At 46.1% G+C, this 123,901-nt stretch overlaps 11 protein-coding genes across 13 annotated transcripts; 3 read left to right on the forward strand and 8 right to left on the reverse strand.

The window, feature by feature from the left end:
• Positions 1-1,613: 1,613 nt before the first annotated feature.
• SH3BP4 (SH3 domain binding protein 4) lies at positions 1,614-12,302 on the forward strand. The gene is made up of 4 exons (XM_062506716.1): positions 1,614-1,731; positions 3,453-5,815; positions 11,006-11,194; positions 12,078-12,302. Exons 1-4 carry the CDS (start codon positions 1,614-1,616, stop codon positions 12,300-12,302), a joined length of 2,895 nt encoding a protein of 964 aa, XP_062362700.1.
• A 7,993-nt stretch (positions 12,303-20,295) lies between these two features.
• On the reverse strand, positions 20,296-27,986 carry LOC134052282 (UDP-glucuronosyltransferase 1A1-like). Its single transcript, XM_062506648.1, has 7 exons — positions 27,881-27,986; positions 27,715-27,774; positions 25,838-26,736; positions 23,780-23,911; positions 23,586-23,673; positions 22,642-22,861; positions 20,296-20,593 (listed from the first exon to the last, which is right to left on the reverse strand). Exons 1-7 carry the CDS (start codon positions 27,984-27,986, stop codon positions 20,296-20,298), a joined length of 1,803 nt encoding a protein of 600 aa, XP_062362632.1.
• A 4,220-nt stretch (positions 27,987-32,206) lies between these two features.
• On the reverse strand, positions 32,207-33,436 carry LOC134052348 (UDP-glucuronosyltransferase 1A1-like). The gene has a single exon (XM_062506731.1). It carries the CDS (start codon positions 33,434-33,436, stop codon positions 32,510-32,512), a length of 927 nt encoding a protein of 308 aa, XP_062362715.1. The 3' UTR covers positions 32,207-32,509.
• Positions 33,437-34,250: 814 nt separating this feature from the next.
• LOC134052283 (UDP-glucuronosyltransferase 1A1-like) lies at positions 34,251-35,162 on the reverse strand. Its single transcript, XM_062506649.1, has one exon. It carries the CDS (start codon positions 35,160-35,162, stop codon positions 34,251-34,253), a length of 912 nt encoding a protein of 303 aa, XP_062362633.1.
• Positions 35,163-36,278: 1,116 nt separating this feature from the next.
• Positions 36,279-37,348, reverse strand: LOC134052285 (UDP-glucuronosyltransferase 1A1-like). The gene is made up of 2 exons (XM_062506650.1): positions 36,497-37,348; positions 36,279-36,335 (listed from the first exon to the last, which is right to left on the reverse strand). The coding sequence occupies exons 1-2, from the start codon at positions 37,346-37,348 to the stop codon at positions 36,279-36,281; spliced, it is 909 nt and encodes a 302-aa protein (XP_062362634.1).
• A 1,312-nt stretch (positions 37,349-38,660) lies between these two features.
• On the reverse strand, positions 38,661-39,693 carry LOC134052286 (UDP-glucuronosyltransferase 1A1-like). The gene is made up of 2 exons (XM_062506651.1): positions 38,842-39,693; positions 38,661-38,684 (listed from the first exon to the last, which is right to left on the reverse strand). The coding sequence occupies exons 1-2, from the start codon at positions 39,691-39,693 to the stop codon at positions 38,661-38,663; spliced, it is 876 nt and encodes a 291-aa protein (XP_062362635.1).
• A 1,055-nt stretch (positions 39,694-40,748) lies between these two features.
• Positions 40,749-41,838, reverse strand: LOC134052287 (UDP-glucuronosyltransferase 1A1-like). Its single transcript, XM_062506652.1, has 2 exons — positions 40,987-41,838; positions 40,749-40,823 (listed from the first exon to the last, which is right to left on the reverse strand). The coding sequence occupies exons 1-2, from the start codon at positions 41,836-41,838 to the stop codon at positions 40,749-40,751; spliced, it is 927 nt and encodes a 308-aa protein (XP_062362636.1).
• Positions 41,839-42,843: 1,005 nt separating this feature from the next.
• Positions 42,844-52,126, reverse strand: LOC134052288 (UDP-glucuronosyltransferase 1-6-like). The gene is made up of 5 exons (XM_062506654.1): positions 51,273-52,126; positions 46,985-47,081; positions 44,141-44,286; positions 43,511-43,655; positions 42,844-42,888 (listed from the first exon to the last, which is right to left on the reverse strand). The coding sequence occupies exons 1-5, from the start codon at positions 52,124-52,126 to the stop codon at positions 42,844-42,846; spliced, it is 1,287 nt and encodes a 428-aa protein (XP_062362638.1).
• A 4,966-nt stretch (positions 52,127-57,092) lies between these two features.
• LOC134052289 (UDP-glucuronosyltransferase 1-6-like) lies at positions 57,093-58,843 on the reverse strand. The gene is made up of 2 exons (XM_062506655.1): positions 57,995-58,843; positions 57,093-57,173 (listed from the first exon to the last, which is right to left on the reverse strand). Exons 1-2 carry the CDS (start codon positions 58,841-58,843, stop codon positions 57,093-57,095), a joined length of 930 nt encoding a protein of 309 aa, XP_062362639.1.
• Positions 58,844-62,548: 3,705 nt separating this feature from the next.
• USP40 (ubiquitin specific peptidase 40) lies at positions 62,549-87,905 on the forward strand. 3 transcript variants are annotated; one of them, XM_062506600.1, is made up of 33 exons: positions 62,549-62,664; positions 64,036-64,255; positions 64,484-64,551; positions 65,301-65,414; positions 66,187-66,351; positions 66,775-66,921; positions 67,882-67,950; positions 68,459-68,602; positions 69,593-69,721; positions 69,958-70,059; positions 70,638-70,745; positions 71,398-71,719; positions 72,119-72,200; positions 73,023-73,194; positions 73,667-73,751; positions 74,494-74,564; positions 75,420-75,739; positions 76,196-76,322; positions 76,663-76,720; positions 77,008-77,061; positions 77,438-77,526; positions 78,459-78,545; positions 79,007-79,043; positions 79,517-79,581; positions 79,678-79,752; positions 80,856-80,982; positions 82,044-82,138; positions 83,249-83,367; positions 83,825-83,890; positions 84,116-84,326; positions 84,449-84,544; positions 85,285-85,379; positions 85,882-87,905. In XM_062506600.1, the coding sequence occupies exons 2-33, from the start codon at positions 64,057-64,059 to the stop codon at positions 85,985-85,987; spliced, it is 3,804 nt and encodes a 1,267-aa protein (XP_062362584.1). In that variant the 5' UTR covers positions 62,549-62,664; positions 64,036-64,056; the 3' UTR covers positions 85,988-87,905. The 3 variants fall into 3 exon arrangements, 2 of the variants coding, with proteins under 2 accessions (XP_062362584.1, XP_062362585.1); XM_062506601.1 differs by lacking the exon at positions 67,882-67,950; XR_009933866.1 differs by lacking the exons at positions 83,249-83,367; positions 83,825-83,890; positions 84,116-84,326; ... (1 more) ...; positions 85,285-85,379; positions 85,882-87,905 and having other exon boundaries at positions 79,678-79,759; positions 82,044-82,123.
• Positions 87,906-91,938: 4,033 nt separating this feature from the next.
• Positions 91,939-119,709, forward strand: TRAF3IP1 (TRAF3 interacting protein 1). The gene is made up of 15 exons (XM_062506658.1): positions 91,939-92,117; positions 92,697-92,765; positions 94,100-94,261; positions 95,099-95,239; positions 95,384-95,830; positions 96,487-96,564; positions 100,959-101,034; positions 102,964-103,062; positions 104,758-104,839; positions 105,114-105,197; positions 105,487-105,598; positions 106,113-106,149; positions 106,667-106,743; positions 117,663-117,886; positions 119,301-119,709. The coding sequence occupies exons 1-15, from the start codon at positions 91,995-91,997 to the stop codon at positions 119,464-119,466; spliced, it is 1,977 nt and encodes a 658-aa protein (XP_062362642.1). The 5' UTR covers positions 91,939-91,994; the 3' UTR covers positions 119,467-119,709.
• The last annotated feature ends 4,192 nt before the right edge of the window (positions 119,710-123,901 follow it).

Here is a 123,901-nt window from a genome sequence, read left to right on the forward strand (position 1 = left end):
CTGGCAGCAGCTCCAAGTCCCCTCCCTTACCTGTCCCAGCTCTGATAAGCTCAGCCTTGATTCGAAGCCTGGTTTCCCTTTGTTTATTCCCCACCAAACCCTTTCCTCTGTGATTGCTCCCAGAAGACCCGACAGGAGGCTCTACTCCAAGGGGAAACGTTTGCACACAAGTTCTCCCTTCCCTTTTCTGGTTGCAGCCGGGTGCATCCCTTCCAGCCAACCACATTCCCAGCATAACAGCCCTGGGGATGGCTTGGGAAGCATTTCAAGAAGGCTGGAGTATCTCCTGCTTAGGCTCTCCCCTGCAAATTTCCTCTTGCTGCATTCCAGGAAAGGGCACCAAATCCTTCAGGACTTGCTGTTCCCCCTCGCAGTGCCGGAGGAGACATCAGCTCTGTATTCCCACCTAGGGAATTTGGGTCTGGCTGTTATTTTCTGCTTGATTTCATTTTCAAGCAGAGGGAGGAAAAGAAAAAAAAATGTATGGGAGGGGGAGAAATGAAGAACAGCATTAGGAGTGGGTGAAAATCCCTTTGTAAAACAAGGGTTTTGGATATAACTTTTAATTAAAAATTTTATGGTTGAGACCTGTTGGTGATTTTGCAGTTGGGCTGGAGTTTTGTGGAAGCTCTGAGGGAGCAGGGGCTGAATTCAGAATTTTCAGGATGATCCCGGGTATGCCGGACAGTGTTCCTGCTCCTTGGTGCAAACCTGGAGTAGCAACTCGGCTCAGGCTGTGCTCTAGCCATGCTTTCAGCCTTTCCTGCTTGTCCTGGCCCATCTGGCCACTGTCCCAGCTCCAGAGGACACGGGTGACGTCAGGGGAGCTCTTGCCTGTGCTTGCATCAGCCACGACGTTGGTGGTCGGGGTGTCCTGTGGGAACGGGCTAGTTTCCCTCTCGGCTCCAGCGGGCTGATGCAGCTGCTCTTCCACAGGGATTCTGGAAGTGTTTTAGCAAGTGTTTCTGGAAAAAAAGGAGGAAAAGCCCCTTTGTCTTTATGGTAGTCAGTGCAGAAAGGGATATTGCTCATCCTGGTTGACTGGGTGAGGGGAGGAATGTGGGGAGCAAGTGGGAAGAGCCAGTCCCCATCCTAGGAGATGCTGCAGTGGGAGAGAGGGATGACCCATCTGAACAGGGAAAAAGCCCAGTCCTGTGGGTCTTCTGTGCTCCCACAGCAGCCCAGTGCTTGGTGGTTTCATAGTTGTGTTACAGCATCATGCAGATGCTCAGGAAATGGGGAGATGGGCCAATTTGCCATCCTGTGAGCAGCAGTATTCCCAAAAACCCTCTTAAAGGCCAGAGGGCTGCTTTGTGTGGGGTGGTGTCCAGCATCCTGCAAGACCAGGCTGTCCTTGCTCTCCAAGGGTTTGTAGTCAGCTGTGTGGTTCCTGGGAGCATCCAGGTTGTGTTCCACGGTGATTTAAGGAGGACAGGACAGGCTCGCCTGTATCGGCACCACGGGATCAGCGTGTGGGCAGCATGGGGGGACCCGGAGCCTTGCTAACACCCTGGCTTTTGTCTCTGTCCCCCAGGCTGGTTCCCCGAGGTGACACTGGGGTCCCCATCACTGGCAGAGAGGCCATGGCCATGTAGTGCCCGCCAGGAGTGGAGATGGCAGCGCAGAGGATCCGGGCGGCCAACTCGGGAGGGCTCCCGCGGTGCAAGTCCGAGGGGACACTCATCGACCTGGGCGAGGGCTTTGCTGAAACCACGCTCTGCGACGTCAAAGGTGCGTGGGGAGCATCCCCCTCCTCGTTTCAGGCCCATCCTGACACGCTGGGAGGGCTTGGTGTTCTCTCTCCCTAGTGCTGGGAGCCTGTAGGTTGCTAGTCATAGTCAGGTATGAGGGGAATTATTGCTCCCCTGGCAGGGGAGCATCCCAAGGAAAAATCTCCAGGTGGAAGCTGGAGAGCGCTGAGAGCCTTGAAAGTAAACAGGCACAAAAGCGATCCTTTTTGCAGGGTTAGCACCTGAACGCCAAACACTTGCTGCAAATTAGATGGGTTTTAATGCAAAACTATGAATTGCCCCTCTTCTCCAATGGGTTTCAGTACATCACTGTTAACTCCTGCATGCCCAGCTGGAGGGACGCAGGAACAGCCACTTTCCTGTCTGATCTGACACCAAAAGTGCTCCATCTTGCAGGATGACTGAGTTAACAATGGCTTCCAACCTAGGAGGCCGCCAAAATAATTCCAGTTTGGAGTTTCTGTGTAGTTTTCCACTGGATGAATGTCTTCACGCCTTTGCCTGCTGGCGGATCGGGTGTTCAGGATGTGTACAAAACTCTTCTCCTCTGAGTGCTCGATCCCCAGGCTGTGTTCAAAGGCTTCTCTTTGCTCAGCTGTATCTTCCCTTGCCTTGTTATTTCCCTGGGTGAGAAGTGCTGCCAGCCTGTGAGTGGTGACTTCAGGGATGTGCAGTCTGAGCTCCCATCTCTTTGTCTTTGAGATTTTTAGGGGCTTCCTGTATTTCCTAAATTCCCTTTTCCTCCCAGAGAGCTCTCGAGCCTGTTGAAGCAGGTGCTGTCCCAGTTCCCTTACAGCTCCCAGCTGGTGAAAATCCAGCTTTCCTTGTTTTCTTGAGTCTATCTAGGCAGATAGCATGCATTCAGCCACGGATGGAACATCATCTACAGCTTGTTTTTAGCGCTTTTTACAGAAACACGTCCTGAAAATGAGAGCAAAGTCAAGAAATAGGGTGGCAGTGTAGGCTCAACCCAGCCTGGATGTAAATTGGGATCCCCTGGCAGAAAACTCTTCCACTGCCACTTCTGCAAGGGAGGCTGGAGATGCTGCCGGGACCAGAACAGCAGTGGGGGGGAAGGGAGGTGCTGAGATTCTGTGAGGGTTCAAACTGGGTAACCTTTAGAACCACAGAATGGTTTAATTTGGGTGGGACCTGAAAGCAGGGACATGTTCTGCTAGCCCAGGCTAATCCAAGCCCCATCCAACCTGGCTTGGAAAACTTCCAGGGATTCAGGGGCAGCCACAGCTTCTCTGGGCATGTTTGGCATGTGCAGGAGAGGGGTTACAGCAGAGCAAGAGGGCTTTTCGCCTGTAGGGAGAGTTATCTTGGGTTTGGATGAACCCTTCAGGGAAGAGAGGGGTGAATGTACCAGAAATAGTGGCGTTCTCTTGAAAAAATTTTATGGAGAAAAATACCTGCAGGCTTCAGAGGTTGTCCATGGAATTACTGGACCTAGAAGTGTTCAGAAAACAGGTAGATGTGGCACTTGGGAACATGGCTTACTGGTGGACGTGGCAGTACTGGTTTAATGGTTGGACTCAATGGTCTTGGAGGTCTTTTCCAACTTTAATGATTTAGTGATTCCAAGACTACTTCATCACTTAGAACAGCCTGGAGGGTTGACCTGGAATAAAGGATTCCAAGTCAGTGGCGAGTCTGCTGTGCATCTCTCACAGTGCTGTCTCCTCCTTGCCTCTGCAGTGCCTTCTCCCAGTGCCTTGCTGGTGGACAACCCCACATCCTTCGGGAACGCGAAGGAAGTTGTAGCAATCAAGGATTACTGCCCCACAAATTTCACCACCTTGAAGTTCTCCAAGGGGGACCACCTGTACGTGCTGGACACGTCGGGAGGGGAGTGGTGGTACGCCCACAATACCACGGAGATGGGCTACATCCCGTCCTCCTATGTGCAGCCCGTGAGCCACCGCAACTCCTCCCTCACGGACAGCGGGGTGATCGACAATCTGCTGGAGAGCCCCGACGAGGGCGTCAAGGAGCTGGACCTGCTTGGGGAATGGACTGATGTCAAGAGAAACTCTGCCAAATCCTTCCACAACAACCCCTTCCTGAACGGAGTGCAGACCAACCCGTTCCTGAACGGGAATTTGCAAGCAGCGCCCGGCTCAGACAAAGAGTCCAACTCCAGCGTTGCCATAGACTTGTTGCTCTTCGACACAGGGGCTCCCACTTCGGCTCTTCCCAGTTTGGCTGCCAACAGCAGCCTGGGGAACCTTTTTGATGAGCTTCCCTCCACAAACAGGCTGGATGTGGACCAGCCTGTTAGAAGGGACAACCCCTTCTTCCGAAGTAAACGCTCGTACAGCTTGTCCGAGCTGTCTGTCCTCCAGGCCAAGTCGGACACACCGGCGTCGTCGGGTTTCTTCAGCGGTTTGAAGTCTCCCACCCCTGAGCAGTTCCAAAGCAGGGAGGATTTTAGGACAGCGTGGCTGAACCACAGGAAGCTGGCTCGGTCTTGCCACGACTTGGATTTGCTTGGCCAAAATCCTGGCTGGGGCCAGACGCAGCCGGTGGAGACCAATGTCGTGTGCAAGCTGGACAGCTCCGGTGGAGCCGTCCAGCTGCCAGACACCAACATCAGCATCCACGTGCCTGAGGGCCACGTGTGCCCTGGGGAGACGCAGCAGATCTCCATGAAGGCCATGCTGGACCCGCCGCTGGAGCTGAACAGTGACAAGTGCAGCACCATCAGCCCCGTCCTGCAGATCAAGCTCAGCAACATGGAGGTGAAGACCTTCATCATCCTGGAGATGAAGGTGTCGGCAGAGGTCAAGAGCGACATCACGAGCAAGAGCCTGGTGGGGCTGCAGTGCCTGCGCAGCGACATGAAGGAGGGGCCCTACACACCGATGCAGCTGAGCTATTCCTACGGAGACACGATCCAGGTGCAGCTGGAGAACCTGGAGCCCTGCATGTATGTCGCGGCCGTGGCACAGGGCCAGAACATCCTCTACCCTTACACCGTGTGGGATTACATCAGCAAGAAGATCACGGTGGGCGTCTATGGTCCCAAGCACATCCACCCTTCCTTCAAGACTGTGGTTGCCATGTTCGGCCACGAGTGCGCACCCAAGACTCTGCTGGTCAACGAGGTCACCAGGCAGTCCCACAGCCCAGCTCCTGTTGCCCTCCAGCTCTGGGGGAAGCACCAGTTTGCCCTGTCCCGGCCCCAGGACCTCAAGCTCTGCATGTTCTCCAACATGACCAACTACGAGGTGAAGGCCAGCGAGCAAGCCAAGATCGTCCGAGGCTTCCAGATGAAGCTGGGCAAGGTCAGCCGCCTCATCTTCCCGATCGCGTCCCATGACCCCAACGAGCTCTCGGACTTCACGCTGAGAATACAAGTCAAGGATGACCAGGATGCCATTCTGACCCAGTTCTGTGTCCAGACGCCACAGCCACCTCCAAAAAGTGCCATCAAACCCATGGGGCAGAGGCGGTTCCTCAAGAAGAACGAGGTGGGGAAGATCATCCTCTCCCCTCTGGCTGCCACCACCAAGTACCCGGTTTTTCAGGACCGGCCAGTGTTGAGCCTCAAATATGGGAAGCTGCTGAAGACGGTGGTGAGGCAGAGCAAGAACCACTATTTGCTGGAGTACAAGAAGGGAGATGTCATAGCCCTCCTCAGTGAGGAGAAGATCAGGTTGAAAGGCCAGCTGTGGACCAAGGAGTGGTACATTGGCTACTACCAGGGGAAAATCGGCCTTGTGCACACCAAAAATGTGCTGGTGGTCGGGAAGGTCAAACCCAGCTACTTCTCTGGGCCTGATCTCACCACCAGCCTGCTGCTGGAGCAGATCCTGAGGCCCTGCAAGTTCCTGACCTACATCTATGCCTCAGTGAGGACTCTGCTGATGGAGAACCTCAGCAGCTGGCGCTCCTTCGCCGACGCTCTAGGCTATCTGAACTTGCCGCTCACGTTTTTCTGCCGGGCGGAGCTGGACAGCGAGCCGGAGCGGGTGGCCTCTGTCCTGGAGAAGCTGAAGGAAGACTGCAACAGCGTGGAGAACAAGGAGAGGAAATCCTTCCAGAAGGAGCTGATGACAGTGAGTCTGAGGCCCAGCAGTGCGGGGCTTCATCCGTGGCTCTGCAGAGGGATCAGGGGAGGTGGTGGTTCCTTAATTCAGTCTTCAGAGAGTGAGGTCCATCTTGAAGGTCTTTTGAAGGCTGCTGGGTACTGCCAGGTGGGAGTCCAGCCCTATGGCTGGTGGGCTCTTGGTTTAGCAGGATCATGCAATAGCGAGGGACGCTCTGAGGTACTTGGAATTCCAGAATCACACAACGGCTGGGGTTGGAAGAAACCTCAAAGCTCATCCAGTCCCATCCCCTGCCATGGGCAGGGACACCTTCCACTGGCCCCAGTCACTCCAAGCCCTGTCCAACCTGGCCTGGAACACTTTCAGGGATGGGGAGCCTTTTTTTTTCAGTGGTGGCTAAACCACAGGCACCTCTGAGCTGCAACGTTTTATACACTGCAAATGGAAATGCGTGGCTTGCTCCTTGTCCTGAAAGGAATTTGGGAGGAGCACTGCCTGCCAGTACTTCTAGGATGCTGTTAGCAAGTAAATCCCTCACGAAATATGATCTCCACGATCATTTCTAGCATTTCACAGAAAGTGAGCCAAAGAAAATACAGGGCAAAATGTCTGGAAGAGATTTGCAGCTCTCTCACATTCCCTCCTCTCCCACAGGAGCAGGATAACCAAGTTAAGGAGAACAACATGGTTTAAAATGTCAATTGGATTAAGGAATAGCAGCGGCCTTGCTTGGCAAAATGAAATTATGGCAAAAGGGGACTGGAGCTGAATGAAGGAGTTCAGTTCCCACACTCCTTTTAGGGAGAAGGGGGAAATTTAAGGATTGAGTAGAAGGTGTTAGGAGGAGTATGGAATCCATTGTAATTAATGGAAATGTTGTCTGGAGAGTTCCCTGTGCCTGGGTACCACTCTGGGGCCTGTGGGGTGATGTTTTAGCTTTGACTTTCAGGTCGTGCCACCAACGCTGCTTCTGGTGCAGTGTTCTCCTGGCCAGCAGTGACCCTTTCCTCATCCAGGATTGGAAAATCTCCCCTCTGGCCCCCCTATTTTCCCCAAGGGAGTGTTTGTTTCTGTAATCATCAGGAGCATTGAATTCTGGGATGAAATCTGTGCTGCCCGTGCTGGATGTTTCCAGGAGCTTTGTGCTGTTTGCTTTACCTGTTTGCAAACCCCGTAGGTGCTGCTTTTATCTATCCCTTGTTTTCAGGGATCCCAGACAGTCTGTAGGTCATGGAGAATCCTCACTGGGGAGACAAAGGGAAAGATAAGGCTCAGGGAGCTGCTGACTCAAGGGGAGGGCTGGGAGCTGCAGGAAAACATCCTGCTCCACTGTGGCTGCCTGGAGAGCAGAGTCCCAGGGCAGGTTTTATTCTCCTTGTTTCTCTAATCCTGCTCTCTGTGGGGCTGAGCCTGTGGATAAAGGATGAGCTCCCTTCTTGGTGGAACATGATGCTGCTTCCAAACCCCTGGCTGCCGTCAAATCCTCCTTAGCCTATGGAGAAATTAGATTGAGCCTGTTGAAAGAAGAAAATAATGATGTTTCAGGGGATGGCAATGGAGCAGTAATGGATTTTATTGTGTTTAAATCTGATTTTATGTGTAACAAATGGACTGGCTTTCTGGCAGGAGGAACCAGCTGCACTAAGCACCAGTATGGCCATTTCAGCTGAAAGTTGCTTGTCTCCCTCCAAAAGGACTGGGAAGGGGGAAGTAGGAGCAGATTTATTGGTGTTGAGTACACAAAATGCCAGTGGCAGAGTCGTGCACCAGCAGCCAAGCAAGGAAAAGCCCGGTTGCTATGACTGGTTAATCAGTAATCTGCCTTTAATTACTCTTTTTCTAATCAGGCACTAGCATTGGAGTGTGAGGGTAACTCGGGGGGATGTGGCTCAGGAATTACTCAGCAGAGAGGGAAAGCTCTCCCTTCCTCCTCTCTGCCTGGTTGGAAGCAGGCAGCACATGGATGGTTTGGATAAAAAATCTGGGCATGGGTTCAAGAAGATTTCATTGCCCCTCGTGCCTGGCCTGTAAGGTTAGACCTGGCCTGAGACACAGCATTTCTCCCTCTCTGGCTGTCAGAGAGGCTCTCATTTATCATCCTTCCAACAGACACTGCTGTTGGGAAAAACACAGGTCTGTTGGGAATGGCCCCTGGCACAGCAGCAGGGAGCTGTGCAGAGGAAACTGAGCTTGTTCTTCTCCAGGCTACTTGTAAAGGTCACACAGGAGATGAGGTTGGGATATTTTTCCCCCCCCCTCCTGTTGTTTTGTTTGCCCTGTCTCCTGGTATCCAGGTATCCATGTGCTGCCTGTCAAGCCAAGAGTTTCTGCTTGTACCTGGTGTGTGCAGACCTCAAAGAGGGGGGCTGGGGCTGTCCTAAAATCCTGCGGGTCAGGGTGTCAATGGCTTTGGGTTGGAAGGGATCTTAAAGCCCATCCCATTCCACCTCCTGCCATGGGCAGGGACACCTTCCACTATCCCAGGTTGCTCCAAGCCCCATCCAGCCTGGCCTTGGACACTTCCAGGGATGTGAAGCCACATCTCTGAGCAACCTGTGCCAAGGCCTCACCCTCAGCGTGCTAAGATCCAACTGGGCATCATGTCCAAGGGAATTACCCTGTGGAGGCAGTGCATGACTGTGTGAGGTGAAAAAAAAATCAGTATATAAGGCTGAGAGTGTGTATTTTAAATGTGCAAAAAGATTCTGGAGGTGGTGACAGCCAAAACAGTGAAAGAGATGTTTGGTGCCTAAACAGAGGTTATTCTGGGGAACCCTTGTAAGGAGACAACTTTTTTTCTTCAAAACCTGACCTGTGTGCTAGACAGGATGATTAGCCAGGAGCATGTGCACGAGCATCCTCTCACCCTGTGGTGTCTCATGGTCTCCTTGGGGACTTTATCCCCCTTGTTTGAGGAAGTCCCAGTGGGGAGCTGTTTTCCTCCACAATGCTGCTTTCATTCATTAGGAAATGGGATTCTGCATTTCAAAGCTGGGATGTAAATTCAGCCTCCCCTGGATGCCTTTTAAGTCGAGGTGTTTCTGCTTTGAACTGGGAGTTGAATATCAAACACCCTCTTTGCTCTTTGCTGGCAGAGCCGGTTCCAGGCTGCTCCCAGGGGAATAAATAATAAATATTTCCAAGGGCTCTGGCACAGCACAGCCCAGCTCACACCTGGGTGATGAGGGATGGAGATGCAGTGAGTGGACCCAGCTATCCCAGGAAGCTTGTCCAGGGCAGGGGAGGAGGAAGGAAAAACTTGTAGCATAATCCCACTGGAGGATTAAGTCTGCTGAGCTAATCCCAGTATCTCACCCATTTCCAGTAATATTCCCCCTCTGTCTGCCACCCTGGCATCTGTGGTGCCTCTCACCCCATCCCCACATGGCTCTGTTGCTGTTCCCATGTCCTGTCACCTCTGCCTGTGGGATTGGAGTGCCAGAGCACTGCAGGTGGTTTCAGTGCAGTTCTCCAGAGAGATCCATCTCTCCCAGAGTCGTGGTTTTGAGTGACTTTGCAGCTCTTGATGAGGTGGCCTCCTGGGTGTTTTCCTTGCTGCTGTTTTGTTATTCACCTGGAGAAGCAGAAGGAGCAGGAGGATCCATCTCCTGCAGCTCCATCTTTCTGAACTCAGCAGCACTCCTGGCTCCTCAGCCAGGAGGTGAGAGCAGCTCCTTCACCCTGCTCTCCTAAATGTGAAGTTGTGCACAGGATTGGGATCCAGCTGCCTGGAAAAGGCAGGTTTGAGCATGTTCAGCCTGCCCCTTCCCTAGGACCCTCCAGATCCCTCTCCTGCAGAGAAGGGTGCTGGATAGGAGGCAGTTCTGGTGCAGGTGCGTGAGATCTGGACGCTTCTGAATGTCCTTTTGCAAAAGCAAGCAAGTGCTCTTTTCCATGGATTTTCCTTGCTTGTTGAACAAGGGGTTTTATGGCCTCCCTGGCTCCCACAGGAAGCGGTGTCAGCACTCGGGAGGAGCAGGCACGTGCTGGGCTGCAGCTGTGATTAGAACCCAGCTCAGCTCTGAGCTGGGAGCAGATAAGGGGAAAATCAACTGTGCATTTGCTTTGCAAATCCGCTGGAGTGGTTTCAGATGTTCCCATCTTTCCTCCCCCAACTGTCCCAGTGCTCCCAAATCTCCCAGCGGGAGGATTTAACCCTTCTTTGCCCCAGAGCCAAACCTGGGTTTGCCCAGACTCCTGTGTTGGGAGAGGATATCAGGACCGAGGTGGATTCTGGCCACCTTATCCTTATGATTTCCAAAAGAACCATCCCTGTGCTTCTCTGAAGGGGTGGATGGGATCTGTTTGCTTGATTTCCATTTTTATAACATCGGTCCCCCTCCTGAGGTCCAGGGTGGGATTTGCCCAAGGTCTGGGGTTGCTGCTGCTGGGACTGGTGGCTCTGGAAGAGGCTGTGGGAGCCCTGGGGAGTGGGATGGTGATCTTGGCAGTCACACCCCATCCTCTGTGACTGAACACAGCCATTAAACCCTTTCTTTTCCAGGGCTGCACTGGGGGTTCTGCCGTATTGCACCTTCATCCCACTCCGAGGGGATTTTAATGTGATTTGACACTTTAAAGCAGGAGCTATGCCTGCTGCATCCTTTTTTTGCCTGGCTAAGTCATGCCTACCTAGGAGACTCGGACTGATGCAGTCACTCTTTCCACTTCAAAACCATTTGTGGAAAATCGGGCTTTCAGGACAATGAAAGATGCAGGAAGAGGAGGGGGAGAAGAGAAAGAACATCCCATCCTCTGAGAGATGTAGTGTTGGAGTCTTTACCTGGGTCTCACCCCAGTCCACGCTTCACAGGGCTGATGTCCAGGTCCCATCACAAAATGTCCTGGTTGTCCCTTTCCCACTGCTCTAATGGATCCTGCAGCTCTGGGACAGAGTCTGGATTAGTTCTCTTGATGAAAAGCATCTGTTGCCCTCAGCCCCTGGGATGCTTTAAACTGCTTAAGGTGGGGCCTGGACACCTGGGGAGAGGGGCTGCCTGGAGAATGAGGCTGCAAACCCCATCTCAGAGGGGTTGAGTGTTTTGTCCAATTAATGGGATTATTCTCTTACCAAGCTTGGCGCCCTAATTTCCCCCAGCTGTCACTACAAAGGAGGCCAGGAGGATTTTGGGATGCTATTGTGGGGAGTTCCCCAGCTTTGACTCCCTGCTTTGCTTCTCCCCCCACCGTGTCCCCCAGGCGCTGCTGAAGATGGACTGCCAGGGGCTGGTGGTGCGGCTGATCCAGGACTTTGTGCTGCTGACCACGGCCGTGGAGGTGGCCCAGCGCTGGCGGGAGCTGGCCGAGAAGCTGGCCAAGGTGTCCAGGCAGCAGATGGACGCCTACGAGGCGCCGCACCGCGACAAAACCGGCACGGTGGACAGCGAGGTGAGGCTGGGTCTCCACAGGGCTGCACATCCTGGGATTCTTCTGGCTGGAAAAGGCCTCCAGGACTGAGTCAAGTCGAGTTTTGAGTCCAGCTGTAGAGCCAGCACTGCCAGACCCACCTGGTTATTGTGTTTTATCTTCTTGTTCGTCTTGCCAGGGTCGGGATTGAGTGCACAACAGACGGGATTTCTTGTTTGGACTCAGATGTTTATTAATTCTTATCTATGTTACAGTGAGTGCTACACTACAGCACTTCTAGATAACAAGCTAAAAAAAGGCTACTATCTCTCTCTGCAAGACCTTTTAAGGCTAAATGGTCCAATTAAGAATGAACACCTAAATTATTTTTACTTTTAACCCAATAACCAATCACCGGTGACCCGCAATGCAGATTTTTCTATCCAGTTACAGAAGTACCACCTAGACCCATGGAGAAGAAGGTGAAGAAAGACAAAACTGCCACCCTAAAACCTCCGTCTTGCTTTCTATATATTGCTCTATTCTAAGACTTTAAATTCTAAATTTTCCACCACATGAAAGCACACGCTTCTATTCAAACTACACAGCCGTGATCTTAATTCCATCACTCAGTTTTGGAAGCCTTCTCCATGGCCTCAGGTCAAAAGTAGTGTCAGCACAGAAAGTTCAAAACTCCCAGTTTCCAGTGTTCCAACACCTGGTTAATGGTTGGGCCCAGTAGTCTTAAAGGCCTTTCCAAGCCAAACAATTAATTCCGTGTTTCTCTGGAGATCCCTCCGGAGCCACGCTCTTCTTGGAGAATCACAGGGATCTGAGAGTGTTGGGGGGCTGTTTTTCTGGCAATGTGCTTGCTCTGGGATGCTAGCTGAGCTCTGACCCCCTCCCTGTCCCCTCCTGTCCCCAGGCCATGTGGAAGCCGGCGTACGACTTCCTGCTCACCTGGAGCAGCCAGATGGGGGACAGCTACAGGGACGTCATCCAGGAGCTTCACACAGGGCTGGACAAGATGAAGAACCCCATCACCAAGCGCTGGAAGCACCTCACAGGCACCCTGATCCTCGTCAACTCCTTGGACATGCTGCGGGCAGCTGCCTTCAGCCCCCAGGACCACGAGGATTTTGCCATCTAGCCTGTGTTTGTCCACTTCTCCTTGGTTGGGGGATTTTTTTTCCTGTGCTTTCCCCCCACCCCTCTCCCTTTCTTAAGCAGTTGACTTGCAAGAGAAGAAGTGGAGGTTGCTCTCCCCTGGGTTTGAAGAGGCCGAAGTTTGCAAGTTCCTCACCAGGACTGTAAATCAGCAGGAGATATCCCACCTTGACGGGAATTCATCTGGAAGGGGATGGCTTTTCATCCAGTGAAACTATTTCTTAAAAAAAAAACAAAAAAAAAAAAAAACAAACCACAAACTTTCAAGAGGGCAAGGGATGGTGAGGGATCCCAAAAAAGATTGCGTTTTCTAGGCATTTACAAATAAAAGTCTAATTTTTGTAACGAGCAGTAGAAGTTGTAACCACTTTGGGGAGGGGTGGGGGAAGCTGGGGCTGGGTTTAGGTTGCAGAAACTGCTTTGAGATTATGGGGTTTGAGACAAATATGAGTCCTGTAAATGCACATTTTAAGAGGAAGCACAGTAAATGCCCTTTCCCCCCACCACAGGCAGGTTTTGGGCTACCAGATGTGCTTAAAGCACCATTGGAACTTGGGCTGTCCACAAATTTGGGATGTGCTCTGCCCAAGCAGCACCTTGCACCTAAAAAGCTGTTGTTTTGTTGTTGTTTTTTTTGTTTTCTTTTTTTCTTTTAAATATTTGATTTTATTCACAGGCCCTGTGAGCATTTTGGTTGATTTTTGGGTTATTTTCATGTCTGTGCAGATGTGGATTTTCCTGTTTGTGGCCAGGGAGTTGCTTGTTTCTGTTTTTTCTTCTCATCTGGATGAGGTGCAGGACACCTCTGGAAGAAGCAGCTGGAGGTTTGAGGCTGGCCAGAGACCTCAGGAGATGGATCAGGGGGATGGTGAGAGGGAATCAAACTCCCCAGGTGCTCCTGCTCTGGGGAAGAGGCCAGAAAAAGGGGAGGGAATTGCTGCTATCCAGATAATCCCTTTACAGGCCAAACCCTTGCCCCAGCCCTGCCCCAAACAAAACAAAAACAAACAAAAAGCCAGAAGGAAAAGAGTGAATCTTCCTCCTAATTTGAAATTTGAGCTCACTGGGGATGTTACAGGTGCTCTTTGCTATTGATTTCAAATTCTTCAAGGCTCCTCAAATCCTGTTTAACTTGTAAATAATCTTTGCTATAAACGTGGTGCCAAAAACCTCAATATTTGTGTCCCCCAGTGCCTGTATTATTTTTCTCCTGTTCCTTTTAAATCTGAGTTTTTGAACAACTTCCTTTCCTCTTTCTGCTCCCCAGCTTTCAGGTATTTCACCTGGGAGGGAAATATTTTTGCACAGAAAGATGATTTTAAGTGCAAAGGCTCCTTTTTGTGAAAAGCTGCTACCACAAAATACATAAAGGTTCTTAAAGGATGATTTTTTGCTTTTCATGTTAATTAAAAAAAAAACAAAACAACAAAAACAGAAGAAAAAGAGTAGGAAAGGCAGCTGGTGGAGGGACAGCAGATGAGGGCAGAAATCTGAGCCTCCTGATCCATGAATAATCCCAGTTGTTTGTTTTTTTTTTTTACCCTATCTACCTCAGGTACTCTGAACACCCACCTTGGCTGCTTCAAACCACCCTGCACCCTCCCCAGACCCTTGGGACCACAGCCAGCACAGTTTGGGGCCTGTGGGGTGAGGCTGCATTATTTTCTCCCCATTTTTGTTTTGAAATCCAGTCCTTCCTCTCATGTTGGGACTGGGAATGTGTCCCCCAGACGTGTTCTGAACAAAACCTTCAAGGCCTTCTCCTAAAAATCTGTCTGGGCTTTTCATTGCCACCCTTGTGCAGCAACTGGGTTTTGTTCTTCTTCTTAATGGTCCTTTTTTGAAAGAAAATGGAGTTTTTGGGAAAAAGAAATTCCAATTAAAGCTGTTACTCTCCAGTGTTCTCGGTTAGATGTCATCTGCTGTTGTCTCTTCATCCCAAAGCAGAGTGGGATTAATTTAGTGGGGTTTCCACTGTGCCAACTCCCAGAGCCAGTGGTCCTCAATCTCATTTCCTCCCCTCAGCCTTTCCATCCCACTTTCTCCAGGGGAAAAGTGACCTCACCTCCCTGCTTGTGCTCAAGCTCTAGGTAGGGACTTTCCTGAAGTGGGATGAGATGAGGTTGCAGGATTTGTTTTGGCACAGAATTTTCCTGGTTGTTTTCTGGATGGAGAAAGCACCCATGTGTGTAGCCAAGGTTGTTGTGGTGCTCCCAATCCCAGTGGAGGTCAGATCCCAAGGGAAGGGAAATATTCTGGTTTCTGCTGGGGCTCTCAGCCTCCTCCTGCTCTGCCCCAGCTCTGTGGGGTGGACACAGGTGGTGCCCCACCATGGATACCCTGCTCTTGGAAACAGGGACACCAGACAGATGATTTGGGGAGTTCCCCCTTGGCTTCTTCCCTGCTGCCTGGCTCCCTGGAATATTTCAGCTTCAAGGAAAGAAAGGATTCAACTTTTTATTCCTCAGGGAACAAAGTGCTTCAGCGTGGGTCACCTTGCAAATGCATCCCCACAGCATTTTGTCCTCTGCTTCAGCCATCACAAGTGAGGGATCATCTTCCATGGGCTCATCCAGCACCAGAAGGCTGAGGGAAAGGTGTCAGGAGGGGAAGGGAGAGGAAAGTCACCTCTTGGTTATGGGGGTTTCTGCACAAAGCATGGTTTGCAGGGAAATCTGGAGCCTGTGATGAAAGACCCTGGAGCTGTCTGGGCGTTTGTTTCCGTCCCTAGGAATCCCTGTTGAAACTCACTGGATTTGCTTCCTTAGCTCTTCACTAAAAGCCTGTTGTGAATTAACAGGGCACGATGTCAGGAGCTTGTTGTGAGTGCTTCGAGGAGCAGGGCTGCTCCCAAGTCTTGCTCAGGTTTTTCTTTTGGCTCCAAATCCCCCCCCTTGCCAGAGCTGTCCCCTGCATCCAACCTCCTCTGGGGCCATATTCCCGTGCCAGGTGGAGGCTGGATGGTTTCTTTTGTGGAGAATTGTGGTAGAGACACCTTCAGTGAGGATCACAGTGAATTCCTTGCAATCCTGCCCTGGGTGCTGGGATTTGCTGGCGTTTCGTTTCAACCACACCTGGCACAGCTGTCCTGTTCCAGTTTTGGGTTTTTTGTTTGCTGGATCACTAATTTTTTTTCACCTTAATAGCCCGAGGTGACTTAATCAGGGCTGATCCCTTTCAAAATAAAGAGAGGCTTGAATGGCTGGAAATTAAGAGAGATTACGACGATCATCGTGGGAAACAGCAACTCCCATTCCATGTTCAAGCCTCCTTTCAAAAGCCCTTGTTTATTTGTTTGTGGGTTTTTTTTGTAGTTTTTTTTTGTTTTGTTTTGTTTTGTTTGTTTTGGTTTTTGGTAACAGGTTTTACCCAAAGCATCCCCTGGGGCTCTCTACAGCTCAGCAGGTTTAATTCTTTGCTGGAGTTCCGGGGCTTCTGAGAGCCGCAAATGGCACCTTTGGGCTTCTTAAAAGAAAATTATTATAACGAGTGGGGGAAAAGAAGGATGTAAAGGAATGTTTTTCCCAAAGGGTGGCTGATTGCTGGATTTGGGGTGGAAGGACCCTGATGTCCAAGTGAAAAGGCAGAGGACTCTGGCTGGGGGGAGCAGTGTATAATTTTTTACTGTTCAACAGCCTCACTCAGTGTTGGGATGGTGGGAATGACACTGGTTGTGGTTTCCGTTTCCTCCCCCTGACCCTCCCTGAGTCCTCCCAGCCCTGAATCACCCTCCTGCCCAGCTGAGATCATCTCCAAGGGGTTGGGACCAACCCAGTCCCCAGGGAGGGCCCTAGCACCCCTTCTTCAGCCCCTGGGTTATAACTGTGCATTCCTGCCCTGCTTTGATTTCCCCCAGCCAAGCTTTAATTAAAGCTTCCAGCCCTGTGACATCATCCAGCACAAATCCAGTCCCTGGGACTGACCCACAGAGGGGCACCCAGTGAAGCAGGAACCACGTCTCCCCCCTGCAGTAGATAATCCAGGCTGGTAGCATTCCTGGGAAGAAATGTGCTCTTTTTATTCAGGCTGGTTTTTGAGGACAGGTTCAATAAACCAGGCAGGAACTGGCTGGGGGGATTTGGGATTTGCTCCATGACTTGCTTTTGTCATCCTAAGCAATCAGATCTGGCGCAGGAGACCTATCAACCTTCCTTAAAAGAAAGGGAATTGATGCTCCCTGCCGTGGAGGGAGAGTGTGTCAGACATTTTGGCAACCCCTTTTTCTCAGGTTTCATCCTATAAATAACTCCTAAAAACACCTCTGCAGGTGATAATTAATCCAAGGGCTCTGTGGCTGCTCCAGCTAAAAGTGCCTTGGCTTGCTGGTGCCAGCTCCTTGTCACCCTCAGGCAGTCCCAGGGTTAGGATGGGACCTCTCCAGTGTCAAACCCTCCAGAATGCTGCAGGGATAACTCTGGGGGGATGATGCAGTGGCCAAGGTGTGTTCTGGACCACTTCCCAAGGGTGTCCTCACAGCATTATCCCTGCACTGCTCCCCAGGCTGTACCATCCCAGCTGCAATCCCAAAGTCCCTTTATTTTATGGATGCATGTGGGTTTGGGGTGAGTTTGGGTGGTTTTTGTTAGATGAGGCTGGTGCTGCTCCTGGCAGGTTGGTTTCCTTCATCCACACTCCTCAGTGAAGTGGGATGCATGCCTCATCTTTTCATGTCATGTTTCCATGACTTTCCACAGTGGGAAATAAGCTCCTGGAAAACCTCCCCAAACTAGAGTCATGGCTGGGTACCAGCACCAGTAAGTATTTACTTTTTACAAAGTCACCCAGAAGGTGGATTATCAAATAAATGAATTAAATTATTAATTGCAGGTCTGAGTGTGAGCATCCAAGTGAGAGTGTCTAGGGCAAGGGTAGAGCCCTGGACAAGTAAGGAAGAGGGAGTATTCCTGTGCCTGTGGATATCTAAGATATTTATTTATAAGGACATATTTCTAAGGGGGAATGGCTTTCAGCTGACAAAGCATAAGTTTAAATGGAATGTTAGGAATAAATTCTTCCCTCTGAGGGTGGTGAAGTTGCCCATGGAAGCTGCGGCTGCTCCAGATCCCTGAAAATGTCCAAGGCCAGGCTGGACAGGGCTTGGACACCCTGGTGTATCCCTGTGGGTCAGGGGTCTCCATGGACCTCTGCACTGGGGAGGTAGAGGAGCCCGAGTTCCATCTGGAGCTCCCATGGCAGTGAGAAAACCTTGCTGTTGCCCTTGAGGACTGGAATGAGGCTGAGAAAGCCTGTGGCTGCAGAAAAATGCCAGCAATTCCTGTCATTTCCCGTGGTCTGGCTGGTGGGAAGCAGGGAGAGATGCTGGGTGCATCCTCCCCCCAGAGCCAGGGCTGATGTGTCCCCCAGGACACCCCATCCCAAAACCAAAGAGCTTTGTGGCCATATTTTGCAGCTGGGGTGAGTATGAGCAGTCCAGAGGAGCTGGGAAGCAGCACTGTTTCTTTTGCAGATTTGCTGGATGCTAAAATCCAGGGAAAAATAAGATAAAACACTCAAAAGGTCCCTGGATGGGGGCAGAAATCACCAGCTCTGAGGGGGAAGCTGCTGAGGTGGGAGGTGCTTGTACCCCTGTTCTCCAAGGGCAGTGAGGATATTTTGGCTGCTGCCTTTTCCCAGAGATTTGAAGGATTTGCTGGAAAAGCTCAGGCTGCAATGCCTGAGGCTCTGGGGAGCTCAGGGGAGGAGCAATGCTTGGCCCTGCCTCAGTTTCCCCTTTTAGGAAGTGCCCCAGTCTCAGCACTGATGCTTCAGACTGGTGTGTGGCTGTGGATTTCTCTCTCTCCCAGTAAGGGAAGCTGGGCCGGAGGCTCTGTCCTGTTTTTTGGCTCTGTGTGGCCCCCAATTAAGGAGCAATAAGAGGGGACATCACCCCTGATTAGCCCTTCCCCTGGCAAGGTTTGGGGGTCCCAAGCTATGGTGATGATCCAGCTCCTTCAAGTTTGTCCCAAGTGCTTTGGCTCCTAACTGGCTCTGGAAATCCTCTCCTGGCAGCAAGTCCATATTCCTGGAGCACGGGGTGGGGATAAACAAGTGCCTGTGGAGTTCCAGCCCCTCACCTCTGCTGGCCTGGTGGGAAGGGTGGCCTTTTCCCTGCTCCTGCCTGCTGGTGATCCCAGAGTGTCCTCTGCTGGGCACAGGGATGCTTGTTCAGTACTGGCCCCGCACATTCTTTCTCCAAGGCAAAACAAAGAACAGGATAAAGCAGTGAGGGTGAGGAGAGCAAAGGGAGGAGGAAGAAGAGGAGGATACCTGGTTTCTGTTGTTGTTTTTCTTTGGCTGTGTTAAAAATATTTCTGAAATGAAATAAATCATGGGGTGGGCATTTTGATACTTCCTTCCTTTCAGTTTTACTTCCCCTGCACAAGGGGGTTGGAGCTGTAATTGGGATATTTTTATATTTTTTTCTCAATTGTCCTCCTCTGATCTGAAATCAAAGAGTTTTCCTCTTTGCCCATGCAGAGAAAGGCACTGGGTTGATCCAGAGCCAGTTTGCAGCAGGGTACTCAGAGAACTTCTCCTCAGGAACATTTTGAAGTGGGTTTTTTTTTGGCATTGGACACTGCTGGGAGCGAGGGATGCTCAGAGAGGACTGGAGCTACCATGGCTGTGCTGGGACAGCCCTGAGAGGTCTCACAGGGTCACCTTTCCAGCTGCACTGCTGTCACCAGAACCATGGGACAGCCAGAGCTGTCACCTCAGGAACATGTGGAGCTGCAGGAGCTGCATTTTCCAAGCAGGTCTGCCCTCACACACCATGGGGAGTCTGTACACCCCAAAGAAAGCTTTCCTTCTGTTTGTGGTGGGCAGGAGCAGGGAAAGGAAGGTGCTGGACAGGTTGTGGGCCAGGTTGGTGTCCAGGAGATTTGGCACAGTGGAGACAGGCTGAGGACAGAGAGTACCTTGAACTTCACACAGCTTCCCCTGAAATCTGTTTTTCCAGAGAAAAGAGCAGCAGCAGGTACTTGGCAGGACACCTGTGCTGCCCTGATGTACTGGGATCCCTCAGTTCTGAGCCTGGAATATTCACCTGGGAGCTGTGGCAGCCTCATGATGTCACCTCTCAGGACCAAGTCACCAGGCAGTGGGGCAGGAATGCTGAGAAGGGGGTCTGTGTATCAAGGTAGCTTTTATGCCATGGGGGATTGAATCTGTCCCTTCTCCAGCTCTTTTTCCATGAACAAACAAGCATCCCCCCTGTAACTCTCAAGACAGAAAAGACAGCAGCCTTTATTTTTAGTATTTGGGGTTTATTTCTAGGGCTGGGGTTTGGGGTCTTTCCCTGAGCATCACTTACAAAGAGCAAATCAGCTGTGGGGGTTTATAAGCAATGCTTACAAAGATATCCTCACCAGCAGGTGAGCTCCAGGTACAGCACATCTGCCTGATGGGGAATTCTGGGGAAACACCAGTGCTTTTCAAGCAGCTTCCCTGCCAGAAACCTTGGTTTTGTTAAGGGTCTTGTAAACACACATGAAGATGTGCATCAATCTTGGTTTGCATGATGGGATTTGTGAGTGTACATTTGCCTCTCCTACAACAGTGGCCACACAGAGATTTCAAACAGAAATCTGAACAAATGGCTCTTCTTAAGTCCTCCAAAATCCCTACATATCTCTGCGGTAGGTAGAGGTTAAAAGAAGAAGTCACTGAGAGCCCTCTGCACACTGACAGGTAGAAGCCAGGGGCCTTGGATTTCACATTCAGACCTTCCCAAGTGACTTCAGCACTCCTACACAAGACATTTTTAACATTCTTAATTAATTCGGCCCATTCTTAATTAAAAGGCCAACATTAGATCAGTGGAACAACCCTTCTTGTGGTGCTATTCCAAAGGATCCTTGTCATTCCTTGGCTGGAAATTGCAGTGTTTTACTTATTGCAGTGTAATTGGAGCTGTTCCCTGACCCCACTGCTGGGTCTGGAGCAGGAGCTTTGTCCCCTACCACAGTTCCCAGGCATTAGTGGGACTTGGCTTTGGTGGGCTTCCCTGTCCTACCCTTCTTGCAGAAGCACCTGCGGCAGCAGCAGAGGCAGCACTTGAAGGAGATGAAGAGGGAGAGCAGCGTGACGGCCGCCAGGAAGGCGATGACATCCAGCGAGTGGTACTGCACCCAGTTGAGCTCGTGGGCAGCGGGGCGCAGGTGAGGGGCCCCCTTGTGCCTCATCACAAACTCCACCCAGTGCACAGCCAGGTCCAGAGGGTGGATGGGTCTGTCCAGGTGCAGGTCGGAGAGGCGCTGGATGTTCTCCTTGTACCTGCCGAGAGAAGGCATTTGTGGAGTTGGGGGGGGGGGAGGGTTTCAAAAATGGAATTGATGCTTTAGGATTTTAGCTTTTGTATTTTTTAAATCCTGTACTGCTTTAGGGTGTAACTCCAAAACTATATCGCTTGTCAGCTACTCTTCTCCTGTTTTATTCAGACAAAACAATCCCTCTAGGCCTGTAACTCAAGGACACCCTACTGCCCCAGGCCCCAGTGGTGCCTTAAGTTACAGCTTAAGTTCATATTTTTCAGACTCTGAACAGCATTAGTGTGTAACTCTGAACTTTGTATCAAATGTTACAAGCTCTCCTCACAGCTCAGTCACACAAAACAATCCTTTTCCGGCCCCAGAACCAAGGACACCACTGCAGCTTCAGCCCCAAAAAGTGCAAACAGCAGAGAATTGAGGAGAGAATCTGGGAGGATGGGACTGCAGAGCCTGGAGCTGGAACTGGACACTGAACCCCAATATGGAAATGGAGCAAAACTTATAAAAGTCTGAGAACTCATGACTCAGGGTCCATCTTGGGTGGAGCCATGGCCAGGCTCTTGCACTGCCCAAGGTGAATTCTTTGAAGGCCTTTTAATAAATCCCTGCTTTATTCCTTTAACTCTGCCCAGCCTTTGTTCCAGGGAGCCTCTCAAGGCATAACTGAAAAATGTAAACAACAGTGAATTGGGGGAACGGGGTGGGGGGGAACAAACCAGGGGTAAATGACTTCATTACCTGAAGCTGTAGTTGGAGGACTAACCACTGATATGTAAATGGATCAAACTTATAATTGTCTGAAAAACTCGTGACCATCATCCATCTTGAGTGTAGCCTCTGGGAGGCTTCTGACTGCCCAAGGTGTCCCTATTGAAGGCCTTTAATAAATACCCACTTTATTCTCTTAATCTTGTCCAGCCTTTTTTCTAGGTAGCCACTCCAAGGCATCAGTATCACAGGCTGGGGCGGGTTGGAAGGACTTTAAAGCTCATCCCTAATGGACAGGGGCACCTTCCACCAGACCAGGTTGCTCCGAACCCCATCCAGGACACTTCTAGGGATGGGGCAGCTGCAGCTTCTCCAGGCTCTTGTGCTACTGAGCCCCTTGAGAAGGATAATGGCAAAGTTACAGGCCCAGGGAGTGCTGTTTCCAAAGACAAAAATTAAAAAAAAAAAAAAAGAGGGAAAGCTCAGTTTGGGCTCTCAGTAAAATCTCTGGGGTGAAAGTCTCTGGCTGAAAGGGGTATAAAAGCTGGCCGGCTTTTCCAGCTGCATTATTATTGTTTTCTTAGTAGTAGTGTTATTGCTATTATTGCCATAAACATTGGGTAGGAAACAATATCAATAAGCTCCTATTTCTCAGGAATGTGGTGGAGTTTCTTAGTCCTCAGCATCCTCGAATGGGAGCAGGGGAGAGCTCTTATGTCTGAAAGAAATCTCTGTGGTGCCTTTAGACCTCTTGGGCATGCTGACTGCAGTGCCATGATGTTCCCTGGGCTTCCTCAGTGCATCCCTGCATGTTCCTTCTGCTCCGTGCTGGGATTGTCCAGCCTTGCTGAGCCAGGCAGCAGCTCTCCCTGCTCACAGAATTCCTCATGATCATGAGGAATTCCTCATTCCTCATGAGGGGGGGAATATGCCTGAGAAAACTCACCTGGAAGATAAATGAGTGATAAATATGTTTGATAAACCCTCTTCAGGTTCCTCATTGACCTATGTCACCACAGGTTTGGGAACAAAAGCTGTTTGCCATTTGTGTCCAAGCCTGCCCTGTCACTGCCTTGGCTTTAATAAGGTGACACATTGTTTTTGGTAACTTGATTTCTTCCATTGCATTCGTAGCCCATCTCCCCTGCTCCCTGCATCCTCCCTTCTTAACTTCTGAACTTAACCCAGGGCGAGCATCAGCTTCTCCATGGAAGTAGTGGCTATCAAATCCATACTTTTGATAAAAGAAGCCATTTAGGAAGAGAAAAAGGCCATGTCACGCTGGAAGTGAACATGCTGGGGCTACATGGTAAGAAGGGGGAGGGCTGTGCCTCTGGTACTGACTTTTTGTCGTTGATCACTGCTTTCAGGGCATTGGAAATGTCGTTGGAAGTCATCTCCAGGATGTTCAGGGTCAGCCCTGCTCCCCGGGACTCCACTCGCTTGGCGTTGTCCATCTGGTCCCCAAACAGAGGCATCAGCACCATGGGCACTGCATTGCATATTCCCTCATAAACACCATGGGAACCTCCATGGGTGATAAAGGCACGAGTCTTGGGGTGGGCTGTGGAGGGAAACAGAGGCTTGCTTAGCTCCTGGAATAACTAACTCCCAGCAACCTGTCCCCGGGGAAAAAACATGCCAGAACAAAAAAGGGCCGTGGTTGGCATAAAACAAGGATTTGGGGATGTTGTAAACATCATCCCTCATGGCCAATCGTAGGGATTGGAACATTGTAGACCTCTGTTTTTGTTTTGGGTAATTCTCCAACTTTAGGATTAAACCAGAGCCAGGAGAGGTTAAAGAGGATGTTACCATCTACTACTTTTTCACCATCTTTTCCATAGTAGTGAAGGTCTCTCACAGCTGAACCTGTTCTCTTACCAACAAATGCTCTCCTGGCAACAATTCCACCACTTTAAAAGCCCAAAGACCTGTCTGGAAGTGCTCCCTTGGAGGACCATGAAGTTTCTTTTCAGGCCAGAAGACAGGACAAAAACACAGATGGGTGTTGAGGCTGCTTAGTCAGAGATAAAGATTCCCATCTTTGACTGGTATTGAAGTGTTGGGAAGCCTTTTTAAACAGAGCTGTTTCACAATTTGGTGATTCCCAGCTAAGTTCCTAAAGGACAAGCCCTGGCTCCAACAGCAAAGGCTGCAAGGATGGTTTGTGCCCCCAAGTGATGGGTCAGGGGATGGTAACTCGCACCTGACCCACAGATGATGCCCTTGGGACCTCACGACAGCAACCCTGGAGCACCAGCACCACCGTGGTGTGTCAGACATACCCAGGAGGTCATTCTGAGGCAGCCACTTGACGAGCTTCACATTCTTGGGTAGGTTGGAGGGTGTCTTGCCCGTGTAGCGCCACAAGACCTGGCAAGGGAAGCAAAGGCCACGTCAGATTGCAGCAGGAGAAGGGACGGAGGACCTGAGAACAGTTTGGAGCTGCTCTGCTAGAAGGGGAGGAGGGAATTGGTACCGTCTGAGGGACTGTTCCCAAGGCCTCTGCGATTTCCATGGCTTTCTTCATAGGAATCTCAGACACCATGGAGCCCAGCGAGAAGACAACAATGCCGTGTTCTCCAGAGGCATTCACCATGGCTTCAAATTCCTGCCAAAGGAAAGCAAGCCTTTAGTCAAAGCCCTTTCTCTTGTCAGAGGCTGGAATTGCTGCTATGTTCCAACAAAACTCTCTGCAAAGGCAATGGAACAAGCAGTGAGCACAACAAAATTAGGACCAGGAAAATGAGTTGTTGTTGACAGTTCTGCATCCAAAGCAGCATGGCCAGCAGGTCCAGGGAGGGGATTCTCCCCCTCTTGTGAGACCACATCTGGAATCCTGCATCCAGCTCTGGGCTCATCAACATGAGAAGGACATGGGACTATTGGAGCAAGTCCAGAAGAAAAACATGGAGTTGACAAGAAGACAGGAGCTCCTCTCCTATGGGGACAGGCTGAGACTTCGGGGCTGTTCAGCCTGGAGCAGAGAAGATTTTTATGTGAAGACCTCACAAAAGCCCCTTTCCAGTGCCTGAAGAGGCCCAGAAGGAAGCTGGAGAAGGACTCTTCATGATGAACTAGAGTGATGGGACAGAGAATAATGGGCTCAAACCAAAAGAGGGGAAATTTGTGTTAGATGTCAGGAAGAAATTCTTCTCTGTGAGGGTGGGCAGGCCCTGGCACAGGGTGCCCAGAGAAGCTGTGGCTGACCCTGGATCCCTGGAAGTGTCCAAGGGGAGGATGAATGGGGCTTGGAGCAGCCTGGGATAGTGGAAGGTGACCCTGCCATGGCAGAGGGTGGCACTGGATGGGTTTTAATGTCCCTTCCACCCCAATCTGTTATATGATCCTAAAGAAAATGAGTCTTGGGACAGTAAAAATGGGCACATTTAACCCAAGCCTGGATTCACAGCTGATGTTCTTCTTTTCAGGCCACGCAGCTACAAGAGAGAATTAAAATCCTGGAAGAGGGTTCTGACAGCAGGCTACTCAAACTTCTAATATCTGGATTTATTGTATCTGCTTTGGGTATGATAACGCTGAACTGCTGCCAGTTTTGTCTCTCTTTTGTTTGAGCGATTTAAATAATAGAAGGAGATCTAGCACTGGAATCCAGGAACAAAAAGATTCCAATGAAGCAGAAAAAAACAGCCCAAGGCTGGAGCAAAAGTTCTTTGATATAGAAAAACGTTTCGTAGAGCCATGGAAGGAAAGGCAAAACTGGAGAAAATTATTACAGGCATCAGAGTTAAGTAAGTGGAATACAATGAACTAAATGTTCCTGTAAGTCTGGCAACTGCCATGTTGTCTCTGGGATCTGAGGGGATAACCAGAGAACCATGGAATGTTTTGGGTTGGAAGGGACTTTAAAGATTGTCATTCCCTGCCATGGGCAGGGACAACAGAGACTTTCTCTGTCAGTTTATGCTCTTTCCCATATTTTTGTAGCTGTCTTGAGGCATATTTAATCCTATTTATATTGTGGGGACATCAGTTTTACTTTGTTTTTTAGATGTTTTTGAGTTCCAAGGTCCAACTTTCTGCTCAGAAGTTCTCCTACTATGAGGAAGCTCTTAGCAGCCCTGCTTTAGGGATATGATGATTATTTTAGTAGTGGTTTTAATCAGCGCCTGCTCATACTTCTACAAAATATCTGCAGTGGAGACTCATGGAAAATAAGAGAATTAGGAGGATTTCTTAATGGAAAGTGGGATATAACCCATACTGAGGAATTTTGGCACAGTTGAAGCAAAATACAGTTCCAGTGCAGAGTATTTTGCACAAAAGATTTTTTTCCTTTTTTTTTTTTTTTTTTTTTTTTTTTTTTTTTTTTTTTTTTTTTTGGTGCAGGTTTGATGGGAATGCAGTGGTGTCCCACAGGGTAACTCTTCCCTCGTTGCTCAAGGGATGCAGTGGTGCAAAATGCATTCCCAGCCACTTTCACCTGGCATCATTTATTCCAGCCTGGGAGCTCCATCTCCTGGAGAGAGCTCACAGCACACCCACAGCTAAACTTTGGGAAAAAACGGGAACTAACCTGGGGTAGTTTGTTTTCCAGAGTGCAGCCTATGCCTCCGACCAAGACCATGTTGGGCATGAGGGGCCTGGGGTACTCAAAGACAAAGTCGTATTTCATGAGCCAAACAGCAGCATGGCTGAGCAGCTCGGGCATAGCTGCTTCCCGCTGCAGGAACTCCCGGATCAAGGAATCGTAGGGGGAATAAAGGACAGAGCAGGCCAGGGAACTGCCCAGGGTGGCCAGGAGGTTGCCCAGGTGCTGCCAGAAGGACATGTGGTCCGTGGAGCGCGTGAAGAACCGTGGGACGTAGGAAGGAGGGCTGGGACACATTGTGGCCTGGAATTCCAGGCTGCATGGCAGCCCCCGTAGGAAGTACACGGAGGGCAGGGACAGATGTTCTGCCAATATCTGCCCACATGGGAAGAAGGGATCCATAAAGACGGCATCAAATTTGCTTCCCTCGAGGTATTGGATCAGCTCTTTGACAGACAGGAGACGCTTGCAGGAATCCAAGAACATGCTTGTAAAATTGGCAATTTTGGAGAGTTTTTCCAAGAAGGGCTGAGGTGTGAAACTCCTGTGGCCCATCTGTTTAAACTCTGCCTCCACAAACTCCTTGGTGTAGGACACAGGGTAGGTTTTTAAGGTGTAAAGTGGTGACGAGTGGATCCGCAAATTTATCTCTGGCGCAACCACCACAATTTCATGTCCCTTGTCCCTGAGCTTCTCCACAACCAGGCGCATGCTGAGCCAGTGGCTACCATCGATGGGTATAACCAAGAGCTTCCCACCTTCACCAGAGGTCCACAGCAGCAGGAAAAACACAGCCCAAGAGGCAAGAGAAAGAAATCCTGGCTTTGGAGAAACCATTTCCCTGATGCTGCCCAGCAAAGTTTTTAATGGTGGTGAAACTGCGGCTGGGGAGAAGGAATGAATCGCAGGGTGCTTCCCACCTGAATTTTAACTAAGGTGGGTTTTTAATTTTTAACAGGCAGAAATTGGGGTAATTTTTAACTGTGGGCAAATACTGGGTTTATCATTTGTGCACAGGGAAGGTTTTCAGTGAGTGGGTGCCTGGAGGTGAAGTTGAATGTTTGGATTGACACCAGGAGGGAGGAGTGACCAACAGCCTGAGAAGCTGAGAGGCTGAATGAGAGCCATAAATGGGACTGATCCAGCAATCACTACATCATTAACAACCAGTTAATGATAAACCCCCTGCCTTGAGTCCACAGCACTGATTGGACATGGAACTCGGCACAAATCTGACCTTTGGATTGCTTTGTGCTCCCCAAGCGGAACCAAGAAGCTAGGATTGACAGAGGTTTGATACTGAGTGGATTGTAAAGGTCTGTCTCCAGATTTGTTGCTCTATCACAGCAACTTATCAGAGTGAAAGCCCTGAGTTTACAGCAGTAAACATGTTGTAATCTGAGCAGTAACTCCTGCTGTTGCAACACCACAATGGTCTGAAAGCAGAATAAACCGGGAATATCTGCGCTATTGCACAGCAAATCTGAACAAGAGACAGTAGTTACAATACTGAAGGCTTCCTTTCCCAACCATCCTCTTATTTGCTCTCTTGCACTGCTGCTGCACAAATCCAGAGGCAACAGAGCTCCTTCTGCTGTCTTTGCTGACCCCTGATTTTGGGCTGTTGGAACACATGGAATCATGGAATATACTCAGTTAGAATTTCCTGACCCACAAGGATCATTGATCCAACCCCTGGTCCTGCGCAGACACCCCAACAATCCCACCCTCTACATCCCTGGGAGTGCTGTCCAAGGATTCCTCAAGCTCTGGTAGCTTTGGGGCTGTGCTCATTCCCTGGGGACCCTGGGCAGTGCCCAGCACCCTCTGGAGCAAGAACCTTTCCTAAAACCCAGCCTGACCTCTTCCCTTGATGTTCGGTGCTTCACCTAGCTTCATGTTTGGTGGCACAGCAAAAGTGTCTGCGTATAGCCACAGAGTTAATTCTGTATTTCCAATTTTTGTCCAATCAGGTCTCCTGCAATTAACTCGCATTTCCCATCCCTTAGGGATATTAAATCCTCTGACCTAGAATTATTTTGTCATTTACCTGGATACAGAGCATGCCATGAGTGATGGTGACAACACGACCTTGTGGTATCCTCTCAAAGCTTGATTCCCATTCTGACGCCATCCTGCCTCAAGCACAAATATCCCTACAGGAAACACTTTAAAAAAGCACATCTTGAACAAGCACCAACACTACCCTCAGGGCAAGCAATGACAAACCTTTGAGAGCGGCTGCTTTTGCTGACAGTTGATGCCTCCAATATAGACCATGTTGGGCATGATGGGACGTGGATACTCAAAAACAAAGTCGTATCTCATCAGCCAAACTGATGCTTGGCTGAACAGCTCCTGCATCGTTACATCCCTCTGCAGGAACTCGGAAGCCAAGCTCTTGTATTTCAAATAAAACAGGTCGCAAAGCAAAGGCTCTGAGAGCCCAATCAGGAAATTCTTCACACGCTCTGGGAATGTCATGTGGTCAGAAGCTAATGAGAAAATCTTGGGCACATAGGATACAGGGCTGGGAGCCTGTGTGGCTTTGTAGTCCAAGGTACAAGGAAGGCCACGCATGAAGTACACAGAGGGAAGGGAGAGATACTCAGCCAGAATTGGCCCACAGGGCAGCACAGGGTCCATCATGATGGCGTCAAATTTGCTGTCCTGGAGGTACTTCATGAGTTCTTTGTCAGATAAGAGATGCCGACAAGCAGAAGAGTACATGTTGGTCATCTCTGAGATGTTGCTGAGTAAAACTGAGAGCCTTAGGGTCTCAAAGCTCTTTTCCCCCAGCTCCTTGTAGGATTGGTCCACAAACTCCTGGCTGTAAGGCACCGAATATGTTTTGATGGTGAAGGACTGGGAGTTTTTCAAGAACAAGGCAGCATCAGGAACCACGGCCACGATTTCATGCCCCTTCTCCCAGAGCTTCTCCAGGACCATACGCATGCTCAGCCAGTGACTTCCATCCTGAGGCACTACCAAGAGCTTTCCACTGTCTGCCAGTCTCCAGAAAGCAAGGAAAAGTACAAGCCCAGCATGTACTTGGTGCCTCCACATAACTGTTGTGGGGCAGGAAAAGAAAGAGCTGCTCCTCCTTATGTTGTTCAGCAGCATATGAAGAAAAATCTCCTTGTACCTCATTTATATAGTGGTGGACTTTAATGTTTATCTCTACAAAATGATACAGGTTATTGGAGTTTTATTGCTGATAAAAGCCTTGATTAAAGTGCTATCGAGGAACCTATGATTTTCTGTGCATTTAAGTTATCTCAAATTATTCAGAATTATCAGCAGAAAAAGCAGTTGTTCATGGAGGGGTTTTGCTGTGTCAGGGTTGTTTCAAGTGACTCACTACTGTGCACTCAACTGTCCTGGGCCAGATTCAAGTCGGGAATCAAATTTATGGCCACTACAGAGCTTATATGACAAGAATTGTGTTGCACTGTTGACACGTAAGACCTAAGCCCCCAACCTTTGCTCAGGAAAGTGGCTGGAGTTCAGAGAATACTCTCCATGGCAGTCAGGAGCTGGCATGTGGAGCAGCAGAGTCACCAAAGTTTGGGTAACACATTAACCAACCACCTTTGACCTTTTTAGCAAAACAGTGATACAGCAGAAAGCACAGTTTGTGCTCAAGAGAGGCCATCAGAGTTCATAGGTGAGTGGCTTGAGGCTAAACATCTTTTTGAAAAGCAATGATGCAGCAGAATATGTGGCTCTTGCTCAAGAGGGGCCATGGGAGTTCAGGGTGAGAGGCTACGGGACAAATGGGTTTGAAAGTTCTTAATAACAGTTCCTTTCCCAAATTTCAGAAGGCTTAGCTGTGGTATGTGGAAGACTACACTCGTGGACAGAAGGTCCTGGCCAAGCAGATCTCACATGCCATTAAGGCATATTCCACATGGAGAGGGAAAAGCTGGATGCCAAGTGTTTGCAAGTTTACAAAAGCAATATGAGACACAGGAATGGTACCTGTACAACAACCAGCTGGAGAAGACAGATTCTTTTAGACCCCCCCCCCATGAAGCACTCCTGAGCAGAGTGAACCCTCTGGTTCTCCAGGCCTGGAAAAGTTCTCTTGGAGCCGGTAAAAATGATAGGAAATCTAATCCATGAAATGGCTACCTTTGCCAAAGGGACCCGAGTGTGATAAATAGACTCCAAGGCTAATCATAAGTGTTATTCCAAGGTTAAGACTGAGTGCATCCTAAAATGTTTATTTGGAGAGAAGGCCCTCCACATGGCCTGTTAAAGAAAAGGGGCTCTTAAAAGCCAGCAAGAAGGCCTGTAATGTTTATGGAAAATACACTAAATAGGAAGGAATTTCAGACATCAGCAGGGAGGTTTAGATTGGATATTAGGAAAAAATTCTTCATGGAAGGGGCTGTCAAGCACTGGAAGGGGCTGTCCAGGGCAGTGATGGAGTCCCCATTCCTGGAAGCATTCAAAAAGCATATGGATCTGGCACTTGGGGATGCAGTTTAGTGATAGACCTGGCAATGCTGTGTTAATAGTTGGACTCTGATCTTAGAGGGATTTCCAACCTTAACAGTTTCATGATCTGATTCAGTCTGATTCTGCAGCTGGTGAAGCAGAACTGTGGCTCTAGATGGCAGTGGGGCAGCACTGAAAGACTAAAATCTACAGGAAGTGAAGGGAAGGGGATTCTCACCTGCCAGGGCAGCATTTCCACATTTCTGTGGCAAAAAGGTCTCAAATAATGAGGTGAAACAGCATTAAACAAGCCTTAAGTTGGCAGTACATACTCAGGTAGTAAACTCAGAGTTGCAGAAACACTCTTACCCTGTATAAAGGCCTCTCAAATCTCGTATTTGGTACATAATCACTCCCCACCCAGTTAAGTTCTGCTAACATTTCAGCCAAACATATGTCATCAGTGAGACACTAATACAAAACCCCATATAACAACATTAAAGAGGTAAAAAATCCCCCCCTCAACCCAAACCCTTGAGGCCAAGCTCAGGAAAGTTAAAAAAAAATCAGAAAAGTTCAGTAAAAGTTCACAGAAATTGTGACACTGGATTTTGAGCAGCACACAAACACCCTCCACGTGTTTACGAGTGCAGAGACTGAAGTCCACAAGTCCAGCCCATTGCAAAGGTGAGATAGCAGGATAAAGTCAAGCAAAAGTACAGAACTGAGCGCCAAGGTTGTAATCTGGAAACAGTACGGCAAATATCCGAGCTAAGGGAATCCATGATTATCTCTCCTGTAAGCCTATAAATCCTGTCAGGCAGCCTGTACCTCTTATTAACCCCCTAAATCCACCTTAAATTCAGAGGGTTTATCTACAAAAAAGAAAATCTGCATCTCTTGTGAGGCTGATTTGGGGTTTTTTGGGGCACGGTGTGAAAAAATACTTCCATTTATTTGTTTGAAGGTTGCTGCATTTCAGTGTTAGTCATAGGACAAATATCAGGAGAAACTATCAGTTCTCCTTGTGAAAAATTTTACAGACTTCCGCCATAATTCTTTTCATAGGTTTACTGTGCACTTCATTTCATCTCTGCTTTTCTAACCAGAGTGCCAAGTTTGAATCCTCTTAAAAATCCTCTGTTTTTACTGTGTGAGACTGGACGTTTTCTGAAATATCAGCCTTATCTCAGCATTTTGTAAAGCAAATATCTGAAAAACCCAACAGGAACAGCTATTATTAAAAATAGAATCTATGAGGATACTCTGAAAACCAGAAAATCTATTTGAAAACACACTAAAAAAAAAAAAGACTGACATGAATCCAAAATTCATTTTAGAAGAATGAAGTAATTTATACTTTATTTTTTGGATGCTGGATGAAAAATTAACTAAGGAGCATCAGTGGCCTGGGATATATGAGCTGGTAAAATGAGCCTATAAAAGCCTCATGAAAGTCAGCAAAGGCAAATGCAAAGTTCTGGAATGGGATGATCCCATGCCACAGGACAGGTGCACTACATCTTGACTGCAGGAGATGATGAAAAGTTAAAGAAAAAAATAAGATTGTCAGTGACAGGACAAGAGGCAACAATCACAAGATGCAGCATGGAAAAATTTGAACTGGATATGGGAAGTAATTGGATATAATAAGGTGTCTTCACTATAGGAGATACTTAAAATTAACAAGACAGAGAAAGGAACAACCCAACCTAACTGGATATATTCTGATAGGAGGTTCTCAGAGAGGTCTGTAATGACCTTCCAGATGAATATATTTTATGAGTCTATGATAATTCAAAGCACAGAGTATACTTCCTAAAAAAAAGAAAAAAAAAAACCAAAAAACAAACCAAAAAACCCCCCCCCAAAAAAAAAAAAAAAACCAAAAAAAAAAACCAAACAAAAAAAAACCCAAAACAAAACAAAAAAAAAAAAAAAAAAAAAACCAAAAAAAAAAAAACAAAACCAAAACAGAATTGTGGAGGAATTCAGCCAGAGGCTGATTTGACTCCTAAAGTCAAAGTGTGTCTTGCACCACACCAACAGCCTACTCCAAAGCTGCCTTGCACCAGGGGGCACAGGACCAATGGGGAGTCTCCCAGAGCTAATTCCATAAACAACACTCTCTCCACCTTTCTACTCTGATAATCCTTCACAGACACCAGAACCAGCACCTCTCTGCAAAGCATGGGCAATTTGAAATCCACCTTTCTAACAAAAGCTGTGTTTCAGCTTCCCAGAGATTCCAAAACCTGCAAGAACAAGAGAAAACAGAGCACGACCCACCTGATTGAGTTTCTTGTAAGCACAATTTACTCCACTAATCAAAACCATGTTGGGCATCAAGGGTTTTGGGAAGTGCAAGACGAAGTCCAGCTTCAGGAGCCAAATGGAAGCCTGGCTCAGAAGATCTGGCACGGTCACCTCCCGCTTGAGGAATTCTGAAGCCAGTTCAGCATAAGGTTGGAAGACAACATCACAGAGGAAAAAATTTGGGATGTCATAGAGCAGGTTCTTCACCCGCTGGACAAAGGTCATGTGGTCTGTAAGGTCTGTAAATGCTCTGGGGACATAGGAAGTGGGGTTGGGGCACTGGGTGGACTGATATTCCAAGCGACATGGCATTTGCTGCAGGAAATACACAGAAGGCAAGGAAAGATAATCTGCCAGGATTGCCCCACAGGGTAGGAAAGGGTCTGTGAGGACAGCATCGAACTTGCTCTCCTCAAGGTACCTGATGAGCTCCTTGTTATGGAGTAAATGTGTACAGGTGGCCAGGAACAGAGCAGAGTTTTTTTTTGCCCGTTGATAAAGTCTAATAACTCTTTCCACAAAAGATCCTTCTTCAAATACATCCTTTACTAATCCTTGGACAACTTCATCCATCTCTTCCTCCGTGAATGGCACTGGGTACTTTTTCATTACAAAGGTCTTGGATGGCTTGATGTGCAAAGTCACTTCAGGTGCTACCACGACCACCTCGTGCCCCTTCTGCTGGAGCATGTCCAGCAATTCCCGCATGCTGAGCCAGTGGCTCCCATCCACTGGCACCACTAGGAGCTTCCCAGCAGCAGCCAGACCCAGCAGGGACAGGAGCAGAATCACAACTGGAGGGGAAGCACTGAGCCCTGGGGCCATTCCTGCAGGGATCAGGTGAATGTCTCCAGAGAAGGAAAGCCGCGGCAGCACTGGTGGAGCACCAGAGCACCACTCTGTGCTTCCAAGCAATCTGTGCCTAGCCAGACATTGTATCCTTGCTTTATTTGCTGTGTAGTTAATCTGTAATCACTGGTGGGATAAAAGACTGCATAACCAGCAGCAGAGTTCAGGCACCTGATAAATGTGGGGGATGCACCAGATAAGCCTCTGTTTTATAACAAAGCCTTTGGCAGCTCTTTCACCTTTGAGCACCACCTGCCAAGCCACTGTAGCACCTTGAGACCTCTGAAATTTACTGTTGCACCTCACACAGCCATCACTAAGCCAACATTTTCCTAGATCTGCCTCCAAACAGAGAGGCTGCTTCTCAGCCTGAGAGCCCCCAACTTGCCACATTCCTCCAGATGCCAGCATAGGGAATACCCAGGTGAAGAAGCAGAAAAATTCACTGGTGAAGAAAGATGTAGTGAAGCAACAAGGACAGAAGCCTGACGTGCAGTTCTCAGTATTTCCCAGACTCAACTACAACAATTTGCTAATTAGGGATTACACCTGACAGCAAGGCTTTGACAGCCCCACAGTGTCGTTCATCACTCACTAGGAGAGTACTAAGTTACACAGAATTACAGAAAATGGCTCTGAATATGTGAAATGGAAACAGCACATGCAGAACAAACTTTATAGGTGAGAGGATACAGCGCAGCTGCCTACAAATTGAAAGGGAGAGAACAATTCATGAGCATTCATCCAACCACAGGAAAGGGGAACTAGATTCCCATCCAAAACACAAGATTCAACCCTCCTGAATAAAGAAATCCATCACAGCACAAATTAAAAACAGAATATTATCCACCTGTGGTAGCTCCTTATGCGCACAGTTTACTCCTCCAATTGGAATGATGTTGGGCATCAAGGGCCTTGGATAGTCAAGCACAAAATCTAACCTGAAGAGCCAGACAGAGCCCTTCCGTAAGAGATCCAGCACAGTCACCTCCCGCTGCAGAAACTCAGAAGCCAGTTTCGAGAACGGGTCAAAGGCAAAATCACAAAGAAATAGATTTTGGGTGTCAAAGAGTAGGTTCTTCACTCGCTGGAGAAAGGTCATGCGGTCCGTAAGTTGAGAAAATGCCCTGGGCACATAGGAAGGAGGATTGGGACACTGTGTGGCTTCAAAATCTAAACCGCATGGGATTCCTCGTAAGAAATACACAGAAGGAAGTGAAAGATGCTCTGCCAGGATCACCCCACATGGTACTACAGGGTCTGTAAAGACCGCATCAAAGTTGCTCTCCTCAAGGTACCTGATGAGCTCTTTGTTTTGCAGGAGGTGATCACAGGAAACAGCAGACATATTACCAAGTTTTTTCATAACTTCATACACTTTAAGAAATCTTTCAATAAAAGATCCCTCTTCAAATGAAGTATGGAGAAACAGCTTGAAATCTTTCTCCATCTCTTCCTTGGTGTAGGGGACTGAGTACATTTTCATCACAAAGTTCTTTGATGGCTTGATGTGCAAAGAGACTTCAGGTGCCACTACAACCACCTCATGTCCCTTCTGCTGGAGCATGTCCACCACCTCCCGCATGCTGAGCCAGTGGCTCCCATCCACTGGCACCACCAGGAGTTTCCCAGCAGCAGCCAGATCCAGCAGGGACAGGAGCATAACCATAACTGAAGGGGAAGCACTGAGCCCTGGGGCCATTCCTGCAGGGATCAGGTCAGTGCCTCCAGGGAAGGAAAGCCGTGGCAGCACCAGAGCACCACTGTCCAGTCCACGACTTCAAATGATCTGTGCCACTGCCCAAATTTTGATCCTTATTTAATGTGCTGGGTAGTAAATGTGTAATCTCTGGTATCATAAAAGACAGCGTAACAGGCATGGAATTCCTGCCAAGTCCATAGAAGCACCAGATAACTCCACCTGTCTCTATCAGAGGAACAGTCCAGAGTACCTTTAGAGGGAGGCAGGGATTGCTCTGGGACTGCACTTCGGATTGCTTTCCTCTGGCTAGACTTCTGCACATGTGGGAGATGTGTCACATGTACGAGATATGTCACCTGCACATCACCATTCAGCCCAGCAGAGACTTCTCTTTCCTCCCAGGTCAGACCTGTCCCCTCTTCCACTCTCATGGGAAAATCATGTCTGGGTGACTGAGACCCCACAGCAGTTGTGGAACAGCTCTTTAAGATGGTTTACAGAACAAGAAGACAGAAGAGATGGAAGGATGATGCCAGGTTTCGGAGCAGACATTTATGAGCACTCTGTGAGGAAGACTTTCCACAGAACAATTCAGGGCCTAATTCTGGCCTTGTTTTTGTCACTGACAATGCCCCCACAGTGTCCAGCAGTGGTGGTGTTGTGTGAATGCTCGTGTGGCCAATCCCAGTGTGCATGGGGATGTCTGTAAGGTGTCTTTGCCTCCTCCACACTTGGGGATGGGTGGAATTGCCACATACTGGGCTGCAGGATCCCACCCTGCAGCACACCAATCCTATAGGAACAAGACTGAAAAGAAAGCCAGAGCACCAAAAGAACTCACGCAACCCTCCAGGCTCTCCCCTGGAGAAGCAGAGGAGGCTCTGCAGGAGGAACACTGCACAGGTCTCTTGCCAGCAGCCCAGGGAGCCCAAAGCTTGGCATCATGCACAAGGCTGCACCCAAACCCTCAGTGCCAGTCAAGCCGTGCTGTCTGTGTCAAATCAGACTTGCTCCTGGCAGGAGCTGGGCATTAAAGCAACTCAAGAATTTTCTTATTATCCACAAGGTCTAACTACTCCTTTGCTGGTGCCATCCATTTCCCACTACAAACACTCACTAGAAGATCCTAGCATTGGCTGGCAACTGAGCACCATTTAAAAGCGAGAAGGAAAGCTGCCTACGCAGAAAATGCAGTCAGGAAAAAATTGAGAGTGAAACAGCTCCTTTCATGAGGATTCACCTCACCCTACAGAAATGGGATTCCTATCACTGCACAGAACTCCACCTTCCTGAACACAGAAGTCAATCAAGGAATGAATTAAAACCAGACCCACCTTAGGCAGCTCCTTGTGAGCACAGTTTACTCCTCCAATTGGAATAATGTTGGGCATCAAGGGCCTTGGATAGTCAAGCACAAAATCTAACCTGAAGAGCCAGACAGAGCCCTTCCGTAAGAGATCCAGCACAGTCACCTCCCGCTGCAGAAACTCAGAAGCCAGTTTTGAGTAGGGTTGAAAGGCAAAATCACAGAGAAATAGATTTGGGATGTCAAAGAGTAGGTTCTTCACTCGCTGGAGAAACGTCATGCGGTCTGTATTGTCTGTATTTATTCTTGGGGCATAGGAAGGAGGATTGGGACACTGTGTGGCTTCAAAATCTAAACCGCACGGGATTCCTCGTAAGAAATACACAGAAGGAAGTGAAAGATGCTCTGCCAGGATTGCTCCACATGGTAGGAAAGGGTCTGTAAAGACCGCATCGAACTTGCTCTCCTCAAGGTACTTGATGAGCTCTTTGTTTTGCAGGAGGTGTTCACAGCTGGACACCTCCAAGTCAGTGATTCTTTTCATACTTCTGTACACTTTAAAAAATCTTTCAAAAAAAGATCCCTCTTCAAATGAAACATGAAAGAACGCCTTGAAATCTTTCTCCATCTCTTCCTTGGTGTAGGGGACTGAGTACATTTTCATCACAAAGTTCTTTGATGGCTTGATGTGCAAAGAGACTTCAGGTGCCACTACAACCACCTCATGTCCCTTCTGCTGGAGCATGTCCACCACCTCCCGCATGCTGAGCCAGTGGCTCCCATCCACTGGCACCACCAGGAGTTTCCCAGCAGCAGCCAGATCCAGCAGGGACAGGAGCAGGACCACAACTGGAGGGGAAGCACTGAGCCCTGGGGCCATTCCTGCAGGGATCAGGTCAGTGCCTCCAGGGAAGGAAAGCCGTGGCAGCACCAGAGCACCACTGTCCAGTCCACGACTTCAAATGATCTATGCCACTGCCCAAATTTTGATCCTTATTTAATGTGCTGGGTAGTAAATGTGTAATCCCTGATGTGATAAAAGGCTGCACAGCAAGCATGGGATAACTGCCACGTGTATAGAATCATCACGTAACTCCACCTGTCTCTATCAGATGAACAGTAAAAGGTGCCCTAAAAGCAAGAGGTTGCTCGGGAACTGCACTTTGGATCCTTTAGCTCTGGCTGTGACATATTATAAGTTGAGTCACATGCAGAACACACAAGTCCCCATTCAGCCCTGCAGAGATTTTTCTTCCCTCCAGGCAAGGACTGTCCCCTGTCCCTCTTTTGTAAAACTCATCTCTAGGAGACCCAGACCCCATGGAAGCTGTTGATCAGCTCTTTAAAGACAGTTTCTAGACTGAGAAGACAGAGAAGATGGAAGGATGATCCCAGGTTTCTGCAGGAAATATGACCCACATCAAGCAGCATCTCCAATCCCCCAGACCTACCTCAGGACATGCAATGTTTGATTTTTGTGAGCTAGGAGGTTTGAGCAGACATTTATGAGCACTCTGTGAGGAAGACTTTCCACAGAACAATTCAGGGCCTAATTCTGGCCTTGTTTTTGTCACTGACAATGCCCCCACAGTGTCCAGCAGTGGTGGTGTTGTGTGAATGCTCGTGTGGCCAATCCCAGTGTGCATGGGGATGTCTGTAAGGTGTCTTTGCCTCCTCCACACTTGGGGATGGGTGGAATTGCCACATACTGGGCTGCAGGATCCCACCTCACACCACAGAAATCCCAAGGAATATGAACAAGGAGAAAGCCAGAGCAACGAAAAAACTCACCCAATTTCTCAGGCTCACCACTGCAGCAGCAGAGGAGGCTCTCCAGGAGGAACTGTGCCCAGGTATCTTGTCAGCAACCCAGGGAACCCAAGCACAGGGCACATTGGAGCATTTAATATCATGTACAAGGCTGCACCCAAACCCTCAGTGCCAGTCAAGCTGTGCTGGATGTGTCAAATCAGACCTGCTCCAGGCATCAGAGCAAGATTTGGATCAAGCAAAGTGTTTTTAAGGTCTTCTTGGAGATCCCATTGGAACCGATCATTATACAAATTCAAACCTTTTTCTTTCTATCCACAAATTCTCACAATCTCTTTGGCTGGCAGAATCAATGTTGTATCACAGATCCTTAGAACAGGGTCACTAGAAGATCCTGGTGTTTCCTTATAACAGAGAACCCCTTAAAAGCTAGAAGGAACATCTGCCTACACAGGAAAGGCAAAGTTGAAAAATATGAGAGAAAAATAGTTCCTTCCATGAGGATTCACCTCATCCTACAGAAATGGGATTCCTATCACTGCACAGAACTCCACCTTCCTGAACACAGAAGTCAATCGAGGCATGGACTAAAACCAGACCCACCTTAGGCAGCTCCTTGTGAGCACAGTTTACTCCTCCAATTGGAATAATGTTGGGCATCAAGGGCCTTGGATAGTCAAGCACAAAATCTAACCTGAAGAGCCAGACAGAGCCCTTCCGTAAGAGATCCAGCACAGTCACCTCCCGCTGCAGAAACTCAGAAGCCAGTTTTGAGTAGGGTTTGAAAACAAAATCACAGAGAAATAGATTTGGGATGTCAAAGAGTAGGTTCTTCACTCGCTGGAGAAACATCATGCGGTCTGTATTGTCTGTAAATTCCCTGGGCACATAGGAAGGAGGACTGGGACACTGAGAGGCTTCAAAATCTAACCCACACGGGACTATTCGGAAGAAATATATGGCAGGAAGTGAAAGATGCTCTGCCAGGATTGCTCCACATGGTAGGAAAGGGTCTGTAAAAACAGCATCAAACTTGCTGTCCTCAAGGTACTTGATGAGCTCTTTGTTTTGCAGGAGGTGTTCACAGCTGGAGACCCCAAAATTAGTGATTTTTTTTGTACTTTCAAATACTTTAAAAAATCTTTCAAAAAAAGATCCTTCTTCAAATGCAACATGAAAATAGGCCTTCATACCTTTTTCGAACTCTTCCTTTGTGTAGGGGACTGAGTACATTTTCATCACAAAGTTCTTTGATGGCTTGATGTGCAAAGAGACTTCAGGTGCCACTACAACCACCTCATGTCCCTTCTGCCTCAGGCTTTCCAGCACTTCCTGCAGGCTGAGCCAGGGGCTTCCATCCACATGCATCACCAGGAGTTTCCCAGCAGCAGCCAGACCCAACAGGGACAGGAGCAGAACCACAACTGGAGGGGAAGCACTGAGCCCTGGGGCCATTCCTGCAGGGATCAGGTCAGTGCCTCCAGGGAAGGAAAGCCGTGGCAGCACCAGAGCACCACCTTCCAGTCCACGTCTTCAAATGATCTGTGCCACTGCCCAAATTTTGATCCTTATTTAATGTGCTGGGTAGTAAATGTGTAATCTCTGGTATCATAAAAGACAGCGTAACAGGCATGGAATTCCTGCCAAGTCCATAGAAGCACCAGATAACTCCACCTGTCTCTATCAGAGGAACAGTCCAGAGTACCTTTAGAGGGAGGCAGGGATTGCTCTGGGACTGCACTTCGGATTGCTTTCCTCTGGCTAGACTTCTGCACATGTGGGAGATGTGTCACATGAACGAGATATGTCACCTGCACATCACCATTCAGCCCAGCAGAGACTTCTCTTTCCTCCCAGGTCAGACCTGTCCCCTCTCCCACTCTCATGGGAAAATCATGTCTGGGTGACTGAGACCCCACAGCAGTTGTGGAACAGCTCTTTAAGATGGTTTACAGAACAAGAAGACAGAAGAGATGGAAGGATGATGCCAGGTTTCGGAGCAGACATTTATGAGCACTCTGTGAGGAAGACTTTCCACAGAACAATTCAGGGCCTAATTCTGGCCTTGTTTTTGTCACTGACAATGCCCCCACAGTGTCCAGCAGTGGTGGTGTTGTGTGAATGCTCGTGTGGCCAATCCCAGTGTGCATGGGGATGTCTGTAAGGTGTCTTTGCCTCCTCCACACTTGGGGATGGGTGGAATTGCCACATACTGGGCTGCAGGATCCCACCCTGCAGCACACCAATCCTATAGGAACAAGACTGAAAAGAAAGCCAGAGCACCAAAAGAACTCACGCAACCCTCCAGGCTCTCCCCTGGAGAAGCAGAGGAGGCTCTGCAGGAGGAACACTGCACAGGTCTCTTGCCAGCAGCCCAGGGAGCCCAAAGCTTGGCATCATGCACAAGGCTGCACCCAAACCCTCAGTGCCAGTCAAGCCGTGCTGTCTGTGTCAAATCAGACTTGCTCCTGGCAGGAGCTTGGCACCTTGCTGTTGGCATCAATGTACCATCATAGGTCTTCACCAGAAAACCCTGGTGATCCCCTTAAACTGAGCATGCTTTTAACGACAGAAGGAATGGCTGCCTACTCAGGAAGTGGAAAGTCAGGAATAAGGAGAGGAAAACAGTTCCTTTCACAAGGATTCAGCTAAGTCACCAGAATTGTAGACTTAGTGCCTATTGCGTGAAAAAATTCTCCCCTTCTGAACACAGAAATCAATCAAGGAATGAATTAAAATCAGACCCACCTGAGACAGGTCCTTGTGAGCACAGTTTACTCCTCCAATTGGAATGATGTTTGGCATCAAAGGTCTTGGATACTCTAAAACAAATTCTGACCTCAGGAGCCAAACTGAAGCCTGGTGTAAGAGATCCTGCACAGTCACGTCCTGCTGTAGGAACTCAGAAGCCAGTTTTGAGTAAGGTTGAAAGGCAAAATCACAGAGAAAAATATCTAGGATGTCATGAAGTATATTCTTTACCCGTTGTAGAAAGGTCATGCGGTCTGTAAGTTGTGTAAATCCCCTGGGGACATAGGAATGGGGCCTGGGACACTGAGTGGCATCAAAATCTAAACCACATGGGATTCCTCGTAAGAAATACACAGAAGGAAGTGAAAGATGCTTCGCTAGGATTGCCCCACAGAGTAGGACAGGATCTGTAAGGACAACATCGAACTTGTTCTCCTCAAGGTACCTGACGAGCTCTTTGTTTTGCAGGAGATATCCACAGCTGGAGACCCCAAATGTAGTTATTCTTTTAATACCTTGGTAGGCTTTAACAAATCTTTCCAGGAAAGATCCTTGTTCAAATGAAAAATGAAAAAATGCCTGGAATTCTTTCTTCAACTCTTCCTTTGTGTAGGGGACTGAGTACATTTTCATCCCAAAAGTCTTTGATGGCTTGATGCGCATAGTGACTTCAGGTACCAGCACAACCACCTCATGTCCCCTCTGCCCCAGGATGTCCACCACCTCCCGCATGCTGAGCCAGTGGCTGCCATCCGCCGGCACCACCAGGAGCTTCCCAGGAGCAGCCAGACCCACCAGGGACAGGAGCAGAACCACAACTGGTGGAGAAGCATTGAGCCCTGGGGCCATTCCTGCAGGGAACAGGTCAGTGCCTCCAGGGAAGGAGATTCCCAGCTTGGTGATTTTAAGCAATCTGGTGTCTGGTTTTTATGGATGATCTTTAGACTTATTTGCATTGGTAAGTATTTAAACACAGATATGGCACAGGTGGCAGAAAAGCTGTTAAATTTCATCCTATTTTTCAAACACAAATAAGGGCAAGACCTACCCTGGGAAACACCTCCTCTCTGTATTGGAGGAACACGGGGTTGGAGGAGCACTGCCTGGTTAGGTAGGGAGGAGGTCAGGAAGTCCAAGGTGCAGTTAGAGCTGAACTTTTCTGGGGTAAAAACAACAAGAAGGGCCACGATGGCCACAACAGGAAGGTCAAAGGAAGTGTTTCACCCCCAGTAAGCAAGACTAGGAAACTGGTTACAATGGACAAGGTGAAGACTGAGGGACTCAAGAACTTTTCTTGCCTCAGCCTTCACCAGAAACCTCTCTTCCCATACCTCTTGAGTGGATGGATGGAAAGATGGGGCTGGAGGAGCAAAATTTCACCCAATGTAAGAGAAGTTCACTTTGGTGACCACTCGAGGAGCCCAAACGTAAGGGCAGCTGATGACCCAAATACATGAGACCCCATGAGATGCATCCCAGAGTCCTGAGGGAATTGGTTGATGGAGTTGCCAAGTCACTCTCCATGATATTTGAAAAGTCCAGGCAGTTAGGTGAAGTCACAGTGACTGGGAAAAAGGAAACCTTGCACCCAACTTTAAAAAGGACAGAAAGGCATCCCCTGGGAACTACCAACCTGTCAGCCTCACCTCTGTGTCATGGAACAGACCCTCCTAGACATTCTGTGATTTAAGTAAATGAGGGATCCTTCAACAAGTGGTCTGCTCAAAAGAGCTAATTAAAAGATCATTAATTTTCCAAACAAGAATTTTCAATGTAAGACAATTCCTCCCCTCCTCCCATTCCATGTAGTTTTCTGTTTGCAAAAGATCAGAAAAAATATTAAAGCTTCACATTTCATGGGAAACGGTCTGAATCCTTCACCAGTTTTATATCATGACACTGTGAGCAAAATGGTAAATTGGCTATCAAAGTTCATTTCCCTGAAAGGCTTCTTTTAAGAAGGATGAAGTAGGGGCTGGAAGGAGGAAGGACATAGCCATGGTTTTTGCCAGCTGTACTTAAAACTGAATTAGCAACTCAGAAATACCATTCTAGATCAGTCTGGGGAAAGTTTGCCCCTGGGCCATGAAAGCGAACAATATTAATGCATAGACAGGATTTGCAGACAAGCCCTAATTATGAAAATTATTGTACAGAAGTAATTTTAACAATGGAATCATTTAGTGTTGAGGCTGATAGCCTACACCAGAATATTTTTAAGGACATTTGTCAAACTACTGTAGCTCTGGGCACATCCTTTGTAGGGAAACTTCTGGGAAGGCAGCACAAAGCTCTTGTAGATGCAGATGTTGCCAGAGCAACCAGAACATTATCTACCATTTGGTGCATTATGATGCTTCATTTCTAAATTCTGAAAGGTTGGGTTTATTAACCAAAAAGATTCCCCATTTTTAAAAATCAATTGTGACAGTAAAACCAATGTATGGACATTGTTATAGACACACAAAGCGTTTGCAAACAGCATTAAATATTCATATATTTTACCATGGCAACCACTGACCTGAGATAATGGCTTTTTCTTCCCGCAGTTCATACCTTCAATAAAAACTATGTTGGGCATCACTGGCATGGAATACTCAACCCCAAAATCTGCTCTTTCAAGCCAAATGGATCCATGGCTTAAGAGCTCCTCCACTGCTACTTGTCTGTGAAGAACATCTAAGGCCAGAAGTTTAAATGGGAAATAGGCAAAATGGCAAAGAAAGAATCTGTGAACTTGAGAACTGAGTTTTTCACATGCTGGATTAACACCATGTGGTCTGAGCTGTCCATAAATGTTCTTGGGATGTAGGAAGGCAGGTCTGGGCACTGAGCAACCCACAAATCCAAACTGCAGGGAAATAGCTGGAGAGAGAAAACAGACAGGACCGAGAGATGCAGAGCCAGGATTTGTCCACATGGTACAAGAGGATCTGTGAGAATAGGGTTGAATTTACTGCTTTGGAGATACTTCATCAGATCCTTGCTGCGCAACAGACTGCCACAGGAGGAGGTGTAGAGGCTGGAGATGAACTGGACTTTTTCAAGGAGAGCAGTAACTCTTTGATGAAAGGGTTTTCTTTCAAAATTATAATTCCCAAAGGATCTCACGCATGCTCTCAGTTCATCCCTACATAATGGCACTGGATACCTTTTGAGGGTGTAATGTGCGGACACCTCCACGCTTGAGTTCACTTCTGGTGCCACAGTGACAATTTGGTAGCCTTTCTGGCTCAGGGCCACTAGCAGCAAGCACAGGCTAAGCCAGTGACTCTCATCCATGGGCACCACAACCAGCTGAGCACAGCAGGGACAAGAAAAGCAGAATCCTCACTGAAGCTGAGTAGCTGTATTTACCCACAGGACCCATGTTCCGAGAAATCCCAATTCTGCTCATCTTCCCCAGAACAGAAACTTTTAAACACAGCCACAGCTCCCTGCCAGATTCCCACATTTCCCCTTAACGACCCGGGCTTTTCCAGCAGAACCATTCACAAGTAACCATTGAAGGCATAGATGAACCATTTAACTGATAAATGAATTTAGGTTGGGCAGAACTGGGCTTGGTAAGCGAGACTCCCTTCAGCCTCAATCTGTGCTGATTGATGCTAGATTGAAAATAAAATCAGGGTTTGCCAAAATAAAACCCCAGGAATAGTACTGGCATTTCGAAGTAACCAGGCTTTCTGAAAGCAGGTATTAAAATGCTTTCTCTTTCTTTCTTTCTTTCTTTCTTTCTTTCTTTCTTTCTTTCTTTCTTTCTTTCTTTCTTTCTTTCTTTCTTTCTTTCTTTCTTTCTTTCTTTCTTTCTTTCTTTCTTTCTTTCTTTCTTTCTTTCTTTCTTTTCTTCTTTCTTTCTTTTCTCCCTTCCTTCTTTCTTTCTTTTCTCCCTTCCTTCTTTCTTTCTTTTCTCCCTTCCTTCTTTCTTTCTTTTCTTCCTTCCTTCCTTCCTTCCTTCCTTCCTTCCTTCCTTCCTTCCTTCCTTCCTTCCTTCCTTCCTTCCTTCCTTCCTTCCTTCCTTCCTTTCTGAGAAGCATTTTACAGCTGTTCTGAAATGCTTGGCGAGTTTATGTTTAAAATTACAAAAGTGTGCCACTGTACAGCACAAGAGGCTCTGGGATTTACATATGGCTCAGCACTGGAGCCAGGAACACCACCAAGTACAAATTTAATCCACTGGAGAAGCAGAGGTATTTGCATCAGTGAAGGAAAACCATTGAGTTGATGCTGTCATGCACTCCACTCCTTGTTCTCATCCTGACCTATCTCTCGCCATCATTTTCTTGTTCGGGGAGGGATAGGAAGAAATCGGGAGTGAATAATCAGTATTTCTGAAATAAATATTGTTGCTGGACTATTTTACCCCTTAAAAAAAAAAAAAAAGAAAGAAAACAAAAAGAGAGAGGGAGCCTTGCCCTCAGAGAAGAGTTTGATTCTCAGATGAAGCTGCTCCATGGCTTTGCCTGCAGGCAGGATGTCTTGCTGCTTTCCCAGAGGATCTGCCCGGCTTTGTCCCCGAGGAGCTGTTAAGTAGTTCTGCTGGAAAGAAGAGACAGGAAAAAGCACTGCCCTGATAAAAGGGAAGCTTGGTAACAATTTGAAAGAGCCCTTTGTGAAAATTAGAGGACAGAAACTAACAACTCAGTGCTGGCACTTAGGGAAGTTCCAGGAGTGAAGCAAAGCCAGAGGATAGGTTGGTCTGGGGAAGGTGTGGAAAGCAAATTTTTTTTTTTTTTTCCGTGAAGCTTCTCTCATTCATGTTCACAAAAGCCTGTGAATTTGAGTGAAGAGTAAGAGTGATGCTAGGGTTGAAGAATCCATTCTAAGGGCTTTGGGAACATTGGCAAGAGAAAACCATTCTAGGGAAGAAAAGAGTGGAGTTTTTTGAATTTTTAAGTAACGTTCACCAAGATAAAACTTCTTCCTTTTTAGGAAGCCAAATGATGCATTGCTGAGAGAGCAGCATGACACTAACTACAGATCCATCTCTGCTGAGGAGAGTTTCTCCCCTTCCACTTAATCCCTGTCTTAGCATGAGACTTTTCCATTGACAGCACAAGCAAGCAAGAATACACATCACATGCAGCAAGAAGCTAATGTGCATCCTGAGCTAATCAAGGGCTTTTTAGACCACAGATTCCCCAGCAACCACCTATCAACATTTCCCCATCCAAACTGGATGTGTCTTAAAATAGACATCAAGATTTCAGCTGGGTTTCATGGAAGCTGTAAGACCAAAACCTTCACCACAAAATATGAAACTTTGACTCAAAAACTGCTGGTATGTAACAGAGAACATGATGCTCTTGCACATAACCCAGTGAGGTATTTTTCTGGGGAGACAGGAAGCTGATGGTCTTGAAGAAATATTCTCCTGCTTTCTATGTAAGGCGAAAACTATTGGAAAACCTGTTATAATTCACCAGCCCATTTTGGCATTAATTCCTGCCCGAGAATTTCTGTGCCTGTTTTCAGCAGGAATTAAACACAGCATAGCATGTGATGTCCTTACCAAACAAAATCACCATGTTGGGCACACCTGAAGAAAGCAGCTGGAATAATATCTTGTGCTCCTGGCCAGATGTTTATGTAGATGGGCTGTTGAGAAAGTCTTAATCTAAATTATATACTTAGGTAGGAGGCCAGAATGGTTTAGATTGAAAAGGACCTTAAAGCTCATGCCGTTTCATCCCCTGCCATTAGTAGGGAGAGCTTCCACTATCCCAGATTGCTCCAAGCCCCATCCAACCCAGCTTGGACACTTTCATTGGTTTGGGCAGCCACAGCTTCTCTGGGAAACCTGTATCAGGACCTTGCCATTGTTACAGGAAAGGTTTCTTCCCAATATCCTGTCTGATCCTTTCCTCTGACACCTCAAAGTCATTCCCCTTGTGCCATCACTTCAGGCTCTTGTAAATAATCTCCCTCCGAGAGATACGTCCCTATCAAATAACACATTTGGATCATGCACTACCTCTCCTAGACAGCCACTGACCTGAGATAATGTCTTCTTCTTCTCTCCACAGTGGATGCCTCCAATGAAAACCATGTTGGGCATGACAGGCATGGGATATTCAAAGACAAAATCAATTCTCCTCAGCCAGATGGATCCATGACTTAAAAGTTCTGTCATTGTCACTGGTTTCTGGAGGAACTCTGAGGCCAGCTCTTCAAATTGAGAATAGGCAATATTGCATATGAAGGACTCAGAAAGGGCAATCAGGAAGTTCCTCACTCTCTCAGAGAAGGTCATGTGGTCGGTGCTTTCTGAGAACATGCGAGGAACATAGGACGGTGGGTCCAGGCCCTGAGCTGCACGAACGTCTAAGGCACATGGGACCAGCCGCAGGAAGTAGACAGTGGGGATGGAGAAGTGCAGGGCAATGATCTGCCCACAAGGTGACACGGGATCCGTGAGTAGGGCATCAAAGTGACTGTCTCCAATGTACCTCATCAGCTCTTGGTTGTACAGCAAGGACTTGCAGGAAGCATGAAAGATTGTCCCACTCTGCCGGTATTCTACCAAAAGCTTCCAGAATCTCACCAGGAAAGGATCTTGGCTGAAAGATTTTGCACTAAGGGACCGCACATGTTCTTCCACGACCTCCTTCATCAATGGCACAGCGTAGGTTTTTAGTTCATAGACATCCGCGGAATCGATCAGGATTTTGTTGTCCGGTGCGATGACCACAATTTCGTGCCCTCTCTTGCTCAGTTCAACCAGCACTTTTTTCATGCTGAGCCAGTGGCTGCCCTCCATGGGGATCACCAGCAGCTTCCCAGCAGCAGCTGGGCTCAAGAGGCACAGGAAAGGAAGAAGCAGTGCCACCAGCATGGTGTGGGCTGTGCAGAAAGGAACCCTCACTCCAGAGAGGCCAGGCCTGCTTTGCCAGCTTTTGTAGCCTGCTCTGCCCTTTGGACTCTCTTCCCATTTCAGGTCCTGAGACCTTGGCGACAAGGTCACAGAGAGCAATAAATGATTAGGATCAATTCAGGGCAGGTTTGGACTCCAAAGGTGGCTTTGTGTGAGTCAAGAAAGGTGTGTCAACTTCACACATGCCACGCTAAGGTTGTTGCCTCAATGCCACCTTCTTCCCTCAGCAGGACCCCAGCTTTGTGGCACTTCTTGCCACCGGCCCACCATGCCCAAGGTCTGATGACAAAATGCAGGGAAAATCCGTGAAGAAAATGCACCCACGGAATGGATGCTCAGAAATACTGCTGACCCAAATGGGAGGACTGTGCCTATAAAGAGAGCACTGAAAGGATGCTTTTCCATTGCTGCCATTGGAGGCTGAGAGAAGTTGTCATAGACTGAGGCAATTCAGCACTTTTTAAAAGCATGTACTTCCCTAATGAAACTGCTGCAAGTAATACAGTGAACCATAACTTACAGTAAAGATTAATATGTGAAATGAGTGTTATTACAGTACCTGAGGTTTGGGTTTTGCTTTTATTTTCAACAGTAAAAACCCTGAGAGAAATTAATTTTCCTTAATGCAAAATGGCATTTTGTTGGAAGATCAGCAGCCAGCAGAAAATCTTTCCTCATCTCTCCATATAATTTTAACCAAACCCCTCGTTCAACAGGATCTTTCCACCTTCAACCAGGATTAAAGACAGTGTCAGGAAGAGAAATATCCCGGTACCTCGGTAAAAAAGAGCCATTCCGGTGGGAGTGAACCAGAGGATTCTTCTATGAAGTGACCCAAGCAGTCCTTTATGGAATGGCCCATGCAGACTAAGCAGAAAGGAAGGGAAGCAGCATCCTTAGGAAAACATTTCTACTCTCTATTAATGTTTAAGCTTTAAAGGCTGACAGCACTAAGACCTGTCAGCATTAAATCTGTGACACCAAGAGCAGGGGTGTCATGTTGTAACAATCATCATAGTTAGAACCATTGATCTGGTAAATACACGACGAGAAAATAATAAAAATACGCCCAGCAGAATGGATACAATTCCTCAGGACACGAGGCTGATGTTGAATTCCCACCCCCTGGAAGCAGCCAAACCTGCACCACTTAAGAAGATGTCACAGACGCCAGGATGTATCACGCAATCCCAAATCTGAGGAGAACAATCCTGACTGGCTTTTTAGCCTCCTGGCATTGCGCCAAAAAGTGAACCAAGGGATGTGTTCAGAGCAAACAAAGGGAGAGGAGGCCTGCAGAGGGACACAAAGAAGGAGTTTAGGTCTTTGATTGCTGTCTTGAAAGCCCCTTTCATGTATTGTGAACAAGAGAAAGTCTAGGAGAAGGTGTGACACCTTCCACTAATCCCACTGCAGGAATGTTTTGTCTTTGTGCAAGGAAAAGCAATGCCAGAGCAAAGCCTTTTGGACAGTGCTAAGGAAGAAGTCCTTGTGATGGAAACCTATCATCAGCACAAAGTTTTTCCATTCTGGTCATAACTGGTGGTGGGACTCCCAGCATCCTCAGTTGGGAGAAACAAATCCTTACAGCCTGAGGCAAAGGGATTTGTCTCATGACATCCAAAGGGTGCTGGGACTGCCCTGAGTAGCTCCACTCTGTCACAATGGACACGGAAAAACAATTCCTTAGACGTGGAAAACCAATTTCTGGAGAGAGACGATGCAGGAGAGAGGGGGGGATGGCACAGACTGAAAGCAGGAGACTGAACAGATTCACAAATAATTCTCATGAAATGCAGGAAATCTGGGCACAAAGAGGTTATTGCAAGTGCTCTGACAAGAGCTGACCAAACGAACTTGGAAATTGCTGCTTGGTGTATTTACTACTCTGGATTCAATCGGATTTTCAGTGGTAAAACCAGTTGGCTGAAAACGGCCAATACAAGTTCATTTTCCTTGACTAGAACAGCAAAAGCCTCTTGATAGGATGGCCACACTTTCTCATGGACTCCACAAACTCCCTACTTTTTGTACCAGACCATCAGAGCAACAACTGTGGGAAATGTGAGGCAATATCAGGAAAGCAAGAGAAATTTGCGATAAAGAGAGAACCGAAAAGTAAGATTGAAGTTCTTAGATTAGCACAGAATCAGGTGAGTTCAGACCTAAGCTGGGTATTCAAAGTGAAACTGGAGAAATTCCTCTGCTGTCTGTAGAAAATGTAGCAAGAAAAGAGACTGAAGAAAGGACAGAGAAGACTTTCCCAGGTGTGGAACATTTTCACTTAACAGGAGCATGAAGACAGGAGCTGGCAGGATCAAAATGAGGGCAGGGTGTCTCTACCCTTGTAGCGAAGGTACAAACTCTTTGCAGCTCTGACACCTTCAGGATAGAAAAGTAAAGACTTAAGTTGTGCAACCAGCAAGAATTGGCCGCTTAAATCTCAAACTAGCACCACTCTCGTGAGCCATAACATTATAGAATGCCTTAGATATAATTTTATCCCAATATTCTAGGTAACGGCATTATTCTTTGCCTTGTTTATCAGGTTTAGAGGGCCTTTCATGAGCCTGTCAAAGAGCATAAATGAAATCTGAAAGAAGAAAGAAAAACCCCACCCCTTCAGCTCAAAGACTTTGTGCAGAGATATTGTGTGAACACAATTCAGATGTGTGGGAGCAATTGCCTAGGAAAGGGATTTGTGTCCTGCTTTGTGCCTGGAAAGAGATGTCCAGTGCTACCATTTTAGAGATCACACGCTGTCTATCGAAATAGATTCAGATTTCTAGATTAGCTTTAACAAGCCTGCTGAACAATCCTGGTAAAAGCAGATGTCAAGAAGTAAGTCTGAAAACTTATCTGAGTTCTGCATTCCAGTGTCTTTCTCCAAATCCATGATTTTAAGATTATTTCTTATCGTTTCAACACAACATTTATATTTCAGCCCCACAAAGAGGAGTAACTTAACACAGACAGCCAGTTTGGAAATAGTTTTTCATGAAAAGACAACTAAAGTGAAGAGACTGGTGCTGATGACCCTGGAGTTCAAAACAAGAGATAACTCTTGGGTTTCTGATCAAATAAATGAAATACATGTCAGAGGCCATAAAAATAAAATCAAAACTGGATTTGGTTGGTGGTTAATACACATTCACTGAGGACAGTAATTTCCCTCTGGTAGAAGAAATCCTTTTTTTTGTTTGTTTGGTTTGTTACAAAACTGTTGTTAATTCAAAGAAGTCTCTATCAAGGTTATTTGATTTCAGCCTGTGGAAAACAACTGCCCAAACCTGGTTGAATTAAACCAATACCAGCATTTTTTAAAAAAAATAAAATCAATAGCGATAAACTTCCTGCCACAACGTAATGACTTTTCATAGGGAAATGTACAATTTGAAGACAAAGGAACATTACCTTAGGCAGTGGTTTCTCCTTAGCACAGTTGATCCCCCCAACAAAGACCATGTTGGGCATCACTGGCCTTACGTATTCGAACACAAAGTCAAACCTCAGGATCCAAATGGCAGCGGGGCTCACGAGGTCTGTGAGGGACACATCCCTCTGCAGAACTTCTGAGGAAAGCTCAAGTGCCTCTGCATAGTAGCCGTTGCAGTAGTCAAGCTCCAGGAGGGAAATCAGGGTGTTTTCCACCCTCTGGAAAAAAGTCATGCGGTCCGAGTTGAAGCTGAAGAGTCTTGGGATATAGGACAGAGGGCTGGGGCTCTGTGAGGCTGAAAAGTGCAGGTTGCAAGGGAATCCCCTCATGAAGAACACAAAGGGGAGGGAGAGATGGTGGGCGAGGATGGTCCCACACATGAAGATCGGATCTGTAAGGATGGCATCAAAGCCACTTTGGTTGAGGAACCTCAGGGTCTCCTGGCTGCGGAACAGGTCTTTGCACTGCCCAAAGAAGATGTTGAAAGCATGCACTGAAGCTTTGTACATCGCCAGGGTGTTGAGGGGGAAAGGCTTCTCTGTCAGGTGCACGTCGATGCATTCCCGGAAGGCGTTATCCAGCTCTTCCAGGGTCTGCCTCACCGGGTACGTGACCACCTTGTAGGCCTGCGTTGTCTCCATCTGCCAGCTCACCTCAGGAACCAGCACCACCACCTCGTGTCCTCTCTGGCTCAGCTTCTCCACCACCTCCTGCATGCTCAGCCAGTGGCTTCCCACCATGGGCACCACCAGGAGTTTCCCTCCATGCGAGAGGCCGGGCAGGATGAGGAGGATGGAAATCCAGGCACAGGAAAGCCTCAAAGACATCTTGCTGTGGTCAAAGTAGGGGCTGTGGAAGAGATTTCTCCTGCAGGTTGTAGCCTGAATTTGCTTTGGAAAGCAATTGATGGGTGGATTTGTTGCATTGTGCTATGTAGTGCTACTGCAGTTAATGATTCACAGTTTTGGATTGTGGGTGGTTTATTTTGCCTTTTCCCTCCTTACTTGGAAAGCCAAATTTTGTGTCCCTTCCACTGCTGAGTCACTGGAGTTCCTAATGAAACTGCTGGACGTAGTGCAGTGAAACATAACTTGGAGTAAAAATTTAAGAAATTAGTGTTATTGCAGTATGTGGGGTTTGGGTTTTTTCTTTTGTTTATTCCATAGTCAAAACCAGCTGGCACCCATTATAGTAATTAATTTTCCATAATTCAACTTGCATTTTTTTGGAAGATTAGCAGCCAGCAGAAAAATCTTTCCTCATCTCTCCATATAACCTTAACCTAAGCCCTTGTCCTATCAGGTACAAAATGAAGTTGCAAAAGACCATTTAACCATTGTAACCCAGATAACAAAGACCAACAACACCGCTCTCTCCAGAGATCATGAATCATTCACAGCCAATGAGGGCTCTTTTCATGACCCATTTTGCGCAAGTTAAGTGCTCAACCCTTTATCCCGATCCTTCTTGGTTATAAATGGCTGTGGGTTTAATCCTGGTGATAACCTCTCAAAAAGTTTTATCAGTAGGTGAATTTGGGAAAAAATTTCCTTCTCCAAAGCATACTAGAGCTTTTAGGTTTAAATCCTTCCTGGAGCTTCTTTTTCTCCATGCATATTCTGCATGTTTCTTTCCAAGCCTGGTGGGAAATCTTGGACTTTGCTGAGAACCTGTGCTCCAAAGGGAGGAGCAGCTCTATCACCTATATGCTGATCCCGTATTGGTAGTTTACAACATGGATTATCTTAATGGGAATTGTCAAACCTCTCAAAGGAAAGAGATGCAAAGGAGACGGGCCGTAACCTCAGACGAGGCTGCCAAATGAACACGGGAAGGTTGGTACACAAAATGACAAATGGAAATTTCCAGGAGATAGCCTTACACAGAAAAGATTAAAACCTAATTCAATAATTTAATTTGCAGCAGCTGTTAATTTTATTAAGCTTCTTTTTATACTTGTTATAATGGTTTTGTCTCATGTACCCCTCTGTTTTCCCCCAGTTGGTTTGTCCTTAAGTTGTACCTTCCCCTGAAATCACCCTCTATGGTATTCCCCACCTGTTTTTCCAGTTCCTTCCCTGTCTGTTATTGTAACCCTTCCCCTCGTTGCAGTGCCTTCCCTGTCAGTCCCACCAATTCCTAGTTGCTCCTGGCCCTTGTAAATCCCTGGCACTCCATTGGTCCATGTGACCTTTTCTCCTCCTTCAGCTTCCCTGATTGTTTTCAACTCTGTAAGACCCTGCCCTCCACTCCTCCCCTGAGAGTACCTTATTGGTTGATTGCTTGAACCCACTCTCCATTATGCGTCTGTATTTAATCCCAAGCGCAGCAGAGCTTGGGGCTCTTTGGGTCTGAAACCTTCAACCCTCATAAGCCCTGATGGAAGCACAGCAGCTGAGAGCCTCCCTCTCCTCCTTTGCCTGACTCTGGATGCTGGTTACACTGATGAGCCAGTGGCTCAGAAAGTTCTACCCACAGCAAAGCTACACAGAGGCAATTGCCCACACATGGCGCGGTGCTGGAGTGCCCTCATGGAGCTAGCCCAGGCTCCAGTGGCTGCGTCAATGTACAAAAGAAGGGGAGGATGGAAATGACAAAGGATTTCTTTTGGGGCTCAGATATTGACACCTTGACCATAAAGGCAGATGGAAAGAAATCAATCTAGTGGATGGCTGTGATAGAAAACAGGAAACTTCTTCAGCCCTATATCCTTCACTGTGGATGAAAGGAGAAGGGAAATATAGAAGTAGGGACAGACAGTCCACAAGACAGCTGGGAAAAGAGGATACCAAAATTCTTCAGTTCAACAAAAGAGATTATTATTTGCATAAAAGCCACATGTCACTCAAATTGTCCTAATTGAGTCTGATAAGACTTTAGGTCTGGCAGGATGTGATATAATCTGAATGCTGGGTATTAGGAAATAACATTTCTGCATCATGCAGAATTTCTATCTTTAAACACCAAGCTGTTGTCATTTGGGATTTGATGTAAGGATGTGAGTGACATCCCTTGCCCAGATGGCAGGATGTTGGAACGAGATAATCTTTAAGGTTCCTTTCAACCCAAACCATTCTGTCATTCTATGACACATTTACATTTTTGCCTTTTCAGTATTAAAAACAATCAAAATTTAGTACCTGAGACAGATTTTTCTTCTGAACACAGTTAATCCCTCCGATAAAAGCCAGGTTTGGCATCACTGGTCTGGGGAACTCAAACACAAAATCGTATCTCATCAGCCAGAAGGATCCACGGCTCAGGAGTTCTGTCGCTGTCACTTTCTTTCTGAAAAGCTCATACGCAAGTTCTTCAAAGTTATCATAGATAGGCTTACAGTAAAAGAGCTCCAACAGATTGACCAGCATGTTCTTCACCCGTTGGGAAAAGATCATGCTGTCTGAATTATCCAAGAATAACCTGGGCACATAGGAAGGAGGGCTTGGACACTGGGTAGCAGCAGAATCCATTCCACAGGGAAAGCCCCTCAGGAAGTAGACGGAAGGAACAGAAAGATACTCAGCCACCAGGGGCCCACACATCAGGATGGGGTCTGTGAAAACCACGTTGAATTTGCTCTCTTTCAAGTATTGCATCAGCTCCTCGTTCTGCAGAAGACTCTTACAATTGGTGAAGAAGACTGAGGAGATTTTGATTGTGCTTTGGTACGAGGTAAGAACAACATTCCAAACAGACTGTTCAATAAAATGGGCATTAACAAAGGTCTTGAGCATTTCACTCAAGTATTCATCGGTGTAAGGTATTGGATACACTTTCACTGTGTAATTCTGAGGCTCCTTTGACTTCATATACAGACTGGTTGTGGGTACAACCACAACAACTTCATGTCCCTTCTGCTGCAGTTTCTCCACCACAGGCCGCATGCTGAGCCAGTGACTTCCATCCTGAGGTACCACCAGGATCTTTCCACCTTCAGCCAGGATTAAAGACAGCGTCAAGAAGAGAAATATCCAGGTACCTTGGTAAAAAAGAGCCATTCCGGTGGGAGTGAACCAGAGGGTTCTGCTCCAGAGAGTTCCACGCAGTCCTTTATAGAATGGCCCATGCAGACTAAGCAGGGAATTAATTGAATACATAAATTAATATTTAACTACCCAATACAGTTGTGATTCGCCCGTAATATTCCCTATGTTTGCAGAAGGGAAGGGAAGCAGCATCCTTAGGAAAACATTTCTACTCTATTAATGTTTAAGCTTTAAAGGCTGACAGCACTAAGACCTGTCAGCATTAAATCTGTGACACCAAGAGCAGGGGTGTCATGTTGTAACAATCATCATAGTTAAAACCATTGATCTGGTAAATACACGACGAGAAAATAATAAAAATACGCCCAGCAGAATGGATACAATTCCTCAGGACACGAGGCTGATGTTGAATTCCCACCCCCTGGAAGCAGCCAAACCTGCACCACTTAAGAAGATGTCACAGACGCCAGGATGTATCACGCAATCCCAAATCTGAGGAGAACAATCCTGACTGGCTTTTTAGCCTCCTGGCATTGCACCAAAAAGTGAACCAAGGGATGTGTTCAGAGCAAACAAAGGGAGAGGAGGCTAGCAGAGGGACACAAAGAAGGAGTTTAGGTTTTTGGTTGCTGTCTTGAAAGCCCCTTTCATGTATTGTGAACAAGAGAAAATCTAGGAGAAGGTGTGACACCTTCCACTAATCCCACTGCAGGAATGTTTTGTCTTTGTGCAAGGAAAAGCAATGCCAGAGCAAAGCCTTTTGGACAGTGCTAAGGAAGAAGTCCTTGTGACGGAAACCTATCATCAGCACAAAGTTTTTCCATTCTGGTCATAACTGGTGGTGGGACTCCCAGCATCCTCAGTTGGGAGAAACAAATCCTTACAGCCTGAGGCAAAGGGATTTGTCTCATGACATCCAAAGGGTGCTGGGACTGCCCTGAGTAGCTCCACTCTGTCACAATGGACACGGAAAAACAATTCCTTAGACGTGGAAAACCAATTTCTGGAGAGAGACGATGCAGGAGAGAGGGGGGGATGGCACAGACTGAAAGCAGGAGACTGAACAGATTCACAAATAATTCTCATGAAATGCAGGAAATCTGGGCACAAAGAGGTTATTGCAAGTGCTCTGACAAGAGCTGACCAAACGAACTTGGAAATTGCTGCTTGGTGTATTTACTACTCTGGATTCAATCGGATTTTCAGTGGTAAAACCAGTTGGCTGAAAACGGCCAATACAAGTTCATTTTCCTTGACTAGAACAGCAAAAGCCTCTTGATAGGATGGCCACACTTTCTCATGGACTCCACAAACTCCCTACTTTTTGTACCAGACCATCAGAGCAACAGCTGTGGGAAATGTGAGGCAGTATCAGGAAAGCAAGAGAAATTTGCGATAAAGAGAGAACAGAAAGTAAGATTGAAGTTCTTAGATTAGCACAGAATCAGGTGAGTTCAGACCTAAGCTGGGTATTCAAAGTGAAACTGGAGAAATTCCTCTGCTGTCTGTAGAAAATGTAGCAAGAAAAGAGACTGAAGAAAGGACAGAGAAGACTTTCCCAGGTGTGGAACATTTTCACTTAACAGGAGCATGAAGACAGGAGCTGGCAGGATCAAAATGAGGGCAGGGTGTCTCTACCCTTGTAGCGAAGGTACAAACTCTTTGCAGCTCTGACACCTTCAGGATAGAAAAGTAAAGACTTAAGTTGTGCAACCAGCAAGAATTGGCCGCTTAAATCTCAAACTAGCACCACTCTCGTGAGCAATAACATTATAGAATGCCTCAGATATAATTTTATCCCAATATTCTAGGTAATGGCATTATTCTTTGCCTTGTTTGTCAGGTTTAGAGGGCCTTTCATGAGCCTGTCAAAGAGCATAAATGAAATCTGAAAGAAGAAAGAAAAACCCCACCCCTTCAGCTCAAAGACTTTGTGCAGAGATATTGTGTGAACACAATTCAGATGTGTGGGAGCAATTGCCTAGGAAAGGGATTTGTGTCCTGCTTTGTGCCTGGAAAGAGATGTCCAGTGCTACCATTTTAGAGATCACACGCTGTCTATCGAAATAGATTCAGATTTCTAGATTAGCTTTAACAAGCCTGCTGAACAATCCTGGTAAAAGCAGATGTCAAGAAGTAAGTCTGAAAACTTATCTGAGTTCTGCATTCCAGTGTCTTTCTCCAAATCCATGATTTTAAGATTATTTCTTATCGTTTCAACACAACATTTATATTTCAGCCCCACAAAGAGGAGTAACTTAACACAGACAGCCAGTTTGGAAATAGTTTTTCATGAAAAGACAACTAAAGTGAAGAGACTGGTGCTGATGACCCTGGAGTTCAAAACAAGAGATAACTCTTGGGTTTCTGATCAAATAAATGAAATACATGTCAGAGGCCATAAAAATAAAATCAAAACTGGATTTGGTTGGTGGTTAATACACATTCACTGAGGACAGTAATTTCCCTCTGGTAGAAGAAATCCTTTTTTTTGTTTGTTTGGTTTGTTACAAAACTGTTGTTAATTCAAAGAAGTCTCTATCAAGGTTATTTGATTTCAGCCTGTGGAAAACAACTGCCCAAACCTGGTTGAATTAAACCAATACCAGCATTTTTTAAAAAAAATAAAATCAATAGCGATAAACTTCCTGCCACAACGTAATGACTTTTCATAGGGAAATGTACAATTTGAAGACAAAGGAACATTACCTTAGGCAGTGGTTTCTCCTTAGCACAGTTGATCCCCCCAACAAAGACCATGTTGGGCATCACTGGCCTTACGTATTCGAACACAAAGTCAAACCTCAGGATCCAAATGGCAGCGGGGCTCACGAGGTCTGTGAGGGACACATCCCTCTGCAGAACTTCTGAGGAAAGCTCAAGTGCTTGTCCAAAGAGACCGTTGCAGTAGTCAAGCTCCAGGAGGGAAATCAGGGTGTTTTCCACCCTCTGGAAAAATGTCATGCGGTCCGAGTTGAAGCTGAAGAGTCTTGGGATATAGGACAGAGGGCTGGGGCTCTGTGAGGCTGAAAAGTGCAGGTTGCAAGGGAATCCCCTCATGAAGAACACAAAGGGGAGGGAGAGATGGTGGGCGAGGATGGCTCCACACATGAAGAATGGATCTGTCAGGATGGCATCAAAGCCACTTTGGTTGAGGAACCTCAGGGTCTCCTGGCTGCGGAACAGGTCTTTGCACTGCCCAAAGAAGGTGCTGAAAACATGCACTGAAGCTTTGTACATCGCCAGGGCGTTGAGGGGGAAAGGCTTCTGTGTCAGGTGCATGGTGACGTATTCCCGGAAGGCGTTATCCAGCTCTTCCAGGGTCTGCCTCACCGGGTACGTGACCACCTTGTAGGCCTGCGTTGTCTCCATCTGCCAGCTCACCTCAGGAACCAGCACCACCACCTCGTGTCCTCTCTGGCTCAGCTTCTCCACCACCTCCTGCATGCTCAGCCAGTGGCTTCCCACCATGGGCACCACCAGGAGTTTCCCTCCATGCGAGAGGCCGGGCAGGATGAGGAGGATGGAAATCCAGGCACAGGAAAGCCTCAAAGACATCTTGCTGTGGTCAAAGTAGGGGCTGTGGAAGAGATTTCTCCTGCAGGTTGTAGCCTGAAGTTGCTTTGGAAAGCAATTGATGGGTGGATTTGTTGCATTGTGCTATGTAGTGGTACTGTAGTTAATGATTCTCAGTTTTAGATTGTGGGTGGTTTATTTTGCCTTTTCCCTCCTTTCTTGTGAAACCAAGTTTGGTGACCCGTCTACAGCTGAGTCCCTGGAATTCCTCACTGTTGCATTAGCTCGTCAATCGTCTGCTGGGCTCCCTCAGGACTTCTCATCTTTGTTTTGTCTTGTTTTACACCTTGGCCAGGACTCAGGGAGGCAACCTTGGTGTGAACAGCTGCCAACCCCACAGTAACAAATTAAAGTAGCCTCTCCATGTTGGAGACACAGATCCTCAGGTAATTCCTGCCAGGATGGAACAGGAGACCCTCAGGACAAGGCTCACAACTCTTCTTAGCTTGCAGGAATCTCCTGAGTTCCAAGGACACCATAAAGAGGTGAGAGAGAGAGGCTGACCATTCTCTGCGTAGTTCAAGTTCTCACCTTACAGAGTTGTCTCCTTGCGTGGGAAGTGGCACTCAGGTTGCTGAAAACTCCTGCCCACCAGGAATCAGACCAGCACTAAATGTGTTCTAGCAACCACTGGAGCCTCAGGTTTCAGACCTGACTCAGCTTCAGCCCAGATGTGATTTCCCCCGGCTCACAGCATTGCCATGGGTGCCAAAATTAAAAATAATGCACCCCAGTATATTCAGAGCCATGCAGCCTTCGTCTGTCAGCACACAACTTCTCTGATCTCCCTTCAAGCCACGGTCAATGCCGTAAAATGCACTGCATATTGTTTTCCACAGATCAGCCTAATTTATTTTTCCAGTTTTACTAATGACATTAATTATTTTTACTGGGTAGGTGACAGAGAGCAGTTTTATGTCAGGATGGCTTTTCAGAAAACAGAGTTTTAGAGCATCAGAGTAGGGGGGAGAAGCTCTGAGGTGAAAGAGACTAAAACCCTCTCTAAATCTTGTATTATAAACTGCAAAGGAAGACCATAAAAAATAGAGAAAAAAACTACTAAATATGTTCAGATTTTTATAAAGCACACTTGGAAGTGGGCATTGGGAAGCAGACCAGTTTAGCAAACAGCATTTTCTCACACAAAAAAGGTTAATGTATGTATTCTGTGATGGCTCCCCAGCTGTTTGCTGAAGTGGGATAAGGAGAGGTCTGGCAGGGAAAGGTCCTGCCCTCCCCTCCCTCCTGCTGCAGGATGAATTTTCCATCCAAACCTTCAGCGTGAGGAGTGGGTGTAAATGCAATCCCGGGACAGGTGAAGTTAATCAGTACCTCAGTGTTTGTGAACTCGTCAAAGGCTCCCTTGGTTGGCCTGCTTATCCCAGGTTATCCTACCCAGGAATTCTGGAATTTGCTGGGTTCAAGTCAGGGCAAGATCAAAGTTGCTCCCTGCTCGCGTGTGAGCAAAGGGGCAGTGGCAAGGGCACATTTGGGTGGGAAGTCACAAATTTGGTAGCAGGCCTGTATGGAGCTGGGGCAGGGGTTAAAAAATCTCCAGAGCTGAGGGCCCTGGGGGTGTTCATGGATAAAAGGAGGCTCAGGAGGGCCCTTGTCGCTCCCTGACAGGACGTGGGGTGGGATCGGGTTGTTCTGCTGTGTCTCAAGGGAAAGGATGAGAGGAAATGGCCTCAAAGTTGCACCAGGGGAGGTTCAGAGTGCGTATTAGAGGAAAAAAAAATAATTCTCTGGAAGAATGGTTAAGCACTGGACTAATTTGCCCAGGGAGGTGGTGGAGTCACCGTCTCTGGCAGCGTCCAGGAGGAGCCTGGATGTGGCACTTGGGGATGTGGTTTAGGGGTGATGATGGCAGTGCTGGTGTGAGGCTGGGACTGAGCGATCCTGGAAGTCTTTTCCAAGCTTGATGGTTCTGTCAGGTGCAGGCTGGAAGGCTGAGGACGGAATTATTAGGGGAGCTACAAAACACCGGCCAAGGCTGGAATAATTCCATGACTGGATATCCCAAAATTCCTCTTCTAAAACCATGAAAAGAGATCTCCAAACCCCTCTAATAAATCCATGAAAGGTGGTCCGCAAACACCTCAAATAAAACTATAACAAGAGGTCCCAAAATCCTTTAATTAACTCTTCGCAGGCGATCCCAAAATTAGGTAATAAATTTACGACACAAAACAACTCTTTATTTGGAAGTGGGAGCTGATCTTTATAGATTTCCAGGATGGTTTGTGTTGGAAGGGACCCTAAAGCTCATCCCGTTCCACCATGGGCATGGGCATGGGCATGGGCATGCCATGGGCAGGGATACCTTTCACTATACCAGGGTGCTCCAGGATCCAGCCAATAAATCCAACTTGGCCTTGGACACTTTGAGGGTTGGGCAGCCACAGCTTCTCTGGGAAAACTGTGTCAGGGCTTTGCCATCCTCACAGGGTAGAAATTCTTCCCAATATGCCCTATGATACTTTTCTCTGACACCTCAAATCAATTCCCCTTGTGCCATCACTTCAGGCTCTTGTAAATAGTCTCCCTCTGAGAGAGCGATAAGATACATGCCTATCAAATACCTCATTTGGATCATGCTGGTGTGTGACTGCCACTGCTTCTCCCAGCCAGAAGCCAGCCGGCTTCTTCTCTCCACAGTGGATGCCTCCAATGAAAACCATGTTGGGCATGACAGGCATGGGATATTCAAAGATAGATTCAATCCCCTCAGCCAGATGGATCCATGACTTAAAAGCTCTTTCATTGTCACTGAGGAACTCGCCAGCTCTTCAAATTGAGAATAGGCAATATTGCTGTTATAAATGAGAAACAAAGTCTTGATATTCAGCAAAATTTAGATTGTTTTATTTGATATAGACAGAGCAAGCAGCACTGGGAAATGTGAGGGGTCACCGCCCACTCCACGCTCTATTGAACCTTGGTTTGCAGCTTCTTCTTATAGTATGGTCTCTCATTGTAATCAGTAATTTTTGGTTTTTGTTGTCATAATTTTGCCAGGTAAGCAGTGGTGGTCAAATAAACATCCATAAAGCATTTGGGCGATAGTCAGTCTCATAGATAAACATGTGGTCTGGGTAGATAAAAACCAGTAAATATCGGGAAGTCTGGTCTTTATAGGTAGGCAGCATTGATCAAACAAACGCAGGAAGTCTGATTTTGCAAAATCTATTGGACTATCGGAAAGTCTGATTTTGCAAACTGGTAGAGATACAACTTATTTAGAAAATACAATATTCATAACAGGTGTATTTAAAACAGAATTATTTAATCATGCATTTTCCTCTATCTAGTGTCCATGCTTCACTTCAGACCTTAGTATTCTGGTTCATACAAACCCCAATACTTTTATGATTAACACGAATCTTTTGTCAATTATCACATTGCCGATGAGGGACTTGGAAAGTGGGAAAATTAAATCTCATCCCGTTCCACCCTGTGCCATAAGCAGGGACACTTTCCACCATCCCAGGCTGTTCCAAGCCCTCATCCAGTGTGTCCCGGAAGCCTTCCAGGGACGGACATCCCACACGTTCCCGTCACACCTCCTGCCCTCACGCTGGCAGAACTACAACTCCCAGCATGCCCCGCGCTGGCACACGCCCTCCCCGCCGGAGGCGGGTCCCGGCGTGCTTTGCGCGGCGCCGCTCAACAAATATGGCGGCGGCCGGGCAGCCGTGGCTGTAGGTCCGGGCCGGGCCGGGCTTGGTTAGTGAGGGCCGCCGAAGGGCTGGGAGTCGCTGGCCCGGGGGAGACTGCGGAGCTTGGAGGGGCTCCTGGAATGGGTTCGTTATGAAGGGCTTGGGGATCTGCTGCTGTGGGTTTATTGGAGGGGTCTGGGATCTCCTGGCATGGATCTGTTAGGGGATTTGGAATCTTCTGTCCCAGATTTATTGGGGGGATTTGGGATGTCCTGCCTTGGATGTATTGGGGGAGTTCGGTAACTCGTGCCATGGAGTTATTGGGGCAGTTCGGTAACTCGTGCCATGGAGTTATTGGGGGAGTTCGGTAATTCGTGCCATGGATTTATTGGAGGGGATTGGGAGCTCCTTTAACATATCTGTTAGAGGATTTTGGAATCTCCTGCCGTGGGTTTATTAGGGAGATCTGGAAACTCCTGCCATGGGTTTATTAAAGGATTTTGGGAACACCTCTTGTAGATTTATTAGAGGAGTTTGGGATCTCCTGCTGTGGGTTTATTGCAAGGGTTTGGGATCATTTGTCATTGATACCTTAGAGGGTTTGGGGGTTTTCCTGTCATGGATTTGTTAGAGGGGTTTAGGAATCTCATGGGTTTATTAGAGGGGTTTGTGGATTGTGTGTCATGGAAATATTAGATAATGTGGGGATCTCCTGTCATGGATTTATTCCAGGATTTTGTGTTCTCCTGCCATGGATTTATTCCAGCCTGGGGCCCTGTGCTCTGAGCACTGGGCTATCTAGAATCCCTTCCAGTTGCTATTCCTGCATGGTTTTTAGGGGAGGGAGGATGCAGAAATAAGGAACGAGGGAGGATTTGGCACTCAAGTGTCTCTCCAGAATAGTGGGTGGGTGGTGTCTCCTGGATATGGCCCTTTTTTGGGACAAATGGTCCACTCAGAAAATACTGGGCATTCAGGGAGGAGAAGAAGCTAAATGCTAAAGTGCAACAGGCCTGACTGGAAACTGGAATGAGGGCTGGGAAACAGCTTGGAATGAGTGCCAAGTCTAGGAATTCCATCCAGCAGCTTGAGAGGAGGGGCCTTTGCGGAGATTTTAAGGCAGTCAAGAGCTGCATTCAGAGGAGGAAAAGCTGTCTCATATGAAGAAGTCCCAGGGGTTTGGAGGAGGTGGATAAGGATAATCCAAGGTTCAAGACAATCCAAGACAGTTCACGTGTAGGAATAAATGACAGCTTTGTGCGAAATGGAATTGTGGTGGGTTTGATTCTGGTGAAAAGTCTGCTCAGACCTGTAATAACAGAAATGCTTTTAATTCCTCCTTTATTGTTACATGAATTTACACTTTTACATGGATTAGTTTTTAAAATTACTGGAATAAAGTGGAAAAAATATAAGCAAATTCTTCTGTCAGGGCTTTCTGGTTTATCATGGAGGATTTGAGGTGGGTGGGTTCAACTGCATTTTTTTATAGTACATGCTTATTTTATCTTTTAGAAGGATTCTTCTGCCTTCACAATGTTTGGGGACTTATTTGAAGAGGATTTTTCCTTTATTTCCAATAATCATTGTGGGAAAGGGAAGAAATCAAAGTCCAGAGAGTCTGAGCTTCCAGCTCCCAGGGATTTCACCAACCTCAGTGGAATCAAAAATCAGGGTGGGACCTGCTACCTCAATTCCCTTCTGCAGACTCTGCTTTTCACTCCTGAATTTAGAGGTGAGGTGCTCAAAACCTTCATAAAATAATGTTTGGATTGATGTTTTAGTGAGACTTGCACTTCTGGTTATTTACTTAAGAAAAATGGTGAACTCAGGTGATTTTGGGGCACGGTTCACTTTAAATAAATTATTGCGGAATGAAATCATAGTGTTTGACGTTAAAATACATTGCATTTTTAAAGAGAGGATGTAGTCTTTTTAAATAATAATTTTTTATCAATTGCAGAGGCTTTGTTCTCCCTGGGACCTGAAGAACTTGGGACTCTGGATGACAGCAGGAAACCAGATGCAAAGGTGTGGGAATTTCCTTTTTTGTCACTGTCCGATGTTGATTTGGAGAAATATGGTTCCAGTTCATGTGAAACTTATGAAAATGAGTAAAAACCTGAATTTGACACTGAGAGACAGTTTGGTCTGGCTGATATTGGATTTTCCCCACAATTCTAAGCTTTCATTGCCATGAGGTTTTGCTTCAGAAATCAGATGTGGTGTCTGTTTCTGCTGAGGTGTCCTCCCTTCCACCTCATTCCATCCCATTATCAAGCCCTTCAGGAGAGCTGGAAAGGGACTTGGGACAAGGGATGGAGGGACAGGACACAGGGAATGGCTTCCCACTGCTAGAGGGCAGGGATGGATGGATTATTGGGAAGGAATTGTTCCTTGGGAGGGTGGGCAGGCCCTGGCATAGGGTGCCCAGAGAAGCTGTGGCTGCATCCCTGGCAGCATCCAAGGCAAGAGTGGACACTGGGGCTTGGAGCAGCCTGGGACAATGGAAAGTGTCCTTGCCTATGGCAGGGGTGGAATGGGATGGGCTTTACTGTCCCTCCCTCTCCAAACCATTCTACTTGGCTATGTAAGGTGAGACACTGTAGATTGTTGGGAACAAAGTGACTGCTTGGTATGAATTGAGCAGTGTGCATTGTGAAATAGGCAGGGGTAGTTTATCACCAACTTTGTGGTAAATTGCTTCTGTTTTTGTTGAAATTCCTGCTTTGAAGGCTGTGTCTGATGTGCTGGCTGTGTTCCCTTGCTGTTGTGCCCAGGTCCGGATAATCCCGCTGCAGCTGCAGCGCTTGTTCGCTCAGCTCCTGCTCCTGGACCAGCAGGCTGCATCCACCACTGACCTCACCGAGAGCTTCGGCTGGAGCAGCCATGAGGTACCGGTCTCCTTCGCCACACTCCTCCCTGCATAGAGATGGGATCTGGAAGCCTGACATTTAGGAAATATCCTTAAAATCCTTCAGCCTGCAGAGATGACATTGAATTGGGTCAGCTCTTGGTGCGTCCTGTTGGTTCTCTACATGGAGTCCATGACAGTTGTTTATAGGGAGGAACAGAAGATGATTGTGCTCTTGGATACAATTCCAGTTGCTTTCCCTTTGTTTTTAAGGAGTGTTTTTCCAACAGGCTTCTAGTCCTGAGACGTTCAGATTCTCAGCCAAGTTGAACTGTGTCAGTCAGAGATTCATCTACATCTCGGGAATGGCTTCAGATTGACAGGGAGCAGGTTTAAATGGAATATTGGGAAGAAACTGTTCCCTGTGAGGGTGAGGAGGCCCTGGTACGAGGTGCCCAGAGGAGCTGTGGCTACCCCTGGTCCCTGGGAGTGTCCCAGGCCATGTTGGACATTGGGGCTTGGAGCAGCCTGGGACAGTGGAAGGTGTCCCTGCCCATTGCAGGGAGTGGAACAAAATGATCTGTAAGGTCTTTGCAACCCAAACCACTCTGGAATTCAATGATTCTACCCAAGTGGAAGTGTCTTAGGTGGGCTGTAGCATAACCAACAATAATAAAGGTAGTACTTCGCTACTCAAGGAGTAAATGTATCAGTAGTCGTTCAAACTCTGGGACACTTGATGTGTTATTTTTAAGCCATAAGCCAAGCACAGCAGTGTTTCATTCCTTCCTGTGTGGGTTTTTCTCCTGTAGGAGATGAGGCAGCATGATGTGCAGGAATTGAACAGGATCCTCTTCAGTGCTTTGGAGACTTCTCTTGTGGGAACATCAGGCCACGACCTCATCAACCGCCTGTACCATGGCATTGTTGTCAACCAGATTGTTTGTAAGGAGTGCAAGAATGTCAGTGAGAGACAGGTAAAGCCAGGGATCTTCAACTGGCAGGCTCTTTCAGGCTGTTGACTTAAAATGTTCTTGTTTTTGAAGTCCAAAAATAAAGTCATCCTTGTTGGGTGCCTTGTTGAATCCAGGTATTGAGTGTTTAAATCTTTGGCTGCGTTTTCTAAATGAGAGGTAAAAAAACCAAATGTTTTGCATCTTCTGAGTTCACAAGCCCTGCCTCTGGTAGATGTAGTTAGCACAGAGTGCAGTGAGGTAAGAGGAAAACGTATTTGACAGTCTTTTATGTTCTTTGTAATTTAAAAAATTACTTTTTGAAAATCAATTTGTGTGACTGTATGAGGGATTTTTGCTTATCACTGTGATTAATAGGATGGGTATCTTTCTAATCACCACAAACCTACACCCCTCAGAACCTCCGTACTTGTCCTTTCTGCACAGGAAGATTTCTTAGACCTCACAGTGGCAGTGAAAGGCATGGCTGGCTTGGAGGAGGCCCTGTGGAACATGTACGTGGAAGAAGAGTACTTTGAGAATGACAACTTGTATCGATGTGGAGCCTGTGATAAACTGGTTGAAGCTTCAAAGGTAACACCTTGGGGTGGGATGATTTAGGGTTAGATGGGATATTAGGACAAAATCATTCCCTATGAGGGTGGGGAGGCCCTGGCACATGTTGCCCAGAAGCTGTAGCTGCTTCATCCCTGAAAGTGTCCAAGACTGGGCTTGGAGCACCCTGGGATAGGGGAAGATGGCCCTGCCCATGACAGAGGGTGGCACTGGATAGGCTTTAAGGTCCCTTCTAACCCAAACCATTCTGGGGTTCTATGAAACCTCAGCAGGGATGTCAAGCAAAGCTCCTGTGGCTCATTTCCTGAATATTGTTGCAGTTTTTTGTCTAACATTGAGTGTGGTGTAACTAGGAGAGTACTAACTTGTTTAACACCTCTGTTGCACCTTGCTCTGGGCATTTTGGAGGATTGACTAAAAGATGAATTAGAGGATAAAATGAAAACATGCAGTGAGAGAAATCATGGAAACTCAACCTCTGGAGAACCCAAATGAGAGAAAGGAACAATGAGTAGCTGTTGCTCTGTGCAGGGAATGGGATCTGTTGCTCTGTTTTTGTGGAGGGAAGCAGACTCAGGCTGTTGGTGTGCTCTGCCCTGGTCACAGCAGCAGAGCTCCTTGGCCCTCCTGCAGGATGGGTGAAGTCCAAACCCTGCAGCCCTCTGGATGTGGAGGGAGTAGTTAAAAGGGAAACTGAGGTCAGGCCAGGTTAATCAGTGACTTGGGAGTTCAGGAACATTCAGCAGTGCCTCATGTGTCTTGTTGCAAGGGCTGGCTGGGGTTTAACTGGGCTGGGTTCAAGGCAGTACAGAGTAAGCTGCCTCTCAAGTGCTCACCCATATTCAGGAGGAGAGTGGGAACTCTGAATTTTGGCAGGAACTCACAGAGCTGAGGGTTACCAGCCTGTGGATACAAATGGAATTCCTAATTCAGGGGATTTCTTAAACTCTGTGTGTGTTCGTTTTATGACTCTGCCAGTGGATACCAGGATGGAGACGTTGGAAAAGCTCAGAAGGGTGGCCATGGAACCCACACCTGCTGTCACAGGTGGTACAAGATGGTTGGTTTTACTTCTCATGAGGGTTCTTGATGTACTCACCCATCAAGTGGTTGGATCTGGACTGATCTGGAATAATTAAAATGGATTCTCCTGGCTTTCCTGCCTGGAGGGAGCTCCCCTGTAGAAATGAGGGATACTTTAGCTCTTGGTTGTTTTGTAACTGCCTCTATAGAGCCCATGGGCTGTGGAAATGTCATTACTGACTGGAATCTCACTAGTGTCCTTTATTTGCTGGGGCAGGATCAAGTTTGGAGTGGTGTTCACCTGTCAAGGAGGATGTGGGGCTCAACAGGAGGAAGAAGATCTGGGTTGCTTTTAGGTTCTGTAGTTGGAAGGGAAGTTGAGAATTAGTGAAGACATTTCAAAAATGAGGGCATTGATCTTGTCTCTCTGGTGGCAACAAAGCTTTGATGGAAAAGGATTTGACCACAGCAAGGTGGAAGCACAATTTTGTTCTAAGTCTATGCTTAAAGTGTTTTTTAAATCCCTTCCCAGTCTGCTAAACTACGCAAGCTGCCTCCCTTCCTCACAATTTCCCTCCTGAGGTTCAACTTTGACTTTGAGAAGTGTGAGAGGTACAAGGAAACGAGCTGCTACACATTCCCCGTCCAGATCAACCTGAGGCCTTTCTGTGAGCAGGTGGGCACTTAAAATTTGTTAAAAGTTTCTGTATACTCAGCAGAGAAGCCACAGCTCAAGGTTATCTTTTTTTTTTGCATTTTGTCAGGTATTTGAGTAGCTTTCTGGTGTCCTCCTTGACTTCCAAACTGAGCTACCTTGTAGCTACAAGGGGGAAGGGTAAAATAATTACCCAAAAGTTATCTAACCTTTTCTTCATAAGAAGATTATCTGGAAATGGAAATTGAAGTTTATTTTTGTGTGGTTATTCTCTGATAGCATCATGCATAAATTGAGCTATACTGTGCTTTAGGTGCATGTAGCTATTCCATTTTTCTCAGGAATCTATTTGCAGTCATAAATGTGTTTCTGGTTATAAACTGAGCTATACCATTGCTTGATGACAAATTTTGGTCCTTAAACAGCGTAACAGAGGCACTGTTATGGAACAGACACTTTTCTTCAAGTGTTGCAATGCAAACTTGGAAATTTCTCAGTGTTTGCATTTGAGGAAGCCTTCCTTCCTGCTCCCCAATTTTAGTGTTTCCAAGTGTTGCTTCTTTTTTCTCCCCTTTTTAAACAAAATAAGCTTGGTTGTGAACAAACACTGAAATTGAAAATAATTTGAATTTCCAGTATGGTTCAGAATTCTTCTTCTTTAATAACATGGATTGCCCAGGGAAGCTGTGGCTGCCCTATCCCTGGAAGTGTCCAAGGCCAACTTGGACAGAACTTGGAGCCACCTGGGCTAGTGGAAGTTGTCCCTTCCCCTGTGGGAACCCAGATGAATTATAAGGTCCCTCCAACCCAAACAGTTTTGGGATTTTATGATCTGTCAGCCTGTGGCTTGTGCCAGTTGTTCCTTGTATCCCCAGCCCTCAAAAGCCATTTCAGTCTGTGTGTACAAACACACACTGAGAAATGTCTGAAGTGATGCTGAAGGTATAAAGCTGTCCTTGTGTGAGAGACTGACCTCAGTTGTTGTTACAATTATTGTTTTTCTTTTTAAAGACTGAAATGGATGATTCAGAGTACATGTATGAGCTCTTCTCTGTTATTATACACAAAGGTGGCTGCTATGGAGGACACTATCATGTTTATATCAGAGATGTGGATGAATTAGGAAACTGGCAACTCCAAGTAAGTCCTAAAGCCTTCTGTTCCTTGCTTTAGAGGTTGTACTTTCCAGAAGAGTATTAAGAATGTGCATCCAAACTTAATTAGTATTTTAATGAGGCATTGTGTATCTTGTCTCATTGAGAAGGCAGTTTATCAGAATGTTCATTCTGAAATTGTGCGTGATCATGTCAGCATAGAATAATCCAGTCCTCTAATTCTGTGTGAAACAACAATATTTGAGTGTCTTTCTAACCCAGGAAGAAGAGGATGGGCTGATTGAAGAGAAGTTTTTAAGAGACACTGAAAATTCCAAAGAAACAGAGAATCCACTGGCAGTCTTAAAAGGAATTTTATCAGAGGTATGGTATGTAAGGAATTCATTGCTTTGGTTTTGGAGCTAGAGAACCTGCAGGGGTTGGTGTTTGTGAGAGCGGGCAGGCTTAAGTGTCCAGAGCTCTTCTGAACTTGGTGTGAAGCATTTAAGACTTGGCTTTAATATTAACAGTGGCTCTTCCTACAGAAAAAAAAAAAAAGTTCTTTTGGGGTATTTCTAAAGCTGCTCACCAAAGCTGTTTCAAAATGAATAAAAATATCCAGAGTTGGAAGGGACCCACAGGGAGCATTGATCCAGCCACTGGTCCTGTGCATACCCCCAACACTCCTACCCTGTGCATCCCTGAGAGCATTGTCCAAACACTCCTGCAGCTCTGGTAGTCTTGGGGCTGTGCCCATTCCTTGGGAAGCCTGGGCAGCACCCAGCAGCTTCTGAGGGTGCTTTCCTAAAATCCAACCTAAACCCCCTCTGACACACTTCAAGATGATGCTACAGCAGCTTATTAAAAGCCAGGAATGAGTAAAACACTTCAAAACTGGCTTATTTGTGTGGAGCCATTGACTTTTTTAGCCTTTGTTACCTTAGTTTTTCAATTCTCTGCAGGAGGAAGCTAAGCACATTGCTGTGGATCAATTAGGGCAGAAATTACTGGAGAAGAAAGGGGTATCCTGGAATAAGAAATACAGAAAACAATATGGAGCATTACGAAAGGTAATCACAGGTTTGCTAGTTTTGGTTTTAGGTAACATCTCTAATGATTTATATTCCTGTTGAATAGTCAGGAGGAATTAATTGAGAATATGGACCCTTGAATTAGTGTGTGCAAGGAGAGGTTTGTAATGTGAATTAGCAGGCTTGAGAACATAAAATTCCCCAGGAATCGTCTGCTTGACACTTTTTGGTTTTTTTTCTTTCCATCTCTATGGCTGGCCTATAAAAATTAACCTTACTGAACAGAAATCAGTGTTTGAAAATGCATCCCATTTTTTGGTTGTTTAGAGCATGTCTGTGAAATTAGTACTCTGGTAAAAGCTTGTTTTCCAGTTGATTGCTGTATTTTATGATGTTTTAAGATAAATACTTCAGCATTTGTGTTGTAGATAGGTGGAAAACTAATGTTGGCTTGTTTTTTGAAGGGAGTTACCTGCAGTTTCCACAAGAAATAATTAAATGTAGGTATGAAGTGTAGATGTAAGGCTTTTACAGAGGTAAACTGAGAAAATATATGAGGAAGCACCATAAAATGAGGGTTGAATTACTGGGGCTTGTTTCAATTCAAGAAGAATCAGGTAGAGCAGCTTAGTGCAGACTTCTGCATTTAAAACTTGGCATCTTCTTCATCCTGTCCTTGCTTCCCTTTCAGTATTTGCAGAATCATCCTCAGATTTTCCAGCTGAGTCCTGATGGAAGTAAGGTTGGCTTGAAGGAAACACACAAGCTCCTGTTCAGGCTGGATTCTCGTGGACAAAATCTCCAGAGCCCTTCCCAGAAAAATGATGCACAATGGAACTGTGAGAAAAGCCCCCCAAGGCCAAGGGCTGCTTCTGCTGGGTGCCACTGGTTTGATCTGAATGATTCCAAAGTTCAGCCCATCAAGGAGAAGGATATCGAGAAGCAATTCCAGGGTAAAGAAAGTGCCTACATGCTATTCTACAGAAAAGCTCAGCTGACAAGGCCCCCTGAAGGTACACAAAGCTCATCTGGAGATTCTGGGGGGGCTTTCTGCTTTGACATTTTTTCAGGAGGGCATTTTTGTACTTTCCAAGCTTTATTTTCCCCAGTTTTCCTTATAGTGATCATTTGAAAAAAAGTTAAAAGAAGATACAAGGAGGTGGTGACCTGTTAATTGGTTGTAGCTGACTATTTTTTTTTAGCATGCACCACAAATAATGGCAGAATATCAGCTAAAACAAATACAAGTTATTGTTAATTTATGTGTTGATTTCCCTTAAAGTTGATTGGAAGGAATAAAAGACTGTTTGTCCTTTAGATCATCTTGCAGTTGTGTTTTCAGTGATTATTGTACTGTAATGTCTCTTCTTGTTTGCCAAACCAGATTTTAAGCCTGTACTTTTTTGTTGCAGCACATGGAAATCCAAGGTACCAAATTCCTGAGCACCTGCTGAATGAAATGAATGCTGCTAATACAGAGCTGCAAAAAAAGAGGTATACTGGTGTCACTGTGCTCAAACAGCTCTTAGCTTGGGAGCAGGACTCAAGGGGTTCAAAAGGAAAGAAATTCCTTGAGCAGAGTCAGGACTGAAATGGTTCAATGTCACAGAGGTTAATTGAAGAATATAACTTCTGTATCCATATTCTGCTGGTTCCCTGCCTTCCCTGTTAGCAGGCAGCCTACAGAATTTCATGGGAAACATATTTAGAGTTTCAAATGGTACCATTTTCTGAAGAAAATTACTGCAATTCTGGACAGAGTGGAATGAATTATCTTAATTGTGTTTATGGAGGGAGCTCTCAACTGGGAGAAGGGGGAAGGTCTTGGATTATGGTGAATTTGCAGATCAATTATATTCTCTGCCAGAAAACTGAAGAGCTTGTGGTATTCAGATTGGGCAAAACGTTCCCTTGTGTTGAGGGTCATGAGTGCTGATGTGCCTGAATAACAGCTATGATATCAAAACACAGACACAAGAGAGACAGTTTATGGGATATTTCACACAAGATTGTGGCTGCCCCATGCCCAGGTTGGATGAGGCCTGGGGAAGCATGGGATAGGGGAAGGAGCCATGGCCATGGCGGAGGGGAGCTGGATGAGCTTTAAGGCCCTTCCCACCCAAACCATCCTGGGATTCTGTTTCTAAGTGAATTCCACTCATTTTTTTAAATGTTTGCTGCTACAACTAGGGACAGGTATAAAGGAGGAGGGGATGTAACAGGGAATTTAGCCCTGGGAAGATCAGTTCCAGGACAGTATGCAGAAGCATCTCATTGGGGTTAAATTCACCAGTTTGTTGTGATGTTCTCCCAAAGAGCTGAATGTGACTCAGCAAACAATGGCATTGATTTACATCTCCACCTGAGCTGCTGCTATAAATTCCACAACGGGGCTTTGCATCCCTCACTTTCTTGGAAAGAGAGCGTGGTGGATTTGACTATTGACAGAAGGAAAACACTGGGAGACCTTCGGCATGCAGTGTTCCAGGTATCTGCTCTATCAAATAAACTTCATTTTTACTTAAGCCACTGCAACCTTACAAATATATTTCGTATCCCTCTGTCAAGGAGAAATTTTCAACAGCAGATGGAGTTTGAGGCTAAAAACTTACTGTGAGTTTACACAGGAGGAAAGAGTGGTGTGGGGTCTGCTCTTGAAGCCATGAAATTGCTGGAATTTTAACTATGGAGACTTCAAAGTTCACATGAGCTAATTTAATTATATTTGGGCAGCATGTGCGTGGCCATGGATTGACACTGCTGAACTCCATGCTTATTCTTAATATTTCATTTTGTGACAGAGTTGTCTTTGTCTTTTTAAGGAGTTGCCAATTAAATGTCACCAAGTGAGCTTGAGAGCCAGGCTGTGGCAGCTTTCAGCAGATTGTAATTATTGTGAGTGCTGTGAGTTACTGCTACCATTATTTTACATAATTTTTCTGGTTATTTTTCCCAACTAGATGTTGGAATCTTGGGAAGGGGACATGGTTCTCAGCATGGCCAAGTCTTTACCAGCAGGATTACACCTGTACCAAATGCTTGATGGTAAGAGCCCTGCATGTCAGGCTTCTGTGCTATTGCTGTATTTTGATTCCTGCAGCCATCAAAGATTCCATCTGTGAACCATGCTGGAGATGGATATTACTGAACACTCTTCAGCTTGAACTCATGTGAAGTTATTTAAATTATTTATTTCACTCTTATTAGTGGAATTAATGATTTTTGAGGCTTTGGTGTGAAACCTTTGTTGTGAAATTCAGATCTTAAGCAAGTTAAGCACATTTGCTGACAAGAACTTAGTCTGTGTCTTGCCCTTGATTTGCTTGTGGATGTTTGCTTTCATAGGATTGGCCTAATAGGTGGAGGAGAGGATAGAAGAGAGGAGCCAGGGTGACACCAAAGGAAAATGTAGGTTAGACTTCAGCTGAAGTAGAGATTTTGTAAAGGGATATGCTCACATTAAGAGTTCATTAATTTATTAAGGCTGCATCAGTTTTTCAAATCATCATTTTTGTTTCCAGCTTTGCTTTGTTAGGCAATTCTAAATGTCAGTCTGTAAAAACTTACTCAATAGCTTTCAAATTTTATGTTCTGTGGTCAGATGTTCAAACAGAACATAACACAACTCTCCATGATGTTGACATCAAAATAGAAACACTGAGTTGCTCTAAATATTGCTCCCCATGCTTGTACAGTTCTCTAAGTATAGTGACTTTTAAAAGCTTGCTGACCCTGTTTGTGTGTTTTGTGGGGAGCAAGAACTTGATTATTTGCTCCTATTTTTTAGGAGATGAGCTGACCCTGGATGGCATTGGGCTGGCTGATGGAGCAGACATATTTGTCTGGAATGGGAAAGAGGTAAAGGAACCAAGCACTTCCTTACTAGTCAGTTCTGAAGAGATAAGACTGCACAAGGTTTCCTGGAAATCCTGTGCTGCTTTTATAGTTCTCCATCTTCCTTTTAATATTAAGGCTTCCACTTAACCTGGAAGTGGTTGTGAAGCACAGCATTTTATTCTGTCTCTCTAGTGGAATAAACTGCTACTTTCAAATTATTTTTATGATAAAAGTATCCATTTTATTTTGTCTTTCTCGGGGAAAAAAAATAGCCCAAACCAAACAAAACCACCCAAACAGGTAGTAACAGAGTCAGTTTTGTCTTGGTTTTATTTTTGGTATAGTTTTTTCTATTGCAGCTTTTATGTCATTAAATTTTCTTCAGCAAGGAACTTAGGTTGAGTATCAGAAATATCAAGCTTTTAAAATGTAAAGTCACTGTGTTCAGTCACATTTGGATAGTTCTTTAATGTCCTGAGGGGCTAAATTCCTGTATTCTAGATTTTGCCCAGTGTCTACTGTTTTCCCAGCTGCTGTTACCATGGAATGGTTTAGGAAGGGCCTTAAGGATCTCACTCCACCCCTGCCATGGACAGAGACACTTTCCGCTATCCCAGGTTGCTCCAAGCCTTATCCAGTCTGGCCTTGGACACTTCCAGGGATCCAGGGGCAGCCTCAGATTCTCTGGATAACATTTTGCTCTCTCTTCCCAACACCTGTGGGTCACTCTGGTTATTTGTTCAGTAAGAATTTGGTCTGCGGTGGTTTGTTTGTGAGGGGAGAGTGTCCATTTTTTGTCTCAATATGCTCACTGCCAAGTCTCTCCTGTATTTTCCGGATCAGACAAAGCTGCCATTCCTTGCTCCTTTCCTTCAGGTTGGAGGCACAAAGGTGCTGACGGGCCCTGAGCACGAGCCCGTGGTGCTCAACGTGCTTCGCTTGGCCGAGCACAACGAGGGTGGCAAGGGGCAGCACTTCAGCGAGGCCCAGCTTGTCTTCTCCTGCAGCACCAGCCTGGAGCAGCTCCACTCAGCCTTGGCTCCAGCTGGGGGCATCATCCTCAGAAATGGCTCAGGGGCAGACAGAGAAGCCAAGAATTGGGAAGTTTTCCATGAGGAGGACATGAAGGAAACAGTCAGAAGTGTTGGGCTCAGGGATGGGTGCTCTGTGCTGATCTTAGACAGCCATGATCAGAGGTAATGTTTTTGATTGTTTGTAACTAAACAAAGAAAGCAAGTTTGGCAAAACCTTTTAGTTCAAGTTATACTAACAGTATACATTCTTGTAACTAATTATCACTTTGAGCTTTCACATACAAGTATTTTCATCTGAAGTTTTGGAGACCGGTTATTTATCAGCCATTAGACTTTTCTTGCCCTCAAAATGCAGCACCTGTCACAACCCTTGATTTACTTGTAAAGAGGGAAAAGCCTGGTGGGAATAACTCATGCTTAGCGAATCCAAAGCTGCCAAGGCATATTTGTGGCCTCGTGACACTCTGTGCTCATTGAGGCCTCTCCCCTCTCGAGATGCCATCACTGTGAACAACTTTGTCATCAACTTTTTATCTGGGAGCTGTGCTGGTGAGTGATGTAGCCCTGCCAACGTTTAGCTTTCCTGTCTCTGACTCTTTGCACTGCTGATTCCCACAGCTTTGTCAACGTGGCAAGTGGGAATTTGACTGCCTTTACCTATGACATCAGCTGGCTCCAAGTGAAAAACTTCTGTGGGGTGGAAGAGGAGGAGAAACACGTTAAAATCACTGCCACTGTTGAAACAGTAAGGGCTCTGCTTTCCTGAACAGCTTGGCCACTGCACTTGACCCAGCTCATTTGATTTAGCCACAGGGATGAAGCTTTTCCCTGTTGAAATTAGTGTTGAGCTCAGAGTTACAATCCTTGGCATATTTGCAGATAGCTTAAACCAGTGCAGTGTTTCAGTGTCTAACTGTTTTCTCTTTGGACCATTCTGCAAATGGAAGTTGGAGACAGTGTCAGTAACAAGAGCTAAAAGAGAGGGGAAGGATTAGCTTTGTGCACTGGCACTTGAATGAGCAGGGGTGTTGGTGGCATTCCAGGCTGGAGGTATTCATTTCCCTTTTAATGTCCCTGTCTTTTAGGTGATGTCAGATATCAAAATGAAAGCCATCCAGGAGCTTCAGCTGGAGGTAGAGCTGGGTAAGTGTTCAGCTGCTTTATCAGTCTGCTAATGTTACCATTTACTGGCTTTTGAGTGGGTTTAGTGGTAGAATTTTCCTTTCAGTGGAAGAGTAAAAGCTGAGAATGTTGGAGTGTTGAGGAGTTTCTCTCCAGTTACATTTTTGATGTCACAGAGGGAGGCCTCTAAGATAAACCTGTTGTAGTTAATCTTAAAAGTGTTACTCGTCTGAGATGCTGAGCAAAATTGCTACTTTATTCCTCTTGGAATTACTTAATACTTCTTTTTCCTGCCCTTTTTGCTGCAGCAAACAAGAGCTGTCTTAGACCTGTTAGTGGCAATGGGAAACTTCTGTCTCCAGGTAAATTCATTTATTGCATCACTGTTCTGTAAGAAATTCACTGGGGAGATTTTGAGCCTCTGTTTGTCCTTTCCTGGGAGAAGTACCCACACATAACTTTACTGATTCCCAGGCTTAACTGAACCAGTTGTGTGGGGTTTTTTTTTCCAGTTTTTAAGTTAATTAACAGTACCAATACAAAGATAGGGATTAAATGGAAATGTTTGTCTTGGTTTTATTGCTTATATCCCTAATCCACCTGTGCTCCTGTTTGACTCTGGAGTTCTCCATGCCTTTGTTCTCCTCACAGGGCACTCACAGATCTGCTGTCAGGGCTGAGGGTTTTAGCTTGCTCTGAGGATGATAAAATTGATGTTTTTATTTGTCTTCCCTGAAGTGCCTGAGGATTACACAGTCAAGGAAGCAGAACTGAAGATGGGAAGCTTGCTTGGGCTGTGCCATGGGAAAGCTCCAACTTCCACTCAGGTACAGCAGTGTGGAATGGGAGGAGCCTGGTGCAAGGACTTTCCCAAAGAGAATTGTACTGGTTTGAAAAGCAAAACCAGTGAGACTTCAAGTCAGTAATACAATTTTTAATAGGGAAAAGAAAAAGGAAAAATAAAATGCATGCAATAATACAAAACAAAATCAGTGACAGTCAGACTACAACCTGATACCCTGTCAGTCAGGGTGCTGGTGCAGTCTGATTAAATGGTGGCTACAGTCCTCCTGGATTACAGATGTGGTTCAGCTGAAGCAGTGGTATTGTAGAAGGTGCAGTTTTCCTCCAAAGGGTCCACAGATGATGTGGAAAAAAGTCTGGTTCTTCCTCTGGAATCCAGTGGAAAAAGGCTGCTTTTGGCATTCTAAACCTCAGTTTTTATCTAGGTAGGAAAGGCTTGGCTCCTCCTGGCTGGAGCATCTCTCAGTGGGATGATGTAATCTTATCAGTTATACAGCAGGACTCAATGGCCCATTAACAGAAGATACTTCCCACAGAGATAAGGATGATCACCCTTCTCAGATGGTAATAGAATATATATCTTGTATTGTAAACCAGGACAAGAATAAAGGAATAAAAGGGGGAATGTTGCTCTTGGAATGTGCAAGTTGTAAATATCCTAGAATGGTTTGGCTTGGAAGGGACCTTAAAACTCATCCAATTCCACCCCCTGCCATGGGCAGGGACACCTTTCACTATCCCAGGATGCTCCAACCTGGCCTTGATGTGCAGGGGAAGGAGTGGTTGTGCATTTCTAGAGACCAGGGATGGTTAAAGAGGATCTGCTGATGGCCATAAGTCAACTATCTTTGCTTTTTGTGCCATTTTAGTGCTTGTTTGACATTCTTGCCAGAGGAATTGTTCTTATACTTCCATATTTATTCTGACAGTTTGTGCTTGGATTTTCAATTTTCAGCTCTTCCTGTACTTCATGGTTGGGAATGACCAGAACTGCAGCCCTGAGATGGAGATAGTTGTGGAGGAGACTGCCTCTGTCAGAGAGGTAAGGCTGCCTGCTCCCAAGCTCCTGGACAACGTTCCTTGCACAGACCTGGAGTCAGAGGATTTGGGAAGAGCCATGCACAGAGTGAAGCAAACTCTGGTGCTGCCAGTCCAGTGTTGAATATGCAGCTTTGCCTTTTTTTGTTTTTTAGAGGTGCATCTGCAAACTCTGGGGCAGAATTTGTTCACGTAGTGGAACAAACTGACAGCACAGATTTAACTTTCTACCAGTTTGGGAAAGCTGACTCAGCTGATGGGGTGAATTTTTTGCCTGAAAACCATCTCCTCCATGAAGGTTTTAATATATAGCCCAAATACATCTTGACTATCTAATTGTCTTGTTTTAAGAATTGACCAGCAATCAGTCACTCTTTGTCAGAAAATTTTAACATAGATTTGCTGAAAAATTTATTTGCCAGCCTCAGCATTGACATAACTGTCATCCTGTGTTTCTTCTTTCAGTGTCTCAATTTAATGCTGGAGAAATCTGGATTATCAGGTTAGTTGCGTTATTTACATATTTTTGAAACAAATTTTTAATACTTCTAAGACAGCTCTTCCTACCTTAAACCTTGTAAGTTTTTTCAATGATCTGTGTGTCATTGTAATGTGAGAAGGGGAAAGAATTCTAAACATGAAGTCTTTATAATATTTTTCTTATTTTAAAGAGCTTGCCATAGATTCAAATAATTATCTACGTGGGAATTCCTTCTCTTTCTTCTGAAACCAATGAAAATAATTAGATAGGTGAGGAAGAGAGATCTGTGCAAATGAAAGATTATTTTCGTGCAGCAAAAGATCTGGGGAAGACAGAAGTAATAATTCATTTAGTCAGAGTTGTGTTTTAAAAGCAAATAAAAATAAAGAACAAAAGAAAAAGGACCCTTGACACTTAGGAGTTTTATAGTATTTTCCTACACTGGCGTTATTGACTAAGTAGTTTTCTGTGTGTATGTGTTTGGGTTTTGGTAGGTGACAACTGGCATTTGAGAAGGCTTGACTGGTGCTACGAAGCAGGGGAAGCCTTAAGTCAGGAAGTAAGAGAAGCCTGTTTGAATCCATCTGTTCTCTGCTCCCTGGGGAGAAAGGCAGCTGTGGGCTGAAAGGGGACCCTGTGCTTTCTCTTCCTGCAGAATGCCACCCTGAAGGAACTCAACGTTTGCAGAGGAGACACTTTGGTTATAACTGAAGGAAAGCTTCCAGAGAAGGTAAAATGTGAGGAGCAAGGTTCACTCTTAAATGTTTTAAAAAATTTAAGGGATAAAAGAGACTGTACACAGTGCTGGGGTGCCTGGCAAGTTGCTGGAAAGCACCCTGTTAGCTTTATACAATTTTCTTATATACTTTTTCATGACATTGGTTTAATGCATATTCATGATGATTATACATATTAAAATATTCCTGTGTGTTTATATGTTCCAGGAATTCTTTTTTGGCTTTAACCTTTGACTTGTCTGCATGCTATCCTGTAGATTAAATTTATATATTTTATTTCTTCTCGAGGCTCCATTCTGTTGTTTTGATGCTTTCAGATAACTAGAGAGTCAGTAGTAAATTTTTCTCTTGGTGTCCTGGTTCTTGGTACTGTTATCATTCAGATAAGATAGTCCACAAATACATTGACTCAACATAGCTATTTCATAACCATTATCTTAGTTATACAAATAAGAGCATTTAGCATTACATAGTTTCTATTTTAATATGCTAATGTTGAATATATAATATATATGTATCATATTACTATTTATACAAGCTATACAGTGCATACAAAAGCTGACAGGTTATATTATGTCAAACAGCAGTTAAAAGGGATTACAAATTATACTATTTTAAAATTGTTGTGATCAATAACTTACAAAACAAATACATAAATACCAAAGCCAATAACTATATGGTCATTTAGAACATAAAAGGAGAGTGAGCAGTGTCTGGAGACTTAGAGTCCCAGAGTGGTTTGGATTGGGAGGGACCTCAAAGCCCATCCAGTGCCACCCTGCCATGGCAGGGACATCTTCCAGTGTCCCAGGTTGTTCCAATCCCTGTCCAACCTGGCCCTGAACAGGTTGTGCCTTGCAAAATTGTAGCGTCATTATTTCTGCACCACCACCGTGTTCCCCACTAGGTCACATCCCCAGCTGCCACATCTACACATACTTTGGACATTCCCAGGAGTGGTGACTCCACCACATCCCTGGGTAGCCTGTTCCAAAAGCTAAGTTTTAAACAAATATTTTCTCTCTTCCTGTGCTAAAGGTGAAATTTCTCCTTGTCTGCACACAGCACTTGTGCCACCTGCTATTTTCTGTTCCAGGGTTTCCTGAAAATCCCCATCTGGTGGCTGAAGCCTTCAAGCCATAAGAAACATGGAGAGCATGCACAAGACCAGGTGAACGGAATCACCTGGAAGATGGAGGCTTTGCAGGTGTCTGCTGCAGCAAGTGAGTTTGGCCAGGCTTTGAAAGCAATCATCTGTGATTCCTCTTTGAATCAAAGCCAGACTTTAATCCAAAGCCTTAAAACTCTTCTGAAATCTAGGAGGGGCTGCATGAGTTGCATCAAGGTTATGGTAAAAGGACCTCTCAGGAGAGAGATGCAGTTTTGGACATAAATGCTGGATAATCCTGTAGGGCTGCTCCTCAGCTGGATTTGCTCAAAACCCTACTAAATTCTGTAGCAGGGGTTTTTTATTTGCCAGTGTTTGTACTGAAGGCAGTGGCAGCATTGTGAAGCATCTCCTTCACAGATGTGATTGGCTTCAAGGCACATTTAATTCCCTTCAGGCTGTGTGGCTTTTTGGGAAGCCAGAAAAGGAGGGATGGGTAAAGCTTGCATAGTATCAAAGACTTTAAATGCAGTTTATTGTTCTAAAGGCCAAATCCAGATCAAAAAGCAGCCGGGGCAGCAAAATCAAGTGAGGGTGGAGAAGGGAGAAGAAAATGAAGTGGAAATAAGTGAATAGTAAAATGGGGGACAAGTTGATTTTTCATTTTGTATTAAAAGTAATACTCCTCTGGTGCTGAGTTGTGCTGCAGGGCAGGACCCCTCTCCTTGTAGAGGTTTTCTTCGAAATTTTCTACTTTTGCATCAAACATTTTCTTAGCTTCACTTTCTCCCCTGTTGATTAGTGGAGCTAAGAGCAATTTAGCTTTGCTCGCAGTAGATTTAACCAATAACTAACACTATTTATCAATGGGAATAACTGCTCCTAGTTCTGAGATTTGCAGTATAGGATCTGTGTAGGAACTGTTGGGAAATTACCAGTATGTATTTTGTGTGCTGGATATGGCCATAGCAGGGGGTTGGAATGAGGTGACCTTTAAGGTCCTTTCCAACTCAAACCAGTCTGGGATTCCTGGATACTCTTAAGTGAACTCCAGATTCCTTCTCCAAGGGAAGTGTGACCATGAAGTGTCTGTTATCTCTCAGGACTATGCAAATCATGTTGACTCTTCTGTTATTTGTTTATTCTTCCTCCCTCTTTTTCCCCTGCCCTTCCAAGCTCCACCAGAACCCACCCACCCAGGCCTGGATCTCTGTTATGCTGGCAGGATAGAGATAGCAGGAGAGGCCTCTCTGGAAGACCTGAAGATGCAGGTTAGATGTTCTCCTGTGTTGGACTGTGCAGTGGTGTTGTGATGACTTGAGCTCTATTAACAGCTCTTTTATTTCCTTTTCCCCTGTCTCCAGTCTGTTGTGCCATGGCATTTATGCCATGGTCACTGGTAAGGACCAAGAAGCAGATGGAGCACATAGCTCAGACACTTCCTTAGTGTCCCTGCTGTCCCCATCCTCCCTGTCACGGGTCCTGGCCTGCGAGAGCCTCGGTGCATTTCAGCTGAATCTCTTCCTTGCAGCTTTTGCCTTTATTTCAGTGTCAAAACTCTCCATGGGAAGCATGCACATGACAAGCACTTCTTAAAAAGCCACTTTGCCATTTCCACATTGTTCCTGTATTAGTTTTCTGCATTTTTTTAAAGTTTCTGTGTGTGGAATCTGATGAATAAAGAATTGCTTTGGGGTGCACAAGTTTGTCAGCCAGGAAGGTCTGGTTTATTTTGTTTGGCCAGAAACTAAAATACCTTTGTACAGTTTTAATACAGTAAAAACCAAACGAAGTAAAACACCCCAAAACTAAAAAAACTAAACCCCAAACCCACAGAAGTGTATAACCCAGTCCTACCAAAAAGCTCTGTGTGGTTTAAGCAGTTGATTGTTCTACTTGAACTGCATGGGGAAGTTATCTCTCACCTGATTCTGCTCCACAGCAACACTTATTTTTTGGGTATGACTTCAGTTTTGGGCTCTGCAGACTGCTGCTACAGAGAGCTATTTGCAGCTTGAACAAGGAGAGCTGGCTGAGCATGAGAAGTGTTGTGTCCTTGGGAAGGGCTTAGAGGAGCTCAGCACTTGGCCAGAGACTGGGGCAAGGATTTCAACAGCCTTATTTCCTCCTACTTGTTCAAATTTTGGTTAAAAAGTAAATTGGGTACTTTGGAATTGGAAGTTGAGTTGAGAATTGTTGAGAGGGAGGGTAATCCAACTCCCCTTGAGGTTGAAAAGTGAATGTTTTGCTGATAGCCACAAGCAAGAGCTGGTGTGGAGTAAATCTCAACACCTTGTCCCCTTTTCTTCAGAGTTAATCCAGTGCTTTTCTATTTTTCCTGACTGGCTGCTAGAATGATTGACCAAGTATTTGTTTTTCAGGCTCTGACCTTACCCTGCTGCCAGGAGCAGGTTGTGCCCCTCCCTTCATTCCTCAGAGCTTGGACAATGGACAGCAAACGCCCTGGGAAGCTCCTCCGGGACAACAAGCGGAGACTCAGGTGGGTTTCCTGGGGAATGTGCAACAGGCTGGGTGTGGGATGGATTATGGGGAGATTCATCAGCTCAGTCTGGGTTGAAAAGGATCTTAGAGATGAGCAGTCCCACCCCTGCCATGAGCAGGGACACCTTCCACTGTCCCAGGCTGCTCCAAGCCCCAGTTTCCAACCTGGCCTTGGACACTCCCAGGGATCCAGGGGCAGCCACAGCTTCTCTAGGCACCCTGTGCCAGGTCCTGCCCACCCTCCCAGGGAACAATTCCTTCCCAATATCCCATCCATCCCTGCCCTCTGGCAGTGGAAAGCCATTCCCTGTGTCCTATCACTCCATCCCTTGTCTTCAGCTTTCCTGGAGGCCCTTACGGCACTGGAAGGGGCTCTGAGCTCTCCCTGGAGCCTTCTCCTCACCTCTCACAGCTTGGCTCCAGAGCTATGTAGACAGTCTCTGTTCTGTTTTCAGTGACTACAGGCTGGGTGCCAGAGTGGAAATCTGCATAGAACCCTTGCAGGAAGAAGAGAATTTGGGGTAAGAGCTCAAGATCTTTATTTTTCCTGTTTCTTACAGCTCTGCATTTGAGGGAAGCCTTCACTGAGTAGCTTTTAACTTCAGGGCTCTCAGGATGTGGGAAAACATTGGAAGTTGTTTATTGTTTTCCACAAAGTGAAGGGAGGGTTGGTGGGGGGGGAGGGGAAGCTGGGAATTCTGAAAGCATGGCTCACAAGAATTTCCATTCTCTTATCCTGCTGCCAGCCCCCAGGAGCTGCTGCTGCGAGTCCAGATGGCAATACCAGGAGAGAGACACTACTCTGACTCCTGGGATTTGGTGTGGGATATCTCCAAGGAATGCACAACCTGGGCTCTGAGGCAAAGAGTAGCTTCTCACTATTGTCTTCCTGTAGATAAAATTGAAATAGCCAAATACTTCCCTGAGAGATTTGAGTGGCTGCCAATATCTAGCTGGGTAAGATCTGGATTGACAGAATCTAACAGTTGTTGGAGAGGAGAATGTGTTGGTTTGGGCTGCAGGTCTTAAGGATTGAATTTAAGGAGAATTCCAAACTCTTCTGCTTTGATTTTGTTCAGACACAGCAAATCTCCAAGAGGAAAAGGAGGAAAAAGCGGGAGAGTTTACAGTCAGCACCTTATCACCTGAAGGATGGAGACATCATTGGCGTGAAGGTAAATTTCCCTGGATTTAATTGTTGCATGAGGATCAAGTTCAAGCAATGTCCCTTTTGCAGTATCTTTATTTCTTCCTGATTTTCTCTCATCCTGCTGCATTTCTGAGAGTACTGGGATGTAGGTTTGGACACTGCATTGTGTTGGTAGGAAATTTCTTGCTGCTGCTGCTTTTCCTTTTTCTCCTATTTCTTCCCCTCTTTTTATGACTTGTGGGTTTTGTTTTGTTTTTTTTTTTTAATTGTGAGTAGAATCCAAGGAAGTGCCCTTTAAAAATCCTATTATAGATACAAACCTGTTACATATTATGGATTACTGAACTAGGACAGTTCTGTTTTAAGGTGTGAAAAGGAATTACTCAGCATTGAGCTCTGAGCTAGCAATCAGGCTTAGTTAGAAGGAAAGAAGATTCTGGATGGGTTTTAGAGCAGTAGGAGAAAAATGTGATGTCCTGTCTGCTGTTTTAGCCTATTGGAAGGAGTGGACACATCCCCAGAAGTGTTCCAGGCCAGGTTGGACAGGGCTTGAAGGAACCTGGGATAGTGGAAGGCATCCCTGCCATGGCAGGGGTGGCAGTGGATCATCTTTAATATCCCTTCCAACTCAAACCATTGTAATTCTAATTAACTTGAAATTAATCAGTGCAATACTAGTCAAAAGAAACCTGGACATTTATTGTGTCAGTCGAGGAACAGCTGGGAAATAGTTTGACCTTCTATCTCTCCAATCCTTCATAACAGAACCTTCTCCTTGATGACACCAAGGACTTCAGCACCATCAGGGATGACATTGGGAAAGAGAAGCAAAGGCAGCTGGCTCTAGAAAAGAGGAAAAGGTAGTGAGATGTACTTTCATTTTTCTTTAGGAATATGCCAAGTGTTTGCTGCTTTTCAGAGAAGCTCTGGCGGCCCCATCCTTGGAAGTGTCCAAGGCCAGGTTAGACAGGATTCGAAGCAACTGAGGTAGTGAAAGGTGTCCCTGCCTGTAGCAGGGGGTGGCCCTGGGTGGTCCTTAGAATCCCTAGAAATCCAAACCATTCCATGATTCAGCCTAATTGGACAATTTTTGAAGCCAGTGGTAGCTGGGTGCTGTCAGAGCATGCAGTTCCAGTAATCCTGCAGGGAGCACTTGGATAGTTCAGACTCCTGGCTCTTGATGATTTTTCTGCTGAGCCTTGTGGTTTTTCCTCCTGGAACTCACCATGGAGATGAAAATGAACTTTGGCTGGCCTGGCCTTGCACAGGCTGTTTTCACAGCTCACTGGAACTCCGTTCAGGCCAGGCTCACCCTACTAAGGCCCAGCACTAAACATTAACCATGTTATTTCTATTTTCCAGCCGCCAGGAGCAGGTCCGGGATCTGTTTTTCCCCGAGGAGAAGCTCCCCATGAAGCCCCGCAAGCCAGAAGTGGCTCTTTCCATCAATGTGGGGGTTTTCAGATAGTACCAGGAGCTTCTCTGCCCATACCACCCTGTACTAACCTGGCCTGCAGGGCCTCAGCTCCAGCAGCAAGAGGAGCTTTCCCAAAGTGTCTTCAAGGATCCCTGAGGCACAAGCTGGCTGTAGGATTCAGGATAACTCTCATTTTCTTCTGTTCTCTCTTGGGGAAGTGCTTTAAGGTCCCTTGCTCAGTGTGGTACTTACTCTCAGGCTGAGTAAATGCACTTTATGGAGGAGGAAAAGGATTAATATATTGTATAACCCTTTGGTGACTCTTTTGTAATCACCCAAAATGCATTGTTCGGTCAGATGTAACCTCTTGCACCACCACTACTGAGTTTTAATGCAGTCATAATCATCTCTTTTTAGAAATTTTTCCCATCTCTGATCACTGAAGTTGCTATTGATAGCAGAATTTGCTTTTCTCTCTTTATCTCTAAACCTAAATCTCTAGGAGCTGGAGTCAGCCCAAAGAATGAAGGAAATGTGGAAATCTCTGAGCAACGTGTAGGAAATAGGGTCAAAAAGAGAGCAAGTCTAGGACATGTCAGGATGTAAAACCTGGAGACCTTTTGTGATATGGAGCAACAGGTTTGCAGTCTTAGATTTTGAAGTTTCTGGGGCTTGTTTTGTTACCCGTAAACTTCATTTTGCAGTTTCTAGGGTGTTTTTGTTTTCCCTAAACTTTGCTATCAGACAAAATGGTTGGGAAAAATGGACAGATCTGATATTTGATCTCCAGTGGGTTTTACTGTACTCAGGAAAAAGGCTTGTATTTATTTTCAGTGCACCTCTTCAGGGTAATTTTCCTTATTTCTCATATTTCCAGCTGTTCTGATATTCTGTTACATTGGAGAACCTGTTTCTTGTGGTGTCCTGAGCTGACTTTGAGCAGCTCACTGAGCTGGGCTCCAGGTCAAAGGCTCTAAGTATTAACTCCAAAGTGAGCCTGATTATCCTTAATTAAATCTGTGATAATGACAGGACAAAGCACAAGTTTGGTTTTGGGGGCTGTGGTAAATATTTGACCTATTTGCTATATGTGTAGATTCTGTAGTGGGAGCTGCTAGTTGAGCAGATTGCCTCAAATTTTGGCTAACATGAGATTTTTCATGTATCTTTTACAGGTTAACAGTATTCTGGTATTTCAGACAGCATAAAGATATAAAAACTGACAGTCTGCTATCAGCAAAAAAAAAGTGAAAAACACTATGAAACATAATAATCATTTATTTCTCTTCATATCTTTAGAATTGAGCAGGTGCTCCTGAGCTTTTTGGGGCTGATGCTTTGCACAAGGGGCTGTTTAATGTCCCCACTCACTTGAATCCTGAAATCCCAGTTTCACTGATACATTTTCTGCCTGAGGGGAGGGCAGCAGATGTTTTCCCATCTTGTCACCTTGTTTCAGGTGTTCTTGGGAGCCTGGGTTTACAGCAGGGATCAGAGGTGCTGATTCCAAAGGTTTGTGTTCCCATGTAGTTCCAGCCCATTGGATTTATTTGCTGTCACTTCAGTTCCTCTGGTTCCTGCTGGAGAACTGGACTGAGCATAGCCTTCCCCTCTTGAATCACTATGGTCTCTCCCTGAGAACACCAGGTTTGGAGAAATTGAAATGCAAATTCCAAGTGGGAATTTTGTGCCTTTGTTCAAGTGTAATGTAGCAGCGCCTGCACTGAACCAATCTTGGATTATTTCTAATGTTGGCTCAAAATGTTTTGTTGTTTATTTTTTTTCCCTTTAAACTCTTCTGGGCCATTCCACAATGAGAGAGTTCATCGAAAATGGGGCTGAGAGGAGGAAACACCTTTTGGAAATGGAGTCTTTGTGACTCTTGGTTTCTGATGGTTATTTGCAAAGCCTGGAAGAGCTTTCATCTTTATTTTTCAAGTGTTCTTCACAAAATAAAATGTCATTTTTATCTGCCTAGTTGGGTTGTCAGTGGATGTCTCACTGGTTGGGAATGGTACAAACCTGGTTTCTGATACGCTTTAATTTTCCAGTGTTCCTGAACTGACATTCCCATCTCTGGAGGAGGTTTCCCTATTCCTTGTGGCTGTTGTCTTTTCCTGAGGCTCTTGGCTGAGGGCTCTGAGTGCAGGAGCAGCTTTGCTTTGTCCCACGTTTCCAATCCCTGTGGAGAAAGTGCTGAGGAGGGCAGGGAATGTTCCTCCATCAGGACACAAAGCCACTCTGGAGCCCTGGACTTATAAAAAGCCTTGGAACTCTTTTTAATCCCAATTTTAATGAGGTGTTTGGACTGGTTATTTTGGGTAACAGGCTTTGACTGAAATTGGCAATTAGCTTCTAGAGGCTATTAAGCCACTTTCTGGGATTTATTTATTTTTTTTTTTTTTTTTTTTTTTTTTTTTTTTTTTTTTTTTTTTGTCATTTGGCTCATCCCAGTTTGCTCAGACCTTTCTGGGATTCTGGACCTGGAGACTGGGGGTTTCTGGGTGCAGGGAAATCTGTCTCCTGACAAGTGTGGTGCCAAATTCATGGCATTTCCAAGAGGTTTAGCACGATTCGATGGGATATTGGGAAAAAGTCCTTCCCTGTGAGGGTGGTGAAGCCCTGGCCCTCACTTTTGGTTCTTCACTTAAGTGGAAGTCTGCTTCCATGGGCAGCCTCTGCAGGAAAATGATCAGATGAGGCTAAATGTGAACTTCCCCCATGAGATTCCTAAGGCATCTCAGATGCTGAGAGTCATGGAAAAACCCAGATGAACCACACAAACCCAAAATAAACATCTCTCTTCCCCAGAGTGTCTTCTTCCCAGTCTTTGCTCCCTTTGAGACTTCCTCTGATGCTCTTGGACGTGGAAGCTGTCAACAGCTCCTGTTCTTCCCAGGATCACCGTCTGGGAACCGCAGGAGGAGGCTGGTGGTGGTGGGGGAATAGGTAAAATTCACTTCTCTCGAGCACCTGCTGGCAGGGAGTCCAGGTGAAATTACTCACTTGGCATGGAAGTCTCTGCTTCCCTTTTTGCTGGAAAAATTTCCCTGCTTGTCCTAAGACCAGATAGCTTTGTTTTGTAATTCCTAAATGTGACTATCACCATACAGAAGGGTGGGGGTTGGAATGAAATGGGTGATCCACTGCCACTATCCCGCCATGGGCAGGAACACCTTCCAGTGTCCCAGGCTGCTCCAAGCCCCAGTGTCCAACCTGGCCTTGGACACTTCCAGGGATCCCGGGGCAGCCACAGCTTCTCTGGGTACCCTGTGCCAGCCCTGCCCATCCTCCCCTGGAACAATTCCTTCCCAATATCCCATCCATCCCTGCCCTCTGGCAGTGGAAGCCATTCCCTGTGTCCTGTCTCTCCATCCCTTGTCTCTAGTACCTCTCCAGCTCTCCTGGAGCCCCTTTAGGCTCTGGAATGGGCTCTGAAGTGTCCATGGAGCCTGCTCTCCATATAAACACCCCAGCTCTCCCAGCCTGGCTCCAGCCTTGGAGCATCTCCCTACTCTGCTCTGTCTTTGCTCCCTGTTTTTCTTGTGTTTGGTCCTACAGAGTCATCACTGTTTAGTGATGAAACAGAAAAAAAAAAAAAAACCCCAAAAAACAAAAAAACCCCAAATAACAAGAAAAAAAAGGCAAAAAACCCCCCAAACAACAACAAAAGTAAAAACAAAAAAAAAAAAGAACAAACAAAAACCGGTACAACAAAGCAAAAAAAAAAAAACCCACCAAACTTTTCCCCATACAATTCACCTCCCACTGCCATGCGGTGTGAAAAATGGAATTCACTCTTTTGGTAAAATTTAAAAGGTTTAATAAAAGACAGTAGGAGACAGAAAAAAAGCAAAGGGTTAATATGGCCAGGTGTTTGGCAATCAGCCAAGAGCACACCTGCTACTTCGGAGACACCTCTTAAATACCTTTTCCATTATTTTAGCCTGTTACATATTCATAAAACTTTATGCATTTTCAAACTTTTCCATAAACTAGTTTACATTTTCCAAGAACTGTTTAGCATGGCCAATCTTTGGGTCCGTCTTTTTAGAGCATGCATGTTTCTTGGTTGTGATTTTAATATATCTTCTTTATTAACTTTTATTTGGGCTTTGGCTCCTTCTTTCCACAAGCAGTGAGTGTTGATAATTGGCATGGCAGCAGCAGGGTCCTCATCATCTCTTCACTGGGCGTTATCCCAGCCCAGCAGACAGTTCAAACATACTATCAACTATTAACACTATGCCTACCTTTGGCTAATAGCAGAAAATAAAAGCTATATCCATAAAGCAAAGCTATTTTTATACATATAGCATTCCTCTTAGTGCTTGTAAAAAGCCAGTAATACAATATGTACTTATAACATGCAGTATTTCTCCCTTATACATTTTACTCTCTGCCTGCTGTGCTGAGGGGTGGGTGGCACAGTTTTGGGTGCTGTTTCTGCAGCTTTTGGGGCTATTTACGGGGTTTTTGGGGCTCTTTCTGGGGGTTTTGGAGCTGTTTACAGGGGGGTTTGGCCTGTTTTTGTGGCCGTTTCTGGGGGTTTTTGGGCAGTTTCCATGGGTTTTGGGGCTGTTTCCAGAGGTTTTAATCCCCTGAGGGCGGAGCACTGCGGGCCGCACTTGCTATGAACGCAGTGCCCCTTAGCAACGGGCCTTGTGTTTTTGGGGCTGTTTCTGGGCTGTTTCTGAGGTTATGGGGCTGTTTCCGGGCTGTTTCCGGGCTCTTTCCGGGTTGTTTCCGGGGTTTGGGGGCTGTTTCCGGGCTGTTTCCGGGGTTATGGGGCTGTTTCCGGGCTGTTTCTGTGGTTATGGGGCTCTTTCTGGGATGTTTCCGTGTTGTTTCTGGGGTTATGGGGCTGTTTCCTGGCTGTTTCCGGGTTGTTTCCGGGGTTTTGGGGCTGTTTCCGGGGTTTGGGGGCTGTTTCCGTGCTCTTTCTGGGCTGTTTCCGGGGTTATGGGGCTGTTTCCGGGATGCTTCCGGTTTGTTTCCGGGGTTTTGGGGCTGTTTCCGGGGTTTTGGGGCTGTTTCCGGGGTGTTTCCTGGATGTTTCCGGGGTTATGGGGCTCTTTCTGGGGTGTTTCCGGGGTCTTTCCGGGGTTTGGGGGCTGTTTCCGGCCTGTTCCGGGGTTATGGGTCTGTTTCCAGGCTGTTTCCGGGCTGTTTCCGGGGTTTTGGGGCTGTTTCCGGTTTATTTCTGGGGTTATGGGGCTGTTTCCAGGCTGTTTCCGGGCTGTTTCCGGGTTTTGGGGCTGTTTCCGGTTTGTTTCCGGGGTTATGGGGCTGTTTCCGGGGTGTTTCCGGGGTTTGGGGGCTGTTTCCGGTTTATTTCCGGGGGTTTGGGGGCTGTTTCCGGGTTTATGGGGCTCTTTCCGGGTTTATGGGGCTCTTTCCGGGCTGTTTCCGGGCTGTTTCCGGGCTGTATCCGGGGTTATGGGGCTGTTTCCGGGCTGTTTCCGGGGTTTTGGGGCTGTTTCCGGTTTATTTCCGGGGGTTGGGGGCTGTTTCCGGGTTTATGGGGCTCTTTCCGGGGTTATGGGGCTCTTTCCGGGCTGTTTCTGGGGTGTTTCCGGGGTTTGGGGGCTGTTTCCGGGCTGTTTCCGGGCTGTTTCCGGGGTTATGGGGCTGTTTCCGGGGTTTGGGGGCTGTTTCCGGTTTGTTTCCGGGGTTATGGGGCTGTTTCCGGGCTGTTTCCGGGCTGTTTCCGGGTTTATGGGGCTCTTTCCGGGCTGTTTCCGGGTTTTGGGGCTGTTTCCGGTCTGTTTCCGGGGTTATGGGGCTGTTTCCGGGCTGTTTCCGGGGTTATGGGGCTGTTTCCGGGCTGTTTCCGGGGTTATGGGGCTGTTTCCGGGCTGTTTCCGGGGTTTTTATGCTCCGCGGGCGCAGCAGGGCGGGCCGGTTGCTATGGCCGCGGTGCCCCATAGCAACGGGCCGCGCGCACGCGCCGCGCGGGGCACGCCGGGAGCGCCGGGCCGGGGCCGGGCTGGTCCCGCCGCGATCCCGGCTCGAGCCCGGCCCCGTCCCGGTGCCGGTGCCGGTTCCGCTCACCGCGATGAACGAGGCGGTGTCGCGGCAAACGCGGGAGACCCTGGGGCAGGTGATCCGCAAGCCGCCGCTCACCGACGCGCTGCTGAGCAAGCCGCCCTTCCGCTACCTGCACGACCTCATCTCCGAGGTGGGTGTGGGACACCCGGGGGACCCCTCGGGGCTCCCCCCTCACCTCTCCGGGCTGCGGGGCATGCCCGGAGTGTTGTGTGAATCGCGAGGTTTTTGGGATGCTGGGTGAGTTTGGAGGGTTTGGGGTGGGAAAGGCACGTGTAGTGGTAGGGAAGGGGGGGTCACGCTGGTAGAGGAAGAGGTAGGTGCGTTTTCGGGGAGGAATTGCTCCCCGGGAGGGTGGGCAGGCCTTGGCACGGGGTGCCCAGAGCAGCTGTGGCTGCCCCTGGATCCCTGGAAGTATCCCGGGTTGGACGGGGTTTGGAGCAGCCCGAGATAGTGAAACATTACTGAATCAGTGAGGTTGGAAAAGTCCCCCAAGATCACCGAGTGCAGCCTGTGCCCCATGCCCACCCTGTCCCCACCCCAGAGCACTGAGTGCCACGTCCAGGCGTTCCTTGGGCACCTCCGGGGATGGGGGCTGCACTCCAGGGCCTGGCCACCCTTTCCATAGAGAATACATTTCCTGCTGCCACACAAGATTTATTGAGGAGAGGCTTTAAATATTCTTGACTTACCCCATTTTTTCTGTTTTTAGGTGATCAGAGTGACAGGTTTTCTGAAAGGACTTTACACGGATTTCGAATTGAAGTCAGATAACGTCAAGGTGGGCATGGGACTTCCTTATTTATTTAGCTCTCAGTTTTCTTTGCAACTTGCTACAAGGTTCTTTTGGTCTTTTCTGTGTTTGTCATCAAGGACCTGTTTTGTGAAGGAGATGTGAAAGTTCCTGCCTGTGGGGTGTGCTATGCATTCCATGGGGTGAACACCTATAGATTTGTGTTCAGATAGGTTTTAAAGACTTTTAAAGAGTCTTCTGGTCTCCCGAGAGAATCCATGGCCCTAAACTTACTGCTCTATATGTTTTTATGTATGTACAAATACATATGTATATATCTATGTATCTGTGTAATGGTATAGACATTAAATATCCTTGTTTAGTATTCCAGGACTCACCTGTCTAGACTATGCATTCCTCAGTAGCTTTATTGCACTATAGAACTGGCTAATTACTGAAAGAGGAGGTTAATATCATTACTGAAAACTCCTTTTCTTGAGTCCAGGGGTGACTTTACTCTGTTTGCTGCTTTCCCCTGATTTTTGGCTAAGCTGATGCTGAGTTCTCCAACTCCCAGTCTGATTTGGGAGCTTTGGTTGCTGATTCCTGGCAAACAAAGCAGTTTTTGTGTGTTCCACTTAGGCAGCTGATCCCAGGGTGTTTGTTTAACATAGCAACTGAAGTGTGAGCTCTTGGAGCCTGACTTCTCATCCTTTCTCATTTTAGTCACTGCTTAATGCACATGTTTATTTCTGTGACTGCTCCTACCACTGTTAGGATAACTAAAATTAAGTAATATATAACTGAATGGTTTTGTTTTTTTTTTTTTCTGATAGTGTCCTTCTTGACCCAATAAACAAACTTCCAAGCAGCTCCTGAGCAGGTCTTTGTTGCATTTCTGTGCTGCTATCTTTGAGAATTTCTTTCACAAATTTCTTTCACAGCCCATGAGTCCATGGGGTTTTCCAGAGCTTAGGCAGAGGAGGTCAAAATCCTGGAGTGTGGGGGAAAATGTCTCAACCTTGAGTTCCTCTTCTGAAAACATTGGTTAGGAAGAAGACTTGGCTGCTTCCTTACTGTGATATCTCTTGGAGTTTTAGAATATCAGGATAATAATTTTTTTATCTGAGTAATAAATAGAAGAGAGCTGTAAGGAGAACTGAAATAATGAATATTCCTTAATTATGAAGGCTTCTGTGAAATTTCACTTGGCTTTACTTTATTTGGTCTTTTATTTTCTTACTTCTAAATTTACATGAACACTGGAAGACATCTCAGTTGAAGTGCAGTTGGGGCAGGTTGTTTATAAAGCATAATTACAAAACTAAAAGAAATCTGGTAATTGCAGAGATAAAAGTTTCTCTTAATTGCTCTTTTACCAGGATAAGGATTCCAAAATCCACTTCCTTCAGAAGGCCATCGATGCTGTTGTGATGGTGACAGGAGAGCCACTGTCAGTGAAACCTGCACGAGTTGTGGCTGGACACGAGCCCGAGAAAACCAATGAGTTCCTTCAGGCAATAGGGAAGTGTTGCCTAAATAAGGTAGGACAGAATTATACAGATTTTATGTACGCAGGGAACATGGACAGGAGGAGAAGGAACAGCCTCAGGCTGTGCCTGAGGAGGCTCAGGGGTGCACACCAGCAGGAATTTCTCCATGGAAAGGGTGGTGAGGCAGTGGAAGGGGCTACCCAGGGAAGTTTGGAGTCCTTATCCCTGGAGGTGTCCCAGGAACATCTGGATGTGGCACTGAGTGCTCTGGGCTGGAGACAAGGTTGGGATCAGTCACAGGTTGGACTCGATGACCTTGGAGGTCTTGTCCAACCCAAATGATTTTGTGCCTTAATTACCCCTCTTCTGTCATTAATTGCACAGTAGAAACATTTTGTCACCCCTTAATAACAGCAGATAGAGAATTCATGATCTTTAGCAAGAGTTTGAGCTAGCTTCCCACACAAATGCACGCTGAGTACTAAGGATTTTAATGTTCACTGTTGTTCACTTTGTTTGTCTTTTAATATCTTTTATTAGATTGGAAGCACAAAATGTAGCTTCAGAACCTTTAAAATTTTGGGGTACAGACACAGTAATTATACAACCAGTTGCTCACCTTTGACTTTATCTCCTTTCAGTCAAATCTCTTAATTGTGGAATGAAAGTAATTTTTCCACTGTGCTTTTTTTGATAATGGAAATATAATAATGGAGAAATTTGATACCTGGTTGAAAACAAATGCAGGGTCTGTTCTTATACAGAGTGACTGTATTCTATCATGGGATAATTATGTTTTTATGCTGGCTTGTGACATTCTTAAAATAATTACTGCATTAATTATTTAATTAAACAATTTACTCAGTGGTGTTTTTCTGTTCCTTGCAGCTGTCCAGTGATGCTGCTGTAAAAAGGGTCTTAGCTGGGGAAAAAGCTGATGCTAAAGGGAAACCTCCACCCTCTAAACCTCGAGATAAAGAAAGCAGAGAGTCCAAAGCAGAAGAACAGAAAGGCCATAGGACTACAGAGGTAGCATTTGCATTTTTGGGGGGATACAGGGGTACCATGATTTATTTGTTTGGGGGTTTTCTAGTGTTTTTTTGTTTGTAGAATCACTGTGTGGTTGAGTTGCCATGTGTTGGAATTAATTTTTAGTGTTTGCTTTCTTTTCAGAGCAGGAGAGACACTGAAATTAAAGACAGAAGCCCCAGCAGAGACAGAAAACCCAAAGGAGATTTGAAAGAGAGCAGAGAAAGAGGAAAGGAAAGGGATAAACAGAAGAATAATGAAGAGAGGCACAAAGAGCCTGAAAGAGACACCTCGAAGGAAGGAGAAAAACAAGAGAGGGAAAGAAGCAAAAGCAGAACGACCAAGCAAGGAAGAGAAACCGAAAAAAACAAAGGAAAAGGAGACCCAGAGCAAAGAGATGACCTTGGGCATGATAAAGGACAGGAAAGAGAGAAAAGACATGGAGGAGGAAGAGAAAAGGACAGGCCAAAGGGAAGAGACAAAAATAGGGACAGAGAAGGAGAGAAAGACAGAGAGAGAGGAAGAGATTGGCACAGAGAAAAAGATGGGGAGCATTTCAGGGAACATGAAAAGGAGAAAACTGAGAAAAAGGTAATTGAAATGTTATTTTGGGGAAGAACTTTCCTCACGCTGTGGTTGGGACTGTGTTTGTTCCAGCGGCCTTCTGTGTCCGTATTCCTGCTCATTCAGCAGGAATGGACCTTGTTGCAGACCCCTGCCATGAGCAGGGACACCTTCCACTGTCCCAGGCTGCTCCAAGCCCCCTGGCCTTGGACACTTCCAGGGATCCAGGGGCAGCCACAGCTTCTCTGGGCACCCTGTGCCAGGTCCTGCCCACCCTCCCCACCCTCCCAGGGAGCAATTCCTTCCCAATATCCCATCCATCCCTGCCCTCTGGCAGTGGGAAGCCATTCCCTGTGTCCTGTCCCTCCATCCCTTATCCAAGTCTCTCTCCATCTTGCTTGTTGGCTCCCTTAAGGTGCTAGAGGGCTTTCTCAGAACTGAACTAAATGGTCTTGAAGGTCCCTTCCAACCCAAACCAGTCTGGGATTCCTGGATATTCTAAGGATTTTAAGTCCTAAACTGCCTTGAGAGCCACTTCTTCACTGCCTTTCATTTTATTATTCTTCTATTTACTCCTCCTCTAAGTATTTCCCATTCTGCCATTCTGTTCTGTTACTAGAAATTCAGGATTGATGGGCACCAAAATGCTTCTCTTGAGTCTAAACCAGTTCATTTCTTTTCAGCCCTCAGATTCTGAAGAATCCATGCTTAGAAAACCACAGAGGCCAACTAAAGACAGCAAGTGCCAGCCAGACACTGAGGTTAGTAGTGGAGGAGGTAGGATTATTCAAAGTGTTGCATTTTCATTTGGAAATTGCTCGAAAACAGTGTAGGGTTGAAAGGTAGGTAAATGGCAAGTTTTAGGGCTGGGAAAGACATGAAATAGATACTTCCCTGGCTTTTATGGTTGTTTAATTATTAAAAATTTCTCTGAGCTTGGACAAAAAAAATGTTTACTCAGTTTATTTCATTTTGCAGATTTTTTTTCTGTGTATTCATATTTTGGACACTTCTTAGGATCACAGACTGGTTTCATATTTTGGACACTTCTTAGGATCACAGACTGGTTTGGATTGGGAGGAACCTTAGAGCTCATCTCTTCCAACCCCCCCACCGCTATGAGTTTTCTTTATTCCTCAGAATCTTTCCTGGAAAGATGCTAGGGTTTTTGTATTTATTTTTGAATTTTAGCAGAAGTTACCATTTTGAAAGAAAGAAAATGAGTCCAGTGTTGTTTCAGGGTCCATGTTTTGCATCTGGAAGAGCTGTTCAGTGCCTCTGCTGCTTGTGACACCACTGTACCTCCATTTGCTGCTTCCTGATGACCTGAGGCAGTTTGGGGAATTATGGAGCCATGCAGCCAGATGTTTAAAGAGGGAGACTTCAGTAAATGAACCTAAAGCAGTACAGGCTGAGGAAAAGCCAGGCAGGATCCCAAGTCTGGCAGGAGTCTCTGGGCCCACTGACATTATTGTGTCTTCCCCATGACATGACAAATTTATGGCTCTTCCTTGACTCCAGTCCTACCAAACTGTTTAAGTTACTGGCACTGGGAGGGAGAGCTTATAAAAGAAGTGTATTTTGGTTTTTTTAGCCTCCAGCAAATATTCATGGCCAAGTTAAACTTCCTGCAAATTTGGTCTCTAATGGAAATTCTGAGCCTCATCCCAAGCTCTTGTCGTGCTCTTGGGCACCACAATAATGCAGCAGGGCAGTAAAGTTTCATTTCCTCTCCTAAGTACTTTTGGGAGGGATTCCAAGGCTTTGGAATTATTACCTGAAATCCAAATGACATTCCTGCCTCTGCCTGCTTGCGTAACAGCAGAGGCTGCTCGTTTCTGAGGTGATGAAAACACAGACTTTGCGGACAGAACATGGCAAATGTCATCATTTTAAAGCTGTGGAAGGGAGAAGTGACATGACAATGTACCCAGTGAATTTTGGGAGCTGAGGTAGCTGCACAAAGTGACTTGGAGGGAATTCCAGCCGGAAATAATTGGAAATTGCATCTCCTGGATTGGGCTTGATCTTGTGGTCCTCCCACAAGTTTCTCAGCCTTTATTTCCAGGGATTTACTCTGATTTAACCATTGTGGCTCCACTTGCGTCATGTGGCAGGGAAGCAAGTGCATTCAGAAGAAGGCAGACAACTTTCTGTGCACATGAAGGATATTGAATCGTATTTTGTGGTCTCTGCTGCAGAATTAATACATCTTCAGCATCTCTCTTCAGCTTTTTACATGTATCTTTTCTGTACATAGTTACAGAATATATATATTGACTATAATTGAAGTGAAACAGTTTGAGGCAGTACCCGACAAGTCAGACACTGTTTTTTTCCCCTCAGGATTAACCTCTTTAAATTTTTACTGCATTTACTTTAGAGAAGAGATCAATTTAGATTTTTTTTTTTTTTTAATTCTACATGTACAGCAAAGCTGTCACCTAAAGTTTAGTCCCTGGCTTTGCTTAGTGAGATTTTCTCTATTCATGCAAATCTCAGTTTTTCTTGCTGCTAATTATCAACGCCACCTTTCAAATCTACTTAAGGCTGATTTTTTTATTTTGTAATTAAAATATATTTTTCTGTTGCTATAAAACCTCTTTGTGTTAGCCAGTGTGCAGTAGTCATCAGATGGGTATCCATTATTTTCTGGAGCTAGAAAAAAGCAGGAATAAGTAGGAATTAAGAGACATTTGGCTACCACATGGTAATCAGAAGCTGCCTCAAGGCTGGCTCTTGCATCCCACAGTTTGGGATCAGGGTTGAGTCGTGTTCTGTTCACTCTCAGTCCATCTCAGGGAAAAATCAAATTTCAAGTGGCCTTTTGGACCTTCTCAATAATGAAGATCATTATCATTTAGACTTGACACGAGGCAGGAGAGATCAGAGAGCATCTGGTGCTGGAAGTGGTGGCAGAGTAGGTAAATCATTTCCCCTGAGGCCAAACACCTTGGAAAAGTCTCTCCCATGTCTCCCATGACAGCTGAACTCTTGGCTAAAGCTTTCTGTAATATCCTGTCACTTCTGGCCACTTGCAGAATGGGTTTGGTTTTTGCCCTGCAAACTCTATTGCTCTGGAAGTGGTCACTTGAAGCAGCCTCTAAGTCCTACCTAATGAACTTCTGTTCCTCTTGGAACTTATTTAGGTTATGTAATGAAACTGGAATTAAAAAAAAAGGACAGCAGAGAGAATCATTCCATGGAAATCTGCAGGATGTGGCTCAAATATTTCTGTTCTGGACTTGTAATGTCCCTCTCTCTTTGGTGTCAATGCATCAGAAATCCATCACTTAAACTGCTTTAAAAAGAGATTTTCCTCATCTCTTTGTGTTTGAGAAGTTTTAATTTGCAGAATCTAATACCAATAGAATGTCATCTTACAAGACTTTAGGTGAGGAAAAGATAATTGAGTGATATTTTCCTAATAAGTCTTTTCAGCACAGCACTCAAACTGGCCTTAGCAAGTAGAGATCTTTCCGTGTATGTGATATTATTTATATTAAATGATACCTGCACACTTTATACTGTAGAGATGGAAAGATACCTCCTGGCACTGTGGATTTAATTAGAAGAAAAGTTCTGTAAAGGGTTGATGGAGTAAAATTGCCATTCCCATACTTAATTCTTATGTATTATTAGAGAACCATCAGTAGAGCTGATGAATTAGAGGGGGAAATCACAGTGGCTTATTTTATAATGAGCACTGAAACACCAGCAAACATTTTCTTCTGTCCTGAAGTGAAATTTGGCCTCTTTAGAGGTTAATAATGAGGACAAAACAGCAGCCTGGATGGTTTGCAGAAGGCTCTGGTTCCTTTCCACGTGGAAACCTAATTACTCAGGACTGGGAAGCATGCATGGATCCATCAAGCATTCCACTGTAATGTGTTTTTTCCAGGATGGTGTGAAATGAAGTGCAAGATTTCCCTTTAATGGATCCAGTGGCTGCTTTTCGAAGTCTTGAAGGAGAATAACCTCTTTTATCTCCCTTTGGAAAGCCCCCCCAAACATAAATATTGTGGGCTTTCTGTTTTTGTGTGCTGCCATGGTGAGTTACCCTGCACCTGCTGCCAGGCTGCACATGTGGCTCCACAAAAATTCTGTTTGTAGCCACATAAATAAATGACCAAATCCCCTCTTGCAGCAGCCTCAGCACCTATTCTCAGCTCCCTCCCCACCTGTGCTAATAATGACCTCACCCAGAGAGCTGCTGGGGCTGGGGTGTGCCAGGTGTGTGCTCCTGATGGGGTAGGAGGTTTCCCTCCTTCCATAGTGTTGGGCTTGTGGAGGTAATTACGAAGAATTAAGATTAACCATGTCAGGACTGCAATTCTGTCTGGTTTTCCTTAGAACATGCCAGAATTTTCTAAAGAGGAGGGAACACTTCCTGCTGGTGGAAGGTGTCCCTACTCAGGACAGGGGGTGGAAGGGGATGAGCTTTGAGGTCCCTTCTACTCAAACCATTCTTTGATGGCATAAAAATGGCAGAATTTGTCATTCTCAGGCCATCACTATGGACATTGGAAGTCTTTTCCAACCTTAATGATCAGCAGGGCTGACACAAAATCCTGGATGAAAACTGCAAAAAAGAAAAGCACATAAGGAAGGAGATCCCAGGAGGTGCTAAATATATTTCAGGATTTTGGGTATTAGGCAGGATTTTTATCCAGGGAAGTTGCCATTTAAGTAGTGGACTGTCCAAACCTGGTAGAATGATTTTTTTAAATCCTTGCTCCTGTTTTGGAATTAAGTCTAAAAGATTTTGCAGCAGGTTGAAGAGGAGCTGTGTATCTGATGCAGCTGAAACACAGAGGTGATTGTCAGAATCTTTCTCCTTTTTGTAACCCATCGTATTGTTCAAGCCCAGCACAGGTGCTCTGCAGCTTCCATGAGGTTGGATGCTCCTAATTCTCATTTGGAAGTTGTTTTTCCGTCAAATAAGTTCATGGGAAAGAAAATAGCTGGCACATATCCAGGAAAAAATATCCACAGGCTTTGAGGGAAATAAATTCAGCATAAATGTGTGGATCAATTCTTAGGTCAATATTTGTTCTGTATAATGCTTAGAAAAGCAACACAGGGAAGCAGATTTTAGATATAATGGTAGAATATTTAAATTTACTGGGTTTTTTGTTTTGTTTTGTTTTTCCAGAATGAAACTCCTGCAAGGATATCAAAGCAGCCTTCAGCAAAAGGATCAAGGCATCGCTCCAAGCCCGGAGGAGAAGGTAACCACAGGGAGGATATTGTTATTTCTGTCAGATATGCTGGAGGGTTATTGAGTGGGGATAGCAGAAATACCTAAATATCCCTGTTTATTATTGTCAGGGTTTGTTTTGTATTCCCATCCCTGCATTTGTGAATCCAAGAGGTAATTTTCCTGCCTGGATATGGGATATAGGAAGCGAGATCCAGTTCAGTTTGCACTTGTTTCCTGGGCACAGTTACAGATAAAAATTCAGCCTGCTTTGGTAATTTCTATGTAATTACTCTCTAAATTAGCTTTTTGGACTTGTCTGCAACTATTTCTGACATTTGCCATTTGTTAAATGTTTACAGCAGAGCAAAGTTAAGGTTTGAGCCTTGAAATGGTTTTAATTGGGTTTAATAGGTGGTTGGGCCAGGCTTTTCAAATAAATTATTTCTTTGTGGAGGTGCTTCCTTGCAATTATGTCACCAGCTTTTCTAGTTAAAACTTTAAATATTTACATACTGACTGGAAAGTGGATTATCTTCAGAATATCCCAAGTATTGCACATCAGGAAGAAAAGAGTCTTAGCTTAGCACTGCCATCCCTTTTTATAGGAAACCAAGAGGAAGAGCCTGGAGAAACTCCTGGGTAAGGAATAAAAGTGGCTGGTACCCAGAGCTCAGACAGCAGCAGTGGCACTGCAATTTCTGTCTGTATCCCCACCCCCCTTATTTCAGTGATTTATCCTAATTTCCTCTCAGTGCTTTGTGCCCCTAGTGTTCTAATCCTATAGAAGAAGTCACTGTATAGGAATCACTTTAAAGTCTCTGTTCAGAAGATTCAATGACAGCTATGAATTGATGCCTGTTAAAAATAGCCAATTCTGGTTAAAAATTGGTACTGTTTAGACTAATGAAGATCTTCATACATTTAATTTGCCAATCTCATTATTATTCATTTATATAAAGAGATCTTGTGTTGCTGGGTGTCTTCCCAAGCACCCACCTTTTTTTATTTTATTTCTGTTTTAGGCTTCCATGTGTCTGACACAAAATACTGGAGTTATAGCAGTCCTGCTTTCAGGATTATGAATAGCCCTGTTTGGGCACTGTAAATACCTTGGGAAAACCCTGGCACTTGGGATCTGAATGTGTGTTTATTTAGGAGCCTCATTCAAGTTGGTGCTAGAAAATTGAAATTTTTATGTCACATCTCCTGTGCTGTGAAGTCTGAGTAATTTGGCAGCTGAAAAACCCCTGTCTGGATTCCATTAAAACTGCAGCCTTATTTTACTACTTAGTGATCCTTAGCTGATCCTATAACTTCTTTTATTTCCCAAGATTTTAGTATTTATTTTATATGGCACTAAACTGCAAGGACCAGACACATCCCATTTATGGGATTGTCCCTTTAAAACCAGAACCCAGTTTTCCTGATAAGTTTAATACAGGGAATGACTTTAGGGCGATTATTCAAAAATACTCCTCTTTCCCTGATGCAGCACTCAAATTTTAGTTTTATCAGAGCCAGGAATATTTTGGGGCATTGCCCCCTTTTTTTTTTTTGTTCTGACACAGTGGGGCTGCCATAGGTGAATAATCCAGAGGGTAGGGAAACTTTCTGGAGCTGTGCTGATGCATGTTATGCACTGGTGATGATGATCAGAGCTTTCTATTTTATCTTATATTAATTAGAAATAAATCAGTGTACAACAGGAGGGCATGTCTCTTCTCTGTGGGCAGATAAATTATAGAGGTTTATACTGAATATTTCAGCTTTCAGGGGTTCAGTCAGCACTCATTTAAAAAGTCTTTGTGCACCTTGAATGTGTTTTATTGACACTGAAGAGGGTTTATTAAACTAGGGTAGCCCTTAAAGAAATCCTAGTAGGTATTTAGCATGGCTTTTTATTTTAAATTTTTATTGGCTCTTGGGTTTCATTTGACTATAAACTGGTTTGTTACAGGAGCTGTGGACACTAGGAGTGTGGCAGATGGGATTTCAGAGGATGGTGCTGCTGAGCTGCAGGAGAAAAATGAACCAGGCCTTGCAGAAAAACAGACAGGTAGGGAAAGTTAAAGTGGGACTGCCATGGAAAGCCCAGCTGGAGTGTTTGGGTCAAATCCACGCAGCTCAAAGATGTAAGGAGGCTGATTTACACTTGGATTTAATCCAACTGCTGCCATGTGTTTTAATCACATCTGATTCATGTTCTGCCTTGAAAAATGTCCATCCACTGATAAAGCAATTACTTTTATTTTCTTTCTCCTATTCTTCTGTTTTTCAAGAAAATGCTGCACCTGAATCCCTTGGTGATTTGTTCTCTGTAAGAAGTGAATCTTTGCACGTTGCCTTTCTTTGCAGCTATTTGGGAGTCTCAGTGTTAGCGTTTTACAGGATTCCAGAGGAAAATTCCATCCCTACATTCTTACTTCTCCATTTCCCCCCCAAGCTGGATATAGCTCCCAAGACATGGATTTGTATCCAGCTACAACACACATGGAGCCACAGAAGCAAAGTGCAGGAGAAAGCAGCTGAAATTGCAGGAAAAAGCTGCATTTTTGTTCCCTCCAGATGCCCATGCTGGAGCTGGTTGGAAGGATGGATTCCCATGGATGTGGGATGTGTTCCCAGCCCACCTCTGGCCTCCAGGGCCTCGTGGCTGTGGCAGCCTAATGAAATACAGATGGATGGCCAAGACACTGTGTGACCTTCCCCAGCTGGGAGAACTTCCATGTGAATTCCCTTCCATCTTTTGGAGCTGTCTTGTCCTTTGGAATACATCTGGGATGGAAAATAAATGTATATTATAATAGGGATGGATGTAAGAGGAGTGCCCCCAGGTTCATTATTGATTTGGATTGGATCCCCTGGTGGTGTAAGAACCAATTATTCCAAATCAGAAGAATAATGAAGGTTGGAAAAGATCTCCAAAATCATCAAGCCCAACCTTTACCATCGAGCTCAACCTTATTTTATTGACTGATCTTGATTTTCAGCTTTATTCACCAGGGCACTGTAAACCCTTCATTTTTTTTCAGTTCAGGACCTTTAAGATCCCAAATCCAAGCCATTCCATGAGCCCAGGATTATAAAACACTGTTTATTAGCTGAAATGAGCTGATTTTCCTGGATTATTTTAGGACATTCTTTCTGTCTGCTTCAGTTATATTTTGTTGCAGAGCAATGAGGCTTTATATCCCAATTTTCCTGGCCCTGGGACTAGTTCCCAGGTTCTGGATGTACTTCCTGTTATGTGCTTCATGCCTACCTTGATCAGGTTGCAGAATAAATAGAACTTTTCTGAAAAATGAGTCTATTTGTAATTTACAGATTAATTTGTCAGAGACTTGGTAACATTCCAGTGGCAGAAGAGCAACATCAAACATAGCTGAAAACTTTTAGCAGAAAAAAAGTGCTTTTTAATAAATTAAGCCCTTCTCTAATGCATTTCACTGTTTTTGTGATGTACTATAGAATTTTTAAATATATTTGGGCTGAGTTTAGATGCTTTGAGTACACTTTACTCAAGGAGTAGCCCCCACCTCAACCAAGAATCCCTGCAGGGGAAGATAGGAAGTTAAGGGAAACAAAAGCATTGAGTGAGATTATGTCATTTTCAGACAATGTTAAGAAATTTAAAAAATAAAGAAATTTAACTGTTTTTGCAGTGCAGTGCTAAGATTCCAAATACTGTCATTAAAAAATTAAGTTTTCCTAGCCCAGCTAAGCCCCAGTTTTATGTTGTTTTGTTTAATAGAAAGAGAAGGGGAGAATGTGGCTCCAGAAAAGCCTGAAAATGGGGAAGCACCTCCTGATGTACTACCTCAGCCTACCCAAAGGTGTGTTCCCATCCTTTATTCCATTCTTATTCCATAAACTGTTTCCATGGAATGTTTAATGCAAAATTTTTTGCTTCCATTCAAGATTTTTGAGGAGAACATTGCATTTCCTCTGTGCATTCCAATAAGGATGGTGTTATGAATAAGGTGAACCTGCTTTCTAATTTGAATGTTTGAATTTTTTTTTTTTTTGCTCAGCAAAGGCTTGTCACTTGTGAAAATGTTGCTGTGACACTTGTGGAAATGGTTTTTTCCATTCCCTCTGTTATTCCAGACGGATTCCCCGTCCTGGGAGCGCGAGGCCGGCACCTCCGCGAGTGAAACATCAGGAGAGCACTGAGCTCTTAATCCCAGAAAGGTGAGGGATGAGGGAGATGCAGAGTGGGTGTTCCTTGGAGCACACCCTTCCCAGCTCGTCTGGCATCACCAGTCTGGGTGGGGACATGTGGAGTTCCCGTCTCTGGGGTGTCCAAGGAGGCATTCAGTGCTCTGGGTGGGGGTTGCTCACAGGCTGGACTTGTTAAGCTTTTCCAACCTCAGTGATTGTGGGATTCTGTGATCTTTTGATGGCTTTTAGTTGAGTTGAGCATATTCTGGATAGATCTCGGTATTTCCATTCATTGCCCTTTTCCTTGTGTCCCTGGCAGGAGTGGCAGTGCTAAAACAGCCCCAAACGTGATCAGGGAGCAGCAGGTTTCTGATGAGGAGGATGAGCAGTTTGTGGTGGAGGCAGCAGTGTCCCTGCCAGAGATGCCAAAGGTCTGTTCCTGTTGCAAGTTATTGAACCTTTTTTCATTATTTTGTTTGGAATGTGCAGCCTGGAGAAGAGGAGGCTCCAAGGACACCTCAGAGCCCCTTCCAGTGCCTGAAGGGGCTCCAGGAGAGCTGGAGAGGGACTGGGGACAAGGGATGGAGGGACAGGACACAGGGAATGGCTTCCACTGCCAGAGGGCAGGGATGGATGGGATATTGGGAAGGCATTCCTGGCTGGGCTGGAATTCCCAGAGAAGCTGTGGCTGCTCTTGGATCCCTGGGATTGTCCAAGGCCAGGTTGGATATTGGGGCTGGGAGCAGCCTGGGACAGTGGACAGTGGAAGGTGTCCCTGCCCATGGATGGGGTGGAATGGGATGAGTGTCAAGGTCCCTTCCCACCCAAACCATTCCATGATTCCCTGCCTTGTTGAAATATCCTCCAGCTGAAGATTTTTGAATAGTTCCATATTACAGCAGTGCCAACTTTTTTGCAACTAAAGCTCTCTTCCTGCATGTGTAGGAGCCAGAAGTGGAGCTCCTTGAGGATCAAAAGCATGGTACGTTTGCTTTTATCTATATTGATACAGATCTAGAATCAACCCCTGGGTTTAAACCAAATGCTGAACACTTAAAATGCTGAACAGAGCAGTAAAATCCCCCCTGAGGGAAGGGCTTTGCAACGTTTGCAGGAAAACCAACTTACTTACCCAGGCTTGTTTTCCTGTGCAGCTGGATTGGTAAGGACACATTTTTTATGCATCCTCAGTGTCAGCAGGATTTAAAATTCTGCATAAAGCTTATAAATTAACGTTTCTTCAAGCGTCAGGTACAGCTTGTCAGCTCTAAGATATGAGGTTGGATTTAAAGACAAGTTCTAGAAAAGCTTGGGAGAAAAAAGGTCAAATAACAAATACCTTGTGTGTCAGTGTTTAAAATGCAAAGTAAAATGCTGTTTATGTTGCTCTAAAAATTATCTGCATTAAAAAAGCAAAGCACTTGGGTTTTGTTTTATTGTCTGAATGTTTAAAACTGTTTAGTCCATCAATGCTTACAAAAATCCCGGTTTTTCAACAGGTGGGCTGGTGAAAAGAATCCTAGAAACCAAGAAGGATTATGAAGCATCACAGAAATCATCCCAGACCACAGACAGGGTGAGACGGCAATGGCCTTCAAAGAACTGGGAGATTAAATGTTGCAATTGTGACCTTTTTCTTTGCTTTAAATGTGTTTTATTCCATTTATGATCAGGCTTTTGTCTGTCATGTCTTGTCTTGTTTATGTGATTTCTTCCATGGTTGAGAAAGGGAGGGTAGGTGTTGCTTTTTTGCTGGGTCTTGTAGGGTTTTTCTTTGTTGTTTTGGTCACTTAGTGTTTGGGAAGCATTTAGCAGTGCTCACAAACCAGAAGCAAAAGCTTGAACCCCCCATATTTGAGTGCCTTGCTGTTACAATGGAGAGCTGTGGCTTTGTCAGCCTTGCAGAGCTCCTGGTATGAGAGGCAGCAAAAGCAGGACACTGAGATGGACTCTTCTGATGCCTCGGCCACATGGAAAGTTTCAAAATCAATTTTGATGTTCTGGGGAGAGGCACTGAGGCACTGCAGTGGTAAAAGTCTCAAAATTAGACAAGTACGGGATGTTTTGGGGAGGTGAATGCATTTCATGAGCTCTTACATCTTCCAGTCGCATTTATTTTAATTCAGTATTGTAGGGTTTTCCTATATTCTTTTCAGGAATGGTCTGTAGTGTTTGAGACCAGCTGTTCCCAGAGCTCTGTGAAATCAATGGTCACTCTTGAAAACTCTTGAAGCAGCTCCTTTCTGCCTCCTTTGGCTTTCCTTTCTTTTCCAGCACATTGAGAAAGTTGGGATGACAGATCTGACTCTTGGGGGACTATCCTCCTTTCTGGAGTTTGGGATTGGCTGAGATCCAGGCCTGGAAGAAAATTCCTTTCATGTATTGCAAGGATTGGGATTTATGAGCCCTTGCAGGGTTAGGCAGGACATTGGGAAGGAATTGTTGCCTGTGAGGGTGGGCAGGCCCTGGCACAGGGTGCCCAGAGAAGCTGTGGCTGCCCCTGGATCCCTGGAAGGAATAGGGCTTGGAGCAGCCTGTGACAGTGGAAGGTGTCCCTGCCCATGGCAGAGGTAGGACGGAATGAACTTTAAGGTCCCTTCCAGCACAGATTCCTCTGGGATGATTCTGTAACTGAAGAAACTGAATCCTTCTAAAAAGGAAAACACCTTTAGATTGCTGCCCATAGTCTGTTAGGAGTGGTTTTAGCTTTTCCCCACCTTGCTGAATTGCATCTGTTAGAAATGTGCTTCTTGTGGTCTCTGTGGTCACTGAAACACCTCTGGCTGCTTGGTATGAGTTTATCCAATGGGAAAATTTGCCTGCGTGGCGAAATCCTGCCTTTAGAGAATTGTTTGGAGACAGAGAAGGGTTCCAGGTTGATTCTGCTGTTCCTGCAGCAGCTCCAAAGCTCATTCCTGAGCTGGCACTTGAGGCCAAGCCATGCAACTGTCCCTGTTCCTGGGTTTGTAACTAGATGGTGCTGTTGGATCATCAGTTCCCAGGCTCACTTTGGAAAGAGCATTAGGAATTCATTAATGCTGTCTCTCAGCACTCCCTCACTGTGGGCTACCCTGTTTGGTGGTGTGTCTTGTCCAGCACTGGCCATGGAACAGGATAATGGGGGGGAGGATTCACACAATCACATGGATTTCAAGCTCAGGAAGCTTCCTTTGTTGTCTGTGCTAAATTTTATGATTGGCTTTTTTTTCCTGACTGAGAATAACAAGCTAAAACAATCCTTTTTTAACCCCTTAAATATTTTTAAATGGCCAATTGTCACCCTCTACAATCACCATTGAGTCCCATCACTGGTTTTCAGCCCCCGAAACATTCATTCATTGCTTGTTTGGCTTTTGTTGCAGTTTTGAAGCCCTGCTCTGCATTAGCAGTGCTGAGAATAGACAGCTAATTCTGGAAAAAAACCTGCTGACTTCCTAGTCCATCCCATGGAAACCTGCCTAAGCTCCTGGAATACCATGGGATTGCCTGTCCAAGCAGCTGGCTGCTACTGCAGGAGGCTCCTTTGCTGTTACTGCTTTTCAGATTATGATGTGGAAGTGGTTGGGATCCAGAGAGGAGTGTAGTTCTCCTGAAACTGTGATCCAGACAGGAGTGTGGTTTTCCTGGAGTTGTGATCCAGACAGGAGTGTGGGTTTCCTGAAGTTGTGATCCGGACAGGAGTGTGGTTTTCCTGGAGTTGTGATCCAGACAGGAGTGTGGGTTTCCTGAAATTGTGACCAGAGAGGATTCTAGTTCTCCTGAAATTGTGATCCAGAGAGGAGTGTGATTCTCCTGAAATTGTGATCCAGAGAGGAGTGTGGTTTTCCTGGAGTTGTGATCCAGACAGGCATGTGGTTCTCCTGAAATTATGATCCAGAGAGAAGTGCAGTTTTCCTGACAGCAGAGTTGAATGAAAAATATGATTAAAAATGCTTGAAGTGTGTGACAGGCACTTGACAGTTCAGAAGACAAGAGCTGGAGACACAATTGAATCCTAGGAAATTATTTTAGAGAATGGAGTTGCTGTGACAGTAAAAGTAAAAAAAAACCCAAATTTCCAACATGGCCTTGCCTCTGGGAATGTTTCTCTGTCTATTTAATTTGTTTTCCATCAAACTCTCCAGGAGAAATGTCTTCTGCATCAGGTTGCAACTGTATTCCAAACTGTGTTGTGCATCACAAAGTAAAATTAGGGGTACTGCCATATTTTTGGAGTAAGGTATCCAAAAATCCAGGGAATACTTGAAAGAAAACTTGCTTTGGGAAATTCCACTTTCCCTCTATCTGTCACTAGAATGTTCATCTTCCCTCATTCTATTAAACTGTTCAATACATCCTAAAGAAATGAAATTATTCTCCCACTTCTCTTCATTAGTCTTTAAAGCCTTGATCTTCTGCCAGTTGGGAAAATGAAGAGGGAAAAAATAGCAGGCTGAGTGCTGGACCTTTTGGTTAATACATTATTAACTCCAGTATTCAGCAAAAAAATGATCAGTGGGTCTACTTGATTTAATGGGGATTAATCCACCAGAAATGAAGTGAAGTTGCTGGATTAATACTTAATCCAAATGTAACACTGATGCCCTCTCAGGGATGTTTCACACCTTCCAGCTGCTGATGGCTGGGGAACATTTATTTATGTTAAAAACATTCCTCCAAAACCCTTTCTGTGCTGTGTTTCCCAAACATGCATTTGCTTTTTAAGGAGTTTTAATAAAGGAAAAGAAGGGAAAAGGAAAGAAAACTGGGGCTTTCATCATCTAGGTTTTGCATGTGCAGAAACTTAAAATAATATACACAATTTTGAGGTCAAACAAAGAGGTCATTCTGGAAATACATGAGATTTGTGTTGCCTTGATTAGCTGTGTTCAGCCTAACAAATTCCTAAAAAAACTTCCTAAATGTATTTGTTTAGAATCTAAGCCTCTAATGTTAACCAGAGAAAGAAACAGATGTTCCATTTTGTATTCCACTTCATTTATTTGATGTGTGGAAAAACGTAGGCAGGTTATTAAACAGCTGAAGCAAGTGGGATAACAGAATTCCCATCTTTGCACAACCCAAAGGGCTTCAGAAAAGCAGCAGCTCAGAGGCTTCTGGGAGGAACAAGTGGTATTGAATAGCTCAGCACCTGGGCAATATTAACTTGAATTACCAGTGTGGTACATTATGCACTTCAGAGCTTAGGACAGATCTAATCAGTGCTGATTCTGTTTGTTTGAAGAGCTGAAGGTCACTGATTTTTTTACATTAATCCATCAGCTGCACAGCTCTGGGTGAGCCCTCCAGACCATGCAATTCATGTGCTGTGCTAAGCAGCTGGAGTCAGAAATCCCAGCATTTACAGGTTTGGAGGAGGCTCATCATTCCCACCACAGCATCCTGACAGCTTGGTGTGTCCTCAGGAGTGCTGGCAGGGAAATGGAGGAGGAGTTACCTATGCAAGGGTTTCAACCTCTGTGACATCTCTGTCAGTGCTGATGTGATGCTAATTCAGTGGGAAATCACGGGTGCGGACACATAGCTCCTCAAAAATAGGATTTTTAACCCAGCAGCTGAGCAGCACAGGAGCTCAAACAGAGGGAGTGTGTGCTCCAGGCTCTTACACTGCTCCCAGCTCTCAGAGAACAAAAATGTGGACCCCAAGCAGTTGTGCTACAAGCTGTGAACACAGTAACAGGGCTCTGGCCACTCTTGGGATAGTCCTGCTGTCAGGGCTCCTTTGTGCCCCAAACCATGTCCTGTAGGTGCAGTATAAATCCAAGTGAGACAGCAGATGGATCTGTGGACACAAAGGATGTGTAAAAGTGGTGAGGCAGCTGTGGTTGCCCCCCCCGGGAGATGGTGCAGTGTGTCAAGGACACAGCACAGGGCCTGTCAAGTCTTTCAGGTGCTGGGGCACAGCCTGGGGGGAGGCAAGTTTTTTTACACAAGGAGCAGGTTTATTCCAAGTCCTTTTTCACCAGGAAAGGCTGCTCTTTCAGGAGGAAATGGTTCTGGACACGGGGACTATGAGGAGAAAGGGATGACTGGGCAGAACTGGCACCAGCATGGCATTGTGGGTGAATTAATGTGTTTTGCTGTCACTAATTACAGCTGGAATTGTCTCCTGGCTTGTCTCTTCTGTCTTAGGATTCCCAGGGCTGGAGCCAGGCTGGGAGAGATAGGGGTGCTCACCTGGAGAGGAGAAGGCTCCATGGAGAGCTCAGAGCCCCTTCCAGGGCCTAAAGGGGATCCAGGAGAGCTGGAGAGGGACTGGGGACAAGGGATGGAGGGACAGGACACAGGGAATGGCTTCCCACTGCCAGAGGGCAGGGATGGATGAGATATTGGGAAGGAATTGTTCCCTGGGAGGGTGGGCAGGCCCTGGCACAGGGTGCCCAGAGAAGCTGTGGCTGCCCCTGGATCCCTGGAATTGTCCAAGGCCAGGCTGGACATGGGGGCTTGGAGCAGCCTGGGACAGGGGAAGGTGTCCCTGCCCATGGCAGGGGTGGAATGGGATGGGCTTTGAGATCCCTTCCAAGTCAGACCATCCCATAATTCCATGATTTTGCTTTGTGTGCTGAATACTGCCCCAAATAGAGGAGGTTTTGGGAACAGACTTCTCCCCAGGAAAGCAGGGTAGGTGTGTGGGCTGGGGTGGCTGTTCACCGACAGGTGAAAAGTCCAGCTTTTTTTGGAAGGATCAAATACGAACTGAAGGGAAAACCACTACTCTCCAAAAAAAAAAAAAAAAAAAAAAAAAAAAAAAAAAAAAAAAAAGAGAGAGAGAGAGAATAGATTGAAAAAGCTCTCTTGAAAGAGCCATTCTTTTATTTTCTTCTGGAGCCTTCCAGCTCAGAAGCAGGTCAGACTGACTCTGGGAAATGCAGTGATAAAGAACATTGTGTCTCCAACTCCTTGGCCTGTGCCTGAACCCTGTACCTGGCATCAGCAGAAAAAGCATCCTGTTCATTTGAAATGCTTTAACATTTACTGTTTCCCTCCTGGTTCTGTGAAAGAGTTTCTTATGGGGATCCCTGGTGGATAGTTACAATCTACTTAAAACACAGACTCTGTTAAAACCAGGCAAAGAAAACACTCTTTATGATCAAAAAATGTATTTCATACAGTAAAAAAAAAGCTCCCCACCTTGTTGGTTTTGTACTGGATATATCCCAGTTACTTGTCCAAAATGAAGTTTCTTCCCTGACCTGTAGAAAGAGGTGGAGGAAAATGGTGGAGCTCAATAAAACTGTGATTACTTGGGTCTGTTCTCCTAGTGGGACATAATAATAGAGTTAAAAGTGGCTGCAGAAACTATTAAAATGCTTTATTTATTCTTGTACTAATTTGATGCATATTTAAAAACCTGTTAATTAAAAGCAAAGGGGAAGGTATATAAAAGTAAGCAAATGCTGTTTCTTGAAATTCTGGTGGTTTCTGGAGCTGTGTTGATAATTTTCCCCTTCTTGATTAAAGAAGAAAATTCCTGCTTTCAGATTTCTCAGGTCTCTGTACCCGAGTCCACATTGTGTTCTGCTCACATTGAGGTAATGGGAAAAGCAGCCTTTTTTCCCAGGAATCCAAAATAAACATTTATCTTGGTGCCTTATGAAAAACACGAAGGTAAGGAAACGTGTTGGGCCTGCAGAAGTCACCCAGCCTTTTATATGGGGATAATTTATTGATTCTGGGGCTGTTGTGAAAGGGGAGTTCATTGAGGTGTAGGGCCTAATGAAAAAGCCTGGAACAATTCGGGTTCTGGCATTTTCCTCCCTGCTGAAAATCTCCTGTTACGCATTTGTGCAGAGTGAGCAAAGGTGGCACTCGGGGTTTGTACCGCCCACGTCGCTGTGTAGGAAACCATCTGCCATCATTCCAGAGATTTTAACCCATAGCTGCAACTGTGGAGCTGGGAACAGGCACTAGTGGCTTTATCTCCCCTTAGTTATTTAAAATCAGCAGGAGTTGGCAAAGCTTTGGAGTGTCACACTGATAATTCTGAGCCTTGAGCTTCAGGACATGGAATCGTGGCTGTGCCATCCCTGGAATGGCCAAGGCCAGCTTGGATGGGATTGGAGCAACCTGAGATAGTGGAAGGCGTCCCTGCCCATGGCATGGCTTGGAACTGGATGAGCTTTGAGGTTCCTTCCTGCCCAGAGCACTCTGGGATTCTGGGATCTTGGTAGCACAGGTGTTAATGGGACAAAGAAAGAACGGATGGTGATTTTCTCACTTGTGGGATGAGGGACACCATGTGCCCATTGAGCTCCTGTGCCTTCAGGTTGGGAAATCTTTCTTGGGAGGAAATTGTTCTTGGATTTTTTTTTTTTTTAACTGGGGAGTCCTTACATCACTTCAATATCATATAAGTGTTTCAAAGACACTTATTAATTTTATTTTTTTTAATTTTTAAACAATCCTATTAATGAACCTGTATGAATAGTATTTACTAGATTTTTATTTCAAGTAGTATTTAATAGATTTTTGGTGGTGTTATGTTTCAGTTCTTGCAATGCCAGTTGGCTTGATGATCCTAAAGGTCTCCTCCAACTGTGACAATCCTGTAATTCCGTGACTGACTTTGGATGGGATAATATTTTCTCCTTTTAATCTCATTTTTGAAGTATTAAACTGCACAAAGAACATGCTGGAATTACAGGGACACTAGAATTAATTTTCAGTATTTACTAATACACTTTAAGGAACTGATTTGTCAAAAATATTCCAGGTTTTTTGTTGTTGTTTTTGTTTTCACTTGAGATTTTCAAGGAGCTGTGTATTTTAGCCTGCAATATTTCAAATTGTGAGCTGGACCTATGTTTACAGACCTATGTATTTATAGATTTGTATGCAGATATATTCTGTATATAAAGCATAGAGAATTCTGGTTTGCTTCTTTACTGAATTGTGGGATTTTAATTTCTGTTTTATTTTTTATTTTGATCCTATTCTTCCCTGTGGAGGGAAGTGTAGCTGCTTGGTCTGTCTAGGTATCAGACAGTCATGCCAGCATTACAAGGATGAGAAATAGAATCAGAGAATAATTTTGACTGGAAAAGATCTCCAAGGCCATCAGGTCCAACCTGTGACCAATCCCCACCTTGTCCCCAGCCCAGAGCACTCAGTGCCACCTCCAGGTGTTCCTTGGATCCTTGGACACCTCCAGGGATGGGGACTCCACCACCCCTGGGCAGTCCCTGCCAAGGCCTGACCACCCTTCCCATGGAGAAATTCCTGCTGGTGTGCACCCTGAGCCTGCCCTGGCCCAGCCTGAGGCTGTTCCCTCTCCTCCTGTCCCTGTTCCCTGGAGCAGAGCCCGACCCCCTTGGCTGTCCCCTCCTGTCAGGGAGTTGTGCAGAGCCACAGGGGCCCCCCCGAGCCTCCTCTTCTCCAGGCTGAGCCCATTTCCAGCTCTTCCAGCCCCTTCCCAGCTCCATTCCCTACCCTGGATATGCTCCAGCCCCTCAGGGTCCCTCTGGCTGGAGAGCCCAGAACTGGACACAGCCCTGGAGGGGCCGGGCCCTGTCCTGGGGCTGTGTCACACCATGGCTGGCACAGCCCAGGGCCACCGGCCTCTTGGCCACCTGGGCTGGTGTTCAGCCCCGTCACCAACACTGCCAGGGCCTTTTCCAGCTTCCCAGCTGCTCTTCCCTGAGCCTGCAGAGCTCCGTGGGGTAGTTGTGAGCCAGGACAGGACCTGGGCTGTGCAGATCCCTCTGCAGAGCCTTCACATCCCAGCAGCTGTGTCTGCAGCTTCCTGAGGTGTGCTCCAGCAGATCCTTCACATCCCAGCAGCTGTGTCTGCAGCTTCCTGAGGTGTGCTCCAGCAGATCCACATCCCAGCAGCTGTGTCTGCAGCTTCCTGAGGTGTGCTCCAGCAGATCCTTCACATCCCAGCAGCTGTGTCTGCAGCTTCTTGAGGTGTGCTCCAGCAGATCCTTCACATCCCAGCAGCTGTGTCTGCAGCTTCCTGAGGTGTGCTCCAGCAGATCCACATCCCAGCAGCTGTGTCTGCAGCTTCCTGAGGTGTGCTCCAGCAGATCCACATCCCAGCAGCTGTGTCTGCAGCTTCTTGAGGTGTGCTCCAGCAGATCCTTCACATCCCAGCAGCTGTGTCTGCAGCTTCTTGAGGTGTGCTCCAGCAGATCCTTCACATCCCAGCAGCTGTGTCTGCAGCTTCCTGAGGTGTGCTCCAGCAGATCCTTCACATCCCAGCAGCTGTGTCTGCAGCTTCCTGAGGTGTGCTCCAGCAGATCCACATCCCAGCAGCTGTGTCTGCAGCTTCCTGAGGTGTGCTCCAGCAGATCCTTCACATCCCAGCAGCTGTGTCTGCAGCTTCCTGAGGTGTGCTCCAGCAGATCCTTCACATCCCAGCAGCTGTGTCTGCAGCTTCTTGAGGTGTCCTCCATCCCCTCATCCTGATCCTTGATGAAGATAAAAATGTGAAATGGGTCTGGGCCCACTACTGAGCCCTGGGGAGCAGCACTGGTGACCAATCCCATCTAGATGTGGCCCCATTCCCCACCCCTCTCTGGGCTGCACCATCAGCCTGTTTTTATCCCGTGAAAACTGCACTTAGCCAAGCCATGAACTGCCAGCTTTTACAGCAGAATGCCTTGGGAAACATTCCAAAACTTGGCATCTGGAAAATAGAAATGAAGCAGGTTTTCACACAGCAACCATAATGGACTGGCTGAGTCTTCTCCCTTCTGAGAGAGCTGGATGTGAAATAAATCCCTTATTTCTTGGCTGAGCCTTCAGATAATGGATGGTGGGGAGGAGAGTGGTGAGGGTTTGGAGCACTTAGGAGAGGAAAAACCAGGGAATGGGATGTCTTCTTGGGAAGCTGTTGGATCTGATACAACTCTGCTGATGGACTGGAGGTGCACACTGCTGGTGTGCATGGTTCAGTTGCCAGCCCCATGTGGAAAGTGCAGTGCTGTGGATTGAGCCTTCCCTCTGGCTTTGGTACACAAAGCACGGAGTAGGAAAATAGGATAGAGAGAAGGGTTTGAAAGGCTGCAAAATGGAAGCATTTGCATCCTAAAGCACAGCAAACACATGGATGGCTCCAGGAAAGCTCTGAATGCTGTGCGTTTGTGTGGTGTGGTGTGGTGTGGTGTGGTGTGGTGTGGTGTGGTGTGGTGTGGTGTGGTGTGGTGTGGTGAACATCTGCTGCTCTGATGGAGGCACAGCCTGAACAGGAGGAAATTCGTGGCTGTGGGTTTTTTTAACAGCTCAGCTAGCACTTGTGAAGCGACTTGGGCAGTGAAGGGCACGGGTTCAGCAGTGTTTGTCACCTCAGCCCAATTCCTAATTAAGCCAATCAAACACAATCTCCCAGGAAAGTCAGAAATCCAGCATTTTTCATGCGTGGCAGAGCATGGGCAGCAGCCCCAGGCGAGGCTCAGCCTTTGGATTTTTTGGCAGAGTGTTTTCAAACACGTCTCTCCGTGTCCTTGAGTCCTGCAGCCAGCCCAGGGCTGTTGAAATGTGCTTGGCAGGAGACTCTGCAGCCTCCAAAAAGCCAGCTGAGCAAACACCCCCAGCTCGAGCTGGAAGCCAGGCAGTTGAGAGGAGGGCAGGAGGGGACAGTGGGATGGGTTCCCTGTCCTAGCACTGCCACCTCTGTATTTAGTAGGAATTGTGCCTAGGAATTGGCTCACCCTCTGGTTGGGGTGGCAGGGAAAGGCCTTTCTTCTTGTCTGGCATATAATAAGCAACCAAAAGGACTTTAAATAAACTCTACTTCAAGCCCTGTGTGTCTGGGTTTGGGAATTTGACCTGCAGGAGTGTTGGAAAGAAAGAAAAACAGGGTTGTTTTTTCTTCATGGGGGAGAAAAATCCCACTGGGCTTTTCCTTAATGGCTTTGCTGGAATAAGATTATTCCAGTATATTAGTAGCATGGCATTACTTTGCTCTTTTTGCAGCATCCTTTTGCTCCTGCTGGCTTTGCCACTGGAGCAAACTCTGAATTTGACTCACAGTGAGCTGAGAGGCCTCAGGAGCTGCACCATGGATACTCAGCTGGCTGCACATGAGGGAAGTAGCACGAGCCCAAATTCCTTTGGACTAGTGGAGTTTATGGAGGCCACACCTGCAGCATGTATGGTCTTACAGTCGTGAACAGGAGTACAAGGCAGGGAGTAGCCACAGGCTGTTTTAGCTCTGAAGTGCTGTTGTTAGGACCAGCATTAGGAGCTGGAAATCCAGATACGGACAGTGGACGGAGAAAAGCATCTTGAAGAGGCTGATGCAGAAAACTCAGGAGAGGCTGTGCCCTGGAGTTCCCACATAGCAGCAGAATTTGCTGCTGCTTTCAAAGCTTGCCCAGAAAGCTGTGGCTGCCCCTGGATCCCTGGCAGTATCCAAGCATGGTTGGCCATTGGGGCTTGGAGCACCTGGGACAGTGGAAGGTGTCCCTGTCCATGGCAGGGGGTGGGATGGGCTCTAAGGTCCCTCCCAACCCAAACCATTCTGATGCTTTCCCAATTTGTCCCTTCTGTCAGGAGAAGCCCGCTGTCTCAGAAGCATCCAGGAAGAGGGAGAGAGACTTGGTAGCCAAAGAAATCGAGAAGTTCCAGGTGTCCATTCAGAGTGTGTGCCAGAATGCCTTCATGCTGGGCAGGATCGTGGATTACATCCAGGAGGACATGGATGCCATGAGGAATGAGCTGCACATGTGGCGCCAGGAGAACAGGGAGCATGCGGAAGCTTTGCAGAAGGAGCAGAGGTGAGTGTGCCCAGGGGCAGCTGGGGTTGCCTCTCGGGACAGATTTTAGGGGCCCTTAAAACTTACAAACAGCATAAATATTGAACCCAGAGCAGGAGTGGATTCCTAAATCCCAGTCTGCTCTTTGTGCAGTGGATTCATCGTGTTCTGGTGTGAGTGATGGTTGTTGAAACAGATTCTCACCTCTGTGTCTTTACACTCCTTGAAAACAGAATATGCCTTCCAGCTGTGTGTGCTCTGACCTTAAACATGAGGTGGAGATCAATATTTTTGGAGCCATATTCAGCCCAGAGATTTGCTGCTCCCTGAATCCATGTGGAGAAGCAGCATGGGGGGGATTCCTAGCTGAGCCCCAAATCAGTGCAGTGAGGCACTTCCAATCCTTCAGGACAGGATTACAGAGCAGCAGCTGTGGAGAAGACAATGCTTCCCACACATCCTGGGATTGGGAAGCTCATCCCTGTTTGCTTTGCTTCTGTGACAGACACTGGCAGGATCCCAGTGAGGGAATTCCCATGTGATTCCTAGTGATGCCTTTGGTGACTTATGTGGTGGAAAGGAGGGGAAAACCAAAGGATCTGGAGATGTGGACTTTAGCTGGTGAGCCCTTGAGTGATTGGGTAGTTCAGAATGACAACAGGCTCCTTCAGACTGGCATTTCCTGGCTGTCCAGTGTTCCTGAAGATAAGCAGAATTATTGAAGGGGACGTATTTGTTTGAAAACCATTTCCTCATTCACTTAAGATGCAACTTGTGTTCATTAGTGTAGAATTTATGAAATTTCCTGTTAATGTGTCATTGCCTGTCCTTGTCAGCAACTCCTGATGGCTCCTTTTCTATATCATGGAATCGTGGCATAATTTCGATGGGAAGGGACCTTAAAGCCCATCCAGTCCCACCTGCTGCCATGGGCAGGGACACCTTCCACTATCCCGGGTTGCTCCAAGCCCTGTCCATCCTGGCCTGGGACATTTCCAGGGATCCAGGGGCAGCTTCTCTGTCCTTCGTCGCAGAGTTTAGCAGAAAAACCAGAAGAGCCAAGAAGTGATTTTTTTTTTACTGTTGAATTGTGGGTGATGTCCCTCGAATAATATTCACCTCTATCCAAGTTATTATCTTTATCTTTGTGCTTCTTATTCCACACTTCCTTTCAGGAAGGGTGGGAACAACTTAAAGGCCAGGCTGGACAGGGCTTGGAGCACTCTGGGACAGTGGAAGGTGTTCCTGCCCAGGGCAGGGGATGGGACTGGATGGGCTTTAAGGTCCCTTCCAACCCAAACCATCCTGAGATTCTGTGATTCTGTGAAATACTTTGCAGCTTTTCAGGTCTTCAAATGTAGTTTCTTGGAGGATTAAATAACCTGAACCAGCTTGAAAGTTTCTGACAACATCACATTCCTTGTGTCTCTTTCAGCATCACAGACAGCGCTGTGGAACCACTAAAAGCTGACCTGGCTGAACTGGAGCAGCTGATTAAAGACCAGCAAGACAAGATCTGTGCTGTAAAAGCAAATATTTTAAGGAATGAAGAAAAAATCCAGAGAATGGTTCTTAGCATAAACTTGTCTTCAAGAAGGTGAAGAAGAGGGAAAAGAAATGACAGAGCCTTGGGACTCACTGACTGATGTTGCTACCAAAAAAACCAAAACCCAAATAGCAGATATGCTTTGTTCAGATATGAAATGTTGAGGGACCAGAACCCTAAAAATTATATTAAAAAATCATTATTGCATTGATTTTTAGATGTTGATATTATGCAGGATAAAATGATATTCACTTGAATGCTCAAGTTGCAGAGCTATTAAAATAACTTGTTTGTTTAACTGTGAGCTGCTGTTTCTCACTTCCCTTTCCTTCCCTGGCCACTTCTCCCTTCACCTCCTTCTCCTTATCTCCCCTGAAATTCCCTCTGAACACACTGTCCTGATAAATGGGTATTAAAGAACTCTTTTTTCCCCGTTAAATGTTCCAAACTCCTGCAGGTCAGAAGGTTCCTGAATCCTGTTCAGAGCTATCAGGAATCTGATTAGGACCAAGTGAAAATGCAATTTGAGCATCACCACGTAAGGGAGCTGAAGTGTTTTATCTGCACAGGTGTTAATTCCATTTTTATTGTATATGTTCATTTGGAAAGGATTAATTTAAGTAGCTGTTTCCTCCCCAGTGCATGTCCTCGTAGCTTTTTCTACAGGAATAATTCCACTGATTTTTCTTTAGTGAACTGCAGATGTCTGGAGCATTTTCCTAATGACCCCTGGAGTGTTCTGCCCATGAGAGTCCAACATTAGTGATTCTTAAATCTGCAAAGAGTATTAGTGCAGACACAACTGTGTGACTCTGTGCTGGGTGCAGAGGCTTTAGTCCCCTGCAAGGCTGTTGCCAAGGATTTTATGATGTTGTTTGGGTCCTGGATGAAGTGTTAGTGGCCTTGTTTTTCCTTCTTTGACTGGTGTATCTATGGTTTTTTGGATTTTTTTTTTCTTCCACTTCATGGTTTCTTTGTCTGGTGTCTGGACCTAAAAATCTATCAAATGATCATCATCATAACGAGAGTGTTTAGGGTGTTGAATACAGACATTTGGAAGGGTGGGAGGCTTTGCTGTGTGGGGTTTTGGAGGGGGTGGAGAAACATTTGGGGACTTGGGAAGGAAGAGGAGAAATTTTTTGATCTCTTGTAACAATGGCCTGTGATACTGAGCTTTTTGTGTTTGCATGGCTCTTTTCCAATACCTGAACTGCATCGTGGGTCCCAGCACATGAAGGAAAAAGGGTTCAGGATGTTCAGCAGCTTCCCCAGAGCCCAGAACTGCTGGTGAAAGCCTTTTCCCTTTAAATACTTGGATTGTATAAGTATTTAGGATTTTGGTGGGATTGCTCAGACTCTCACTTAGGTGGTGTTTGCCCCCACGAACTTCTCGCTGTTCTGAGCCACTGCTAAATGGCACAGAGAAATTTGTCATCTGTCCCCCAGGCTTTGTCACCCCTTGGTCCCCTCCCATGGCCCTCTGCAGGCACAAAGTCCAGTGTGGTGCTGCTGGAGCTTGGGACTGGCAAGAAAGCAGGATGGGAGCACCAGGAGGTGTTCTCCAGAGACATGGAGGGATTTCTGGGTTAAAGAGGATTTCAATCACAATTTTTTCCTTTCCCTCAGCTGCACCATGAAGTTCCCTTCAGCCTGCCCTCATCCTGTCCCTGCTGGTGGGCTCTGAGTGGTCTTTGCCTGGTGACATGACCCTCAGGTCCACCTGTCCTTGTGTTAGAAGTGCCTGTCCCTTCTCAGGGTGAGGAGAAGGGCTTGGGCTTGGAGGCCTAGGAGACCTCAGGGATGACTTTTTGCATCTTTATGAGCCCATTTTCTTGTGCTTGCTGACCAAATATCACTTTGAACAAGAACTGCTTGCTATTAAGATTTAACAGCATTTGAACGTCAAGCAGCCTTAATTAACTCTCTGGATTTGTTCTGTTTTCCAGGGATGGAGCAAAGCCTCGGAGCTGAGGCAGGTTGTGGAGGCAGCACCAAAAAAGCAAAGGGAACAGCTGTGCCTGGAGGAGGGGACAGGGGATGTGCGTGTGCACACCCAGGGCTCGGAGTTGTGTTTCAGCCTGTGGGTGGTTCATTAGCAAAGGAAACTTTGCCGGTGCGGTGGTTTGGGTCTGAAAGCCCTTCTCATTGTCAGCCCGGGCGGCGCTAATGGTGCCTGACATTTCTGGGAAGCAGGATTTGTGTTTCACGACGTGCCTGACATTCCTGTGCTGTGCAGGTCGGGAGCGGGCTGCCAGCCCCTCCACCTTCAGGCAGGGAGTGTTTCTCAGCTGGAAAGGTGCACAGAACAAAGGGACACTGGACAGTGACAGGACCTCCTCAGGCCAGGACTCAGGGATAGCCAGAGGAGGCTGGAAGGAGGGGAATAGTGGGGTGAGCTCAGAGGTCTCCCCTGGAACTCGGACATCCCTAAGTGCTCTGGGTGTTGGACGCTGTTCCCGAGGGTGGGAATGGCAGAGGTTTCATTTTGTCTTCAGGACTGCAAGGGAAGGGAGGGGAAGGCTGTGTGACATGGCATTTGGATGGAATTTAGGTACACGAGGGTCCAGCTGGGGCTGTGAGGGACCCTCTGCTCACCTGGGACCTCACCAGAGACACCAGTGCCTGGTGTCCCCAGTCCAGCTACCCTGGCCATCTGAGCTGCTTCCATATCCAGCTGATTTCTTGAGCACCAAGACCTGAGGGAGCAGCTGGAACTGTGTCAGGGCAGGGTTTAGGTTGGATCTTAGGGAAAGGTTCTTCTCCCAGAGGTTGCTGGGCACTGCCCAGGCTCCCCTGGGAACGGGCACAGCCCCGAGTGTTTGGACACTGTTCCCAGGGGTGCACAGGGTGGGATTGTTGGGGTGTCTGTGCAGGGACAGGGGTTGGATCAAAGGCTCCCTGTGGGTCCTTTGGACACCCTTACCTTGAATTCCTACTCCCCTGGTGGCCTGCAGTGTCCCCAGTGGGGACAGAGCTCACTCTTCTTGTGGCCCTGCTGACCCTGCTGGGAAATGTGTGGCTGTGGAATGAACATGTGTGGAGTGGTGTAGAAGTGTTGTGGCAGCTTTGGCCTCAGAGGTGAATGCTGAGGGCTTTGTGTCTTCCCAGGCTGTAGCTCCAGGCTGTCTGCTGGCCCGGGAAAAGAGTTCTACCTCTGCTTCCTTCTCGTTGTCCTTACCAGCATTGCTATTTTTGCCTTGAAATCAGGCTTTTCCCATGTGTGGAACATCCCATCCCAACTCAGTCGCTGAGTCCAGCCTGGGTGTCTTACTCCCTTGAGCTGGTGCCTGCTCTTGCTGGTCTTGCTCCAACAGTTTTGCTTGAAATACAAAATATTCCAGTGATTTTTCAAAATCTATTTCTTCCCCCAAAGTACCTTGGATCTATCCACTGGGGAAGCAGCCACCACAGACTGACACTGTAAGAGAGAAAGGCAGGACTGTGGCTGTGTAAAAGTGTTTTGAGGGTTTTTGAGAATGTGTCCTTCTCCAGCAGGAGAATCCAAAGGGATGGGTTGGCACTAAGACTTTACTTATCTAAAATGGCTGGGCTCTGCCTCAGATGAATTTGTGCTCTTCCCTTCTCCCAGATTTACCCTTGTGGAGGTGAGTCAGTCTAGCACAAGGGATGGATTTGGGATCTTCCAGCCATGGAGACCTCTTCAGCTCTTGGAGAGCCCCAGGCACTCCCTACAACTCTCTGGAAAACTCTCTGCAACACCAAGGCCTGTCTCCTCCCTACCCTGTTTTGTGAAGAAACATGGCAAAATAACATTTCCGTTTTCCAGGGAGAAATGTAATTAAAAGGAGTTAAGAGACATGGTTTATAGTTTAATTTAACGTGATGAAAAAAGGATTAGCTCCCACCCCTTCCCACCCAAATCCACGTGCTGATGGCAGCCACAGGAGGGAAGGGCTTCCCAGGAGAAAAGGGAGAAGAATTTCCCCCAAGATTTATGACTTGTGAGGCAGAGGTTGCTCAGTTTTTATTTTGTTTTATGCCCTGCTGGCTCCCACAGGCTTGGGTTTGTTTTGTGCCCAGGAATGGGCAGGGAATGGATGGGTTTGGCTGCTTTTTTCAGGTCACTTGTGTGCTCAGGTGCTGTCTGGGTCACTGAGGCTCCTGGCTGAGTGTGTTCAGGTCTGTGGGGAACATGCAAGGTGGGCTTTGTTCTCCCAGCTGTTTTCCCCTTTTGGGCATTTTTTGGCTAGTGAGGAGCCTCAGGCAGAAGGCAATGGGTTCAATCTACCCTGTGCAGGATCAGGCAGAGAAAGAAAAGGAAAATCTATTGAACTACCTGAACTTACAGATCCAGCCCAAATACAGACACAAACAGAAGGAATTTCCTTTCCCTGGGAAGGACAGCAGATCTTGCATGGCCAGGGCATAACAGGACCTGTCCCCTCTCTAAAGAAGGGTGTGTCCTTTTTCTCACATCAAACTGAAAATATTTTCTTGCATCCATGACAAAACTACAGCATCCCACATCT

This window comes from Cinclus cinclus, chromosome 21, assembly GCF_963662255.1.
Source record: "Cinclus cinclus chromosome 21, bCinCin1.1, whole genome shotgun sequence".
NCBI classification, from domain to species: Eukaryota; Metazoa; Chordata; class Aves; order Passeriformes; family Cinclidae; genus Cinclus; species Cinclus cinclus.

Coding starts and splice junctions, on each gene's coding strand:
- SH3BP4 (XM_062506716.1), top strand. CDS start 1,614: ATGGCAGCGCAGAGGATCCGGGCGGCCAACTCGGGAGGGCTCCCGCGG. Junction 1,732..3,452: donor CACGCTCTGCGACGTCAAAG/GTGCGTGGGGAG, acceptor TTGCCTCTGCAG/TGCCTTCTCCCAGTGCCTTG. Junction 5,816..11,005: donor TCCAGAAGGAGCTGATGACA/GTGAGTCTGAGG, acceptor CGTGTCCCCCAG/GCGCTGCTGAAGATGGACTG.
- LOC134052282 (XM_062506648.1), bottom strand. CDS start 27,986: ATGGCGTCAGAATGGGAATCAAGCTTTGAGAGGATACCACAAGGTCGT. Junction 23,674..23,779: donor TGGGAACAGTCCCTCAGACG/GTACCAATTCCC, acceptor TTCCCTTGCCAG/GTCTTGTGGCGCTACACGGG. Junction 22,862..23,585: donor GCCTCAGAATGACCTCCTGG/GTATGTCTGACA, acceptor TTCCCTCCACAG/CCCACCCCAAGACTCGTGCC.
- LOC134052348 (XM_062506731.1), bottom strand. CDS start 33,436: ATGGCCCCAGGGCTCAGTGCTTCCCCTCCAGTTGTGATTCTGCTCCTG.
- LOC134052283 (XM_062506649.1), bottom strand. CDS start 35,162: ATGGCCCCAGGGCTCAGTGCTTCCCCTTCAGTTATGGTTATGCTCCTG.
- LOC134052285 (XM_062506650.1), bottom strand. CDS start 37,348: ATGGCCCCAGGGCTCAGTGCTTCCCCTCCAGTTGTGGTCCTGCTCCTG. Junction 36,336..36,496: donor CTCACAAGGAGCTGCCTAAG/GTGGGTCTGGTT, acceptor CTGCGTAGGCAG/CTTTCCTTCTCGCTTTTAAA.
- LOC134052286 (XM_062506651.1), bottom strand. CDS start 39,693: ATGGCCCCAGGGCTCAGTGCTTCCCCTCCAGTTGTGGTTCTGCTCCTG. Junction 38,685..38,841: donor CTCACAAGGAGCTGCCTAAG/GTGGGTCTGGTT, acceptor TTTCCTGTGTAG/GCAGATGTTCCTTCTAGCTT.
- LOC134052287 (XM_062506652.1), bottom strand. CDS start 41,838: ATGGCCCCAGGGCTCAATGCTTCTCCACCAGTTGTGGTTCTGCTCCTG. Junction 40,824..40,986: donor CTCACAAGGACCTGTCTCAG/GTGGGTCTGATT, acceptor CTTCCTGAGTAG/GCAGCCATTCCTTCTGTCGT.
- LOC134052288 (XM_062506654.1), bottom strand. CDS start 52,126: ATGTCTTTGAGGCTTTCCTGTGCCTGGATTTCCATCCTCCTCATCCTG. Junction 47,082..51,272: donor AAACCACTGCCTAAGGTAAT/GTTCCTTTGTCT, acceptor CTGGCTGAGGAG/AATTGATTTTGTCTTTGAAT. Junction 44,287..46,984: donor AGAAGAAGACATTATCTCAG/GTCAGTGGCTGT, acceptor TGCTGTGCTCAG/CTGGTTGTGGTGCCCATGGA.
- LOC134052289 (XM_062506655.1), bottom strand. CDS start 58,843: ATGTCTTTGAGGCTTTCCTGTGCCTGGATTTCCATCCTCCTCATCCTG. Junction 57,174..57,994: donor AGGAGAAACCACTGCCTAAG/GTAATGTTCCTT, acceptor TTCTTCTTTCAG/ATTTCATTTATGCTCTTTGA.
- USP40 (XM_062506600.1), top strand. CDS start 64,057: ATGTTTGGGGACTTATTTGAAGAGGATTTTTCCTTTATTTCCAATAAT. Junction 66,352..66,774: donor AGAATGTCAGTGAGAGACAG/GTAAAGCCAGGG, acceptor CTTTCTGCACAG/GAAGATTTCTTAGACCTCAC. Junction 73,195..73,666: donor TTCGGCATGCAGTGTTCCAG/GTATCTGCTCTA, acceptor TTTCCCAACTAG/ATGTTGGAATCTTGGGAAGG.
- TRAF3IP1 (XM_062506658.1), top strand. CDS start 91,995: ATGAACGAGGCGGTGTCGCGGCAAACGCGGGAGACCCTGGGGCAGGTG. Junction 105,599..106,112: donor CCCTGCCAGAGATGCCAAAG/GTCTGTTCCTGT, acceptor CTGCATGTGTAG/GAGCCAGAAGTGGAGCTCCT. Junction 106,744..117,662: donor CATCCCAGACCACAGACAGG/GTGAGACGGCAA, acceptor CCCTTCTGTCAG/GAGAAGCCCGCTGTCTCAGA.